This window comes from Gopherus evgoodei, chromosome 12 (genome assembly GCF_007399415.2).
Source record: "Gopherus evgoodei ecotype Sinaloan lineage chromosome 12, rGopEvg1_v1.p, whole genome shotgun sequence".
Classification (NCBI taxonomy): Eukaryota; Metazoa; Chordata; order Testudines; family Testudinidae; genus Gopherus; species Gopherus evgoodei.
Window position 1 is genome coordinate 36567692 of NC_044333.1, and position 121896 is coordinate 36689587.

The 121896-nt window shown below is 42.6% G+C and overlaps 2 protein-coding genes across 2 annotated transcripts; both read right to left on the reverse strand.

The window, feature by feature from the left end:
• Positions 1–53327: 53327 nt before the first annotated feature.
• FOXC2 (forkhead box C2) lies at positions 53328–121224 on the reverse strand. Its single transcript, XM_030582080.1, has 2 exons — positions 119372–121224; positions 53328–53493 (listed from the first exon to the last, which is right to left on the reverse strand). Exons 1-2 carry the CDS (start codon positions 120668–120670, stop codon positions 53455–53457), a joined length of 1338 nt encoding a protein of 445 aa, XP_030437940.1. The 5' UTR covers positions 120671–121224; the 3' UTR covers positions 53328–53454.
• Positions 107351–110106, reverse strand: FOXL1 (forkhead box L1). Its single transcript, XM_030582081.1, has one exon. The coding sequence runs from the start codon at positions 109540–109542 to the stop codon at positions 108295–108297; it is 1248 nt and encodes a 415-aa protein (XP_030437941.1). The 5' UTR covers positions 109543–110106; the 3' UTR covers positions 107351–108294.
• Positions 121225–121896: the final 672 nt, after the last annotated feature.

The following is a 121896-nucleotide window of genomic DNA, read 5'->3' on the forward strand; positions in this document are numbered from 1 at the left end:
ATTAGTTAGACTAAAGGCTTCACCACAGCCTCCCTGGGTTACAGTTAGTGAGTCCATTGAATAACTTGAAAGTGTGAAGTTGAATTAAAAAAAGAAATAACTTCACTAGAGTTCTGCTGAATAGTTTATAAAACACATGGGTGAATGTGAGACTCTCCAATGACAATAAATCAGTTTTTTCCCCTAGGAAAGCAAATTTTCCATCTTTTTCACTAGCACATCAGCATAGGTAACATTCACTATGGATTAAACTTACTCACTAACATAAAGTATATTCCCTGCTTAGGTCCCACGAGGCCTATCCACCACTTAAGATATTCAGGGCTTACATCAGACTTGAGCTATGAATTGATTTGTGCTGGGGCCTTCTGAGCACAGGTGAATTATACCCGTAGCGAACAACAGTGTTATAGCTACAGACCCAGTTTGTTCACAAAACAGCATTCATCAAGTTCCATTGTGATCTTTTGCGCTGCATCTCCCCACAGTGGATGTCAAATGGGAGAATGCAGAAGGAAGTGTCCATGGTGGTTCAGGGAAAGAGACAGTGGACTCAAATTTACACAGAATCAGTGGCTAGGAACGTGCATATGGGAGATATGAAAAGCCAGCACCTACTACTCCAGCCCAGAGGCTGGAGGTACAGCTATGGAGGGTCAAGGAAGCTGCACTCAAGTCCCATGGCCTGCTGATTGCATAGACTTATGCAGGATTTGAGAGAATGAAATGTAGAACCCTTAGTATTTGCCAGCTTTCAAAACGTCTGAATCAGGCCCCAGAACTTTGAGATTGGCTTAGAAATCAGGAGTTTTTTTAAATGGGTTGCTTTTTAATGAGCTTTCTGGTTTTTTAGTCTTTAGGGGCCCCTTGGATCAAGCTTTACCCTGCAGCCTTAAAGCTTACACACTTATTTTTTAAATGAAAATTGAAATTCTCACCCCATCCATGCCTCCAGGAGATGGAAAAACGCCAAATATATATGAAGAGACTGCGAGGCACACAGATACCCTAGTAACGGGAGCCAAGTATCTAAGATAGGTAGCTACTCTCATTATTCACCCCAGGAGCAGCACATGAGATACAAAATTGCTGAGGTTTTTTTTTTAAAAAACACCCTGAAATATTAGTATTATTCATTAAAAAATAAAGCTGCTAAAGCAGAAGGTGGTATGGCTTTTTCAGTTTTCAGTTTCCATAAAAGATACAGATAACTGAAGCTGTTTGGCATGAGTAATGGCTTAATTAAAATTTTTGACATTTTGGGATGACTGATAAATAATGAAAAACAGGATTTTGGATGGAAATAGGGATAGAACAGTGAGGGAGAAGGTACTTTTGAGAATTAGCAAAAGTTTCCAAAATGTCAGAAGCTGTTAAAAGTTTTCAATCAGCTGATTTCTTGTTTTTATAACTGTGTCAGTATCAATTTGTCCTTCATTTGCCTTATGTCCCTGCCACTGTCATGATAAGTTAGTCAAACATAACATTTGAAGTAAAGAAACAGTAAAGTTCTCTCTCCCTCTGTTTCCATGCAAGTCTAAATGTTCTAAGGTATATTCCAGCAAGGATTATTTATGATGCTTGACCCTGTTACATCATCATTAAAAATCTCCATCTTACTGATGTGAAAAACACATTTTTGAGCTTTCTAGACCATTTATTTTGTCTGGGCTGTGGGTATATTGTACGGTGTCATCTCTCCCAGGCAATAATTTGTGAAAGTAGATCCAAGCAAAAATCTTTTAACTTTATCTGCATCAGAAAGCTCAAATCAGCTAGTTTAAAAAAAAAGTGTTTACTATGTTTACTCTGGCATCATCATTGCAGAGACATGAATGATTAGGATCTAAATCCATAAAGTCCATTTTTTTCCTTCAAGACCTTGCCAATCCATGAAACATCATCATTACTTAACTTAAAATAAGTTTCGCTTAAGGATATTTTTCCTTTTTCATACTATACTTTTTCTATATTGCATGAAAATTAGTCATGAGGGGACAGAGACGATAGACAATCTTCTATGTCTTATCCAGTATATTCCACATGATTCCTGAAGATGGACATGAAGGTACTTCTCTAACTCCTATTGACTTCAACTTGACGTGGATCAGATTGTAGCAATAGAAAATGCAGAATCGCCTCCTCTTTGTTCCGGTAGGCATTACCGAGAGCCAAAAAGGATGACTCTTCTTGTCCTGCATATCTGAGTCATGCAAAATCCATACCAATGAGATTCTCATGAACACAGACTTCTGATGAAGATGGTAAACTCACAGAGATAGCACTAATGAGACCCAACTGTCACATTGGCTCTGCAGTCAGTATTGAAATGTCTCCCGCTGAGGACAACAGCAGAGGTTTTGTACGAAAGAGCCTCTCTCAAACTTGCCCATAATCAGAAACTACTACAGACATTACTCCCCAGTTCTGGCAACCCTCCTTTTCTGTTTGATTTGGTTATCCACGTAGGCTGATGGCTTAGCGCATTAGATTTTCAGTAGCAAAAGATTGGCACTATTCATTGGACTCTATTTCAATAAAGTCAATGTAACTATTAAAACAATGCTTGTACTCCTAACACATATAAAAAGCCAATGGCTGTGGCTGCCAGCCACTCTCGTTCCACTCTTTCCCCAGCTGGTACCATTAGGAATTATCTGAAAATGTGTGTGTCATCTGCACACACTATATCTAGCCTATCTCCTTTTATTTCTGCTTGAGGGAACTGATTGCCACTTCCCTCTCCTTCAATATACAGATATGGACCATAAAAACTACAGGTTTCTGCATGGACTGCTACATCTTATTTCAAGCAGAAAGAAACACAAATAAGAATGCTAGTCTCTGATCTAATCCAAAAGCCCCATAGAATGTAATGGGCAAAACAGACTGAAATGATAATATTCTCTGTTAAATTTATCATTTTTAGAGTAATTTCTATAGAATCATGTTGGTTTCATCCCTTTTCTATAAGAGTGCAGCCAACCTACATATTACATAGGATGGCAGCTGCAAAGCTGAGTGAGTTCTGGAAACAAAGCCCTGAAAATATGTTTGAGGTAAAAAAGGCAAATGGATTTCCACTGCATTTGTCACCTATTTTATATGCTAACATTTACATGACCAAATTTTGGACATCAAGAACATTCATGGAAAGAGAAAAAAATGTGACTATTGGTGCAAATATGAATTCGTACCTAAAGTGTACATATTGTGTTTGTAGCAGTCATCCAGTTGGACAGCAGAGCAAACACCATATGCTAAAGGTGACCTCTCACACAGTGAGGTAATTATAAATGCAAATACCTACATTAGTATTCACAGCAGGAGGGAGGAAGGGGCATTGCAAGCAACACTTAGGCTAATATATATTGATATGAGCCATTCATTAAACCATTTCAAATAAATCTGTAAAAACTGACTATTGTTATCCATGGATAACAGAAACATATAAGCTAAAGTTATCAGATAATTTTTTGTTGTAATTGACCCAGCAATAGCTATGGGCTACACACTAGATATTCATGGATAATATATGGATTTTGCATTGACCATCATTAGTTTGTATGCTGATTAGATCTATATGGCTCTTGATGAAAGCCCTGTTTTGTTTTATCCCATGCTTCTCTTTACTTATACTAACTTGCTGTAAATTGCATCACTTTCTCTTTTAAAACTGTTAGACTGAATTGTTTTATAAGAGTGTATTTAGCCTTTTCAATCTGAGTAAAACGTTGTGCTTTCCAAGACAGACTCTTGGTATGATGTTAGATAATTCACAAAGAGTTAAACGATGACACTTTTTTTTCCCAAGGGGAATGTTTTAGGGCTGGTTTGGTGGTTGTATCTGGGAATTATAAAACAACCTGGGTGGGGACTCCCTGGTGGCACAAATGCCATGAAGAATCAACCATCTGTTTTATCTCTGCATGTTGGGAGGTCCCAGTCATAGCTTCAAACACCTAACAACTGTTTCAGGGACAACGTCTGCAAAACGTAGAGGGCAGGGAAATACAGCTCTAGGACACAAAATTCATGTGGACAGATTATATATGCAACCAAAAAGAGATGCCTAATTTGTTTGTTTTTCAAAGGTGAAGGGATAAAGACCAGCACAACATGGGACTGACTCCAGGTTCTCCAGCCAATGTAAAAGCATTAGATGTCTGGATGGCAGCTGTACTGTGACAAAATTCGTACTTATGCCAGCTGGGTGTGTAACTGCAAACACTTCCCTGCTATATCAATAACTTTCAAAACTAGAATTTGGTGAGACCAAAGGGCTGTGAATTGAAGGTAAGATAGTTCTGTCTCACCTCAGCATACATATGCACACAGATGCGAGGTACCCAAATGCATTACTTTTCTTGGAACACAGACACAGAACTGTTAGGCAGCTCTCTAACTCCACATTCTACAGGCCATTACCCTCTGATCCCACTGATGATTACCAAAAGAAACTACACCATCTGCTCAAAAAACTCCCTGAGAAAGCACAGGAACGGATTGGTACAGACACATGCCTAGAACCTCTACCAGGTATATTCTATTTGCTACCCAAGATCCATAAACCTGGAAATCCTGGATGCCCCATCATCTCAAGCATTGACACCTTAACAGCTGGATTGTCTGGCTGTGTGGACTCTCTCCTCAGGCCCTACGCTACCAGAACTCCCAGCTATCTTCGAGACACCACTGACTTCTTGAGGAAACTACAATCCATTGGTGATCTTCCAGAAAACACCATCCTGGCTACTATGGATGTGGAAGCCCTCTACACCAATATTCCACACAAAGATGGACTACAAGCCATCAGGAATACTATCCCCGGTAATATCACGGCTAACCTGGTGGCTGAACTTTGTGACTTTGTCCTCACCCACAACTATTTCACATTTGGGGACAATATATACCTTCAAGTCAGTGGCACTGCTATGGGTACCCAAATGGTTCCACAGTATGCCAGCATCTTTATGGCTGACTTAGAACAACGCTTCCTTAGCTCTCGTTCCCTAACGCCCCTACTCTACTTGTGCTACATTGATTACATCTTCATCATCTGGACTCATGGAAAAGAAGCCTCCGAGGAATTCCATCTTGATTTTAACAATTTCTATTCCACCATCAACCTCAGCCTAGACCAATCCACACAAGCGGTCCATTTCCTAGACACTACTGTGCTAATAAGCGATGGTCACATAAACACCACTCTATACCGAAAACCCACTGACCGCTATACTTACCTACATGCCTCCAGCATCCATCCAGGACACACCACACGATTCATTGTCTGCAGCCAAGCTCTAAGATACAACCGTATTTGCTGCAATCCCTCAGACAGAGAGAAACACCTACAAGATCTCTATCAAGCATTCTTAAAACTACAATACCCACCTGTTGAAGTGAAAAAACAGATTGACAGAGCCAGAAGAGTACCCAGAAGCCGCCTACTACAGGACAGGCCCAACAAAGAAAATAACAGAACGCCACTAGCCATCACCTACAGCCCCCAACGAAAACCTCTCCAGCGCATCATCAAAGATCTACAACGTATCCTTAAAGATAATCCCTCATTCTCACAAATCTTGGGAGACAGGCCAGTCCTGGCTTACAGACAGCCTCCCAACCTGAAGCAAATACTCACCAGCAACCGCACACCATACAACATAAACACTGACCCAGGAACCTATCCTTGCAACAAAGCCCGATGCCAGCTCTGTCCACATATCTATTCAAGTGACACCATCATAGGATCTATTCACATCAGCCATGCCATCAGGGGCTCGTTTACCAACGTGATATATGCCATCATGTGCCAGCAATGCCCCTCTGCCATGTACATTGGCCAAACCGGACAGTCTCTACGCAAAAGAATAAATGGACACAAATCTGACATCAGGAATCATAACATTCTAAAACCAGTGGGAGAACACTTCAACCTCTCTAACCACTCAGTGACAAACTTGAAGGTGGCAATTTTGCAACAGAAAAAGCTTCAAAAACAGACTCCAAAGAGAGACTGCTGAACTCGAATTAATATGCAAATTAGATACAATTAACTCAGGCTTAAACAGAGACTGGGAATGGTTGGGTCATTACACTAATTGAATCTATTTCCCTATGTTAAGTTCTCCTCACACCTTCTATGGGTCATCTTAATTATCACTTCAAAAGGCTTTTTTTTTTCTCCTGCTGATGATAGCTCATCACAATTGATTAGATTCTTCCAGTTGGTATGCATACTTCCACCTTTTCATGTTCTTTGTATGTATAAATATCTCCTGTCTGTGTGTTCCATTCTATGCATCCGAAGAAGTGAGCTGTAGCTCACTAAAGCTCATGCTGAAATAAATTTGTTAGTCTCTAAGGTGCCACAAGTACTCCTCTTCTTTTTGCGGATACAGACTAACATGGCTGCTACTCTGAAACCAGACACAGAACTGTACATTGTTCTGTGTCTGGGCATAGGACTCCCACTGATGTCCATGAGGGCTATATTTCTGAATCAAGGGCAGTATACAACTCATATACATACAATACTAGCCAGCTGTTTGGGACCTTTCAGGGGAAGAAACTAGGAGGTGTTCCCCTCCTCCCCCCATCAGTCAGAAAACATCAGCGGTTACCCACATTTTGTTCTCTAATTAAAGGTTATGTCAGGTGCTTTTAAATTATGGCCCTGATTACTGACTTTAGATCAAAATTCAGCAGGCTTTGGAACTTGCCATTTTATTTAATTACTTGCAATAAATTACTCTGACATTCTCAATTAAGAGTGCCCATCACTTCACTCCAGCGACGATGAGTGCAAGGAATTTGTTACTTGATCTGTTTTCTCTGCTGCTAGCGTGTATAGAATAAGCTCTCTGTGCATCTTAAGAGCTGTATAGGGATTTTCAGCACAAATGTGAAAATATGAATCATTTCCTTCATTCCACTATAGACCAATAGAATCATTAATAGAGGCCAACTTTCATTGCATTTGTAGTGGGTAAAGATGTTGCTACACAGCTGCGGTTGCAATTAACTGGTGGCAAGGACATGGGGTACATTCTTACTTACATCAAAGCATTATGGACCCAATCCTACTCATTGGAAGCAGAATCATCCCATAAGGCCCTGATCTAAAGCCCAATGAAGTCAATAGAAAGACTCCCATCAACTTGAATTGGTGTTTGAACAGGCCCAAAGTATGTAAGTTTATGCCCATCAAGATGAAAACAGTGCTCTCTGTTTTCTTTTAATATCTTGGGCAGGATACTGTCCTTTGAGTAAGTCCGTACAGTGCAGCACACAATACATCATCTCCAGAGTTGAACAGTTGCTGCTTCACTGGCCAGGAGAATATTAAACACCAACATTCACAATCCCTTTAACAACCTTGTGGGTGTTGATGATTAAACTAATTAGCCATGTTCTTAATTTATTAAAATCATAAATATTTCATTTCAAGGGGTGAGAGTGGGAGGGTCAAAGGGAGACAACTGCATGAAATTCTCTGGCTGATTAAACTTTCCATAATATAGGGCAATATTTTACTTCTGTTAAGTGATTTGGCAGCACATCAGACCTGGCATCTCACTCCTCATGCTGTTTTTTTTTCATTATGATTATTATTTTATTTACCATAGGCACTTTTAGGGGAAATGGAATGGTTGGGTGAAAAAAGTAAAATGAGCACAAAACCATTTTAGTTTTAGAAGCTTAACTAAGAGCAAAGGAGCTAAAACAGATTTCCGTGCAAAGCTGTGAAACACATGAACTCTGAAATGAACGAAAGGACAGAAGACCAGCTGCAGAAAGATGTGGGTTATAGCTTGATATTAACCTATGTTAATTTATAGCATTAAGAAAGAAAAAGAGACATTCCAGAATCCACAGTTGTTACCAGTGAGATGAGTCTGCACTCTTCATTGTTTTTGCTGATACAGACTAACATGGCTACTGCTCTGAAACCTGCATTTTGGTAGTTGTCCTTTTAAAATGAAATTCTAGAGAATCCAAGTAAAGCATAGGGTAAAAGGAGCCTTTTGATACTAGAAAAACTTGCAAAACTCATAATATAATATAATATAATATAATATAATATAATATAATATAATATAATATAATATAATTAATAAAGTCTACGTAGTTTAAAATCCTTGTAGAAGATTTACTTCACAACTACTCTGGGAGGTATCATAGTAAATAAATAATAATATAACCATTTTACAGATGAATAAATTAAGCAACAGAGAGAGGCCAAACTCTTCAAATTTGGGTACCTGAACTTTCTCCTTTCAGCCCAGAATGAAAATAAGTCCGTCATCTGTCCCCCCATGTGCAAGTACATTAGCTACCTGTGTAAGGCATGGTAGCATGATCCAATGGTTAGAGCACTAGCCTACGTGAATCAGAGACTAGAGTCCAAGTCCCTGTTCCACCACAGATTTCCTTTGTGACCCTGGGCAATTCACTGAGTCTTTCTGTTCCTCTTCCCCATCCGTAAAATGGGGATAATAGCACTGTCCTACCTCACAGAGGATAAAAATTGTGAAGTGCTCAGATGCTACGGTAATGGATGCCACAGAAGAATCTTAGAAAGCATGCCTGCCAGGGCAAAACCTCACCTATCAGCCATAGGGACAGGCAGACAGGCAGTCTAGCCCCACCTTTAACCATCACAGAAGAGGATGAGAGTGGGCACCGGTGCCACAATATAAGGGTAGAGATGAAAGAAAGGAACAGAATAAAAATGGGTTAGAAAACTGACCACATGGATACTCTCCACAGCCACTGCCTCTGTTACACAGCATTGGATAGTGGGGAAAACAGAGGCTACACTCAGACACCTGGGATCATCTGCCACCATCCCTTGCCTCTCTCCCCCACCCCCAAATATTGGTCTCCTCCCTTTAGAAAGAGAGATTGTAGAGATATATGGTCAATTGTTCACAGGATACTGTGGCAGGAGAAGCAGATACAATCTGTTGTTCATGCTCATTGTCTGGTAACAGCTTGATTATCTTGGGATGGGAGGGGAGAATGCAGAGTGGTTGTGCCCAGTGAACCATGAAATTGCCACTGCTCTGAGGAACAATTTATCAGCAGCCCTTTGGAGTGAGGAAGGACAGCGACTCAGTGGGAGAGAGGCAGCAGGTATTCATCCAGAGTCTGGCGACTGGAATGTGTGCTGGAAGAGCCCTGCACTGAACTTTTCAAGCAGCCAGTGAACCCTGGAGGAGAATGGGCAGGAAGGCCTTTCTGGGGAATTCAGTGTGCTGAAATTCTCTGAGATGAATGGCTGAAAAATCTGAGGAATACATTAGGAGCCTTGCCTGAGGAAAACTGCTAAGCCTTCTTCACTTCCTCTTAAACAGAGAAGACTTTTGGGTGAACCCATTAAGCTCCAATTCCACTGGGCCCAAGCGAGGTATTTTGTGTCAAACCCATGTTTAAAATCTAGAAACTTACAAGGAATCTGTGCAAAAGAAGGCAGCTAAAGGTCATGCTCTGACATTTCATCCAGCTCCACTGGGAAGATTGCATTTTAAAGAACTAGTATTAATTTATAAACTAGACCTAATTCTCCCTTCAGATATTCCTGTCCAGCCTCATTGCTGCCAGTGGTTTCCACAGAGATAAAATGAGGACAGAATATTTCACCACCTGTTTAGCCTTGATGAGTGAACTGCTCAAAGCCTTGTTTCAGGTCATCTGCCAAAAGTTCTGAAGCTTAGCTTAACTACTTCACTAGAGCAATCAGATTGGAAACCCCACTGAGTTGGTTCTTTTCCTGATTTTGGCTGAACTGGAAATGGGGCCATTAGATCCTTTTTCGTGGTGTTTCATTGATTGTGCTCTTTGTCCCAGATGAACCTGGGACATTCAGAGGTGCATGCAAATGCTAGCAGAAGAGATTACTGAATTTATTTAAATGTCAAAAAGGGCTCAAATTTTGATTCAGGTTGAATTTTGGACAGAGGTTCAAATCAGTTTCAAGGCATTTCTTACTTTATCCAAGCTAGTTTCCCCATCCTTAGCTGATAGTATTTTGTCTAACACATGCACAGTATGATCTCCATGATCCAGATGTAACAGGAGACATGACATTCATTTGGACAATTGACGTGCAAAGAACAGGGTGGTATGTTTTACATGCTGAAGTCCTACTGGGCTGCTCTCTCTCAGCTCATGGCCAAGAGTAGACATGTGCAAGGAATTCTGTGGTGGGGGAGGGTTCAGGATTCATTCCCACCAAATTTTAATGGGATGCAGGTGCAGCTCCTCATCCAGCCTATGGGCTGCAAAAGCATCTGTACATCTTCTGCACCCTGTCTGTAGAGGTTTTCAGGCCCTGACTCCCCCTCCCCGTTTTTTCCTGCTCTCAACTCCCCCTCCCACAATGGCTGTTTGGAGATGTCATAGAGAACCCTTCTGCAACATACTCCCCTCACTACCACCTTGGCTATGGTACTCCCAAACAGTCCCACCTATCTGTGAAGAACCTTCTGCTGGCAGGAATGTCACCCTTTGTGCATAAGGACTAGAGCACATAAAAAGCACTTCTGTGCTGAAATCTTCAAAGGCTAACGACTTCAGCTCAAAAAGTTTTCTACAGACAACGTTATTTACTGAAGTCAAACTCTAACAGACATAGCCAGCCTTTGCATAACTGAGAGGTTTGATTAAACTGGAACTTGGATACTCAAAATTTCATCGAAAGCACTGGTGTGTGCATTCCTCTGTTCATTGCCAGATATCTGGCTGGATATGCCACAGTCCCTTCTAATGAGAAAAGATGAGATTTCATGATAATTGCAAATCTCATGAGTGTTTGTGGAGTAAATTAGATTTGACAGGGGTTGGCTGTCGTTTATCCCATCTCCCATCATGCAAATGGGAATTCCCCCTTGTTGCTGTGGATCAGCACAAAGCCCAGGCACCTGTTAAGACCTCCGTTGTGTTGTGTTGTGCCCAGCGCTCTCAAGCATTGTGTTTTGATGAAGATGTACTATGCACTCTGAAAAGGCAGCAAAGAGTCCTGTGGCACCTTATAGACTAACAGACGTATTGGAGCATGAGCTTTCGTGGGTGAATACCCACTTCTTCAGATGCATGGGACTCTGCACTCTGAATGTCATCTGCTGTTCGGAAATTAAACCACTAATGTGCACAAGCACTAAAGGACACAGAAAAAAAATTTCAGTTGAAATACTTAAAATGACATAAAAAAGAATTTGTGTCAATCATTAAAAAGCCAAATTGTTAAAATTGTTTATTTTGTTATCTAGGAACATGGGGACAGATTTTTAAACGATTTTTAAAGGATTTTTAAAGATTTTAGGCTCTTGAAGCTGAAGATAGACAAAAATGTCTAAGCAGAGGAGAAGCCTAAGTCCCATTGATTTGAACATGCATTAATTTCAATGGGATTTAGGTGCATAGATACCTTTGAGAAGCTGAGCCCCAGACTTTCTGTACAATGTGTGGGAAGAGTTAGGTGCTTAAGAGAGGGATCCTCAAACTGGCCAGTTGAGAAGGGAGCCACCTAAGCTAGCCGGGAGTAAAATGCCAAGAAGAGGGAGAGTGAGAAGAGGGACCTTCTTAAGCGACTGACCTGGTGCACCCTGCTGACAGGTCAGAGAATGTGCCTCCCTTTACTAGAGATTCTTATTTGGGAACACTTTTGCGGATTGAGGCAAGTAAGCCAGGTTAGCCACTGAGGTAGCCCAGGCCCGACTAGCCAAAACTCCCCCCCCCCTTGTGTACCTCTACAGTACAAAAGGCAAAAATCACAGACTCAGAGCCTGGGTCAACTAACTTGGGTTCATGCTATGAGACTAAAACTTGCAGTGTAAACGTTCCTGCTCATGCTGGAGCCCAGGTTTTGAGATCCAGAGCCCAGGCTCCAGCCTTAATGGAAACATCTTCACTGCTATTTTTAGCCCCGTAGCACATGCCTGAGTCAGTTGGTCCGGGCTCTGACACTTGCTGCCATGGTTTTCTGCTTGCCATCTAAACATACCCTTAGGTGCCTACAGAGAACTAAGGGTATGTCTGCACAGCAACTGGGAGATATAATTCCCAGCTTGGGTAGACGTACACGCACTAGCTCTGCGTAAGTGAGAGCGCTAAAAATAGCTAGCCAACAAGTACTTCCCTAAGGCCTCAGATGGGGTGGCACTCGGGCGGCTAGGCCTAGTCATCACTCATGCTGCCACAGCCATTCTGTTATTTTTAGCATGATCACTTGAGCAGAGTGAGGCCTGGTCCACACTACAGCGTTAAATCGATTTAACGCTGTACCCGTCCACACTACAAGGCACTTAAAATCGATTTTAAGGGGTCTTAAAATCGATTTCTGTACTCCTGCTCAACGAGAGGAGTAACCCTAAAATCGATATTACTATATCGATTTAGGGTTAGTGTGGACGGAAATCGAAGTTATTGGTCCCATTCTTTTACTGAGCTACCCAGAGTGCACCGCTCCGGAAATCGATGGTATCCTGGGACCATGGACGCACACCACCGAAGTAATGTACCCTAGTGTGGACGCGTAAAATCGATTTTATAAAATCTGTTTTATAAAATCGATTTTATTAATTTCGATTTTACTCTGTAGTGTGGACATGGCCTGAGTGCACCTATGTCTGCCTCCCAGCTGCTGTGCAAATACACCCTTAGATGCCTACAGGATTAGGCAGCAGCTGAGTGGCTGTTTTAAAAATATCAGTGGTGCCTAAATGGTGGACATAAGCACATAAAGAGGCAGATAGGTGCCTAAATACCTTTGAGGATCTATGCCATAGGCATGTTTGAAAATTACTCATAGTGTTAGGTATGCCTGCTGTTGGCTTTTAACAAGTGCATACTTGGATATGCTCAGTGTTCCATGGTTATTGACTGTGCTAGACAGTAAAATTTCTTTCACTCTTATGAAATGCCCTTGACTTCCATTGCATATGCTTTGTAGTTTGTAATGTTCTCTCTCCTGATTCAATTTTCATCTAAAACAACACAGGCCTTTTCTTTTGAAACTCTCCGTATTTTTCCAGAGGCTCACTTGTTTCTTTACAGAAAGAAAACAAACTACAGAGATTTCACAAACAATGGGAAGCTGTGGAGTCAATAATTACATATAATTAGCATCTCCTAACCTATAATGTTTATTGACTCAATTCTCTAGCTGCACCACTAGGAGGTGAGCTTGGTAGAGTTATCACTGGTCCAGTTTCACTGCAGGGACGTGGATGCTCAGACGATGAGTATCCTTAATGAAGCGGGAAAAAATAAGAACATAAAGTCCCAGGACTCTCCTTATCTCTGTGTAATTAAGAGGACAATTACTTACAACTCTCCAATTAAAGGAACCCATTTAGCAGGGTAACAATGCCTGATGTTCTTAAATCCACTCAGACTCACCCAATAGCTATCTTCTGGGTGGCTCCCTACAATTCTGTTAGAAATAACACGTTAGTCTATGAAAAGAGAATAAAGGAACAACAATTAGTGCATAAGCAGATCAGTTATACACCATTTCATTGCTCTAGAAATGTCAGGGCTTGTCTGCATAGGGAGGTAATGCACACTACGGTGGTGCGATTTCTAATGTGCTGCACATTAATTGCTCAATGGAGACCCTAGTGTGGTTTCACATAGTTTCAAACACTACTAGGTTAAGGCACACTAGGGAACCTACAGTGAGTACCAGCAGGGTCTACCTGGACCAATTAATGCACAACACATTAGTCCACTTTAGAAGTTACCCCTCTGTAGTGCACCCCATGTGCACAAGCCCTCAGTCAACTAATCATTTGCCTTGTGTCCATTTTAACTCATTTCAGCTCCCTTTTTCTTTTGTAGCACTGTTACATTTTGCAGTAATAAGCAATATATTGTGTACCAGTTCATGATCCCGTAATTCGGGACACAGCACTACTGGTGGGGTAGCTTGGGAGATCTGAGAACTAATCTAGATTTCATCTCCTAGATACCAACAGAAAGCCGGAAGGAGGTGTATTCATACACCACGAAGATGATGAACTTGCTTCTTGATGGGGGAGAAGGGCAGTGAAACTCCGAGTGTGCAGCCATTTCTTCTGGCCTCCCTATGGATCAGCATTAGACTTAAGGGGGCTGCACCTATTTACACCAGCTAAGGGTGGCCTAAGGGTGTTTATTATTGGTCAATGACAATGAGCTCAAGCTGCAAAATTCAGCCTAAGAGAAAGTATTGCCAACCCCAAATGTCCAAAAATCATGAGTTGGGCCCCAAAACTCATGAGATTGGCTTCAAAGGTATTAGACTTCTAAAAATAGCAATGTTGGCGTTGATTTTATTTGCTTTCTGATGGCGTAGCCTTGAGGGTTCGCATTCTCAAGCTTGTCTGTGAAACCATAACTGCTAGAAACTCACCTTTTAAAAAAATATAAATTGAGATTCTCAGCTAATCACATTAATCCGAGAGCTGGGGCTTTAGGAACAGCACCAACTATCCTGAGACTCATAATTAAATCATGAGAATTGGCAAGACCAGAGACCCTCGAGTTCACAGGTATTTGGATATAAAGATTTTGGTTTGGCCCAAAGTGGTGTCAGGCCAAGTTCAGGTTTTAAACACCCAAAGGCTTGCGCATGCTTAGATGTGAGCTTTTGGCTTGGGCCTGTCTCTAGATGGCATTGAACATTGCTTGCATTTTTACCTGGTTTGTCTCATTCTTTGTGATAGTTTTTGGAATCCTGTAGGATTGACTCATGCATTAGGCTCATGCTGAGCTTGTCTAACTCCGTCCTTCTCGGTCTATCAGATTATTTTAGCTCGGTGTGGCAAAGAAACTGGTGATACCATCACTATGTGCTCTCCGGGTGAGTCTTCCTCTAAACCAATCAGTTTAAAAGCAACAGCCCAGTCAGCCAAGCAGTCAGCTGGCAAGAAACTCTGGGAGAAAAATTTTCCATGGGCTATTTTTAATATGAAATGGGTCTGAAAACAAGGACTGGGATGAGCTTTCATAGCATGGAAGGAGGCACGGATGCCAACTGTCCCAATTTAGGAGGGACAGTTTGCACTCTTTTAATAGCAAAATAGCTGTTATTTTTCCATTCTGCTCCTCCTGAAGGCTCTCACGGTCCAATGTATTTCAATAGACTTTAAAGGTGTGTCCCTATTTTTCTCCCCAAATGTCACTATTTATAGCTTTTCAAATGTTGCTGGTAAATATGTAGGAGGGCAAGAGTAATGTGTTTTGGGGTTTTTTGCTTTTTTAAAAATTTTTAACATGCAAATTATGGATCACAATTGGGATTAGGAGGAATGGATTGTGAGAGGGTCTTGCCCTTGTACTGCACAAACCACCCTGAGAACTGGAACTGAAAGTTTCATATCGGTGATATATTAAATAAAATATAACAGACACATGCAAAAATATTGTCTGCCATACAAGATTTAAACAGCATCAAGGCCATGAAGTATCTTAAATTTCCTATTAAATACCTTTCAGCATTCTCCACTCAGACTTTATGCAAATTTCCCATGAAAGTTCATGACTAAGGAGAGACCACTGACTTTTCCTCTATATGTACATCTGATGCTCCATGCTTTCTGTCATTCTGCCTCTTGTGGATGGCACTTTCTCTCTAACCTTGTCCCCAGTGCTCCTTTTCTCCACCTCCAGGGGATGGCTATTTTATGCCAGCCTACTTCAGTCTCTGAACTGTTAGCTAGGAGTCTCACTTTGAATGGTCAGTATTTGAAATTTGAACAGTGTACTGTTTTGACTGAATACCTAGGTTCTGCGGTGCATTTTTTCTATCTTGCTTGTATGAATGTAATTGTAGAAATAGATTCCTGATGCAAACACTCCTGATTGCGAATTTGAAATTCCTTTTCTGTGAATATTCTCTAAGAGTCACTGAAAAAAATAATAGCTGTGTCTGCAAACATTCTCATTTGTTTGCAGGAATATTAGACCATTTGAGGCAAATTCAGCCTAAAACTTTAAAAGAATGGCCATGCATCATTTTTGCAGGATTCACCCAGCTCAATAATCAGGAGCCAGTGGAAAGAATAGAAAATCAGTATGCTTAGCTAAATATATGCAGAAAATATTTGCAGCTCTATTGGTCCTTGGGCAAAGTAGCATTGCCCAGAAGTGAATTTCTCCTAAAAAGAAGAGCTTGTCTCTTGCAAATGTTGTTGACTGTGGCAGCTTCTCTTGTGCAGGAGCCTCTCAGGTAAGAGCAGTATCACCTGGCCATGAATTAACATAACAGCCTTAAACTTTCATCAAGTTCCTTGTTAAAGGCTGGGTAGCTGGGTGGCTTTTCTGATAAAGCTTGTTTGGCAGGCAGGTTTCCTTCCAAGCTGTCACAGCCCTCCTGTTACCAGTGGCACAAGTAACACTCCTTCTAATTAACTTTGCCTGACTCTTCCCATTATAAGACCCTGTTTTCAGTTGCTTATAGACTTAAACTATTTGGGCTGAAATTTCCCATATGTCTTATCTGCCTCGGGGTGAATTTTCTTTTGTGTGTTTGTTTTTAAGGATGTTTCAGCTTAAACAGTTCAGGTATTTCTGAGGGCAAGATCGGGGGACAAGACGTTATTGTGTCCATCTTTAAAAAATTCTTACAACCAGTTAGTTGAGAAGCTTTAATGCCTCCATGCTTTGGAGCAGGGACTTGACATTTTGGCCCTAGTGTCAGAGAGATGCCTTTTGCTGTCCACATAAATACTTGGCCAAATTTGGCAATGAGCCTCTGTAAAACCCTATTTCACACATGTTCAGGAAAGGCCTGTTAAAGCTTGACAACTAAATTAATCTGCAGTGGGCATACTTCATCTCCCCACTGCTCCTATGTACAAATGAATTACACAGGAGGGAATTTCTCCCTCTAAAATTTCTCCACACGGACTGAGCACATTCCATCCCAGGGCTGCCCAGCCTGAGCTGGACCTTTTCCTGCCATTGCTTCTCAGCCTCTGTGTGCCAGGCACAGAACTGAAAACATTGAGCCTGTCTGGCCTGTGCTCTCACAGCTTTCCACTGCTGGAGCCCAGGCAGAATGAAAACGGAGTGAGCTGCCTGACTCCAGTGCAGGGGGGTGAGGGTGGAAAAGGTTCAGACAGGGCCACACAGAGGTTTGGGGGGGAGGGGCTAGGGCAAAATCTGAACCTGAGCCCCACCTCCACACCCTTTCAAAAAAAATACCATGGAGCCAAAAGGGTTTAAGAAGAAGGGAGGAGCTGGGGAGTCAAAGAAGACCCAGACCTACGGGGTCACTGTGCACCCCACAGAGATGAAGAGAGAAATCAGAGAGAGTCCAGACTTGTGGGGTTGCTGCCTTCCCCACACAGATAGGAGTGTGCAGCCAGGGGGCACTTCTAGAGCCACTTCTCCAGGAGCTCCAGCCCCACTACCAATGGAGGTAGTATTCCTGCTCCTGCCTCCAGGCTCTTGGCCTGGGAGGCCACCTTGTGCCCAGTGCAATGATACTTGGAACAATATAAAGGAACTGCGACCAGAAAGACTATGGGATAGAGCCAATTAGAGCAATGTAGCTATGCCAAGCTATACCGACTAAGGATTTGACCCTAGGACATTCATCTCAGTAGGCATTCATAACCTATGTTGTAATGATTGTAAAAAAAAAGCCACTGGAAGACATACTTATTATGTGTCTCATAAATCCATAATAAACTTGGGCACTATACATATTATGGGTTGAGAATACTCAATTCGATTTAAAATAATTACACGGTAGTACCTCTTTAATTGTTAGCTGTTGGGATGGGGGGAAGGGATTGTTTGCTCTTTTTAATGACAGCAAGTCACAACACTGTATTGTTTTGAAGTTGCAAGACTCCATAAATCATCCATAGCTGGAAAACTTATCTCTTTTTCTCTTTCTGGCTCTCTTTTTTTTTTCTGCATTCGTCAAAGTTAGACACAGCCAAATGTATTTTAAAAAAACCTGGAGTTGGAGAGGAGAAATGACAAAATTTGCTCACAGGCTGAGATCTATAGCCAAGTTTCAGCTGGAATGAATTTCCACCACTAAGTTTAACCCCTAACAATAATTCTTTTCGTTTATCACTGGCTTTCTAAGAATAATAATAAATAATGGAATCCCAGCAGAAAGTGGTTTTTTCATGTACTTTTTTAAATAAATAGGGCAAATTTCAGTGTTCATGAAAATGCAGGATTGCTTGTAGTGACAAGAAATAGGCAAGATCTGGGGAAAACAGTGTGTGTAAGCATCCTCACTCTTCCAATGCACCTCAATCCTAAATTACAATACCCTCTGCTACTGCAGTCCTCCTGAGCGTACCTTCCACAAAAAGCTACTGATCATGTCAAATTCTGCCATATACTGTAGTGGATCATCTACTATGAACTAATATTCAATTGGGAATATCCTATCAACCGCATTTCACTTGTTACTTAACAGGGATTTGAATGCAGGTCTCCAGAAATAAGACTTAAGGGTGAAACCCAATGTGCCATTTAATTTAAAAGCCATATCTTGATTTGAAATTGGCTGCTGGCTCCAAAGAAACCCCAGCTGCCAATTAAATCTGATTAACTGGATTAACTGTGGCTTTGTTTTAACCATTTCAGTGCTACCAAGCATACCAGATCCATGTAGGCTAACACATCTCCAAGTGTTGTCTCATGCGCTGTACAGAATGTGTAGGATATTGGCACTTGAATGACTGTGGATGCATGCCCCTCCAGCAAGCAATACAAGGCTATTGATACAAGTTTTGCACTGCTACGTTATTGCTGGCAGAGTACCAGAAAATACTGTTTTTTTGTTGGCAACCCAGTTCCTGGATTACTCACAGAGAGTAAATTTGGCTGTTTGGTATTCAGTTGCTATCCACAGATGGGCATGAAGGAGACACACAAACCTCATTTTTTTTAAGTATGCCTTTCCACATGCTGTGCAGCATAAGTCCCATTTCTGTTACCAATCACAAATGCGCATTGAAGTCAGTGAGATTGCATTGAGTATAAATGCCATGTTAGCAATGCGCTTGGATGCAGTGTGGGACACTCCATGTTGAAAGCTATCACTGTACTTTGCTCTCTTGGGAGCTTATGTTTCATTTCAAAAACTCTATCCTTGGCTGCAGCCATGGTGCTCCCATGAAGTTGTACAAATGACCTTTGTGCTCACCAAATCCTGGGCCACCTGTGTGCTCAATGGGTGCTTTGAAACAAATTAGAGCAGCCTGAAGTCCGCTCTAAGTTATGTCAGCTTCTAACAGATTTAAGGGGCTGTTAAAGCAGCTGCACATCACCATACGGTATTTGTGAGCTCTTATCAGTCACAACTTTTAAATCCATTATACTCCTTTTGATATGTGTTAACTTTATAGCATCAAGAACAAAGAAGCGGATATGACTACATCAAGTAGCAAGATATTGTACATGGAACAATACAACAATAAATACATTGCACTTTGTAGTGCTTTTCACTTAAGAATCTTTACAAACATAAATTCCCATGATGCCTACAGCACCCATTTTATTATGGGCAAACTGAGACCAGGTAGGTCGTAAGGCCACCCAGAAAGTCAGTGGAATAAATGGGAATAGAATCCAGAAGATCTGACTTGTAGCTCCCTGCTCTAATTATTAACCTACGTGTTCTTCCATTATACAAAATGGTTGGTTAAGTGCTCTGAGGTGCCTGAGATGTAAAGCCTAGGAAGCCTATGGTTTTGATTTTTGATGGAGTGGATAATCAAATGCATTGAAGGATAATCAAAGATTTATGTACCAGTCTTAAAACAGAACATGTCACAGTACTGAAAAATCTTATTACTTTCATGACAGGGTAGAAATGGCTAATCATACACATATGCTGATTCCTGTTCTGGAGCTAGAGCAGTGGAAGACAGCCTGTCTAGTATCTGATCTGGAGGTGCAGATTTAGCTCAAGGGGGCTTGCAGCACCATTAATTTCTGTGATATGTATCAAAGCTTATGCAAGTGCATACCAGTATATGTAGCCACAAAGTTTCAAAACAAACATGCTTTTAAGCGAACTCTGCCAAACTACCTGTTAACAATGCAAGTAACTGCTAGACAGGCGGGCTGCTGATTTACAGGTGGATGCACGTGAGTTGATTCAATTTGAACTAGGGGCCTGATTCTGTTCCCGTTTACGCTGGTGTAAATTATTGAAATCAAAGCGCTGTAAATCCAATATGAGGTCAGAATGAGAGGCAGGTTTTGCTTTGTTTGGGATTTTTTTCTGTCTACCTGGTGAATGGAGGCAAGAAGCTGCATGTGGATTGTGTCCCATTCCACAAATGCTGCCTATAACTCAATAGGCGTGATTCTGAGCGCACTTTCAGCAATGTGTAAACCGAGGATAATTCTATTAAAGTAACTGGAATTTCACTGGTGTAAGAGAGATCAGAATCAGGCCATTATTTATCCGCAGGCAGGTAAGAAGAACATAAAATAGGACACATTGCCCTTCTTCCCTATTCACCAGCCCCCTCCAAAAAGCTGTGTTTTCAGTGAATAAGCAAGTTTAGGATTAGAGCTTTCCAAGGTATATTTAAGTGAATCGTGTATATTATATTTTTATAAATACAGTTAATTTATCACTCTATAAAAACAAGCTTCATGTAGGGACCAGGGCATGGGCAGTTGGTCCTAACGGTTAGAGTCAGAACCCAAAGACTGGGGTCAGAATCAGGTGCAATGCCAAAGATCTGAGCCAGAGGCAGGACTCAAACCCAGGGTCAAAGCTGGAGTCGGTGTCAGGGGTAGTGCATAAAAGCCGGGGCCTGGAGTGAAACAGGAAAGCAGGAACCAGGATCAGGCTGGGAAATCAGGCTCAGGAGTCAGGCACGTAGGCCAGTCTACAGTAACAGCCAGGCCACCAGGGATTCATCTAGTTGCTCAGACAACTGTCTGTGTCTCTTTCCAGTTTAAGCAGAGTGTCGCTGCCAATCAGTGGGGCTGGATGTCTGCCCCAGCCAGGAGCTTCATGGGAGCTGTGAAACTAACCTACCAAACTCACTGGGGGGAGAAGGGTTTCATAGTTAGTTAACTAGATGATGTTTGTAAATGGCTTTGAGGACCTAAAGCGATAAGTACTAATTACACTATTAGAATAGGGCTCCATTTTACCTTTTTAGATACTAAGCTGCATTAAAATAGGCCACTGCTTCAGAGAGTACTGCATTTGCGCGCGTCCCTGACCCATTTGTGGTGTTTAGCACCACTACTGGCGCAAGTGTCATACAATCGTTGCACTCAGGGGAGTGCATCGCCTGTGACTGTGCTTGCTTTCTGAATGGGGGCAAATAAAGAAGACAGGCTCTTTCCACCCTCCACCTTTTCCCATGCACTCACATGGGCAGGACTCATGTTAGTCCATAATGCACTGTGGAGTCTATGAAGTCTTATCATTTGGTTCATCTCAAAAAATCCCTCCTCTCCTGAATCTCTCAAGCTAGAGGAAGGCTCAAAAAGTCTCCCCTTTTTTGCTGCAATATATTCATTCAGTGGCACTGTTTAAGATCCAGGTCATCAGTGGAGCTTTTTGTTACCATTCAAGTCACTCTGAGTGTGTTTAATGTTTGTATTTATACAAGTAGCATTTCTGTCGACTGTGCACTAGCTTCAGTACCATTTAGCAAATACAAATCAGAGCCTCGGATAATGGTTAGATGACAGGAAGCTGTTCCAAGCCACTTCCTGTGGTCATTTCTTTGCTTGGACCACTGGCTTTTTGAGCTAGGAATGAAAACAGGAAATGGTATGAGAACATCTTTATGCATGGTGTGATAAGTAAAGAGAATGACTTCTCACTTGTAGCTCTCTGATAACAGCCTCTCTGTAAATTGACCTCTCCTGTTTTCCTTTATATGGCTAAGGATGGCTTGGATTTGTTTCTAAGAAGTCCTTTCACAGTATGGCAGCCCCTCCTCTTTGAAAGCTTCTGCCAGCCCTTAATACGCCAAGGGAGGGGGAAATGTAATAAAGTTCCTTAAATCTCAGGAAATGAAGCTTTGCCTCTTTAAGTTCCTTTTAAGAATAAATGCTTCACTGTGGCAAACACAAAACATGCGGAGACTCTGAATGCAGTTCCTTTGGCTATCTGAATGTATTGATAGCTCATTGCTTTTCTCTGCAAGCTCACAGTGAGAACCTGAAGTTGCTGATCTTACAGAGCAATTTTTTTTTTTGCTCTTATATCAGCTTTTTATAGAATGCCCCACACTTCGTAAAGTTCACGGTGATCACATAATAGAATAATGGCTTTGTCAGCTAACCATGTTCCACAGTGCAGCAACCACCATTAATGCTAACCAGCTGGGACAGTCATGACAATTAAGATAGCCGTCTGGGGTCGGCCTTGGTCAACTGAGCCCTCAAGTTCCAAATTCCTGCTGCTGAAATAACCTGAACTATGAAAAGTGGGGCAGGGAGATGAGGAAAACAAGTCTCTGTGAACTGTCTTTCTAAAAAGTACAGGATGAATGTAGTGTGTGTGGGGGGGGTGTGGGTGTGAAACACCTTTTGTTCCTTTAAGGGATATAGAGCCAAAACTTGATGTCTTTATTCAATCCTTCAATGGGAATTTTGTCTGAATGAGGACAGAGAAGAAAACTGAGTAAAGATGTCACGGGTTTGGCCCCTAGTGTTTAAAAATACAGAAAAAGGCAGTGGAGAGTGGATAAAGATGCTTATTGTTTTCAAGACCTATAAGATCTCATCAGTCATTAGCACTTTCAGTTCATCCCATGTTCTGAACATGGTGAAACCACAGCTATGAGACTTCTCCCTCCCCCCCCGCCCCGTTTAGGTTCCCTGCAGTGCTGTAGTCAAATCAATATGTCAGTAAGAAATTAGCCTACCGGTACATATAGTGTGTATGAGTAATAGATTGTGAGCTCTTTAAGACTGGGGATTTATCTGCATACTCCTCTGTTCAGTACCTAGCATACTATCTCTATATAAAACAATATACAATTATAATATAGGGCCCTTTGCTGTCCTAGGTTGGCTACTATTGGTGCTTCAGTTCATGTATTTCCTTTTTATTTCACTACTGGTGTGGGTAATGATTGCTCCATGTGGAAGAGGAAAAGGGCTCAATCCCCAACCCTGCAAATTCCATTGGAAACAGGACAGAGGTGCCTGCTGCTTAACTGGCAACTGGTAAGCTTAGCTAAACCATTGAAATGTAACACCACACACAGGCTAATGAGACTATTTTGCCTATACAATTATTTAAGGTAACATACATGTGCATGTGTGTAAATATACATATGTATATTTTTACTTCGCACCCAGAACACTCTTGAACTAAAGTCCTTTCCAGCCTTAAAATCTATGAATTTATTAAGATGTTCCTTCTCGTGAGGCAGTGCTAGTGAACAAGATGATTTCCACACTCTGGTGATTATATTACAATATTTAATGTTTTTCATAAATCCCTGGTTCATGGAGACATGTCGTTAGGTGGGAACCTCCACTTTCATTAAAAATAAAAATACCTAGTCCTCCTGGTTGAAAGAAAAACTTGAAAATGTGAACGCTTAGGGCTACAACACCAGAAGGCATATAAAAAATTGTCCAAAATTTAGTATTTTAAAAAATCTCATTAATAAATGATTTTAGGGTCTGCTTCATGATTTTTTTTTAATGCTGGGAGTTAGTAATGGTTTAATTTTTGAATAATGCATTTCCCCAGCCCTCTGAAGAGCTATTTGTTTTTGCTGTTTTGTTAAATAGAATTTTGCAGTCCATCTTTTCCGCTGGTTCCTTTACTATAGGCTTGATCCAACCTCCGATCAAGTCAATGGGAAGACTCTGTCTTTATGGTCTTTGGATCAGTCCCTTGGAGAGGAAATGGCTAGGAAATAATCTGAATCAGCATGTGAACGGCTTCACTTACTGTGCACTTTTGTGGCTAGGTCCAGGAATTAGCTTTTGCCCTGCATGGTGCCCCCTGTTGTCAGTTGCTCATGTTGTGGTCCCTCTCTCTCTTTGCAACTCAAGGGGCTTCCCCTTCATGACTCATCCTTCCAGCCAGGTCTCTATACAGTCCCATTAGACAAGCTGTCCAGACGCCCCCTCAGACAGTCTTCCAATCCACTGCTAGGTCCCATGCCACTTTCCAGTGGCTGGAAGCAGAAACCAGACCCACACACAACTCTGCATTCCAGCAAGGAACCTTCTGACTGGCACTCCAGGCCTGCTCATTCTCAGTTCCTTTTGTTGTTTGCCTGGGCTCTTTCCAACACCATCTCAGTTTACCACCAGAGCTTCCTCTGCTCCCCATGGCTACTTCACCCCTGTTAGCTTCTTACCAGAATCCCTAGTCCAGGGAAGGAACCCAGGACTTACTTTCCCCCAGATCGCCTCCTTGTCCCTGACCATCTCTCTTTCCCTCCAGAGAGTGACTATAGGTTGTTCTCTGCAGTCTCCTGCTGCTCTCATTTCCTGGCTTCATAATCCTCTCCCAATTCCCCCCCTCCCCCCAGCTGAGCTTCATCTGCAGTTAGGCCTCAGGTTGCCCTGCAGTTGCAGCATATCAGGTTAATTGGCCCCTTCTGGTCCAATTCAGGGGTTGTGTGGGGTGAACACTGCATCACATAGTCGTTCACATAGATTCAAAGAGCAGGATCCTGTGGTCTGAAGCTATATTTATAGCCGGAAAGAATGGGGCTATGGACAACTCCATCCATGTTAGCTGGTATACTTAAGGTTAATCTTATTTCATTTAGCAGTTCATTTTGTCATTTACGGGTCCTGTCACTGGCTTAGACAAGATGGCAGGTGACATGGATATTTTGGAAGTCCATTTAAAATAAGCATAAACTATAAATAAAAACTCTTGTTAATATAATTTTGACTGACACCCACATAAATAACATATTACGCTGCCTATCAGAAACTTGACATGAATTCCTTTGCAGTGTGCCAGGACTGCCACTGCTAAGCAAAGGATTTCCTTTGTGCAGAGAAATAAGTATTCCCAGCATATGTATTTTATCATCAGTGCTTTGGGTGTTGATATTACAACACTTGGTGTTTCATCTACTCCCATTGGATGCTAGTCCATTCCAAAAGTATGTATGGCAATTTTATTGTAGTCTTTGCAAAATCTGTCCTATCAACCCAGTGTTATAGTTGATGTTTACCAGGGGTGTATGCCAGCTATTGTAAAATGCAGTTTACCACTGCAATGTGCATTTAAATGTTTGGAGAAAGAGTGGGGAGGGGTGTGAAAAAGTGGATTTCTGCTCTGGAAAATCGGTTAAGTTCTTTGAGTGAAGATTTAGGAAACAGGGACAAAATTAACCAATTTAGAAGCAGAAACAAAAGACTCCAAACCTGGGAAATTTCCTGCCCAAACAACTTGCAGAGATTGGAGAGAATAAAACATGGTCCTAAAAATTCCTTTACAGTATGGCCTTATACCATAGCTTTGGCATGGGGACCACTGTATTCAACATCTTCTAATGATATCCTTCTAGGAGTAAAACTAGGCCAACTTTATTTGGAACATGTGTCACAAAAGATGGTATGTGGTGTGGGTTGGGAATGCTAAATCCACCCATACATTCAGGGTGTTATTAGTGACTTTTATCAAACCAGTATGGCTAACTACTGTACGCCCATCTCCTCTGAGAATCCGTACGGCTCTGGGAGTAAATTACAGGGTAAAGAATGTCTGTCTCTCACCCAGATGTTTACATTATGAAATCAGTGACAGCAGCACCCAAAGGTGGCATACAGAAAGCAGCTGATGTCCAAGATTAAAACTGAAAATATGAAATCACTCTCTCTCTCTTTTATTGCTGTAAGAGAAAAATCAGGGTGTATAGAAATCTTTACTTGCAAATGGCCAAACTGAGAGGAGGGGGGGATGTTAGTTAAAAGCTGAAATATGGAAGTAGTTACAGAGACATTGCTGATTTTCTCTGAAATATTTAGATACACCTCTATGTTTGGAGGCATTGGCTGACCTGCAAGTAGGTTGAGTGCTTTATTTAACATACACCCCTTACCTTTACCTACTATGCCGTTTACTGCTCCAACCATGTTTTTGAAAATATTGCCTCGTTGGGCTCAGTATAGATCAAAACAATACTTTACTTTTGGAGCCGGTGACTCATTGTCACTAGGTGTGATTTCCAGAAGTTAAGTATCCCTTACTTTCTCTCATAATTTAATTTAAAAAAAAAACACTTTTTATGTCGTGTTTCTTGCACAGTGAATGTCTGTTATGTTTTTCTGCTGCGTAGGTGGCTGCATATAATTTGTGGATGAAGGGCTCACATATAGAACTTCCTGAATAAAAGGTGCTATAAAAGTAAGAAGTCTGTAGTAGTCTGAACGTGTGGACTCACCCCCTGCGGCGCCTCCTGCTGGTTGCTTCTGGGAATTAACTCGATTCCAGCTACGGAGCGCCCTCTGCAGGCCGGTGATCCACCTGTCCTCTGCTGGCCCCATGTCCCTCCCTGGACCCCAGTGCCCCTTTAACTGGGTCTCCCCCCTCCCAGGGGAACCCCCACCCCACTATCCCCACTTTGCCTCAGTATTGGCTACTGCCCAGTCATTGTCTAGCCCCCACACCCTGGGGCAGACTGCAGTATCAGCCACTCATCATAGGCAAAGGGGTTTTGGCCTGCCTGCCTTTACTCACCCTCCGGCTGCCCCTCTGCAAGCCCAGTACCTTGAAGGCCTAGAATTAGGCCCGGCAGCCTGGGGAGTTGCTGGCCTAGGGCTTCCCAGCTCCTAAGGCTTTTCCCCCAGCCCTGCCTTCCTTCAGGTCCCCTGGGTGAGTCCCTGAGCAGCCAGGCATGTCTCTCTCCAGTCAGAGAGAGACTCTTTCTGCTTCTGGCTTCCCTGGCCTTCTTATACAGGCCCTGGGGCTCAGTTTGGGGCATGGCCCCCAGCTGCAGCCACTCCCGCCATCAGTCCAGGAGCCACTCCCGCCATCTGGCTCCTTGCCAGGGCTGTTTTAACCCCTTCTCTCCCGGAATAGGAGTCCACCCTGCTACATAGTCCATTGTCCAAGAATGCTAAATCAGCTTTAGAAATGCATATTATTAGGCTCCAGAATGTTATTTCACTTGATAGCATCATTTGTTATGGTCCTAGAATCTCTTCAAAATACTCCCTTCGTGCATTGCACGTTTTCTCAGCTGACAATTGAAACTTTTCTAAATTGTTGAGACCATTTCCAGATCTGACTGTGGGCTGAAATGTGGATATTTCCTCCGCCACCAGACAGTGTTTAGTATTCAACCCAATTTCTGTAATGAAAATAGTGAGATTTTTCACTTATCCCCAAGCCAGCCAAAGAGAATGCAAAAACCAAACTTGTTGGTCTTTAGAGGCCTGATCGCAGAGAAAATGCAAAATAAAACCTGCTTTGGCCCATTAAGGGTGTAATTACAGTCATCCTTTATTAATTCTGAGTCTCTAAGGGTTAGAGCCAAAATCCCAGTGAAGTCAATGACAGTTTTTTCCATCCACATCAGTGGCTTTGGATCAAGCCCTTGATTTCAATGGGGATTAGACATCTAACCTGCTTTCAGACTTTTGAAAGTCTTACTAAGCTCTTCTCTATATCTTTAGGCACCTAAATATCTCTGAAAATCTTGTCCTTGGTCACTACATCACTGGTCAGAGGTTCCCAAAGGGTAGGGTTGTAACAGGTGTATCCAGTTTTCAACCGGCAAGTCAGATCCAAAGGGGACCTATGCAATGTCCGGTCAGTACTGCGGACTGGACACCAAAAGTCCAGTTACTGCAGTAATCAGCATCTGCTGCTGAGAGGGACGACCAGGAAGAGCAGCTGCTGCTGAAGGAGCTCAGCTGATGCACTTGGAGAAGCTTAGGAACCAACTCCCAGCTCTGGCAGAGAGGAGGTAGGTACCACCTTCTCAGCCTCCCAGGGTCCCAGCTCTCTCCAGAGACCATTCCCTACTCCACACTGCTGTGCCCTGATTTCCCCCAGACCCTTGCTCTGGGGACTGCTCCACGCTCTGCCCCTTCCTGCCCTCATTTCCCCCAGCCACTTGCTTTGGGACCGCCCTCTCCTGTGCCCCGATAGCCTCTGCCCCTCGTTCCAGGGAATGAACTCCTATCAACCCCACCATACCTCAATTGGGCAGGCAGGCAGGCTCCGCGTCAGCTCCTCCCAGCTCAGCTCTGCAGGGGTGGAGAGAGAGCAAGTAACAGAGGTGGGAGGATGGCGGGGAGGGGGCTGTAGTGTCCGGTTTTCAAAAATGGAAAGTTGGCAAACCTACTGAAGGAAGGAAATACAGATGCCTGAAACCCAGCTGAGCCCAGAGGAAGATAAGCAGTTGGTATGCACAGGTGTGGCTGAGGGCATGATCCACTCCTGCCTTTTCCCAGACAAACAAACTATTCAGAGATAAAACACTCAGTGATTTGTTTAGAAAGCTCATTCCCACCCTTTTAACAGATGCTGCAGCAGCTTTAACAGTATCCTGGGCCTCTAAGTCTCCTGAGCCCAGCAGAAGACAAACCTCTTGAGATCCAGGCTCTACCTGCCTACAGGCACTAGAACTTTCTCTCCTTCCCTCATCACACTTCCTTCCTGTGCCTTTTTACCTTCTTAGTTAATGAGCTTTTCACTCTCTCCAACCTATCTTCAGGCTATCAGCTTAGCACAGTTCTCATATTCAGATGTACAAATTGAAGTTGCAGTGATCAAGGTTCTGGATCAGCTGCTGTTGCTCAGCACTGTCACAAGAGGATACTTTAGCTAGATCCTGGTCTAGGAGTGGAAGATTTGTGGAATTCCCCCCTGAGACAGGTAAGGGCAAGACACCTACAACACAAGGGGTGCACTTAGAGAGACCAGAGAGAGGTTGGAGAGGCAGGTAGTCCTACAGCCCTGAAAATCAGTAATAACATGAGCTGCAGAACAAAATTTTTAAGTGTACCTTATGATTAGGGCCCTATCAAATTCACGGCCATGAAAAACGTGTCACAGATCGTGAAAGCTGGTCTCCCACCATGAAATCTAGCCTTTTGTGTGCTTTTACCCTATACAGTACAGATTTCACAGGGGAGACCCAGCGTTTCTCAAATTGGGGGTCCTGACCCAAAAAGGAGTTGCAGGGGGTCACAAGGTTATTTTAGGGGGATTGCAGTATTGCCACCCTTACTTCTGCGCTGACTTCAGAGTTGAGCGGCCGGAAAGTGGCGGCTGTTGGCCAGGCACCCAGCTCTGAAGGCAGTGCCCTGCCAGCAGCAGTGCAGAAGTAAGGGTGGCAATACCATACCAGGCCATCTTTACTTCTGCACTGCTGCTGGAGGCAGCTCTGCCTTCAGAGCTGGGATCCCAGCCAGCAGCTGCTACTCTCCAGCTGCCACAAGCTCTGAAGGCAGCGCTGCCACCAGCAGCAGTGCAGAAGTAAGAGTAGCAGTTCTGCAACCCCCACCCCTAAAATAACCTTGTGACCCCCCCAACTCTTTTTTGGGTCAGGACCCCTACAATTACAACACTGTGAATTTCAGATTTAAATAGGTGAAATCATTAAATTTCCAATTTTTTAAATCCTAAGATTGTGAAATTGACCAAATGGACTGTGAATTTGGTAGGGCCCTTCTTATGGTATGCTAAAGTACAAATAGCATTTTAAAGAAGAAGGAATATCTAACATTTTATACTTCTAACAAACGGCTTCTTTCTCTGTCTCAGACAATGTACGAGATCACATTTTATTCTACACCATAATAAATCTTCCACAGTGTTTAATTATGATCCATCAACAGGAGCATGGTAAGTCCATAGTATGAAATGTTAGCACTGAAACAAGACTGAACTGCTGGCAAAATCTTATCACAATCATGCTCAATAAGGGTTACATATGGATGTCTCTGATAACATTCTAGACATATTCCACTTTCCCTACAGACACCATAAAACTAAAGGTACTGAGAGGGCTTTCATGTCTCACATCCTCCTTAGCTTCTAGTGCACCAGCAGCTGTAGAATTCATTAGCTTTGGAGGAAATTTAGGTATCTCCGTTTCCTAAATATTGCAAAATATCAAGTGTATAAAGTGTGTACATGGCTTTGACAGCCGCAGAACTGACTTTATAGACTCATAGACTCCAGGACTGGAAGGGACCTCGAGAGGTCATCGAGTCCAGTCCCCTGCCCTCATGGGAGGACCAAATATTTTCTAGACCATCCCTAATAGCCATTTATCTAACCTACTCTTAAATATCTCCAGAGATGGAGATTCCACAACTTCCCTAGGCAATCTATTCCAGTGTTTAACTACCCTGACAGTTAGGAACTTTTTCCTAATGTCCAACCTAAATCGCCCTTGCTGCAGTTTAAGCCCATTGCTTCTTGTTCTATCATTGGAGGCTAAGGTGAACAAGTTTTTTCCCTCCTCCTGATGACACCCTTTTAGATACCTGAAAACTGCTATCATGTCCCCTCTCAGTCTTCTCTTTTCCAAACTAAACAAACCCAATTCCTTCAGCCTTCCTTCATAGGTCATGTTCTCAAGACCTTTAATCATTCTTGTTGCTCTTCTCTGGACCCTCTCCAATTTTTCCACATCTTTCTTGAAATGCGGTGCCCAGAACTGGACACAATACTCCAGCTGAGGCCTGACCAGTGTAGAGTAAAGCGGAAGAATGACTTCTCGAGTCTTGTTTACAACACACCTGTTAATGCATCCCAGAATCATGTTTGCTTTTTTTGCAACAGTATCACACTGTTGACTCATATTAAGCTTGTGGTCTACTATGACTCCTAGATCTCTTTCTGCCATACTCCTTCCTAAACAGTCTCTTCCCATTCTGTACGTGTGAAACTGATTGTTCCTTCCTAAGTGGAGCACTTTGCATTTATCTTTATTGAACTTCATTCTGTTTACCTCAGACCATTTCTCCAATTTGTCCAGATCATTTTGAATTTTGACCCTGTCCTCCAAAGCAGTTGCAATCCCTCCCAGTTTGGTATCGTCCGCAAACTTAATAAGCGTACTTTCTATGCCAACATCTAAATCGTTGATGAAGATATTGAACAGAACCGGTCCCAAAACAGACCCCTGCGGAACCCCACTTGTTATACCTTTCCAGCAGGATTGGGAGCCATTAACAACTACTCTCTGAGTACGGTTATCCAGCCAGTTATGCACCCACCTTATAGTAGCCCCATCTAAATTGTACTTTCCTAGTTTATCTATAAGAATATCATGCGAGACCGTAACAAATGCCTTACTAAAGTCTAGGTATATCACATCAACCGCTTCTCTCTTATCCACAAGGCTCGTTATCCTATCAAAGAACGCTATCAGATTAGTTTGACACGATTTGTTCTTTACAAATCCATGCTGGCTATTCCCTATCACCTTACCACCTTCCAAGTGTTTGCAGATGATTTCTTTAATTACTTGCTCCATTATCTTCCCTGGCACAGAAGTTAAACTAACTGGTCTGTAGTTTCCTGGGTTGTTTTTATTTCCCTTTTTATAGATGGGCACTATATTTGCCCCCTTCCAGTCTTCTGGAATCACCCCCATCTCCCATGATAATAGCTAGAGGCTCAGATACCTCTTCTATTAACTCCTTGAATATTCTAGGATGCATTTCATCAGGCCCTGGTGACTTGCAGGCATCTAACTTTTCTAAGTGATTTTTTACTTGCTCTTTTTTTATTTTATCTTCTAAACCTACCCTCTTCCCGTAAGCATTCACTATATTAGACATTCCTTCAGACTTCTCAGTGAAGACCGAAACAAAGAAGTCATTAAGCATCTCTGCCATTTCGAAGTCTCCCATTACTGTTTCTCCCTCCTTACTGAGCAGTGGGCCTACCCTGTCCTTGGTCTTCCTCTTGCTTCTAATGTATTGATAAAAAGTCTTCTTGTTTCCCTTTATTCCCATAGCTAGTTTGAGTTCATTTTGTGCCTTTGCCTTTCTAATCTTGCCTCTGCATTCCTGTGTTATTTGCCTATATTCATCCTTTGTAATCTGACCTAGTTTCCATTTTTTATACGATGTCTTTTTATTTTGTAGGTCACGCAAGATCTCAAGGGTAAGCCAAGGTGGTCTTTTGCCACATTTTCTATCTTTCCTACCCATCGGAATAGCTTGCCTCAAAGGATCCTGGTACACTTCCCAGTTACTTTTAGACAGTCATCAGACATGTAGTATCACTAAACTCCGGAGTGAACTGGAGATGCAGGACGCTGTATCACACAAGTAGCACATGCAATGTATAAGAGAGGAAGGCACTCATCACGGTCAAAACATGCACTTCACAAGAGCTAGCATTATTTTTTTCCCTTGTGCTTTGTTCTCCAGTGTGGCCAATTGCTGGTTTCTCATGATCTCTCTCATACATAGGCCACCTCTTCCTGAATTGCTATACCACTCCCTCAACATTTGCGGCTCTCATAAAAGTTCACATCCATGGTGAATTATTGTCAGATAAGTCCAGCTACACTAGCTTGTATTTCTACAGTTCATGTACAACTCATTTTTGGAAACATATAATGAATGTATTTGCCCTGTGTGGATTCTCCTCACCACATTTGAAGTAGAAAAATTGGGTAAATCATTGTCTCATCGATGACATTATTGCTGGGAAACTGCTATGAAAGAAGTCCAACTTCTGAAGAAATAAGGACAGATGTTTAGGTGTTAGACCTTGAAGTTAAACCATGTGAAGGCCTAAGCAGGAATTGCAACTAATCATGTTCCTGAGGTCATCTTGCTTTAAAATAAACATTTTAAACCTTGCAAATATAAAGTGATCAAATTACTTTTTTTTAGAATTTTGATGATAGCCCAACAAATATAAATGTTGCTATGGTGGACATAGAGAAAGAACAAAAAAGGCTCACGGCCTGTATTGTGCACAACAAGAACATTACAAAGATTGTAGGATCTTTGTTTTGCTCAGACTTGTGAGTAGCTAGACAGCAGACCATCAACATAAGATGAATGATGACTTAATTACGCAGCTATAAGTCTGGAGGAACTCAGTAGGGTTGAATTAAATTATTCTGGATTTGAGATCAGAATCTCACCCATAAATTAAAGCAAACCCAAAACAAGTTTCCAGGATTTTTCTTCTTTAAAAAGTGTCCTCCGAGTTTGCTAGGCTGTTAAGTCTCAGAAGATTTTAATTCCATGCAAAGAAAAATGTCAGGTAGAACTTCCATTTGCTTCAATGGGAGTTACGCCAGTAAAAGGACTTCAACGAATCTTCTTCATTTGCAGTCTATTCTAAGGCCAAACTGGCAAATAGTAAAAATTAAATGTTTGCCTCATATACTTGAGAGACAAGGTGGGTGAGGTAATATCTTTTATCGGACCAACTTCTGTTGGTGGAAGGTACAAGCTTTCAAACTACACAGAGGTCTTCTTCATATACTTCAAGGAGTCCTAGAAAGGACAGGGGAACTGATTCAGGGGGAATGAGAAAAATGGACCCAAACTTTCCTTAAGTCTGAAACAAAAAATTGGTTCACTTTTTTTTTTAATTAATTCTCATTTCCACACACCCATCTAGTTCCTAGTTCCAGTGCAGACATGCCATGGGAAAGCCAGTTCTCACAGCATTTGCAGAAGCAGGAAGTATATGAATTTTCAAAGAGACTCTATTTTTATGAGCGTTCCTGCTGAGTTTTGCTCTATCAAAGAAACCTTGGCTAAAATTTAAATAAGCAACTTTTCAGTAACTGAACCAGCTCTCTGGATTTTCAGTTCGCATATCTGCAGTCCATCTTCTGAAACAAACAAATATACAGAAACAAAAGGAAATCCCTTCCCCCATATGGAAACCAAGCAAAAGGCAGCTACAGAGTAGTAATTATCACTTAGCAGATTAAAAGTTTCCCATATATCGTAAATAAACACTTAAGGCCACATCTTGCAGTCCTTAATAAAGCCAGTCTCCCAGTGAATCCTACTTCCTCACCCCTGTTGTCAGAGTGAGGACTGAGTCACGTGAAGGGGATTTTGCCTGTCATTAGTGGAGGCTGTCAGAAAGCTTCACTCCTTTCAAATCTGACATTGCCCAGGCCCCAGGATGTTAAAAGTCGTCAGTCCTGAACGGGATGTTTACTTCTGTTCATTACAAGGTAGAGATTTGTTATCCACTTGGCATCCTCTCCAAGGAGCACAAGAGCACGTCACTGGTTCTAATAGTCTGTCAGGTCTTCTCTGTTGGGTTTCTTAACTATTCTGAAATGTGGGAGAGAGTTATGCTACCCCCAGCAGGTGTCTGATGGTCAGTGGCCAGCTGGGTGAGTGGCAGTGAGACTGGTATGGTAAAAACCGGTTTGAGCCCTGAGCACAGTACTCAGGGCTGTGTTTTTTATTCCCGAATGCTAATTGAGGCTTTGGGGAGGATTGGATGGAGCCAGCTCTCTGGAAAACAACTGGCTTTTTGAAGAATAAGGTGAAAGAAACTTTCTGTGGTTCAAATTCTTTAAACTAATTTTAACAACTATTTCAGCCCCTTGAAAATTGCCACTCTGAAAAAACAAACAGGGCCTGCATTGAGCCTCTGGCCTGGCACAGGGGCCTTTTCTCAGCCCCGTCTCGGAATGTCTAACAGTAGCCAGGCTTATTCATGTGTGGAAAAGTGAATGAGAGAGAGAAACAACGCGAGGGCCACTTTAGGCTAATTGGCCCTCCTTTTGGATTGGGCTGCTGACATAGGGTTTTAAGTTACATGTAAGCAAGTGAAATGGTATATAAATAATAGCCGGGGGAGAGCTCTAGTCGAAAAGCCAGCCAGTGTCTGTCTGACTTGATGTTCTGTTATTCATCAAGTTCTAGTGTGGTTTGTGTCATTTTAGGCTCACTTGCCTTAACTGAGAGCCCGAGAGCTACATTCAGAGAACTTTTCTACCAGCTAAGCACTTGTGACAGATTACTTATCATTTTATAACCCCAGATTGGTATTGCCATTTCAGGGAAATCCAGTGACAAGGGGATCCATTTTTAAATCAAATTTAAGAACCCTTGCTTCATCATTTAACCACAGACCAGGAACAGCCTGAGTAGCGGCAATGGAAGAGTCTCCACAGTGCCCCACCATTGAGCTCTACTCCTAGCCTAGAAGAAGCACCTGTCAATAATTCCATCTCAATGTCTTGTGCCATTATTTGGCTTTCTGTTGAAACTGCTACCTTGGGTAGTGGAAGCTGAGCTTTGTGGACCCCTGGCTATCTGGATTTGAATGAGAGCACAGGCTCATTACACGTAGGCCCCCGAACAGCCATCAGGTGGTAATGGCTTCCAATCTCTACCAAAATGGTGGCCAAACTTCTCACATCTATTTGCCAATTCTTTGAGACCTCCCAGTGGCAATGCAGTCATTCACAGGTAAATAAAGAGTGCTAATATGTCTGCTACTCCTTCCTTTTAATACGTGGAAGGTCCTTTGTTTTCACTCGTTACCAGCTGGGTAGAGTCTGAGGCCTTGGAAATCTGCAGAAGGATTTTTGGACTAGTTTAGTTCTATGAACTGGTTTTTCCCCCTACTACTTAAATGGGTGTCTTCTTTCAAGGATGATTCAGCTTGTTTAAAAATAACTCACATTTTCCAGTTAATGGAGCACCTGGAGTATCTATTAGGAACTGAAGAATTCCATTCCCCTCCCTCCTTCCCTCCATCCCTCAGAAACACACTCAAAGGTTATGCTGGATGAGTGGGTGCCATACATGAGGTATATATACACTACTATGTTTATTTGTTCATTAGATATCTTTCTATTCTTCCCCCTTTCTAGTCTTTTTTTCCACAGTCTCCTCATTTACTCTACTCTTTACTGATTTCTTCATCCTATTTTGTTCATTGGTTGTTTTCTCACTTGTCCCCTTTTCTCACTGTCTCTACTGTGTGGAGATTTTTCTCAGTCTCTAAGTCAAACTTTCAAACTCAGTAGGTAAAATGAGTTGGGTTTTTTGTTAGTTTTACAGAACCTAGAGACGTGCTAGAGTTCACCCTATGGTGGACCATATATGTTGATGATTTATTAGTATCTGTATATTTTAGTTTTGAATTGGGCTCTGTAGAAGAATTTGTTTCTTAGTTATCTGTCAGCACTTCTGCTCCTCCTTTTCCATCAGGGGCTCTCGGAGAGAGCAGAGGGTTCTAAATGAGAATAACACTGTTATTTGCCTGGCAAACTAGAAGCAACATTTGAATCAAGCAAGGCATTTACAGAGGAAGACATGGTTTACTTTAACACTCCAAGCAGGTCTCAAGATATGGCATTCCTGAGAGCATGGCACAGGATAAATCAATGTGAATGGAATAATTTAGTAGATCTTGGTGAATCAAAATCTCTGCTATAAAGACAACCAGCAGCTATATGTCTATCCAGCTTAGCTATGTTTCCAACCTGAGTCAAAAAGGCCAGGCTTTCCATGAGAAAAAAAAAACTTTAGCAAGGCACAGAGAAATTCCTGAGCTGTTTCAGTGTTCAGGAGAAGCTATTTTCTAATTAGGCCTGCTACCTAAGGGACATGATAATAAGATTTGATCTCATACTGGACACAGTTCATATAATACATGCAGTTGTGTGTGTACACACACACACACACACACACACACACGCATACACACAAACATCATCTCTACCTATTTCCTTTTAGTATGATGCTCAGTAAGCCTTTGTTTGTTTGTTTGTTTGTTTGTTTGTTTGATGCTGCAACAGCTTTAAACACCACTCTGGTCAGAATCTTAAAAGGCAAAAATGTTACCACACAGGATGGCTGTGAATGTGAGTTTGTTTTAAGGTCTTACTACAGCGAGAGTGCCTCTTTTATGTCGGAAATTCTCAGCTCATTACCGAATGGCCACAGCACAAAGAGGAGACAAAAAAAGACTCTTACAGAATTGTCAAGCCAATAAGTATTTATCATAAGTAAAATCCAAGCCTGGCTGAACTGGAGCCAGACATTGCAAGTTTGTCCTGGCAGTCAGAACGTTACATCGCAAAGAGCATTATGTCATGCTGCAATGTGATGCTGCCGGCCAAGAAGTGCTCTGAGACAGCATCCTGGGGCATGGGAGACGGAATAGAACTGGCTGCTTCCCCACAGCTGGCCCAGAACAGCCTGTGCTCTGGGGGCTTACTTCCAATGGCCAGGTGATGGAGATGAGTAAACATACAAGAAACCAAACCGTCTTGGAATCCATCCCAGAGGAACATCAGTGGGAAGATGGTCATGTTCCTATAGCCAACCCAGAAGAAAGCCATACTTCAGGACCCCCAGACTGTGAATGGCAGGGAAGAGCAGACACATGGGGACATAACTAACCAAGGGCAAACCTGGGTTCCTGGAGCCCATCCATGAACCACAAAGAGGAGGAGAAAAATGGCAGTTTCCTGCACCCTAAAAATAGAAGAAAATCCATGCTCTCTGTGGCTCTACCCAGGGAGAATGAGGAGGTGGCCATCTCTGACTTTTGCATGTCCACTAAATGGCAGAAACAAAATCCAAATCACTCCAAATTTACTCATTTTAAACATCATAAAGGCCATGACCTTTAATGCTTGTCTGTAATTCCAGAGTTATACAGCCTGAAGTGTAGACATACAATTGCCTCAACTGTATATGAAATTGTAGTGATCATGTAACCATCTTCATACAGGCCTTAAAGCAAGTTTGAACCCTGGACCTCCAGCACTAAAAGCGTGACCCTCTAAGTTTGAGTTAAATGAGCTTGAGTTAAATGATCCAGGCCCTGAGCCAACTGTGTTGACAGTTCTGACCCAAAACCTGTGAAGAACTTGAGCTTAACTTTAAGCACATGTCCCCTTCTCATGACTGATCCTCAGAACACACCCTGAATAGTGGTTTACAATTAAAGGTGTAAATGACCTTTGCATTGATATTTACATGGTCAGTCACATATTTGTGTGAAAATAGGCCCATGTTTATGAACATGTGTCGGCACACCTAGACTTCTGAAAATCAGGTCCAAAATGCCCCTGGGAAGAAGATACAACATAAAATATTTGGGCAACTGAAAAGAGTTACTCTGTTTTTCTAATCTTACATTTATGACTCATAGATCACTTTTAGAGGAGTAAAACAAGATGAACATATGATTAAATAAAACATTGACTCTAGGACATTTTTTTATATATTAAGAGTGTTGCACACTCGGTTATGTTCCTGGGTTACATTTGTTCTGCGGATATTTAGGACAAACCTGACATTTTGTAGGCTTCCGCCTGTATGGTGCATGTGTTGTTTGGATTAGCATGATCAAAAAATTTGACACATCTTTTCAAGATCCCATTTTCATCTGGATTCACACAACACACAGGAGAGCATTATGCCAAAAATATGTTTTTAGCAAACATACACAGACTTTGTTGTGACTGTTTGTAGCTGGTAAAATTCTACTCTACACTGATTACCATGACCTGCACGTTGTTATAGAAATCTAAGATAGAAAAAGTACTGTACACAAATGAAAACCGTTAGCTTTCATACCACATATGTTGTACTTATGCCAGGGGAAATGACAGAGAATGTACAAGGTCATGGTTTACTAAAAATATAAAAGTTTAACATGTGGTGTTAATAGAACACACAACAGGGGTCAGTGGTATAATGGAAAATAATTCATTTCCAATGTCAAGCCAAGTAATTCACTAAGAAGGAACATTTGGAAGTGTGTTACATATATCTTTCTCTTCTGTATGGTGGGTACAGAAAGGCAAAACAACTGCTAATACAAATGCAGCCATAATATGGCTGGTTTGGATTTCAACTGTGCCACTGTAAAGCTGGAATAATTCTACTGCAGTAAATGAAGTTACACCAGTGTGAGTAAGATCAGAATCAAGCCCAGTTAAGTTAATATGATTTTTTTTTAAGTTTTGAATATGTATTTTTCCTTGTGTGACTTTAATTTCTTACTGGCCTATTCAGCTGTGTAGATATTTATATGACACCTATCATCAGATAGCTAGTATGAAATGCCAATGAAATGATACATTCAGTGTCAAGACTGGTTATATATAACAATCGTGGCGATCCCAAATCATAGCCTATGTTGAGATCCGTTTGTCCAAGTGGACAACAATGTCTCCTGTCATCTAGCATTGCAGATTTTTTGCTGCAATCATGACCTGATTAAAGTCAATGGGAGCTTTGCCATGGACTTCAATGGAGCCAGGATTTCACCCTTTTAGCTCTCCTTCACTAACAATCATAATGGTGAGTAATGCAGTTGGCCAATGAAAAGAGATACATTTGGAAGCCTATATGACACTGCAGATAAGGTGTTTAGTTTTTGAAGTCTCAGAAGAAAGAAGGGCTAAGGACTTCAGGAGCAGACCCTGAGCTCATGTAACTCAATGTAGCTCCATTCAGTTCAACGGAGAGGCGCCAATTTACCCCATCTGTGGATGTGGCCATTTTAGAGTCTGAATTTTGAAAATTCTAATTTTTCTTAATCATGTCTTGTTGTTATGAATAAAGCAGTTTGTGTGCTTCTAGGACTGAATAGAATGATTTTTATTAATATTAGAGAGTTTATAAAATAGACAAAAAGGGGTATTTGTTGGTGTTAGAAATGATGCTACTGACACTGACCAAGAAACACCATCACTGGCTCTAAGTAAAAGGAAACTATGTTTTTTCTGGACTAGAACAATTGTGAGCTAAATGCCACAGCTGGTTGGCACTGAATATTTGAAAAAAGCATTATGGCTGTTGAGCAGCGTTAATGTCGACTTTGTCTTTACCCTCTGTCTTGATCTATGTAACCCACTGTTCTGTCATTGCAGTATTCAGTTGCTTTCTATAGATAGAGCAGCAGGTGAAACTGTTTTTCTTTCCTTCACTCACTTGCTGAAAGTGTTTTGGTTTCTGGATTGACTCACTCCATTTATGTAGCATCCATCTCCCCGTCTGAATAGTCAAGTTGATTGAAAACATGTTTTAACTGGCTATCCTTCCCCCCGTCTCCTATTGTTTCTATTGCAATCTCTGATGCACACCCTGCTACCCTTCACAGGGGTCTGTCAGTGGGGATTTACAGGGTCCCATTGTGTGCATTTCAAGCAGGAATGGCAATGTTCATGCTAGTAATGCTGTTGGAAAACATCTATCACCTAGACTATTGAGAGTTCCCTAAGCCACTGCCTCTATATTATTTGATACCTTCTCCATTAAGACACCATTCAAGATGATGCCAGCTGCTGTGAGCCAAATCCTGAAATCATTAGTGCTTATTTTGAGCCTGAGTATGGACTGAGCATCAGATTGTGATCTGACTTACACCAGTACAAATCAGGAGTAGGTCCACTGAAGTGTATGGAGTTGCACCAGTTTGATTTGGGCACAGAATAAGGACTTCAGAATTTGGTCATTTATATATTTAAAATATTAACTGTGTGCACATTAGTTCTGAATGCCAAGCAAAATTTGCACAGATACACACAAGTCTCATCATTAAAATGTGGATTTCAACAGGAAAATACTCTCTTCCATCCAGCACCCAGGATTAAAGGTGTAACTGCAATTTGTTCGTCCCTGTCATTTTGTCAGTCACCATTCAGATAATCCAGTTTTTCAGCCATGCTATTTTACGGCAAGATTGAACAAGGAAAGGTGAGATGAAACAGGACAAAAATGCCATCAATTGTACTAGACACGCTGTAGTTTTTATGCAGAAGAGACAGGTTGTGTTCACGTAGCATAAAAGTATAAATTGTGCATTTGAAAAGAATGTCTTTGAAAAAGCAGTAAAACCTAAAACCTTGGTTCCTGTGATCCTATAAAAATCTGGATGATGGCTCTATGGTTATATGTGTCATTCAATGGAGTTACACTAGAGATGAATGTGAATCTATGGAGAAGCTGGGTTATGTTGTCACACTGAAATTATAAGGTAATGAGTACGATAAAACTCCCAAAATAGATCAGGAAGAAAGCCTATGGTGGTGATTACTGCTGGGCAGGAAATGGTTTTCCCAGCCCGTGAATATTTTCAAGAGTTCTAAAATGTTTACCATCCTGAATCAAGACAAAACAAAAAGTCAAAACCTCAAAATCATTCCTGAATCAAAAAACTGGGGAAAAAAAGTTTGGGTAGATCAAAACATTTAGCGTGGATAACTTCAAAAGGCTTCATTTTCAGTTTGACCCTTTTTTGAGTCTAATTAGCTTAAATGTCAAAAAGTCATTTCAAACCAGAAAATGGGAAATTTTCATTTCAAAAAATCTCAAAATGAAATATTTTGACAATTTCTAAACTTTTTTTTTTCAAATTGGGAGATTCATCAAAACTGACAGTTTTGTAAACCGTTTTAATTTCAATGAATTGGCATTTTTAATTTAAAAACACATTCATTTAAAAGTTCCCAACCAAGTGATTTGAAAAAGATTTCAGCAGTGTGTGTGTCTGGGCACACATGCACATAACTCTTCTGAAAAACATCCGTAAAATTTTCTGTCAACTCCAAATTGAAAAAGGCTTGATAAATCGAGTGTATGTTGTTTTATCTCTTCCAGCTATTTGTATGTACATAGTGTTATGGTTTGGTTATGGCATTGTATAATTACAGTGAGTTACTTAACTCCCGTAAAGTTGCAAATGTTGGCCTGAAATTAATCTTTCACTTACAAATGTGTATTAAATATGTCCCAGATGCAACTATTAACAACTTGGCATCAAATATATTACTGGACATAGTACACTTGGAATAAATACCAAAGAGATGATATTAGCATGCTGTTAAAAAGCAAACCATATTATGGCACTTATTACAATGGCTATGCCTTTTCAACACATGATTAAAAGTTGTCATAATGCAAACTATTTAGTAAGATGTCATCTCATAAATAATGGTGAGATATTTCTTAATAGCATCCGATATTTTGTAAGACCCATTCATCAGTTTTCTCTCACTTTCACCAGGGATAATAAAAATATCACTGAAAGAGATGTTCAGTGGGATAAATAATAGTGTTTCACAGGATAACATTTGTGTATTTAGAGACTGACTAAAACCCACTGAAGTCAACAATAGATTTTCCATCGTCTTCAATGAGCTTGTGTCCCATGTACAGGTGTCAAACAATTAATAAATAAATAAATAATAATACATCAAAATAATAATAAAATTGTTTCACTCTGAGGGACTGCTAGGCCTTAAAATGATTCCTGCACATATTAAAATCACCTAGAAGATGTACTTTTAACAACTCATTTCCAGATTTGTCTTTGGCGCATCTACTCCTCAAATGCATATGTGAATGTTTATTGAGCTTTATGCCAGTGTTGTTGTACCTGTGTTGGTTCCAGGATATGAGAGAGACAAGGTGGGTGAGGTAACATCTTTTATTAGGTCAACTTCTGTTGGTGAGAGAGACAAGCTTTGAAGCTTGGACTTGAAGAAGAGCTCTTTGTAAGCTTGAAAGCTTGTCCTTCTCACCAAGAGAAGTTGGTCCAATAATTAATATTCCCTCACTTATCTTGTGTCTCTATTGAGCTTTATATCATTATGAAGAAGGGATATTCTCTAATTTGACATGGTTGAAAATTTCCTTTCCCCCAGACACCACCAAAAAAATTCAATCATTTTTTTCCCATTTTTGTCAAAACTTTTCCTCAAAATTTGTTGTTTTGTAAAAAGTTTGGGGAAAAAACCTAAAATTTTTCAGCTAAAATTCAACAATTTAGGGCCAAAAATTGAAATATGTATTGGAGGGGTTCCCTCCAATAGATTCAGGAAAGCAGAGATTTTCCCTAGTAAAAATTAGCTCACTCTTTCTGTAGATCTTCCTTAATATTGTATCATACATTTTTTTTTTAAAGGTAGAAACAGGACATCTTTTTGGTTGTTTTCTAATTCAGTTTCTACTGATTCTGTATCTCAGCTATTTACCAAAACAATGTCACTAGTTTCTTTTAAGATCCATATACCCTATCTGTGTTGTTGAAACAATGGATATAAAATAAGAAATAGGGGACCACTGCAATATTTGCCGATATATCCATTCATATGCTCAGTAATGGTGGTTTGTTGGTACATGTAGTTACACAGGCAAATACTGCAGGTACATTTTCATAAACCATTTTAATTATTTGGCTCAGTGTTTTGTTATGATGCCACATCTGAGAGTAAAGTAGATGCCATTTCTAAATCCTTTGCTAAAATCTCAGATTTATGGAATTTGCTTTATTAATTAAAAAACGTCGTAATTATTACACAAAATGACCCATATGATCAAATGCAACTCATATATGAATTCTACCCTGGCACATTCTGTTATGGAACCATATGTGGAAAAAAATAGGCGTGATTGAAATAAAATAGCTATTTTTTCCCTTCCTCTAAATATAGCTAACCAAATTTAAACATCCTATTTAATATAAACATTAGTTTATTATTTTGTATGGTACAACATCTCATTCAGTGTTTATATTATACACATTTCATACTGGCATGCATATATAGAGATACTGTATATGAAACATTTTGTAGGACTTGTGACCACCAGCCAAATAAACACACTAGCATTTTATTCAAAGGGTCATCTACTCTATTGTTATGTTTCTTCACATACAAATTTCAAAGAGAAGCATTCAGTCTAAATTACTTCTTTTAGTTCAAGAGAACAACAAAACAAGAAAGGACAAAAGTAAAACTTCCCTAAGAGAGCACAGTGTTCCTCCCCTCTGTAACAGACTGCATTGAAATGAGCACAAAATGGCTGCCAATCACTGCCCACAGCAGTCTTTTGAGATTTAAAAGTGTAGTGTACAGAAAGAGAGTCATACTGGTTACAGCTGCACCCATCACAGAATGAAAGAACAGGATTGTGTCCTCAGTATTTAGTCCATGGCTCCATTTCCTCATCATCATTTGCTGATCCTCATTAAGGCTTAATTCAAAACTCCCATTGACTTCACTACCCTTTAGATCAGGCCCCAGGTGCCAGTCCTGCAACTACAGGTGGACTCTTGAGTTTTCACAGTACCACACTGAAATCAATAGGGTTCACTGCAGATTCAGGGGTTTGTCCATTCAGATGGAGGATGGGGACTATGGGTCTGTGATGGGGTCACCTAATTTAACTTGCTCAGCTGCACCTAAGAAGAGATTTAAGCTTGAAAGACAAGCACTAAATGACGATGAAGCTCAGGTGGGAAGGAGCAGGTTAGGCCTGTTTAAAGGAAGGAAGCTGAGAACAGAAGAGGGCCATAGGGGAAGTAGTGTGCAGTTGTTCTCTGGGAGAAGGGAGGAGTGTTTGTGGCTATTAAGTCTGGCAAGAAGCCAAAGAAAGGAATAGTCTACAGCTACTCCCTGGGAGGAGGAAGTTTGAGCTGGTAAACTGGTGGCAGAGGAGAGAGTAGGGAAGTAGCAAGGAGTCTAGGGAAATAGTGACAGAGTCTTGGAGACAGCGAACCAGAGTTGCTAAACCTAGGGTCCCTGGACTGGAATCTAGAGTAGTAGGTGGGCCTGAGTTCCCTAGCAGCAGCTGGAAAAGTGGGACCAAAGTGGCCCTGGTCTGGCCAACTGTCTGGAAAGGCAGGTGGACAACTGACCTGTGGGACTTTGATAGCCTAGAATAGGAGGACTATAGTGACCTGACTAGAGGGATGAGTCATGAAGAGGGAGCATCCCGAGTCCCAGAGAAGAGAGAAGGGCTACAATGCGAGGTAGTGGGTATCAGACCTGAGTGGAGCTTATCCCCAGGCCCAACAACAAAGAGGGGCCTGCACCCAACAGGGTCCTATTCAGCTGTCATTTAAATCAACAGGAATCATTCAGTTGACATTATCAGCACTATAACGGGCCCCTAAGGGTTTTCCTCTTTTGGCACATCATTTAGTATCTCAATCCACACTCTTCTTATCTTTATTCCCTTGGTTTGCTTCCCTCTTGCTCACGTTCAGAGTTCAGAATTGGGCCCACCAGGAAGTTTGACTTCCGTCTCTTCAGCCTTCCTCACACAGCCCAAGAAAACATGGTGCTGAGCATTTCCAGTACAAAAACTGCAGCAAACTAAACATGCAAATTTTAGGGGCAGCGTTTAAAAATGTTGACGTTATTACAATTAGACAAAACAAGGACTTCTGTACTGCTTGATTTCTGCCCTTTAATAGGTAGTTCAATATAAGTTTAATTTTTACCTGCTGTTGCGGCAGAATGTCCAGCCTGGTGCACCCAAGTACCCCAAAACACAAAGAACCATGGTGCAGAAACTAGACTGTTTGCTGTAGAAAACACAAAGCCTGGAGACGGAGTATGTTTCTAACAGATTTGGCCTTTGTAGGAATGTTACCTTTAAGGAGGAATGTGGCTAATATTAGCATAATGAATTCTGCCCTCTAGTGCTCGATGTGGTATATGAAGTAAGGAGGAATTTGGCCTGCATGAAGCCAGGGATAGAAAAGTCCATTATTGTATGCTGAATTTTTAAAGTTCAATGTGGAGCCCATAATATGTTACCATAAGAAAGTGAAGACTGTTATCTCTCTTTGCATACCATGAGCAATAATCCAGAAAATAACTCTAATGGAGGAAGGGTAAAGACTGACCTTTCATTATGGGGAGGTGACAGGAATTTACTAGTGATTGGCCACCCCAGACTAGAATAAAAAGGCGGGTTTACCAGTTAAATGGCATCAATTTAACAAGCTAAAGCAGAGGAGACATTCTCTGAAAAGTGCCCCTCTGACCAAACAGTTCACTGCAGCTGGGTACAGCGATTCTACAAAGAACTCAGCAGGTTCAACACCAGGTTACTTTCCCACACATAATGGTCTCTGTTTGTGCAGACAGATCCGTCTGTCTGCATCTATATTTAACTAGCCCAGAAACAAAGTGAGATAACTAGTTTAAGGTTAGTAGTGTGTGTTGTGTGTGTGTTAAATACGGTATCCTGATTACATAATTAAATGCTTTCCTGTTAGAGCAATTAGGAGAGACGTGTGGAGATTTATAGACTGCTACTCATTCTAGACATTCTCAACCTAGTATCTGTGAACCTGGGCCTGTAATTATGCCAGAGTCACTTTTCAGCCGTGTTCTCATGATTGTAAAATAACATTTTAAAATACAACAGATGCAGTACAGTGGCCTAGCCTTGCTCATGTGGTAGAGAGAGCTGTGTGTGTTCCCCATTTGCACTGTTCTCTTCAATTGCTTTTATGGACTTTGTTGGTGTCTTGTTACTTTTTAAACCATTTTCTTCTTTCCCTCTCAGTAAATAGGCTTAAGGCCAGATGCAGCTACCTTTTCTTCAGTGGTAGTACTCAGCTGGAGTGAAGGGGACACAATCTGGGCCAGACCTGTCTCTTGAGTATTAGAGAGAAACTGAATATTGGCATTCTTATACATTAAGCTGGGCAACCTGGAAAGATCTCTGATAGTAGCCATGGTGTCAGCACCTTGGGAAGACTCAGTGGAAACTAAGATTTAGACCTTTGAGTTAAAATATTCATTGTGAGTAGAGCAGGGGCATTAATGCCTGCACTTAAAGTCTGACATAAAGTCCACTGAAATCCAGAGAAAGATTCACAGTGAATGGGCTTTGGATCAAGCTTTAAATAGCACCGTTCAGCTACGCCGATGCAGCTGCACTGCTGTAAGCTCTCTAATGTAGCCACTTTAAGCCCCCACAAGTGGCGGGAGAAGCTCTCTCACTGACATAGCACTGTCCACCTCAGCACTGAAGTCGGCTTAACTTATGTCACTTGGGGGTGATTTATTCACAAGTTACGCTGATATAAGCTGCAGTGTAGACCTAGCCAGAATAGTTTATTTCCTCCATTTTACAAATGGGGAAATTGAGGCCCAGAGAGGTGAAATCCAAGATTTTTTAAAAATGAGTGCCCAATATTAGTCTGTTAAGTTTATATTTAGGCATCAAATAAGCACATTCAGTGGGAACTTCTGGAATCACAGCACTTCTGAAAATCAGCCAACTTAAGTAGGTGCCTAAATATGGGCTTAGGATCCTAGCCTTAGGCATCCACCTCTGAAAATCCAAGTGACTTCCCCAAAGTTATACAGCAAACCAGTGAGAGTCCTGGAAGTAGAACCCTGCTCTCCTGATTCCATGCCTCCTTCTCTCACCGCTAGATAACACTGTCTCGTATTTTGCTTCAGATGTGAACATTAATTATCAAGATGCTTAGTAGCAATGACATTTCTCTCATTTTAACACTTAATTCAAGTTTAGGGCCTGATTCTGGCCTTACTTAGATGAGTGGAAATCAGGAATAATTCCTTTGACTTCAGTGAAATTACACTGTCATTAATCCAGTATAAAAGGAGAATCCCTCCCACAGTATATGTGTATATGTTGTGGAGTGAGAGTTCTTTGTGTAATTTTGAATTCTGAATTCTTCTGTTTTGGTGCTCTAGTGTGGGTTTGATCTAGTTTGGTATATGAAAACAGATGTAGTCAGGACTTTGCAATTCCTCTCTGCAGGCTGACTTCTGAAATCCTCAGTGCACTGGTGTTTCTTTCTTTTCCTTATATACATGTAACATTTGCCAAGCTATTGAAATTTGATTTAATTTCTCCTTCATGTGATCCTAACATTAGTATTCCATGTCAGTGCTAAAAGCTTCAGATTATGCCAAGTGGTTCCTGGAACCCAACGGTTAATTGAGAAAAAGTCGTCTTGGCAGCAGAAATAGACTCATAGGCTGGTTAGAATAAATTAAAGGTGAAATGCATTGCGGTGGGGAGGATGCCTTCTTCCAGCACAAGCTTTTGAGGTTGAGTTTCCTGATTTGCATTCGTTTGAAAATGTAGATAAAAGGTTGGAGCATTTTCTGCTTCCTTTGCTATTTTGAAAAATCCAGTGGGCAGCATGTAGATACCAAGCAGTGTAACCAGCCCCCCCAAAAATAAAAACACAAGAGGAAATGAAGCTTGTAAGGATTCCCGCCCCCCCTTGTCTTTCCTTTTCTTTTTCTAATGCTGCACGCTTTGCCTGAAATGTAAACTAACCTCTTCAGAAGAATCTCTGATCCCACGACACAATAACTCCATCAACTTTGGCCAAATATCTCCTAGTATGAATGAGAAGAATCTGGACTGTTGGGTCCAAATTGTCCCAGCGCTGTCAGTGGAGTTCCATGAGGAATGAAGTTGGACCCCTGCGTTGTTTTCAATCATGAATTTCTCTTGGCTGCCTCTCTTGTTGCATTTCACCCTTCCAACTGAAGCATATGGATGCTGGGTGTAGGAAGAGCAACATCCCTTTGCAATGAGTCATTGCCTTCTACTCTGAGTGAGATCACCCTGGCTTTTCCAAGAGATTTATTAGGGGGGCAGTTACTATCACAGAGAAAGTGCCTGTTTAAAATGTTGTAATTTACCTTTTAGCATCAGAGACTTGCTGGCCCATTTTCACACATTATGTGGTGGAATATGATAAGTAATAATCATTCTTTCAAGCCTGATTATTTGGCTCCCTCCTATCTTATTGGCAGCCTCCCTGTCCTTCTCCTTTGAAGTGTATCTAAGATTCTAGTAGCTATAAGATGACACTTAAGTTACACCTCTTCGGCATTCTTATCTCAGTCAGCGGTCTTTGAATTGCTGACACTTTGGCAGCCCGATGGCCCTTCTGCTGAGGAAATTGTCCCTTCTGTGACCTTTTGGCTTTCTGAAGAAGACACCTGAAACCTCAAATGGAAGGGATCAGAGGAAGGGGGATCCCACCTCTTCTTCAACTGCCAAAGAGCAGTTTCTCATTCCACAGGAAGCAACATCTGTCTTATCTCTTTCTTTGTCTCTTCTTTTATACATTTTCCTTTGGATTCAGGGTCTTTTGAAATACTTTTTTTTCTGCACAACATGTCTTTGAATCCCCTCTCTCTCTCCCTCTCTGTGTCTGTATGCATGCACGCCACGTGCTGTATAACACCTTAAAAACGAGTGCACATTACTCAGGGAGACAAAGCTAAAGATGTGATTCCAAAATCTTCTGGAATCATTGGCAAAGTGGAAATATTTGGCACTGAAAACAGGGAGATTTGCTTGAGATAAATGTGGGAATTCTGATTCTCCCCAGGAAAGAGGTAATACTTTATTTGACATCCCATTGGGTAGCTTCCAAATGGGACTACTTGAAAATAATATCTGCGTATGAAAGTCTCTTATGTTTTCATGACTTTCTTTTTTTAAAAGTCCATTCTGCCTTGGATTATTCTGTATACAGCAGAATTAGTCTCCTATGTGTACCCATCTAGATTCTTATGCCATGCCCATAACCACGATATCTCTAAGTAGATCTTAGCTTTTCTCAGAAAAGTCTGGGGATATTCCAACTAGCAAATATGGCCCTTTTTCCCCAGTGTTGCAGCTGTAACATTTCAATTTTGTTTGGTGACGCTGAAATCCAGAAAGAGCCAAAACTCAATCTTCCTGAAGAAGAGGTTTATGTAGAAGTGACTTGAACCCTATAAATGAGCCAAGGGTCTGATTCTGGCCATGCAAACTCTTATCACCAGGCATAGTGCTTCTGACCATTAGATGCCTTAGTGACTGCTGGCAGTATAGCAAGCCCTCTGCCTAGTGATAAGAGTTTGCGTGGCTGGGCCTTTAAGGTTTGGTTCCTCTACAGAAAGTGACTGGTTTTTAGCTACCTAAGGGCTCAATTGTGGAGTTACCATGAGCCCTGGATAAGAGGCAGAACATAGGTGCACTGCCCCAGAAGCAGACCAGGGGCTGAATTGTAACTCACAGGCCCAGAGAGGAAGAAACTATATCACATCTTTACCTGGAGCGGATTACTTCCTCTGTCATGCCAGCTCCCCTGCACTGGGTAAGGCACTGGGAGAGGAGTAGACTCAAGGTTTCCCAGCCCACAGTCTAGAGAGGGGAAGTAGAAGCCAAATGGAGGCTGCTTTCCCCACCCATGCCACACTGTAACACATGATCTGTAACACACCAGATGCTTTCTTACCTGTGCATGAGCATAGGGCAAGCCACAACTTCACTTTAAATTAACAACTTTACTAACAGGATTATGTTGGCACATGGTACACATCAACGCCATTTGCTGCTGTCAATGTCTAACTCTTTAATCCTGTCACAAACCTGTGTATAAACTTCTTCTGGTGCTGGAGAGGTTCAGCAGAGTAACAAAGAACAGAGAAGCTGCAGTGACTGGCAGCACTGATTCAACTCTTGATGAATTTTGATGAAAGGGAACTAGACTTTCAGGGCCAAGTTATTTAATGAGCCTCTAAAATTACAGCCACAAATTATGCACATGCAAAACTATGCATCTGTGCACCAAAGAGGCAAAATTTTCATAAAGGAAGCCAAAGGTTCACATTAAAAACATGTATGTGTAAGTACGTCCCCACATTTTTGCATATGATTATTTAATCTGCACAGCTAAATCAATTGATTGAATGCCCAAATGCCTCTTTAGGTGCCTAGCTAAGCATTTGCACATACATTTGCTTCCTTTACATGCACATTGTAGAATCTGGGTGCACAAACACAGCTCCTCATACAAGTCTCTTTTCAAAATGTGGCCCTAAGAATGCTTTATGCCTGTGAATCAAGCTATTGGCCATGCAGTTATCTAATTTGCCTGTTTCCTCTGTCTGGTGGAAATTTCTGCACATGCTAACATTTCCATTGCTGAATAACATGTTTTGTGATTGCAGCTAGGTAGCAAGAGATTTAATTGCCATGATTTTGCCACCAATCAACTTTACCCATAATTATTTGCAAGTGCAAAATGGAAAACAGGGTTTTGAAAATTAGTCTTATCCAAAGCCCAGTGCAGTCAACAGAAAAAGCAATTGACTTCCATTGGATCAGGCCCACGACTTGTGAATAAGAAAAAAATTGTCTCCCAAGAGCTTACAGTCTACGTTGCAAAGCAAAAATTTTAAGCATTCCATTTTCTTTCCACAGAGGATAGAGTATCTGGATACTTGAAGAACCCAAACCCAAAACATTTTGTCCCTCTTACTCTGTTTGCCTTTGATAATGTGAATTGCGTAGTGCAATATGAGAGTGGTTGTGTGATGCATTTACAACAACAACTTGCCACCAACCTGAATTAAAGGGGCAAAATTAACCATTTGGGCTTATAATTCTACTTCCAGATCATTTTAAATGTATTTACAATATATATTACTTTGCTTAAAGGGTATACATGAGGTACAGAAATCAATCAGTTATGAACCTGAATTCATAAGAATAAGTTAATGAGTTACAAACAGAAACTGGCATTATTTCATTTCATGATGCATTTGAATTCAACTGAAAAAGTAAAATCGTTAGTGTAAAAATTCCAGTAGGAATCCTGGTTTTGTCTCTCTATTTATTTGTATTAAGGCAGCACCCAAGCCAAGCAATAGTGTTGCCATTGTCCTGGGTGCTGTCCAAGCACATTAAAAAAAAGAGCCCCTGGTCCAAAGATCCTAAGTTTAAAAAAAAAAAAAGCCATCTAGATGAATAGAGACAGGGGCCCGGATACAACATACAAGCAATGTGGTTTGGGGGTGGGCGAATGATAAGCACACATTAATGCCATTATTTTTAATCATGAAACACCATCTTTCACTTTTCTTGAATGGTTAAAGTAAATCTGTCATCAGGAAGGGATTCAATTGTTTCTCCCCTTATCTGTTAATCTATTTGCTTCTCTTCTTCAGATAGAAAAAAAGCATTTTAAAAATCTGATTGGACATTAATGACAACTTACCTGTTTTCTCATCTCAGTTTAAGTGGGGTTTTTAAATGCTTTTTCAAGATTAGCACAAAAGCACTTTGTATACAGGCCTGTTATTTTATACCTGACAGGCAATCTAACAAGATCAGATCATTATCCAACACCCCTCCACTTCCACCGCTCCATACTTCATATTTCATAATGTCACCTAAACACAGTGTCAGGGTCTCATCAAACCATAGCACAATACTGATGCATATTCTCTTCAATCCTCCACTCTATCCTTGATTCCTAGGATTAAGTCAATTTTAAAAAATGAAATAAAGGCTTGGATTAGCTGTCAGAACTGGTTTTTTTCTTCTGATGTTCCTTTTTATTCTTCTGAACTCAAAAAACCCATTTAAAACTACTTAGGAATAGAAGAGGAAATCAATTCTGCTTTCAAAAGTGAATTTAGTGCCAGAGAACAGTGCTGGATTGACAGCTCTGAGGACTGAAGACTTCTGTCTCCACAGAACATGTGAAGCATGGGGTAAGCACAAGCCAATATACACTATCTTGCCAGTGTACATGAACTCCTCCCATATTCTTGCCTCGATTCCTTTTCTGGAGAGACCATAGCTGTGAGATGCTAGTTTCTTTTTCATTCCTATTTAATCTTTGGAATCTTTGCTGAGACTGCCAACAAGCATTGAAAGAGTACAAGTCGGTCACGCAAATATTAGCCTGTTAAGAAAATGTCGACATTGGGCACATTTTTCATGAAACTGGATCTTTTTTGCTAATTCATCTTGGAGTTCCTAAGTTTTCAAATTTTGTTTCTGATTATTTTACACAGCCCTAATTGGCATATAGTAGTGTATATCATTAAAGCAACATGATACATTGTATGCTATAGAGAGCTGGAATATTTATTTTTTGTCGGCCACATATTGCTATTGCACAACAGATTATATCTGTTTCTTTCATTATAGATCTCCTAATTAAATATATCTTTTTATTCAAGCCCATTTTTTCCTTTTGACCCATTCTTTGCATATTTTGACAATTTGCTTCCACAGTATAGTTGTTACACAATCAAAATCCCAAAAATGTAACTGCCACTCCTTTTGGGACAAAATCCAAAACTAGAGCTAGCTGGAAAGCAGAATTTCCATTCTGTGGGATAGTCTGACATTTCAAATACTGTTTTTGCTTCAGTAATGTCAAATAACTTTGCTTTCATAATGTTTAAACATTTTGTTTCAAAAAGGTAAAAATGTATAATTTAGACTATCGTATTGATTATTTTGTTTGGACTCATATTCTGTAAAGATTAAACATTAATTTTAATACTATATTTTAATATAATATAAAAGTCCAAACAAAATGAATGGAAATGAAGTCAAAGTGATGCAATCAAAACATTGCAATATTATCTAAATTAAACATGAAAGTTGAAAGAACTCATTTTGACTTTTCCCCATTGAAATGTCATCAAAATCAATATCTTCCTGTGAAATATTTTGATTTCATGATTTTTTTTATTTATTTATTTTGCTACTGAAAACTGTCACATCAAACATCTTGATTAGCACTACCTAAAACCCAATGAAGTCAACAGACTGCCATCAATTTCAAATAAGCTTCGGATCAACATCTTACTGAACAAAAATCCATATCAGTTCCAGTCTGTTACTTGTGGCCATGTTGGATTCTAATATGCAAATCTGCCGTCCCTTAAACACCACTTCAGTGCCAGTGCCGATCCTCATTTATGAATGTCTTCAATATTGCCTCTGAATCATGCATTCACAGCCATGCACCTGTGGAAAGAGAAAAGGGCACTGTTTGCATAAGTATTTCGAAGGAATCCAGTTCAATAGAATGTGAATGTAATGTGGGATGTTTGAGACCGCAGCGGGAAAAAAGGCAGTTAAGGTACTAGTTAGTATGTGCCAAATATTTACCACCACGTAATAAGAATGGGAGTGGATTTTAATTTGAAGGATGTTTGAAGCCATGCTGTGTGCTTCTCTAAATAAGGAAAACCCAGAGGCACAAGTCCTTCAGGATGTGTAAAATGTGGATTTTCCTCCCATATATTTGATGTTCATAATACGTGTTTATGACTCTTACAATACTGCGTGGGCTTAGTATGAGAAAGGAAGAAAGTTTCACTTATTTCCAGAAAATTTGCCAGCTTCCTATAACTTTCCATTTCTTTTAACACTGAGCTCAGGAACAATAGCCTAGAAGTAACAGCAACAACACCACAAAGCAGCTGGACTTTGAAATGTGCTGTTCCTAAACATTGTATATAGATTATGATTCCCCATATTTATTACAGATCAGTGCGAATGTGCTCAAAAGTGTCAGTTCAGCAACTTCGGAATCATAATAATTAGTGCTCTCATAGAACTTTACCTCTTCAAAGCACTTTACAAACCTGAACTAACATCCCTAAAAGGCAGATATTGTAAATATTGTCATCCTGACTGTCCGTGACCAGCTCAAGATCACCGAGTCTCTTTCAGAGTCTGCATTAGAAGTTAGCTATTGCCAGGGGTTCAAATAAGCAAGAATGGGGGATAGAGGATGAGGAACTGTGTGCTCCCCTTGTTTAAAAGAAAAAGCAAAACTGAGGAAGATCTCCTCCCCTCTCTGGTTTGGGAAAGCAGTTCCCTTCTGGGGCTGTTGTACTCAGAGTTCCCTCTTTTTGCCTTAGTCTGCTTCAGTGCCTGGGAATTCCTAATTCTCACTCCTGTGAGATTCTGCTCTCACTTGCACAAGTGTTAAACCACAACAACCTCATTAACTTCAGAGGCTTTACTCCAGACTGAGATCAGAATCATAGTCCATGGCTCACTTGCTCTCTCCCTCTCACTCGCTTAATTTCCTTTCCTTTCCCTCTCTCATGCTTACAAAAATAAACCAAATTTAGCTTTCATAAATGCTATTGATAGGTCTTTGTGTCATTTAAATGACTGGGAGGGCATCTCAATTAAATCGTGATTGACTCACATTTTTCTGTTCTGAAAGAAGTGAGCTCTGTTGCTGTGTTCACTGATACAAGGGAATGAGTTTGTCACATTTGAGGGCTTTTTTTTAATTCTCAGCCAAGTGGGCAATGGGGGAAGGGGGAACCTGATGTGGGATTTGGGCACGTACAAAACATCTGGAACCAACATTTTTGGAACGTTTAGTTAATATTTTTTTAAGTAATTTTTGGTTTTTATATTTTGCAGGCGTCTGTGAGGATGTTTTTGGACTTTCATGCTTTTTTGAAGGTGTGTCACCTAATTATGGTCTTTCATCCTTCTATTGCCTAGTTAGAACATGCCAATCCCTTTTACGGCAATTGATTATGACTTGGAGATTTCCACATTCCAGCCAGTTCAGAGAGCTTGGATATTTGTGAATAAACTCCTTTAATCCAAAAACAAACTCCACCTGAAAAAGACTGCATGAAAAGGCCTTTCATATGGTGTTTTCAAACTTACTGGTTCATGGTTTCTTTGGATTTGACCCTACTTCCTGTACTAATGGTCTCTGAATGCATTCCCAATTGTGGCTTCTTGGTCTATAAGGTACCCAGAACTAATGGGGAAGAGGAAAAAGAGTCATTCGGCAACAGCTTACACAGAACATGCTGTCTGCATGAGCAAAAATGGACATGAAGGGGAAAGCAAACAAAGTGGTATGAATGTCAAGCTACTTCAGCTAAATTTTTAAAACAAACTATTTCCTTGACATTGTTGCTTTTAAAAGTTTTTGGCTTCTAACAGATTTAAAATACCTTTAAAGTTGCCTTTAAAATTGTCTTTCCCAAGTGTGAGAATCTACACTTTGCTGATTAATGTGTTACTGTGTTTAAGAAATATGGTAACAGGACTGTAAATTGTGCTGATGAGGCCACAGTGAAAGATTTCAGCTCCAGATAGCTGAGTATGTGGAACTGGATCCTGTGATGGTTCTAAGTGTCTCCACTTATTCACAAATAAATTTGTTAGTCTCTAAGGTGCCACAAGTACTCCTGGTTCTTTTTGCTGAAACCAGAGAGGCACTCAGCACCTAATAGGATCAGGCCTTTAGCTTGGCTATTTAATTTCACTAAGACACAATCTTTCCTAGAAGTGTCTCATTTATTTTAATTTCATGTAATTGATAAGTTTAGGCCAAAATGTTCAAACTACTGCTGCAAATGAAATCCATATTTTGGCACCTCAATAAAAGTTGTTTGTATGTTTGTTTTTGCACTCGCAGTTCCCCCTGTAGTTAGCTACAGTGTGTTCAGCACCTCTGAAAATCAGGCTGTATAGATTTAGGATCCTGAATATGAAGTTTAGTGCCTAGCATTAGTGCCCTGGATTTTAAAATATGGACATTTTCTCTTGCTTACAAACATGTTTTAGTTGATGCATTGGATTATAAGATTTAGCTGGTGGAACTAATTCCTTTTGCTGCAATATGATCCTCTCCTACCATCCTGATCAGACCCTTTTCCTTCCTGTAAATCAGTTGTGCTTAGTCTGATAAACTGTATTTATGGTGCAGGACTTGCCTCTACTAACTTTTTTTAATGAGTTATTAGGATTTTTTTATCATCGTTATAGCACCTACTGCTTCATAAAACTTGACCATACAATGTCAAATGTAATGTCCATGGATGTTTGTCTACATTTAATTTCCATTATTTGGTGATCTGAATTAATGTATCTATTTGTGAACACGCAGTGCCTTGATTCCAGCATCCTGTGAAACACAGCATCTAATGAGGCAGAGGAAAAAAGTGACAAGCTTTCGCTTCCTGCAGCCCATCCTCAGAGATGGAAACTCCCGGTGTTGACTGACTGGTTTGGCAGAGTGATAAGCCAAGCAGTGGGCTCTGGGCCAAGATGAGGACTGTAACTCCTTCAGTGCAAGATTAATGAGTGTCTGGGGGCCACAGCCTGAGCTTAATTACTCCAGTTACTCCTGATTTCTATCGGTGTAACAGATTTGAATTTAGCTCAAGGGGTCTTTACATCACAGGCGCATATGCTTCCTGGTTGCCATCTGACTTTGTATTGCAAATGACAAGCCAAAAGAACCCATTCCCTGGAATATAGACATTCCAGCCAGGAGCTGGCAGTCCTTTACAGACAATATTGGTGCAACAGATTTTTTTGGAGCATATACCTACCATTACTTGCTGATAGTGGCTATTTGCCTTCAAGATCAACAGTACTAGAAAATGCCTCATTACAGTCACACAGCAGGTTTTATTTTTCCTTGACGTTCAAGAGGTGCAGCAGAAAATGAGATTCTCTCCAGACTGATTCACACAATGGCCAAAGAGGTCACTGCAGCTGACCGTAAACTGCGTGACCTACCAATTTCCCAGTAAGGTTCCAACACCCAGACAACGGGAAAAGGGGTGGCTGGGTCTCCAAAGAGTGTGGATTAGAGGTTTTGGTTTGGAATGTCTACGTTTGGATAAATTCTGAATTTAAAAAAAACAACAACAACTCTGAGACAAAGTTTAAATTAAAAAAAAAACAGACCAGCCTTTGATTTCTTCTCTGAAATGACCTCACCGCATACCCAGTACAGCCACAAAGCACGACGGCCTTCATGGACTTGACTCTGAGAAGATGTATCACTTCCCTTTGAGAAATATGGAAGATGTGGTCACTAATCACAGTCTGTTCTGAGCCAGCTTTTTTTCAGTGGGATCCTTCTGCGCTTTTTCTTTTGTATTTTTTCTTTCACACAAATTGTCCTACTCCATGTAAGCTGGAAAGCTACCCACAGTGGCTAAGCATGTCCACAGTCATAAAGCAGAAGAAGGTTAGAAAAGGATGAGATCTTAGAAAAAAGGCCTGATTAATGCGGATGTGGCTGCTGGCATTCTGAGATGACTGGAACTATGTCGCCTGATGCCATCTGTTACTCACTGCCAGTCACATTTGATCTCCTTGCTGGTTAACCCCCGGAGTGCCAAGCCTTGGCTATGTCCTCCCACTCACCATTCATTCATGACTAAACCCTATTATTTCCTTTGGTCCCTAGTGTGTAACATTAATAGCATATGTTCCAGTAGTAGAGAATTTATTCTTAGTTGGGAGCAACCAGAAGATGCATTTGTTTGTATGGTGAGGCAGTGAGGGAGGCTAGATTTTATTTTTACGAAACAACAAGCCGCAGCAGAGCATGGAAAGTAATATGCAGTTCTAGGGGCAGTAAAATAACTTTGGTCCAGTGCTTCAGACTCCGTGTAAAATAGTATTCTCATCCAATCCCAGTTTGGCTGTGAGATTACAAACCAACCCCCACTCCCACCCCATATCTGGTTCTTTACTTGTCATTCGCCTCTGCTTACTAATCTGCAAGAACATGCATCTATTGTCACTTCAATGACTCAACCTAGGTCAAGGGAAGTTCACGTCAACATGAGCAGGATTTGGCCCTTACCCACTCCACAAACTGCAGTCTGTGCAAACAGATGGACATGGGCATAGAACAATAAAGATGGACATAGGAATCTGCATCTGCAAGATATATACTAGGAGGTATGCAGATCGTATTTCAGTCTTCCAAATCAGCTGCATTACTGAAATCATACTTCATAGTTTAATAGATTTTAAGGCCAGAAGGGACCATTAAATGTCTACTCTGACCTCCTGTATAACGCACACCGTCGGATTTCATCCAGTTATTCCTGTAATGAGTCCAGTAACTTGTCTGACTAAGTTAACATAAAATGTTAATCAGAACACTTTTAAAATCTGTTATACTTTAATGACCCATGTTTTAGGAAGGCTTTAATATTAACATTTTCCCTTTGTGAATAGTAGTTTGACTTTTATAAATGGCAGTGCTGCACAAAAAAGGACAAAGGTAGGTTAAAAGTCTCTTTTGAATGCAACTTGGCATTTGTCAGGCTAAAGTGAAACCTGAAACACAGAAACTCTTCACCTCCCAACATATGTTCAAGGTACAGCTTTGCAGCAAAAGGAGACTGACCATGACCTGTGAGCAGCAGCGGGTTAGCCACTGGGCCAACAGGGCCCGTAAGCAGGGGCCCTGGCCAATTAGGGGACCCCCAGAAAAATGGGCAGCCCCATGCCCTGACCTGCTCCTCCCACCCCACGCTTCTGCCAGGGGGTGGGGGCAGGATATGGGGGCTTGCACCACTCTCTACACCCACCTGGCACTCCTGCTGGACAGCAGGGGAAGCCCCATGCTCCAACCCTGCTCTCTGGCAGAAGTGCCGGGCAGGAGGGTGGGGCAAGCCCCCATGCCCCAACACCATTTTCCTGACAGGAGGGGTGACAGGGGGACTGCAGGTGGAAGGGTGGGGGATGGGCCTCCACTTGCTCTGGCCCAGGGTCCCACAAACCCCTAATCCGCCTCTGCCTGTGTGAGTACCTTTTATAACTTGCATTTGTTTCTTTCCAATTTAGCATAAGGTACACAAATGCTGTGGTAGTGAGCATTGGAGGAATCTTCCAAATAAACTATCATTATGATCGTTATTTATTCATATAATAGTAGCACCTACTGGCACCAGATCAAGGCCCCATTGTGCTAAGCACTGTACAGACACAGAAGACAGTCACTGCCCCAAGGAGCTAACAATCTACATAGATAAAACTGACAAATAGTGGGAAAAAACAAAGCATTATTAGAGTTGGTTGGAACTTTTAGTATTTTGAACTTGAAAAATCAGGAGAAATTTCCACACATTTTTCATATTTTTTTCCACCAATTGATCAACATTTATTGGAATTCGGGAGTGGGAGGAATCTGGAAAATTTTCCAAAAGAAACAGATTTTTTTCCCAACCACCTCTAACTTTTCTTATCCCCGTTTTACAGATGAAAAACTGAGGTACAGAAAGACTTTTCCTACAATTAAATGAACAAATGTATTTGCATGTGCAAAATCCATAATTGTATTCACAAATTGGTGCTGTTGAAAATATGTAGGAGGCTTAATGACTTTTGATTAATGGGAAAATCTTTCACAGATGAAGGTATCAATTTTTAACCACTCTTCCATGGCTGCTGCTGCTGTAGCTGCTTGTGGGGAGGAGTAGCTCAGTGGTTTGAGCATTGGCCTGTTAAACCCACAGGTATGTGTTCAATCCTTGAGGAAGCCATTTAGTGAACTGGGGTAAATATCTGTCTGGGGATTGGCCCTGCTTTGAGCAGCGGGTTGGACTAGATGATCTCCTGAGATCCCTTCCAACCCTGATATTCTAGGAAAAATGGCTGCATGTATTAGACCCTGGCTTCTGCTAGTCAATACCAGTGGGACGCATGATCAGAAATAGAGTATTTAACCTCACAGCCAGTGGTTACTTACTGTCTGATGGCCATTTAATTGCCCATTTGAAATGACATTGTGATTTCAGCCCAGTTCCTTAAAGACAGGACTAATTGATACTAATTTACAAGGTTGTCCAGGGTTCTCATTCTGGCAAGTTCATTCAACAATGGAATCACCCCTTTAGCCAACTCAAAAAAAAAACAACCCTGTAAATACCATTCAGTATAGCAGTAGACCCTGAAGAAACTAGCGTTTACCACCAGAAGCGTCTTTAAACATCATAGGTTTTAGTTGCTCTCAATCAACTTGGGGGGGATTAATTCTCAGTTATCATGAAATGTGACAGAGTTGTCTTGCTTATGAACTGCTGCTGATTCTGTGTGTACTGATCTGTCGAGCAGAAAAGAGCCAGAAGCCTTTATTGGCTTCAATATGCCTAGCGAAAGTGTCTGCCCTCTTACAGAAGATAAGTTCAGCCTTGTTTATTTTCATTTTGGCTATTCAGAATACTCAGTTATGCAGTGTACCAGACAATGCTGCTGTGCCTTTAAAAAGGAAAGGAAGTGTGGTCCTGGCAAACCTAACTGGAGCAATAAAATATAAATCTTTGTAATTGTTGTGGAGACAAAAAGCAAAACAAACTGCATTTAAGTACATTGTAAGAAAATGTCAGAGATTTGAGAGAATGGTCATTAGCATATGAAATCATTTATCTCCCACGAGTTAGGCAGTTGGATGGAGACCAACCCAATTCATTTTCAGTATTTTTTCCTTTTGGGACTTCTTGGAATGTCAAAACTTCTATTTTTCTTCAGAAGGACGATATACTTTTAAGATGATGGCAGAACACCACTGAAACAAATTGAACAGAGCTGCCAGCTTCTACAGTAACTTTTGTGCATGTGTATCATGTGCAGGTGTATAATGTACATATGAAGAAATACATGTTTGTACACATGTAGGCTCCTATGCACATAAATGTGTGCAGAAATGCTCAGCCTTTGTAGAAATATTCAGTCTGTGGCTTTAGAACAACATGTAATTTTCATGGATCCTCTCTGCACTAGCTATTATATAGTGCATTTCATCAGTAAATCTCAAATAACTTTAGAATGGAGGAAAGTATCATTACCCTCATGTTACAGATGGGGCAACAGAGCCATGAGGTCTATAAGAGTCTTGCCCAAGTCACCCAGAAGACCAGTGGCAGAGCTAGATACAAAACCCAAGTCTCCAGAATCCCCATCCTTACTCGGGCCACTAGAAACTTACGTTATAGCTGTGACTGTAGTATTTGAGCACCTGGAAAGAGTTGGTGGGCTACCAACCGTGTGGTCCCCTTAGCATGCCTGGAATACACCTTTCATCCAGAACCATTATAGCAACCAGCTGTGTTAAATTTGCTTAGATCAAGACTCCTCTTGGTATACAATCCTTCACTGTGCCAGTCTCCACTATTGCAGGAGGCTCACTGGTATAATAGCACCAAAGATACAAACAGTCCTCCCACAATCATCTCAGAGTGTACCAGTCACTGCTTAGTTGGCTTGCCTGACTCCTGTCTCTATTCCATTGCCCAGGGGTAAAGTTGACTGGAAAACACTCGTGTGCATACTCAGTTGCACACTATTTTCACAGCAATCAACTTCTTCACCTTGTTTGACTTATTCTAGCACTGATATGTCTCAGAGGATGCCATAAGCATTTTTCATTTAATGCCCCATCCTCCTCCCATTGAAATCCATAGGAATAGGTTGATATCAAAATGCATTGTAAGCACTCTGAGACTGATTCATAAATTTGAAATTCCCCTAGTTGTATTGAAGTGAATAGGAATAAAGGGCTTTCAGCATCTAACAGGATCAGGCTGTAATCATTAAAACCTCACAACATGCCTGTGACATAGTTAAGTATTATATGCCCATTTTGCAGATTGGGAAATTGAGACACAGATGTTAAGAGCTGGTCAAAAACTAGCTGGTCTGTTTTATAATGGATATTTATTTGCTCTCTAACCATAGTACTAATGTCCATCACAAGAATTCCCACTGTAAACCCCAGAATGCCTCTACGCTAATGAAGAGACAGCATGAACTGATGAATAAATCATGACTGAGAGATTGGCTGACATCCCTTTTGCCATAACTCATTTATGCTAAAGGTCTCCATCGACTCCGTTACACATTTAGACATTTTGTGATTCTTAAAGGTTTCTAAGAGGGTGAGAACCTTTTCTCATTGGGGAGAAACAGTGAACCAGGGATCAAGCCTGTATGAGGCAAGGATGAAGAATTTTGCTCACCATGCAGAACAGCTTCAATATTTGCAAGACGGAGGAATGGGAAATTAGTTAACTGTCAGAAATGGACTTTTCTTCTCTCTTATTCCATTTCCATATACTCCATTTCAATTGGCTATTATGGACAGCAGAAAAGTTGCCCGTCACAATGGATATCAAAATGTCCACACCCCAACAAATGACTCAGGGTCAAATGCTAACCAGCTACACCACTTGGCATGGGAGAACCTCAAGTGGTTTTGGTTCTTATCCATATCTCCTCGAGCTTGAAAGAAGATTGGACTGTGCAGGACGTCACGTATACTCTTGTGACTGTCCAGTGGGTCTTGTTAGCCAAGGCAGAAATATCAAGAAAGCAGCATTTGTCAGGGAGCTTCCAGCCACCAGAAGTAAAAATACTCGCTGAAGAGTTTCATGGGCTTATTTTTTGAAGTGACCGGACATTTTTAAATCTTCTTTAAAGTTCAGGCTAAGCATCATTTATCCCAGAAGCACTTTGAACAATGAACAGCTAAAATAAAACTGTTATGGACAAATCTCCAGAAAATTCCAGAAAGAAAAAGAGACAATCAGACGCTTTCTAGAAAACCAGAAGGCAAAGTTAAATAACAGCTAAAAGAATGTCTCATCCTCTTTGAAATTCCTTTGCTTCAGTCTTTAAACTTTATCAGTGCCTCTGCATACTAACACCGAACTAAACAATGTTACAAAAAAGTGCACTAGGGAGAATAGGGAACAAAATCTATCTAGTTCAGTGGGGCAGTGCGATGAGGTGTCCACACCACACAGGAGTGGAAGAGGTTACTGAAGGCCAGATGGGCCAATTAACCCAGTAGATTGAATGCTGAGAGGAAAGCCCTGATTAGAGGAATAGATTCACCTGTGCAGGAACAGGCAGTGCCTGTATAAAGCCAGACAGCTCACTACTGGGAAAGGTTGCTGAGAAGTAGGCTGCAGTCACTCCCTGAGCAGAGGGGGTTGGTAGGTGGGCAAACCCAGAGAGTAGGGAAGTTAGATAGGTAGGAAGAAGCCCAGGGAAACAGCAGCAAGAGGTAGGATGATACAGAGACCTTGACTGCCTGTTATAGGGCCCCTGCGCTGGAATCCAGTATAGCCGTGTTTCCCAAACTTGGGACGCCACTTGTTCAGGGAAAGCCCCTGGCGGGCTGAGCCAGTTTATTTACCTGCCACGTCCACAGATTCGGCCGATCGCGGCTCCCACTGGCCACGGTTCGCTGCTCCAGGCCAATGGGAGCTGTTGGAAGCAGCGTGGGCCGAGGAACTTACTGGCTGCCACTTCTAGCAGTTCCCCAGTTCCCAGTTCTGGAGCAGTGAACCATTGCCAGTGGGAGCCACAATCGGCTGGACCTGCAGACACAGCAGGTAAACAAACCGGTCCAGCCCGCCAGGGGCTTTCCCTACACAAGCGGCGTCCCAAGTTTGGGAAACACTGCAGTATAGAAGATGGGCCAGCATTCCCCTACCGACAACTGGGGAGTGATGAAGATGTTGGAGATGCCAGACAGACAGTGGATCTGGAAAGACACTGAATTCCCTGGAAGGGGAGGGACTTAGTGACCTGGCCGGAGGGTCAAGCCATGAAGAGGAGACAGCAGATCCAGGAATGAAAGCGAGACAGTGCAAGGGAAGACAGCACCAGAGGGGGAAAGCAAGCCTGGCAGAGCTAATTCTCAGGACGGCCAGTAGGAGGCACTGCAAGTGGTGAATGGGCCCAATGACAGGCAGCCTCTTTTCATCTGTATAATGTTTAGTGATCATAGACTTTCTGTAGTCTTATCTTAGTCCATGTTTGATCACTTCACAAATCTCCCATACGCAAGGCCTGCTCTTGCCAGTTCCTACTCATGCAAGCTATCCTGGTGACTTCGCTCAGACTAATCATGCAAGCATAGGCAAGGACTCCTCAGGAGAGAAAGGGTTGGCAATATAGGTTCCTTGCTTTGGTACCATTCTTCAGGATGAGTTATGTTCTCGAGAGTGGTCCAGAAATGATATAGTAGTGAGTATTCAAGCTCAGTCCTGAGGTCAGACAGAGATCGGCAATATTTGCTTTCCACAATCTTTCAGCTGATTTGAGTTTTACTATCACAAATGTTCACAGAAAGCAAATTTCCACAATGTAGGGCAAGCATTGAGGGAAACTGAATACTACATTCTGAAGTGCAATTATTCACACCACAACTGCCTGTATGCTCTGCCAGTCAGGGAACACACTTTGCATGGTACTGTTTATCTGATGGCACCCAATCCATTGAGTAAACTATTTGAATAGACACTTGCTAAATAAATTTGAACAAGTGCATTTGAAGATCAACTCGTGGATACACTGCAATCAGCTCATGGATATTCCGTGAGCAGAAAAAGAGGTTAAATCTGGCAAATAATTTATCAATTATTGGCTCAATTCTAACTGAGATGTACCCACAACCCAGAGGGAACCCAGGAATAGAGTAGCAAGAAGTATTACAGGTCAGGATTGTAAAGCTTAATATAAGATGGCTTGCACATTGCTTGACTCACTATCTCTGGGTCGAGCCACAGCTCCTAGCCATTCACTTTGTTGAGTACAAGTATGCATTAAATGGAATATATCAATGTTTTCCTTAAGTCTAGAGTGTATCCGTTGATCATTTCATATTGAAAATTGCTATTCATAAGGGCTCTGTGCATGGAACTACTTGCAGGTCAGTTCCATTCTATTCTCTACATATAGAATATGTAGGATAAACTGCAGAATTACTTTTTATTCTCCCCTCTCCTCCCAACTTTGAAATGTTCCAGTGCCTGGTGATTAACTTTGATCAGTGCTCAACTCAATTATCGGATTGACCCCTCTTTGCCAACCCTTGGTGATGCTGTGTTTACCACAAATTAGTTTCCGAGAAACACAGTAACATCCTTGCAAGAAGTTTGTACACATAGCCAGCATATAAAGGAAATCATTCAAATGAATCTTAACATGATTCACTTTCAGTGTCCCATCAGCATCAGCATTTCATTTAAAACTTCAGTGTAAGAAACTTTTGGAGCTGTAAAACCTCTTAATGACTACGTTTTAGTTTAGCATTTACTTCTGTATCCTGATTATGAATCTCATGGTGCATTTTGAGGTTTATTTTATCACCTACTGCTTCTCTAGCACAAGTAATACAGGAGAATTGCCAGCTAGGTTGGAGGTTTACAGAGGCACAAGCCCCTGGCTACAAATGAAATTTTAAATAAACTCTTTCTCTTTGGAGTGTTTCAAGTTTACAGGCTTTTCACAGAGCCACGCAAATCAAAGAGGGGTGGTTGAGGGTGATTTTTGGTTTGTTTTCCCCCCTTCCCTCTTTTAAGCCAGCTGAGGCCTGGTTTCAGCACTCAGCAGTAGGCCTCACGGAATCCCAGCAGGCTCACTCTCAGCTAATCGGCTTGAGTTTTCACAGCTGAAATAGAAGGCTCCAGTAATCCCTAAACTGACCCTTGCTGTGGCTCTGGCCACAGAGGTGCTATAGAATTTAGGCACCCCAATGCTTTTACAAACATCTGTATCGGGCCTGGGGTGGGGGAGAGCGAGCAAGAGCCTTTAGTCATTCCAAAACCCTATTATTTGTGGGTGGCAATGGGAAATAAAGCAAGACTTTTCAAAGGGAAACCAGGAAGTGTTGTTGTTGGGTTTTTTTCATTCAGAAACAATTGTAACATTCATCTAGCTTAGCAGAAAAGAATTTTATGAAAATGAACAATACTTTAAACAAATTTCATATTTTTTTAAAAATTAGATAACCAAGTTGGGTTTATAGAAACCTCCTAATAGCAGTGGGAATCTAATGAAAACCTTTTTGTTGAGAAATTTTCCATCGCAGATGTTCTGGGATGACAGGGTTCTTTTGCCAGGGGTTTCACCACGCTGGAAAATTCATTAATTCTAATTTAGCTTTACACCAAACTGTGGCCTCAGGTTTTGGATCAAATTCACCCCATCCTTTGACTTTTGTACCATATGCCCATTATGAAAAGGTGGTTGGGGAAAGAATTAGTGTGTCGCACGCTATTAGCCAGTGTAACAGGGTGACTTGCCCCTTTTCAGGCTGATGACCTGGAGCCAACCAGACCCAGTTTCTCAGGAGGCACATCTGAGCAGGCATCACCTGCTTCCCCTATAAATACCAGAGGAAAGTGCAGAGAGGGGATTCTTAGTGAGACCAGAGAGAAACACAGAAAGGGTGCAGAGGCTGCTGGGAGTCAATAGACCTCCTCAGAACAGCCTGAGACTTGGTGAGTGGGACTACAGGAAGAAAGGCCTGGGAGCGACCTGATAAGAAGGTAAATGGACAGACTTGAGGAGATACTTGAGAACTTTTATTGTGAATGTTCGGTTGATTAAAAAACAGAACCCAGGAAGGGGTTTGCATGAGCAAAAGCATTAGTGAGTTATTGAAGAAGCCCCTTGAAGTGGTAAACTAAGACAAGTGGCCACTTGGCGGGCTGCCCTGAGGCACTGGTGGGTGGGAGGTATCTCACTCGATGGCAGTCAGTAGTTATCAGAATTCACAAAAGTACTGATTAAGGCATGGACTGTTTCGGCAAGACACTTAGGAACATGCTTAACTTGAATTTTGAATCCCATTTAATTCAATGGGACTATTCATACACTTAGAGTTAAGTGCGTGCTTTAGTGCTTTTCTGAATCAGGGCCTACAAACATGATCTAAAGCTCAGTGAAGTCTACCCATTGATGATGTCAATGATCTTCAAATGTATATGGGGACACAATATTTTTTCCCTATAGCTTCATGGCTGCAGGTGCGTATATATTAAGATGGTTTGTATCAACAGAGAAACATGCTTACTGCAAAATCCAGATTACCAGCAACGTAAGATACTCTTCCTCATCAGCTAATCAGTGGTGTGGGGAGAAGCTCAGTTTAAAATGACACAACAGTTGTAAATTAACAAGCTAATGTTCGTGCACAGGTGAGAAAAATAGATCTCACTATGTCATCTCTCCTCTAAAAATGCAGATGAGCTAAAAAGAAAATCAACAATGACTCTACAAATAGTGACATTGTTATGCTTTTTAGCCCTCCAGCCACTAGACCATCATAAAAACTTGTTCAGGTCATAAGAACGGCCATACTTGGTCAGACCAATGGTCCATCTAGCCCAGTATGCTGTCTTCTGACAGTAGCCAATGCCAGGTGCTTCTGAGGGAATGAATAGAACAGGTAGTCATCAAGTGATCCATCCCCTGTTGTCCACTCCCAGCTTCTGTAAAACAGAGGCTAGGGACACCATCCCTGCCCATCCTGGCTAATAGCCATTGATGGACCTATTCTTCATGAATTTATCTAGTTCATTTTTGAACCCTGTTATAGCTTTGGCCTAGTATCCCATCCACCAATGGATGGTGGAGCATATAGACAAAAGTCACTTGTACTTTTCCAAGCACAATTTATTTTGGCAGAGAAATTGTTAAGGGCAGACATCAGTCAAATGTCATACTATATCAGCCAGGCAGGAAAGCCAGTGGCAATGTATCATCTTGGTAAGTATGACATTAGTGACAGCTATGCCCAAGCTTTAGTAATGCAGTATCACAGTCTTCTCTTTCCTGTTACAGAACATAATGTGCATATTTTGGATGTGTTAGGTATATGCCCTCAACAGTCCAATTTTCTTCCATATTCCAAGCTGGATCTTAGGAATTCAGTTCACTATAATCAGTTTTGATCGTAATAAAATAAAGAAAGACTTCCCATACTACAAAAGCCCTTTGACAGCTGAATTCAGACAAACAGATAAGTAAATAAATAGCATCTTTTAGTTTTAGTTGGGTGCCCATGGTTTTTTCGCTTGATAAAATTAGCTGAGAGCAATAGTCCGTGTATATTCACATTCTCAATCTCAACCCATACAAACAAAGGAAGTGGTTTCCTGGGAACAGAAACCACATGAAAACCCTGCGGATAGCTCCTTACTTCCTCTCTGTTTAGTAACTCACCAATAGAATTGGGCACCTGGTCCCTGGTTCAAATTTACTAAACCAGCTGAAGGAAGAAAAAGGATTGTTGTTGATATTGATCACAAGCCAGCAAACTCCCAATCACTATAACCAGATTCATCACTGCCCTAAATTCTAGAACCTGGAGACCTATAGTCTTTCTGTTTCAGACGGGCTCCAACCATGGCAAGTCAAGCGATGTTGTTGGTGGGGTGAGAGTTATTTTTTTTAAATAAATAAAGTAAAAAGGCATCTATCTCAATCCTGAGGTACCCGCCGTTTATTAAAACTACAGTTCAAACTAAAAGTCCATCACTGTAGCGACCAGAACCAGTTTGTTTGTCTCTGTCTAGTAACACACATGAACTGGGCTGTGCGGTAGCCAATACTCACCTGGCATAGATTTGAACTAGCAACCAAGTAGTGCAAGGCATTACGTCTCATTACCAAGACCCATAAGCTACTCGTTTCTCTAAAATATAATGCATATTTAGAATTTCAGTGGGATAAAATAAAATATAAAACATTTCAGAAATAAATTCTCCCTTGATGACAGTAGTTAAAAGACTCTGAGGGAGTGAAAACTCCCATTAACTTCAGTGGGGCCAGGATTACATTGTGAATGACTAATGTAGTGCCATGTTCATGTGACACTAGTATATGGCTTACCTGCTTTCAGGGTACAAAGTGCTTAAGTACATGCTATTTATGGATGTTATGGAAGCTTCATGAAGAAATAGAAATGTGGAATATGAATATATGATGTGAGATATGAATAATTGGTCAGCTATTAAAAAACTAAAGGATTCTCTTTCCAATATTTAAGCAACAAAACTTTCCATTTTAAATATAAGCAGATGGATTTTTTTGCTTTTTGTTACCACTTTCTGTTTAAAAATATGTTTGTATTTTGCACATTCATTTAAATAAAAGTAAAATATAGTCAACTGAAAACTTGAAATGTTCGTGATCAATATTTTTAAATAGTCTTTTATACTGGAAAATTAAGCTCTGGACATGTTGAATCCTAGATATTCAGCAGTTTCAACTAATTAGAAAGCTAAAAAATGCAGCTTAATGAATTCAATGCTTGTTTATGTTAAACTGCCAGGGAGTTTAGCAATGAAAAAGTGTGATTTGGGGAACATCTGATTACAGGCCATGTGGAATTCCATATGTCAGACAAGCTGGAAAGCATTTTTATTGAACTATTGTCTAGAATGTGAACTAATTTCCTACTACCTCATAAAGGCTTCTAAGCAAAGTTGACAAAGGATTTATCATAATTATTACTCTGGCCAGGATCATGTTTATAAATGATACTTGTGTATATTTTGTTTTTAAAGTTTCCAATTCACAATTAAAACATCCTGCAATTTTCTCCTTTTTTTCTTTCTCTTCAGAGACTCATCTTAAAATCTTCCATTTGTTTTCAAAATTAATACCTGTCAAATATTTCTTTTGATTTACAATGCCAAAAAAAGAAATGTTTGAAAGATTTTAATATAACAACGTAAGTATTGATATTGTGGATAATAATAAGGATGCATGGTATTTATTACAGCCAAGGCTGCAAAAACTTTTCAGTGAATAGTTACTTAAATTTTTAAGTGCCATATTCAGATACCCTAATTCATATTGCCCATGAGAGCAACCCTGGATTTTAATAGGATCGCTTATGGGGTGCCTGAATCTGACTTTACATGAATTAATTTTAAACATGCTTGCACCCTTTGTGTTGCCAAGTGCTAAATGCTCATGCACACTTCCCATTAGAGAACAGAAACAATATTGTATAACGTATCGGACCAATTACAAATAACCAATGTGGTTTGAACAGCACATATTAAATACTCAGAGAATTTATTGTAATGCTAGGAACTGATCATGAATATTCATACATATAAAATGGTCAAATTATTTCTAATAACAAATACATTTGAGGAAGTTGTGATCTGCTCAAAGAGATTCCATGAGAAAAATAGGCGGATAAACTGATCAAGGAGTGTGTGAAGTTTGGGTGGAATCTGAGTGTGTAAGTGAGACTTGCATGTTGCATAGACCTTGTTCTTGCCCTCTGCACAGAAGTGAATGTAGTTGCTCAGCTCTACCATTTATATAGGTATATAGTCTATATACTATGGTGTATATCTACATACTATAGGTATATAGTCCTGCCATGAGTGCAGGGGACTAGACTAGATGACTTCCTGAGGTTCCTTCCAGTCCTATGATTCTATGTATGAATAGCTATATTTTACAGATAGAGAAAGTGAAATGAGGTTTAATGATTTGCTCATAGCCATGGAAGGAATTGGTGTCAACTCTGGGATTAGAAATTAGGAGTCCTTGACACAAAACCCTATGCTCGTACTTTAGTGATGGCATTATAGACACCTAAAGCTTCAGTCATCAGCCCTTATTATAAAGCCATTTGCAGTTTTAGATGCTCTCACAAGGTAACGTGAGATGCCACTGGCACCTAAAGTCTATTTGTCCTCAGAAAAAGTTCATCACAGTTAGTGGTAATGCACACTTCTCCACTCCATTAATGTGCTATTACCTTGGATGAAACCACTTCTACTTTGAGTTTCCATGGACAAAACAATTCTGAGCCTCCCTGCTGCAACTGCAACAAGGAAGACTGTTAGTCTGGTGGTTTATGTGATGCAGAGATTGGCTTGCTAGAAACTGGATTTAGACCACCAATTTGTTTTACAAAGGCTCCAAATAACCACAGTGAATTTGAAACAGTGATCTCTAGAGGCGAAAGGCTCCATATTTCATCACTGATGCGAAATACCATCCAGTCCCTCCTGGCCAGTGGGGTAAGGACAAAGCTTGTGAAAGGCAAGTTGAGGGGAAAAAACTGATATCTTTTTGTATATTTAATTCTTTTAAGTGCACAAATAATTAACAAGAGGTGACCTAATTTTAGAGACCACCTTTCTCACCTTGCTATTCCTGCTGTCAAAGTCAGCTGGAAACCTTGAGCTGACAGCCCCCAGATTTGTATATCTGGGGGCCGAGGGCGGGAAGTTCTCTGTGAAGGGCCTAAAATCTGTAATTTGTTCCCTCCTTGGTCAGAGAGATCCTGAGTTTAGTGACTGTCAGCTCACACTTCAAGGCCTAGCTGCTTGATTTGAAAAGTTTCTAAGATCTCATTTGCAGTTTGAACATTAGGCCCAATCCTTTAAAGCACGCCTGTGAATTATTGAGCACTTTCAGATATCAAATGCAGTTGAAATTTTATGCTACTTTACAGGTTCAGGCCTGTAAACTGGTGGACTCGTTATGGTGTTGCTACTATTGGTTTTGTGGTTGACAGGTATCTCTCATAAATGTTAAAAATAATAAGCATAAGTTAAAATGGGAGTCAAGTTTGGCAAAAGTATATGGTTGTACAGAGAGAAACTGTTGTGGTTCTGGAAAGATTTGATATTTTCAATCCAATATAGCATTATGAAAGCCACATAATATCCACCACAATGACAATTTTCTGTTTTGTGTACGGTAGCTTTGTGTCCTTCAAGTACATTTTACCTATTTAATAACATCTCTCATTTTGTAATGAAAGTCGCAGCCATCCTGTGCTACTTGATTAAGGTATAAGAACAAATGTTTATCTAGACTAGGTCTAGATTACAAGTGACTTCTTTGTATGAGTGAAGTTACAGAGATTCACAGGTATGACATGAACGCTATTTTCATAATTACAGTGTGTGGGGTAATGAAGCAACTGTGGTATGTATAAAATCATAGTTCAGTATCCTGGAAAATACAACTTAAATATTACAGCGAACACCAGTGATGATGCATATACCCAACATGGTCCATTAAACATAATAGGCTTCTATGAAAAATATGTTTCCCCAGTAAATCAACTTCCACTTTTCCGTGCACTGAATTTTTGTGTGTGTCATTTTGAAGTCAACTGCTTTGGATGGTGTTCAAACATCCATATATTTTTATCAGGTTTTTTTTCCTTCAGAAAGTTAAAAGCCTAATGGGATTGCAGAGCAGAGACTGAATGGTTCCAAGGGAGGAAGTAATATGGGATAAAAAGAGGGGTGTTTAATTTCAAAGACTTCTAACAGAAAGTTTCAGAAGACCATGAATAGAAAACACTTACACTAATAATGCCAACTTACATTATGTATGTCAAGTCAGATAAAACATTTACTTTTAAGCTCTTGGGGGGGAAAACAACTAACATATTTGTACAGAGGAATATACAGTGTAACTGACTGTTTCATTCATATTTAATAGCAACATGGTGGAAATAATTTGTTATCAGCATAGTAAAACAAGTTGGGTGCATTTTGGTGCAGACATAAAGAGAGGGCCAGATTCTAACCTCAGTACTCCCCTGATTTCGTTGATTTACACCAGGATGGGATCAGAACCAAGCTTGAGACATAATGAAACCCTTTTTCATCATCCTAAACATGTGTGACGTTTTTAAATGCATACCTCATTCCTTTCTTTTCTTATTTGAAGTGATGTTTTGCAGAGTGTTTTTACGTGGTTGGGTTTCTGAGTTCCCCTTGGAGATGGGATCATGTCCATCTTCCTGTGAACATTTCTTGTTAGTTTCTTAACTCTGTTCATTCCATCTCCATAAGCTCATACAGGCTTGTAAACCGTACTTTATGGCAGGCCAGGCTTTCTGTCTGAGTAAACTACTTTTTTAGCTTGTATGGAAATGATAAATAAAAGGTATTTTTTGTTTATTTTTTTCAGGGAAATGGACCAATAGGTGTGAAATTGGATTGTGTTCTGTGGCATTCTCTGAAATATTTCTGAAATTCTACATTTGGGGGCATTTGAAATGGTTGTGCAAATTGTTCAACTTATTGGACTATTTAATTTTTCTACAGTCAGAGCTGGGTGGAAATTACTGTACAAACTTGCTTCCTCCTGTGCGTAAAAGTGATCTGCAAAGTGAAAAGATGGGGTTGTGCCCCTCTTGCTGCTTTGATGTATCATTATTTTTTAAGTCTGAAACTAGGTTTGTTTGAAGTTATAAAAGTGCTCATCCAGTGCTCCGAGGACTGTACAATCATAAAATCTTCAACTGGGATAATCGAAGTCCATAAAATGAACTCCTCGCCTTGATACCAGCTGATACCCTTCTTTCCTCCCTAAACCCTAAAGAAATTCCTCCGGAGAAAGCATAAGGAAGGTCATGAGCTTTGTGACATGTACACATATGGGTTCTGGCAGGCTAAGAGGGAAAGTCGATTCCCGAATGCAGGGATCCTTACCAACAACACCTTTCCATCAGCCCCCTCCCATTGAAGTCAGCTCTAGTGCACCAACTGACTTCAAGTTCTGCAATATCACTGGAGAAGAAAGATCTGGTTTCTAAGGCAGCCAGGATGCAAATCAATTGGTGTTACAGGGTCAATAAACCAAGAAATCAACCGTCAATTAGTAACCAACAGTCTATCTGGTGATGTAGTCCACTGGACATCTCCGCTGTTAGTGTCTGGAACTCAGTGACTAGAATTTGAAACTTTGTGTCTGGCTTTGGAAAAATCAGCAACCTCATTCTCAGTGGGAAGGTCCAATCTTTGAAACTCATTCCTCCTGTGAGGTGGTCGCAGCCCAAGTTTGGCAAGCTAGCAGCAATGCTGGGTTTCAGGCAAGCTTTATGCTTATACATTATTATTTTGTTTCTGTATTTTTTTTCCTGGTTATGTGGATGTTTTAGGCTATATCATTCTCTTCAAAGAGCAGGCTTGTTTATAAATTTGGAGTTCTGTGCCAGCCAAATCCTGAAGTCCTAGCTCAGTTTTCACTCAGTCCTTGCTGACACTAAGTCCCACTGTGAAATTACCAATAGAAGATTTTCCTTTGCGAGAACCCCCCTAAAAACAATGCAAAGACTTCAACATGCAGCATTATGCTTTTCATTAGTATATAACTACTGTCATGCTGGGCATTGCATAAGACAATAAGCAAATGAAATAGTCAGATGATACCTGGAAAACAGATTTTTCTCCATTGTGGTATGATGTGGTAAGACAGTTATTCATATATGTCCTATGTAAATAGCAGAAAAATATGATTTAGCATGTTGCTAAATCTGACCTGCAGTTACCATCAAGTATTTTTCGTAGGTTCTTTTCTTCATAATTTTTGTGCTAATTATACTGTGACCGGTATTCGTTTTGCATGAAAGTTTGGGGAGAAACTTTATTAATCTGAAAATGAGGGTTCATCTTGCATAAATGCCCTCATTTATGCTGTAAATTCTCACCCAGTCTCCTAGATATGCATATAGTTAACTGATGGGAATGTGACAAGACGAAATAAAATATAAAGTCTGCTGGATAGGCAATAAACCAGGTTTATATCTTTCTCCCTACCTCAGTCAGGAAGGAACACAGCTATTTTAAAATCTGATAGAGAGATATATGTAGCCAGTGCTGTTTCTTGAACAAAAGAAAATAAGATTTTTAAATGATCATTTCTTTCACATCCCTCATGCCTCCCTATAAAAAAATCCTCGCCCTGTTCCTGAGAGATTCACTATCCTAATAATCTGTTCAAGTATTGTTTCTGTTTATAAAGATTAGATCAAACAGTCAGGATACAGGAACCTTACCATTTCGCTCCAGTGGCCCATCAGACAGACCAATCCCCCAGATTCGGAATACGCCAAAGAGCAGCCACTGTGAACAGTTTGCTAAAGCCTATCGGCACAAATATTTTAATGAAGCTGTTTCTCAAACAATCACAAATACTGTGAGAAGCAAAACTGTAAAAGTCATGGCTAACTGAAAAAACAGGAAAAAATGTCTAAATTTGACAAATGGTTTACAACCAAGAATGTGACCAGCTCTTAAGTCTCTTTAAAGTAACATCGCTTCTTCATAGGGTATTTGCAATTCATGTAATCTATTATTCAGACATGACCTCATAAGAACTGCTCGGTAGAATTAATTCAGTCCAAGTATAACTAGTTGCAAACAATCCCCCAAAGTGAATCTTTACTGATTAACATTTTCATTGGTCTTCACTTAACAAGCAACTTGCAGCTGATGAGAAGTTTGGGGATTCTTAAGTTTCTGAACAAATAAATTAAACATTCCTATTCAATTTGCTCTGGATGGGCTTACACTGTATTACCCTCAATGGTGCTAATTTGAAAAATGCTCTTGTGATTTTTTTTTTCCTGATAGATCTCCAAGAGCTAACAAGGAGCTAAGTTACATTTAAAAGTAAGGTTTCTTCACTGCCAGTGCTGGCTGTTACTTGAGCAGTTTAGAGATATTGTTGATTATGTCAGCTTGAATATTATTGTATTGATTTCCCTACAATTCAACTGGAGCTTTCATTCTAGAGTTTTGCACCATACCCCTAGCTTCATTGAAGTTGGCTACCATAATAACTACATGAATTGAGCTAGAAATTAGATACACCCGTACCTGGGTGCCTCTCCTGTGGATACCTGATTGTGACGGCTTTGCAAAATGACTTCTGTTTAACAAGCATTCCTATTTTTCAATAATTACAGGGTAGATTTTTTTCAAAAGCACCAATGGAAGGTAAGCATTGAACTCCCATTGACTTTTTTTTCCAACGGACACTGGGCACCTAATTGTCTATTTTTCCCTTTGAAAATCTTTCCCCCATACTACTTCCTAAGCGGGATTTTCAAAAGCTCCTAATGGGCTTTGAAAGTCAATAGGACTTGTGCCTCTAAATCATTGGGATTTGTGCTCCTAAATCACTTAGATGTTTTTCAAAATCCCACCCCGCAGGTCTATAGTGCCTTCCATATGAGGCTTCAAAGTGTTTGAATAATAAATAATGATAATGATTAAAATAGAGCTTTTCTTTCATAGCTCTCAAACATCTTTGAAACACTTAGAAATGACTCCTCAAATGCCAGTGACACCTATTGCCTTCAGATTAAGGGAATTGAGGCATCAAAAGGTTAAGCCCCAAATATTCAATGTTGGCTTCTAATTTTGGGGTGCATTAGTTTTAGAGTGGTCAATTTCAGCTTACAAGAGCCTGATTTTTCAAAGATGCTGAACATCCAATTGTAGGTGCTCTGCATCTTGAATATCAAGCCCTAGAGGCCCAATCCCAAACCCTCTGAAGTCAGTGGAAGCCTCTCATTGACATCAGTGGCCTATGGTGTGATGCCTCCATGTCTCATATTAGGCACCTGAATACTAACGCACCCAAATTTAGGATACATCTACATAGGGGTAAAAAGACCTGCAGCATGGCCGTGGTTGGCCTGGGTCAGCTGACTGAGGCTCGCAGGGCTCAGGCTAAAAATTGCTGTACAGACATTTGGGCTCAGGCTGGAGTACGTCTGGAAGCCTTCACTCTTGCAGAGTCCTCAGTGTTTACATAGCTGACCCAGATCTCCTGATCCCGACTGCAGTGCTTTGACCACAAGAACATCTTCTGCTAGCTAAAAAACACCAGAACTATAGGAGAAGACTGAGTTATTCCAAGCTAAATGAGCCAGTCCACCAGCAAGCTGTGGATTTGCTACGAATGCCTTGGAATTAGTGGGGTTCCAGCTGCTCAGCAGTAAGGCAAGATGAAAAGAGCCTGCACAGATATTGGTGCTCTTTCTATATGTGGCCTGTAGTTTGTAAAGTTGATGTGGTGTTTATGATCCTTTGTGACAAAAGGCAATATATAAATAACACATCTCACATTTACAATGTTGTATGCAAGAGATTTGGTAGATTACTGGAAAATATTATGAGATGAAATGCAGATTGACCTCTTCTGTAGAACTCCCATTCATGCTGAGTATCGGGGGGAAAGAAAGTACAGATTTTCTCTCTACATGTAAAGCGCAGAATGCTTTTAGGGTCAAATTTACCTCTGTGCAGAGGCCAGGCACAAGGCCTCTGTTCTTAGAAGGCTTTAGTGGGATTAGTCTATGAAGCTGTTGGTGATTTTAAGTAATAAATCATGGGCAGATCCTCAACTGATGTGAGTTGTCTTCAGTGGAACTATGACCATTTACGCCAGTTGAGACTCTGCCCTCTTTGACCCAAATGCATTTTTAAAGCAAGCAGGTACAATCGCCCTGCGCACAATTGTGAATTTTGCCCTTTGAGAGAAATAGGGCCTCGGTCTAGCCTCACTGGCACCACTGATATCAGTACTAGCTCTGCTGAAATCACAAAAGTTACATCAGCATAGAACCAATGTACCTGAGCTCAGAATCAGGCCTCTAGAATATTAATAAGTATATTGTCCAGCTACCTCCTCAGTTATATATTTGCAGTTTTCCATTTGCGCACACTTGACATACGGTCTGGCTCTTAAAATCACCAACAGCTTTGTAGACTATTTGTTCGTTTTGAAAAATGGTGTCTCTGAATGTACAATATTACCCCTAAGCTGCAGCTATCATTTTCTCATATATCAGCTCGTTAAGAATACAATTCCTTTTGATGGGGCTGATTCAGATGATAAGAGACATCAAGTAACAGGCCGTGGCAGGAGCAGTGTGCATAATACAGTACAGTCTGATTGGACTCAGCTGTCATTTCATCCCATGTCCTATGCTTTGAAAGGAGTTCAGAATCATTTTCATTGTTCATTTTAAAGTATTTGTCTCACCCAAGTGCAGGATGTTTTTTGAAGTGAATGTATGATTTTATTCCTGTTTTGGTTTATAAGTAGCTTTATGCTCAGAATGTGTAGTATTTGAATTTGAACTGTACTTCCACCAAGGAAATGTGTTTCTAGTTTTACTGGTGTCAGTTTCTCAGAAATAATTTTAGTATAAACTTTCCTCCCAGCTTATCCTGCTGTTCTCTGTCTTGTTTTCAGAAGGAGGATTGAAAACCTTGAAAATGTCAATTTTCTGATTTCCTCCTATGGTATAACAATCTTTTTAATAAATATGATAAGTACTAGTATTAAAGAGAAGAAAAACCACTGCAGTCAGCTTCATATTTCCCCTGTCTGGAGTAGGCGACAGGAGAGAACAAAAGATTGCTTATATCTCAAACGGCAGCAAAGAAGGTTTGATGGATCTATAAGATTAATGTAAATGCTGGGCATATACAATGGATACCATTAAAAATGGACATTTATCACATAGTAATATTTACCTTTACCATGATGTTAGCAATATTCCCTAGTTCTATAAGTGTATAGTGTAGTGTATAGTGTAGTTGCAGTTTGCATACTGGTTTTCGTATATGCCATTATTTCTTATGTCTTCCCTCCACTATAGGGGAAAAGAGGTGGCCTTGTGTCTAAAGCATTAGACTGGGAGTCTGGAGATCTGGGATGAAATGGGAATTTTGGTGTTGATTTGCAATGGAAGTAGGATTTCACCCTCATTTCTATCCCTAGCTCTACTACTGTCTTCCATTGTGACCTTGGCCAAGACATTTCACTCTCTATAGCTCAGTTTCACCATCTATAGAATGGGGCAAGGAAGCTGCATCAGTGCTAGAAAAGCAGGGTGAGTTCCATGAATGGAAGCTGCTGCCTAAGTGCAAAGTATCATAGTATTTACTTTATATACAGCAGAAATATTTTGAACAGGAAAAACTGACTGGTTTCCCTTGGAAAGATAAGCCTGCCCTTAGTGAAGGCGAGAGAGATCTTCTTTTCTCTTTTTCATTCAAGGAATAATCTGTTAAATCATTGATACAACTGATTGACTCTGAGATTAAACTGTGTCATTCATTCAGTTTATACACAAGGATTTTAATATGGCAATTCATGAGTTGCAGCCTTTCCTCCCTCCCAGATTCTGGATATGTCCACATACAGTAAGTTTTCTGTGTCTAACTAGCACGTAAGTGCTGACTCCGTGGGTGCTCCGGGGCTCGAGCACCCATTGGGAAAAATAGGGGATGTTCAGCACCCACCACCCACAGTTTTGGGCAGGCCCTGGGGCTGGCCGCTGATCAGCTGTTCGGTGGCTGACAGAAGGTACGTGGGGGAGAGTGAAGAGGAGTGAGCAACGAGTAGGCTTGGGGGGCTCAAGGGAGGGGGCAGGACAGGGGTGGGAAGAGGCAGAGTGAGGGTGGGTCCTTGGGAGAAGGCGTGGGATAGGGCCTCAGGGCAAAGTGGGGGTGAAGCACTGACCAGGAAAGATAAGTCAGCCCCTGTGATCTAGTGATCTTTTTCAGTCGTGTTCCTATTAAGATTCATGGATTCCAAAGCCAGAAAGGGCCATTATAATAATCATTTAATCTGACCTCTTGTGTAGCACAAATCACTGATTTCACACACTGCTTCCTGTGTGACTAGCTTGTGGCTGAACTAAAGCTGCTTTTTTTTTTTTTTTTAAGGCAGGATGATAAAATTTTCAAAGCACCTAAGTCATATTGTCAAAAGTGACATAGGAGCCTAAATCTCAGTGGGATTCAGGTTTTTAAAAGGGATTTAGGTGCCTAAAGATGCAGGTAGGCGAAATGCCTAGATGCCTAATTCCCTGTGGACCCTACAGGGTAGGTCTACATGGGGATAAAAGCCTCACAAGATGACCACAAGTGGCCTGAATCAGCTGCCTCAGACTCATGGAGTTTGAGCTTCAGGGCTAAAAATTGTGGTGTAGACATGAAGGCTTGTGCTGGAACCTGAGATCTGGGACCCTCCTCCCGCTCAGGATCCCAGAGCTCAGGATGTAGCATGAGCCCAAATGTCTACACAGCAATTTTTAGCTTTGCAGCAAAAGCCCCATGAGCCTCAGTCAGCTGATCCATGCCAACCATGGGGTTTTAGGGTATGGGTACACTGCAATGTAAGCCCTGGGTTAGTAGAACTCAAGTTAGCAGCCCCTGGGTTTGTTAAACCAGGACTTGAGCATTTATACTCATTTAAAACACTAAATTAGGAATTGATGAACCCTGGGTCCCAGTCTCTGTCTCCAGTGTCTACACGGCATTATGTGGGCCTGAGTCCAACCACCCATACCCAGACTTCCTAGCACCCTCCCTAAATGTGGCCATTCTAGCCCTTTGTTCATGGTGTAGTGTGGGAAAACTTGACTGTCCAGAGGACAAAAAGTCGGCCTGTAGGACTGTGGGGCTCTTTTGGCAAACTGCCTAGGCACAAGTCCAGTGGGACTTCATCTACACTGCAAGGCAACAGATCTTGAAGACTGGGTCCCAGCTTGACTCAGGCTCTGACCTTTCACCCCCACTGGGTCCTGGGACCCAGGGTTAGCACAATTTGTGTATAGACGGAAGGGGTGGGGGTCAGCATTGAGCCTGAGTTCAAACCCTGCAGTGTGGACACACCCAAAGTGCCTAATTTACTTCTGATAAGGAGACTTAAGTTCGTTAATAGGCCATAGCCAATTTTGAAAATATTGCCCCTAATCTTCATTTAAAGACTCCAGTGATGGAGATGTACCACTTCCCTTCATAATCTGTTCCAATGTTTAATTACCCTCAGTATTGAAGAAGTGCATCTTATTTCCAGTTTGAATATTGCTGACTTCAACTTCCAGCCATCTGATGTTGCTAACCTTTATCAGCTAGATTAAAAAGTCCTCTGGGATCAGACATCATCTCCCTGTGTAGAAAATTTCCTAGGGTATGTATTTGTGCACAAATATTATTATTGGTATTTTCTCTAAAAGTGTTTAAAAGACTTTTCTCAAGTTAAAAAGTTCCAGTGACAAATTCTTCCATCATGGACCTAATCCTTCCACAATTGAAATTGGGGGCAAATTTCCAGCTGACATAACTGGAAGCAGGATCAGATCTCATATAATGGTCTACTTTGTTTCACTGCTTTATTATTATTACCGGTGACTCCTGCACTACTGAAGGCTTATTCATGTTCCCTGCCGAAATTCTGTCTCTTCCTCTTTATTTTTTTTTGCTTCTCTATCCTGTTCTTGGTTAAGCAAGCGAGATCCCAGAGCTGGCAGTGCACTGTTAAGTGTTGCTTTTGGACTATCTCACACTTTATCAGATTGGATGGGAATATTGTATCTATTTGATGAAGCTGCAGCCAACCATTTCATAGACTCTGCTCTACTCTCAGCAGATTCTGAACTCTAATTATCAGACTATTTACTTTTATATTGATCTGGATGTGTATTTCCTGGGAAATGTTTGTGTCTGGAATGTTACATTACCTTGACACATGATCCCATGCACCATGCTCTCTGCCCAGATTTGGAGAGAGTCTCTTTTAGGCTTTGGTTGGCCTGTGTAATAAGAAACTAGCATAGTTCAGGAAGTGAAAAAGGGAAGATGCCAAATTTGATTGCAAACTGTATGTAGCAGCAAATTCAAAGTGGTGTGCTTTTCAGTTCTGCTGGCATCTCTTTTCACAAACTTTAACTAGGGATGGTAAAAAAGGGGAGGGGGTTGCTTTTTTGTCAAAATTTTAAATTGTTGTCAAAATCCATAATATTTTGACCAACATTATTGTTAATGTATAAAATAAACGAGTGAAAACACTGCATATCCCGTGGCAACCTCTTAAAACAATGATCCTTTAAAAAGCTGGAACAAAATGGTTTCCCCATTTCTGCTTTTAAAAAAACCCAGCAACATAGATCTACATTCATGCAGGGTGTATACCAACTTCTTTTGGTGTACACCTTAGTATGGAGCTCTGACCATGCAAACTACATCAGTAGCCATTTCCCTGCATTGGAGGAGAGGAAACAGTAGGAGGCACAGGCCAAAAAAGAGAATCAGAATACCTGAAGAAATGCCCAAATGGTCTTTTGAGGAGCAAAGGTACTATTCAACATGGGTAAGGATGGCCAAATATGGCCTTCAGGGACCTCACATATCTGGCTGAAGTTAGCAGATGCAAGAGAGAAAAGCAAAATAATAATAATATTAATAATAATAATATTGTAATAAAATCCTCTAACACTAATGGGGCAGCCCTGGAATGGCAGGGGAGCAGCAGAGAAACTGTCCAATGAGTATGTCCACAATAGAAGGACCTCAGAAGGAACAGCCTTTGATGGAAAATCCACGAGACCTTTCAATACTTTAGCAAACAAAGGCAACAAAGACTGGCTTTAGTTTTATTAGTTTCTGATACCCCTGGATATAGCTATCTATGTATTCTAGGGTTGTGAACTTCTGCCCATCACCAAAGTATCTGAATACCTTCCATGTAATACAGATTGGCAAAGGTGAAGTACCAAGTGGACCTCACAGTCTCTGGCTCTTCTTCCTTTTCAGGTTATAAGAAGCTCTGCTTGGGAGTAGGGTATCTTGCTGATGCTGTGGATGCTTTTCTGGTTATGGTGGGAAAGTTTTATCGAAAAAGATTGTCCAGCATTTTGTAAAAGTGGACAGACTCTGGATTTGTCTAATATTCTTCAGCGGTTATATTAAGTGACATACTAGTGGCAATATAGCTAGAGATTTGTGAACCCTACCCCTTACCCATCATCCAAAATTGACACCAATCAAAACCAAACTGTATTAGACGTTCAATCAAGTTCCACTTTTTTTTACACACAGCTCGGCACTTCAGACTCCCAGCTAAGACTGAAAGCACCAAAATGCCATAAGAAAGGCTCAGAAATACTGTTTGAGGAATAAAGGTACTACTCACCATGAATAAGCGGGGCAGAATGTGACCTTTAATGACTATCTCCTGCAGCAAGCAAAACTCATCTTTCTGTCTCCATCTTTCCTCTGCTGTGATGCACCAGTTTCATTCTTCGTAAGCAAAGAGCTCATTCTACTTCCAGAATCCACGTTTGCTGAAAAGGTTTGCTTTTAACTGAAGTGCTAGCAAAAAGACTGATTTCCCCAGCATTCATTTGTTAATGTATGCAGTTTAATTATTTGTAAAGAATATTCCAAAATAGGGCCCCAATTCTGTATGGACTTCAGTCGGACGACTTACATTGCATACAGGTAAGCATGTAAATAAGTCTTTACTGAATTAAGATGTAAAAAAGAGCATAACTGTTTGGTGCCTCTTTGCTCTGATCATTAAGATGATTTCCATGTCTCATATATACCAGTGATTGAATCTTTATACAAACACCACCCCACCATCACCTGTCTATGTATGTATTTTTTCCTGAACCTAGGAATTACAGTTAGCACTACCCAAATCTTCATAGTATTTTATGCTTCTTAAAAATGCCTTAACATGCACATTTCTCCACTTCTATTTGTTTTTCAATAGGAATAAGTGAAGGGAGGGAGAGCGATGGCCTTTGGGTTTCTAATTTGTTTCACCACAGTTGGAGATGAAGGCACATATGAGATGACGCTGTTCAATAAGGGATCCGCAGAATGTCCAACTATTGACCATGTTGTCAGTCTTTACACGGCCGAAAATGAGGGCATGGAAAATCATTAGATTTCCGTGTATGCAGTAGATTTATTGATATAATTCCCATCTAAATCCACTAACACATTATACTATGCCTGCATAAATGGGAATTGATCCACACTAAGTCAGTGCTTTCGAGGTTTGTATGAGTTTTCTTTTACTGCCGATACAACACAACGTTTAAATCGACACTTTACAAATTCAGGCTATGATTTTATCCAGTCTCTCAAACAAAGCAGGATTGGATTGGAGACCTCCAAAACTCAGGTGCTGTAAGAAGAGATGCTGTTGACTCAGCAAGCGGCGTTCTTATCTGAGAAACCCTTGACATTCAAGGGTATTGTATTTCATTTCAAATGTGCAGACATGGTTCAATTTCAACAACAACAACAAACAGACTCATGTTAATCTTTCTAAAATGGCACCCAACTGAAGAAAAACAAAAATTCATACTAGTTTTAAGTGAAAATCTCAACTTTAAAAAAATTGAAATTCATCCAGCTGATTTTGTTTTCACGTTAGAGCATGCAAAAATGTCAATGTTTCCATATTCAGAGCCAAATCAGCTATTTCCCAAAATGATTTCTATAGCGTATAGCAGCAGTTCTCAACCAGGAGACTAGGGGCCTCCTGGGGGGCTGCAAGCAAGGCCAGTGTTAGATTCACTGGGGCCCACGGCAGGAAGCCAAAGCCCCACCACCGGCTGCTGAAGCCCAGGGCTCCCAAGCCCCGCAACCCAGGGCTGAAGCCAAAGCCTGAGCTACTCAGTTTTGCTGGGCACCCTGTGGCATGGGGACCCGGCCAATCACCCTCTTGCTACCCCCTGGCCTTTGTATGTAGAAAAACAGTTGTGGAACAAGTGGGGCCTGGAATTTTTATAGCATGTTGTAGGGTCTTCAGAAAGAAAAAGGTTGAGAATTCCTGGTATATAGGAATTGTGCAGTATCCCTTTAAACACCTTGTGATTGTGCCACTGAGTCTTATGTCCCTGTGTCAACTCTGACTGGCCCTACCATTATCAAGCAGCAGGATGTTGCTGATACAGCTATATTAGAAAGTAAATCCACTGTTCCAGATGCTGCTAGGATGCCTAGATATTATCCAGAGAGAAGTCATAATCTCTCAGACTAAACTTGTAACGTGTTGTGCATTTAATGAGTAATGCATTTATAAGTTTTTAATGTCCTTTTGCATTTAAGGAGGAGGATAATGTAAAATATAGGAATTCATAGTATCCTTTAAGTAATTTGTGAATCCTTTAGCGGCGCTTACTGTGTTCTATGTTTTGAAACCTGCCAAAGCTGCAGTCTGTATATATAGCTAGACCCTGTATGTTCTGTACAATTAGCAAACACAGTTATTTGACCACTGTGTGGTCCCTTCATATTATGTTTCTTGCCACAGCAACAAGACATAGCTTAGAAAAAAACTGTTGATTAGCCCCAGGTGAATTCCAAAAATAGAGAGAGAATATGGAGGGATCAAAAAAATTGACCGAAAACTAAACATTTCATTTCAATTTCAAGCATTTCAAATGTTTTCAAAACAATAAATTAAAACATTTCACTTCAAAAATGTCAAAAGAAACGTTTTGATTTGTTCAGAAGTTATGATTCCCCCCCTCCCCAAGATGAACAATTCAGCAAAAGTGAAATAAATTCATGAAACATTTCAATGTCACCAAATCGGCATTTTTCATTGAAAAATGTTTCAGCCAAAAATTATGCCCAGAACTACTGGTGATCCAATTTTTGTTGATATGTTCCACTTATTTGTCATTTGAGTACAATTGCTATTACATGTTAGTGGTTAAAATGCTAGTTGACCATAATTAGTGTGTTTGCTCTCTGTTTGCGCCACAGACTGTCCAGAATGTAGAGACCCTGGGAACCTAGAGATTTAGCTTCATCCAGTTATGTGCTCTAAAAAGGGGGTGGGGCTGGCTGCATACAGACACAATGTTTTTGTGAGTTCTGCTGGAGCCTGCATGGATGGGGACATGTCTAAACAAATTTCTATTAACCATCATAAGCTCATTGTCTGATGCAGGAAGGCCAAGAAATAGACCCTTCCAAGTTACAAGAGCTATTTCTAATCATTCAAAATTAATCCACCAATAGCTGCCGCAGAAATGACTCCGTCACCCACATAGTGGTTATTCCTTTGGGGCATAATCTCAGACTTTCTTATTTTATTTTATTGTGTGTTTGTTTGTTTTTTAATTTGGCGTATGTGAGGAAACAAGTCCATTATCTCTGACTTTGGAAGTGCATACAAGACAATAGCCATGAGTTCTGTGTGCAGGCTAGAAACCTAAACCTAAGCCTGGACACCAGAAATTCCTGACTTCTAGTCCTGACTATGATACCGACTTACCTTGTGGCCTCAGACAAGTCACTTCATATTCCAATGCCTCAGTTTCCCCATCTACAAACTCTAAATGATTATACTTGTCCACCTCAGAGAAGCATTTTAAGAATTAATGTGTATGTTTTGAAATGCTTGGAGGTAATAGCTAAACACAAAGGATTATTACCAATAAACTATTTGGCACTTGATCCAATGCTGATGGACAGCAAGGGAAGGTGGTCTATTTGCTTAAATGGGTATTAGATCAGACTCCCCATTTTTTAGTCTGCATACAGTTGACTAGCGGTAGGTTTTCTATCAATCCAATCTCAGAATATTACTTCATCCATATTGTGTCTCTAATACCTTGGAACCAATCCGGCTACAACTACATTGCATGCTATGCCTTACCATCTACTGCAAGCCTTAGCACAATCTGTTAACAGATGCCACTCCCACCCCTAAGGAACACTCGCTTCCTCCCATTTTTATAAAGAAAAGAAAACAGTGGGAACCGAGTGAAAGTACATAAAGCTTTGAAGTGTCTTGTTAATCCCCCTGGTTCCCTAAGGACATAAGACACAGGTTCATAAAGTGACACTTGCCTCCCTGGTGGATGTGTGTTGTATAGCTCATGTGTTTCACTGAAGCTTCAGCTGCACCAGCAAACAAGCCAATGTGTGGGTGGAATTGGTTAATGATGTAAGCAGAGTCAGGATGAGCTCTACCCTGACATCTGGTGGAAAGAATTTCAGAGAGTGTATTTGCATAGGCACGCCTACCCCATCCCAGGCTGCCGAGCTGTGGGACTGCTTTGTGACAGAAATGACTCAACCTCAGTTGGGTGGTACTTGCTAGACAAGGGACATGGGTTCCAAAACCCAGTGAATTGAGAGAGGCTGGGGATAGGTATTTGTGCCTGGTGGTGCAATCTCCTTGTGGAGCCAGAAGCACCAGTTCCACCCCCTCCTCTCTCCACTGTGGAACGTCAGAGTTGATTTTTTTTATTCCCTTAAGAATCTAGATAGAGGTGACTGAACTGAACTCACTTTGGGCTAATGGTGCACTAGCACTGGGGCTCCCCTACTAAGAGCTGAGATCACTAAGAGTTGAAATCACTAAAGAGCTGAAATTACTGAGCTGAGAGCACTGAGTACTGTGCTAACTAGTGGGGGAGCCTGAAGCTATACTGTGGAACAGAGAGGCTGGCGGAGTGGAGCAGTTGTGGGGATGGCTGGAGTGGATCACGGGACAGCTGGTGGCAGCAGAGCAGCTGGCAGAGCGGAGTAGCAGTGGGATGGGTGGAGCGGCCCACAGAGCGAGTGGAGCCGAGCAGTTTGCAGGGAGAACTGGAGCAGCTCATGGAGCAGAGCAACTGGTGGAGCGGAGCAGTTTGTGAGGCTGGCTGGAGGAGCAGAGTGGAGCAGCTGGTAAAGCGGAGCAGTTCGTGGAGAAGGCGGAAGCAGAACCCACGGAGAGGCAGGGCAGTTGGCCCCGGACCATGTAAGGTGCCCCTTTCTACCCAGGCTGGGGGGAAAGACCTCTACAGATAAACTCTCGAACTCTGGGGTGGCATTGACCAGAGACTTTTGTGTTGTTGGACTTTGGGGTGATTGGACTTAAAACCCTAAGGGGAAAAAGGACAGTGCCAAATGGAGGTGGGTTTTTGTCTATGGTTTGTGTTATAACCCTGTTTGTGATGTTTCTCCAATGGGATGCCGCATTGATTCCTTCCTTTATTAAAAAGATTTTGCTACACTCAGACTCCGTGCTTGCGAGAGGGGAAGTATTGCCTCCTAGAGGCGCCCAGGGGGGTGTGAGTGTCCCAGGTCACTGGGTGGGGGCTCGAGCCGGTTATGCATTGTGTTACTGAAACGGAACCCCTGGATACTGACCCTTGTTGCTGCCAACTCAGAGGGGCAGAAGGGTTATAATAATAATTAACACTAATGCAGTGTGCATAAGTAACTAGTACACCCATTTATCACGTTCAGGCAGGCAGCCCCTTTTCCCCACTTTGGCAGGGGAATTTCATAAACATTACACCCCTTTCACTGGTCGCCTTTGACACACAAACAGGGGTCAATAACAATTATAGACCCAGGCTTGCTATTTAGGTATGGCCTGGCCTTGGAGGTGACCGGGGTGTATGCTTACTGCTACAGGATTGTAGCGTCACGTCTGGCTACCTGTGGTGGTTGGTTCATTGAAGGGCACCATGGCTTTACCTCTTCTCTTCCCCTTCCCACTCCCTGCCAGGGGATGCATGGAAGATGTAATCCAGGAAGCACAGGGCCTATAGCTGTGCCTACCTGCTCCCTGCAGCTTCTCCCTTCCCCTTCCCAAGCACATTGGCAGAACATCCTGCCCCAATCTGTTAACACAATGCTTAACGCTGTGGATGTCAATGTGGAGATTTGTTAATAACCCAGTTAAACAGTTCATCCAGCCAAGACAAATCAAGTCCAAAGGAGTGGCGTGTGTTTCTTTACTGATCAATGTAGTCTAACACAGCCAATGTTGCTCCATGTTACTTCATGTAAAATTATGTTCTTGTGGTTTACAGAGGTTAAGCACAATGCAATAAAAATATGATGATCATAGGCAAATGCAGTATGCGGTAATTGAGGATTAACATCTAGTTGTTTCTTAGCATTTTTTTTTCCTTTTGGATCCACATATGGGCCGTCTTTTAGAGAAGAGTTCAATTGGATTTATTAAATTACATATGGTAGGGGATTCTCTGGATTTTGCCTGTGTCTGATCTGCTAGATGGCAGAGAAGAAGGCCTGGGGATCCTTAATAACAAATTCTGCCCTTCACATCAGAAGGGGCAGGGGTGGGCAAACTTTTTGGCCTGAGGGCCACATTGGGGTTGCAAAACTGTATGGAGGGCCAGGTAGGTAAGGCTGTGCCTCCCCAGACAGCCTGTCCCCTGCTCCATATCCAACCCCTCCCACTTCCCACCCCCTGACTGCCCCCCTCAGAACCCCTGACTCATCCAAACCCCTGCTCCTTGTTCCCTTACTGCCCTGACCCCTATCCACACTGCCCCCTCCGACTGCCCCCCTCAGAATCCCCGACCCATCCAACCCCCCCAGCTCCTTGTTCCCTAACAGCCCCCCCAGGACCCCACCCATTATCCAACCCCCCCGTTCCCAGTCTCCTGGCTGCTCTGACCCCTATCCACACCTCTGCCCTTTGACAGGCCCCCCAGGACCCCACGCCTATCCAACCCCCCCAGTTCCCCATCCCCTGATGCCTAGCTACACCCCTTTCCCCTGACAGGCCCCCCAGGGCTCCCGTGCTTATCCAATCCCCTCATCCTCCATCCGCTCCCCAGAACCTCTGCCCCATTCAGCCGCCCCCTGCTCCCTGTCCCGTGACTGTCCTCCAGAACTTCACACCCCTTATCCAATCCCCCGGCCCCCTTACCATGCCGCTTAGATCAGCATGTCTGGCAGCCCCACCACCCAGCCAGAGCTTGACATGCTGCCACTCTGCTCAGAGAAGCATGCAACCTCACCACCCAGAGCATTGCCCGCACTGTGGCATGGCTGCATGGAAGGGGGGACAGTGAGGGAGGAGCTCAAGGGCCGGGTAGGAAGGTCCCACAGGCCGGACATGGCCCGCGGGCTGTAGTTTGCCCGCCTCTGACCTAGGGTGAAATTCATCCATGTGCAAAGGACAAAATAAACCTCTGCACTATCAAAGTCCTCCATAAGCCCCATTTTGAAGGTTTAAATGGGATGTCAGTGGTCCATAGTCTTTGTCATACCCTGTGCACAGAGGTGATTTTCCCCCTAAAGACTGTTTATTCCCAACTGAGTGGTGGTTAAAACATTAGTTGACCATAATTAGTATGTTTGCTCTCTGTTTGCGCCATAAGCTATCCAGAATGTAGAGACCCTGGGAACCTAGACATTTAGCTTCACCCAGTTACGTGCTCCAAAAAGGGAGTGGAGCTGGCTGGATACAGAAAGATTGTTGATCCCCCCCAACACACATACACATAACCACCTCCCTTTTAGGAGAGAGGGGTTTTATTTTTCTAAAGCAAAAGCGAGATTCCCTCAATGCACCCTTCCTAAAATTAACAAAAATGTTTTTCAAAACTTTTTAAAACAGGTAAAACTTCTCTGTGTTTTAAACTGAAGGTTCTGGGCAAGATGCTCCACTGGTGTAAATCAGCATAGCTCAATTGAATGCAAGGACCTGGAGTTCAAGGATTGGGTTGAGGATCTGTCTGAAGAATTTAATAGCTCTATACGCTGAAAATAAAGCAGAGGTTTGTTGTCTGGCACTGCTGTACCAAAAGGACATATTAATAGCTATGGTTATGTTACTAATGTGTGAAAGGTCACATCAAAACTGAACTGTGAGAGAGTTAAGAGCTCTTGTTATAAGATTAGGATTAATGGCAAGATCAAAAAAATTAAACAAACAGGGATTTTAGGGAGGCTGCTTCATGTGAAAATCCGTTCCAGCAAATTCTTGTCAAATACAGAGTACTTCTTTTAAAAAGCTTCTATTTGTTTGTACATATGCTTCAAAGTGGCCTGATTTCTGTATCACAGGGATCCCTTCACCACTGCCGCAAATGGAAAGTCTTAACAAACATCTCATCATAAGCTGCTTTGTCAGTGCTGACTCGTGTGGTGTGTTGACTAACGCACAAGCCTGAGCTGCAGAAACTTGTGGGGTCAATTCTGCTCTCTGTGTCTCAGTGTCTCCATTCATAAAACAGAGATGAGGGCAATGCTTACCTGCCGCACAGGGTTGCTTGTGAGCCTGACCTTGTTCATGTTTGTAAAGTGAGCTGAGATCCTTTGGTGAGAAGACTTCCCTGCTCCCCTCAGTCTGCAAAGTTAGCTTTCCATTTCTTCCTGTTACTGGTAGACAGTATTCTGGTGTTGGCTACCACTGATAGGAAGAGAGCGACAGCTGGGTGTATGTAATTTATCATATGTATCTATTTGGATATGTCAGTTTGTGTCATGCATGTTCCAAATGCACCGTCTGATTTTGACTTGGATTGCAAATACTCTGAGCAGGAACTGCTTCTTCCACTGTGGATCCAATCCTATGTGATGCTGGGCATCTGCTGCTCAGCTATACAGTCAGATGCAATCTCTTCCTAAGCCAAAGGAATTCAAAGTCAGGTTATATGGCCCCAAGTCAAGAAAGCATCCTTACTTTGGAAAGCATGTAAGTATATGCTTAAGTCCAATTGACTCCAATAAAGTTGAAGATTTAAAGTTAATATTAAACAGATGCCTGAGAGCTGCCCTGAATAGGTATTGACTTCTGTGCATCCTTAAGTGATTTAAGTCTATGTCAATGGCAATTTTTCCCTATTTTTGCAAACAGAATTGCATTTTTATATAAATCCACGATAACTGGAATATTCTTAGATCTTTTCATTGGCTAGATGCATCCACTAATTATTAATAATTTGGATCAACTGTCTTTGCACGCTTTCATTCCCAAAGACTAGGAAAATATTCTTTTTTTTTTGCAAGGGTATTTGTGTTCCCCCAGAAGTTCTTCCAGTGATATATGAACTGTTTTCAGTTCGCTTAGCAAAGGTCTAAAACACAAATGAAAAGAAAAACCTAAGTGAAAACATTGGGATTACCATCTACCAGAGTGTGAATTTTTGTTGAGTTTAATTATTATTTCCATTCAAGTTTCTTATATTCCTGGCCTTACATAAGCTTTCTGAATAAATCCTATTTTTATGTCTAGTATCTGCTTCGCTTTATATTAAGACAGAATCTTTGGGATCTGTCAAGATGATGACATGTATTTTATGGTGACCAAATGAAAGATATGAAAGAAATAAACTAACTTTGGAAGAAAGCAACATGCTTTTCTTCAACACAGGATTTCCTCCATGGAGGCATCATCACAGATTGTCAGAAGCTGGGCAAATCTCCAAAGGTTAGAGGCAAGGCCAAAACATATTATTTCTGCTTTACACAGGGCCATTTCTGTCTCTGAGATCTTAAATACTGTCTCACCGCAGCTGTGAAATTCAGAACTCTGAGTGCAACTGGGAACAGTTCTTGTTAGTTACCACTTCAGTATATTTCTTTATCTAAGATCTATACAGATTACAGTTATTAGAGTTGTTCAAAATGAGTTTCAAAACACATAACATAATCATGAAAGTCCGTACCCAGAAGTCATCAAATACGTTTCCACAAATAACAATTTTTTTCTTTTTTTGCAGAACAAAGTGAGTGTGGTCCAACCAAGAGGGCATATAGCTAGAAGCTGGAGTTCTGAGTTTTGTATTATTGTTATTAATTATTATTTATTTAAATTGCCATGCAGAGTACTCAAAAGCCTGAATCAGGAACCCATTGGGTCAGGCACTGTACAAACACAAGGAAAGGCCTGCAGTTTGCCCCAGACTGTTTATACTTGAAGCCTTCCTGGCAATGACTCTCAGCCCGCTACAGAGAGCCTCCAAGCCACTGGCTGAGCATGCACTTTGAGGTGTGGAGTTTGCAGGGCCACCCAGAGGATTCAGGGGGCCCGCCGCCGAATTGCCTCCGAAGACCCGGCACTTCGGCGGCGGGTCCCAGGGCGGAAGGACCCCCCACCACGGGTCTTTGGGGCTGTAACGAGGCAGTGTGGCTCCCCTCCTCATCCGGGAGGGTCGAGTCCCGTCAATCATCCATAGGGGCGGGCCTCTAAGCAGAAGTCCCGCCCCTCAGAGGGTCAAGCAGCGACCCGGAAGGATAAAAGCCGGCCCTCAGCCCTCAGTTGGAGCCCAGCCACTGTCAGGAACAGACCTGTCCACGGGAGCTCCTGACTGGGAAGCCGCTGAGGCCGCAGGCCGGTGTCCGGACTGGCCGGAGCTTCCCTGCGCTCGCTACAACGAGGAGCAGCCAGAACCGCCCCGTCCCCGCTGCGGCCCCGAGGACCCCCCGGAACAGGCCTGGCCGGACATCCTGGAGGAGCTGCCGGATCTACCGCCCAGCCCTGGCCGTGAGGAGCCGATGTGGTGGGACATCCCCGAAGCTGATCCCACGAACCAGGTAGGCTCGGAGGGGGATATTGGAAGTAGCCCGGGGGCAGCTGACCCGACTCAGGCTGCAGACCTCCCGATACCCGTGGCAGTGTGTTGCGGTCAGGATCCCCACTGACCACCTGCAGCGGTGATCACCGCTACTAGGGCCCCGGGCTGGAACGCAGTGGAGTGGGCCTGCGTTCCCCCTCCCCCGGCCTGGAGAGGCCAGCTAAACTAGTAACTGTGTAACTGGTGCCCCGCCCAAACCCAGGGCTGGGCCCCCTTTGACTGTGCCACTGCTCGGCCCTGTCCCAAAGGGCCGGAGCGACCCGCACTCCTGCCAGCCCGCCCCTGAACCAAAGGGCCGGAGCTGAAATAACTGTGTAACTGGTGCCCCGCCCAAACCCAGGGCTGGGCCCCCTGTTACTGTGCCACTGCTCGGCCCTGTCCCAAAGGCCGGAGCAACCCGCACTCCTGCCAGCCCACCCCTGAACCAAAGGGCTGGAGCTGAGATAACTGTGTGTTTGGTGCCCCACCCGAACCAAGGGCTGGGCCCCCTTTGACTGTGCCACTACCCGGTCCTATCCACAGGGACCGAGCTCCCCGGGCGGTGGGTGACAGTTCCGAGAACCGAGACCCTCAGAGGACAAGTCGAGGCCGGTGTTGCTCCCCTCCTCATCCGGGAGGGTCGAGCCCCAGCGAGTCTCGCTTACAGGGGCACTTCAGCAGCGGGTCCCGCCGCTGAATTGCCGACGACGACCTGGAGCGGAAGACACTCCACGGGCCCAGGACCCTGTGAGAGTTTTTCCAGGGCCCCTGGAGTGAGTGTAGGATCTTGCTCCAGAGACCCCGAAAAACTCTTGTGGGGGTCTGGGGCAAATTGCCCCACTTGCCCTTCCCCCCGGGCATCCCTGGAAGTTTGTAAATGGTCCAATTTATCCTCGATGCACCTCAGTGGATCTGTGTAATGATGGATCCATTCGCCCAGCGCAGGCCATATTTCTTCCACACTTCTCGCCACAAACTGCCCTGGGGTAACAGAAGCTTCTACTCCAGGCACACACTCACAGATGAATCAGCAGTTCAACTGCATGCAGGTTCCTTCATGACCTCCATTGAGAGGGGTAGAATTTGCCCTTAGTCCTTAATGACATGAGAAAGTTTGGCAGGGAAAGCACAGAGCCCCAACTCGGATCTCAGCATGAAAGGAGAGGACGGGTTGCTTTTCATCTATTTTTAAAAATACATTTATTTAAAAAATTTCAACCCAGTGCATTAACGATTTGAATCTTAAAACATTGTCTTTTAGTTTTGGTTCACTTTTAAAAACTTGTCAAATCCCAAACAGTTGAAAGCTACTAATGAATGTTCTCTTGTGTAGCTGAACATTCCCAAAGATGAATTTTAACTCTTAGCCTTGGACAGATTTTTTTCCTTACATATTTGCCTTCTGACTGGAGAGAAAGATGATATCTGTTGAAGCAAACAGCAAGAATATGCAAGGAAGATAAATTATGGAAATAGCGTATCTCATTACTAGGCTGGATGCTAATATCCTAGTATAAAAATCTGGAGGAGTGATACTATAGTGAGTTTAGCTGAGCTGTAATGTGATGTGTGCTGGAGTTTTGAACTCTGGTGAACTTGAAAGGCTATAAGGTCGCTGTCATTCATCATTAGGCTCAGAGTGACAAGCAAGTCAAAAATCCTGATGCAGAACTGAGGCCGTTGAGCCACCTGGGTGCAAAAAAATCTGTTTTCCTCTGAAGTGCTATTTTCAGTGAGGTTATTGTGTCAAGCACCCATTCTGAACTGGATTAGGGCTGGGCGGATAGTGTGTGTGTGTTTGTATGAGAAGGAGAAAATAGTGTGATGATAGCTGACTGGGTAAATCGATCACTGGAGAAAGAGAGAGCGAGAGAGAGACAAGGTTAAATCATTAGAGGCTGAGCGAGTAAAGCAGGAAAAAGATTAAAGCCAGGAGAGAGGCTTAAATGAGAACTTTAAAATATAGAAATATATCTATGGAAATAATTAGATTTTCGAACTTTTTTTCTGGCGACCCAGTTAAAGAAAATTGTTGATGCCTGCAACCCAACGGAGCTGGGGCAGAGGGTTGAGGTACAGGGGTGAGGGATACGGGGTGGGGCCAGAAATAAGGGGTTCAGAGTTAGGAATGAGCTCAGAGCTAGTGCAGGAGGGGGTCAGAGCTGTGGGCTGGGGGTGCAGGCTCTGGGGTGGGGCTGAGTATGAGGGGTTTGAGATGCAGGAAGGTGCTCCAGGTTTGGGGGGGTTCAGGGCTGGGGACTAGGGTACAGGGGATTGGGGTACAGGGTTGGGGTGTGGGCTTAACTTGGGCGGCTCCCAGTCAGCGGCACAGTGGAGGTGCTAAGGCAGGCTGCCTGCCTCTCCTGGCACCGCAAACCGTGCTGTGCTCCGGAAGCAGTCAGCAGCAGGTCCGGCTCCTAGGCAGAGGTGCGCAAGCGGCTCCACGTGGCTCTCGCCCGCAAACATTACCCTCCCTCTTTCATTGCACACCTTACAACGGCGCGGCTGTGCCGCTGCAGCCACACCATTGTAAGGCATTGTAAATGCCCCCCAACGAGGGATGGTAGAGTCGTTGATGGGAGAGCAGCTCCCCCCGATGAAACGCTGTCCACACCAGCACATTTCGTTGTTAAAACTTCTGTCATCCGGGGGGGGGAGGGAGGGTGTTCTTTTCACTCACCTGAGCAACAAAAGTTTTAATGAAGAAAGTGCGGTGTAGACATGGCCTACGGCTAGCTCTTTTGTCGGTCACATTTTTGTTGGTCAGGGATGTGAAGAAAACCACACCTCTGACTGACATAAGTTTCACTGACAAAAGTGCTGGCGTCGACAGCGCTATCTCATTGGGATATGCTCTCCCGTCCACATAGCTACCACCGCTCGCTAGGGGTGGTTTAATTATGCCAGCAGGAGAGCTTTCTTCTGCAGGCAAAGAGTGGCTTCATGGCAGACCTTACAGATGTCTCCCACAAATGTCTGTGTCTTCCATGCTGCCCTCTGCACAATGAATGTCCCCCTTGAATTAACCACTAGGCCAGTGGTTCTCAAACTAGGGCCACCGCTTGTTCAGCGAAAGCCCCTGAGGGGCCGGGCCGGTTTGTTTACCTGCCGCATCCGCAGGTTTGGCCGATCGCCACTCTTACTGGCCGCAGTTCGATGCTACAGGCCAATGGGGGCTGCGGGAAGGGCAGCCAGCACATCCCTCAGCCTGCGCTGCTTCCCGCAGCCCCATTGACCTGGACCAGGGAACCGCTGCCGGTGAGGGCCGCAATCGGCTGAACCTGTGGACGCGGCAGGTAAACAAACCAGCCCAGCCCACCAGGGGTTTTCCCTGAAAAAGTGGCAGCCCTAGTATGAGAACCACTGCAGTGTAAGGGATCCGTGTGTAAAGAGATCCACGCACATGGAGCTCTTTGCAGAATCAGAGGCTTAGAAGAAAAAAAAATTCTTTCCCACATGATTTGGCATTTTCTGTTGTTCAATTAAAATACATTTAAAAATACACTGGAAGTTGCTCAACTAAATGCCTTCTGGTCTCCTTAGCTTCTTGAGTCATTGCTGAGCTCCACACTTAAGAAGTAAGACAAAGAGAGAAGGAATCAAACCTGAATCTTGGGGGTCCCAGCTTGCTAAGACACCCAGATGTCATTGTGAGGGACACTGTACAAAAAGTAACCAGATTTTTCTCATGGTAGTGACAGTCACTAGGCCACTGGCTTAGAGCCTAACTCTCGGCCTGGTTTAGCCTGAAGTGTTTTTCCAAAGTATTTAGGCACCTAACTCCTATTGATTTCAATTTCCATTTGTCTGGGCCTCAGATACCACAGTGATGAGTATAGGACAAGAGCCTGAATAGAACAGAATAAATTATAGTTATTAAATCCTAGCATTATATTATTATATGTAATCTGGGGGGAGATAATCCATATTGCTTGTCAATTTAATCTCACTGGCATATTGAGAAATAGAAATAAAGTGTGATGATTAATGTGAGCATTAGAAGCCTAAACATGCAGAAAGACAATGCTAGCATTTGCTAAAGATGAAACGCGTTCTTTAGCATTGTAAGATTGCAAATCTATTACACACATGAAGTCTAATGAGAGGGACTGAGCCAAGGTAAATAAAACTATTTAACAGTTTATGTTAACCATCCAATGGGAATGGAGATACTTAAATGGATTCACATTGCCAATTACTTTTTTTGTTGTTGTTGCTTACATGGTATTTGTTAGAAAATCAGGATTTTCCTTAACTAAATGTCTTGTGGTCTCCTTCGCTTTGTTTCTTAACTGAGTTGTCTTTATGTTAGTTTTCTTTGGCTTCCCAATAGAAGAGTAACAGATTTCTTTTGAAGTTTTTATTGATGAATGAGCTCCTATAAATAACTCTCTGTGGCAGCAGCCTGCCTGATCTCAGAGTTTACTCTGGAATAATAGTAGCAATGGGAATGAAGGAAATTTATGGCAGCATGACATGAAATAGTTTAATGGGCCTCATACTGTTTAAGTTAATCTTTACAGATGTAAAAACAGAAATACAATTATTGTAACAACTATTATTACATATTGCTTTTCTAATGAAAACAGTGACTTAGTAAGCAGTTTAAGAGATGTAGTCAAGAATTAAGGTGGCCACCTCCCCAGGGAGTCGGGAATTAGAGTGTTCGTGCAGTGTGTTTTCAAACATTCAGCTGAAGATCTGGACCAAACTCAAATGTAATAGAAAAGGAAACGCCCACGCACAGAGCACTCCGCACACACACAGTGAAACCTCTCGCTCGTGGTGAATGTTCAGTGCTTTAGACCAGATTGTGTATTCCGTTGACTGATGCAGATGTTATAAAGAAGAGCTAACTGGAACTGGCCATCGCAGGATCCTTTGGGTGGATGGTGAATCCCCACATCCAACAGAGCCCACAACAGTTTGTTCAATGTTCCCTTATTTTGTCCATTCACTCACTTTGGGCTGGATCCAAAGCCCATTGAAGTCAATGGGAGTCTTTTCATTTACCACAGCGGGCTTTGGATTAGGCCCTCTACCACTTCCATACTGGAAGCAAACCAGGACTTTCTTTTTATATTAATGCTTCTCCTGTCACTGCTGAGCTGCCACCCTTAAGGGGCGAGAAAGAGTGTAAGACAGATAATCAAACTTGGCTGTTGGGTTCCCAGCCTGACAAATTAGCCTAAATGTCCTTCCTTAACTAAATATCTTGCAGTCTCCTTAGCTTCTCATGTCATGGCTGAGGAAAGAGACCAAGAGAGAGAAGGAATCAAACCTGAATCTTGGGTTCCCAGCCTTCTAAGACACTCAGATGTCACTGGAGGGGACACAGTTCCAAAACTAGACTGATCTTTCTCATGGCAATGATCAGTATCAGAGGGGTAGCCGTGTTAGTCTGGATCTGTAAAAGCAGCAAAGAATCCTGTGGCACCTTATAGACTAACAGACGTTTTGGAGCATGAGCTTTCGTGGGTGAATACCTACTTCCTCAGATGCATGTAGTGGAAATTTCCAGGGGCAGGTATATATATGCTAGCAAGCAAGCTAGAGATAACGAGGTCAGTTCAATCAGGGAGGATGAGGCCCTGTTCTAGCAGTTGAGGTGTGAAAACCAAGAGAGGAGAAACTGGTTCTGTAGTTGGCAAGCCATTCACAGTCTTTGTTCAATCCTGAGCTGATGGTGTCAAATTTGCAGATGAACTGAAGCTCAGCAGTTTCTCTTTGAAGTCTGGTCCTGAAGTTTTTTTGCTGCAGGATGGCCACCTTAAGGTCTGCTATAGTGTGGCCAGGGAGGTTGAAGTGCTCTCCTACAGGTTTTTGTATATTGCCATGGCAATGATGGCGACTAAGCCACTAAGCTAAAGTCTAACCCTTGGCCTGGCCTTGCCTGACATGTTTTTCCAAAGCAGATTTTTCACCACCCAGAGCCCAGGTTAGACAAATACCGGTAGGGATGGTCTAGATCAGATGGTCTAGATCAGGGGCCGGTAATCTCTGGCACGCAGCTCACCAGGGTAAGCACCCTGGCGGGCCAGCCCAGTTTGTTTACCTGCCGCATCGGCAGGTTCAGCCGATCGCAGCTCCCGCTGGCTGTGGTTCGCTGTCCCAGGCCAATGGAGGCGGCAGAAAGTGGAGCGGGAGAGGGATGTGCTGGCCTCAGCTTAGTCCTACCATGAGTGCAGGGGACTGGGCTAGATGACCTCTCAAGGTCCTTTCCAGTCCTACGATTCTGTGATATCTCCACCCTCATCCTGAACAACTAACGCATACCTATGGCCTCGATGTCAGTGTTTATCAGAGTGGATAGATCGAAACATCCATTTCAACTTTAAAAACTGAATGTGTTTGGGGGGCCTGGTGGGAGTGGGACTACGTGGGATGAGGATAGAAACACTATGTAGGAGAGCATGGGGATGCTGTCTGGGAGGAATAATGGGTGGGGAAAGCAGGACTGAGTGGGGGTCTCTTTGACAAAGTTCCTCTTGTCTGATGAACTGTCCAGTTTCCTCAAAGAGCAGCTGACTCTACTTTCTGGCTCAGTTCTCCACTCCTGAGGTCAGGGAGCGAGTGCAGTCAAGAAGGGTGAGTGGCTGTATATGCTCTTCCTCCACCTATGCTTCCCCACATCCATGCCCCCTGAGGCTCCCTGGTAGGCCCTGATGCAGAGGATTCAAATCTGGCAACCTGCTCAGGTACACCGGAGAGGACTCAGCTCTAGCAAATCACAGAGGGTTCCTGAGAGGGAGCCGCTGCCTCCAAAAGCGGGCGAGCACTTGGGTTGTTTTCACAAGTCTGTGATCACTGCATGGCTCTTGAGCAACAAAAGGAAGCAGAACAACTGGTGAGCTGGTAAGTCATTCTCAGCAGGTGAAAATCTAGAGCACCACTCCATGTTCCACCAGCTTGAGTTGGTTGGTTTAGCTGGACATGAGGAAGTTCTCAGCTCCTTTCATGAGCAATACTTTTATCTGCTAGCAGAGACCCTTTGCTTGCTCAGAGTGCTATAGCAGCCCTAACCAGTAACAGAATTGGAATTGCAACCTACTGCTGTCAGTGCACAACAGATAACGAATCATGACAACTCATGTTGCTGTTATATTCTGCAGAATTCTGCCCTACCTGGGCCAAGTTTTCCCTGGGAAGGAGTGAAGGAGACTGCCAGGTAGAGGGCCTAGGAATTACCTTTTACACAGCAGAATGGATGAACACTTGGGGGAGGGAGCGGGGCTGAGGGCAACTTCTGAACACACCTTTAAAAAGGAGCAGCATGTCCCCCCACCTTAGCACCTGCTGCTGATTGCAACATGTACGCAGGGTGCCTGGAGATCTTGGTCATGCCCTCAAGTGAGCTGTTTATTCCCACATGTAGGCTATGGATTGCTTTCAGGCATGTTAGCCAGCCCTCTCTCTGCTCAAGATCAGAACAGGGCTAAGAGTTTATCTTACCCACATGGATACAGTGTGGTAGATTTGGGGAGGGAGAGGAGGTTTCTTATGCCTTTTTCCACTTGTACAAAACAGGGCAGGATTTTGCCAATTTATGAACTGTGTTTAAATTTCCTGGCACCTAACTGATAGGTGACGTTGGCTTAAATATTCTGTGCGTGTGTGTGAGAGAAAGAGAGAGAGAGATTGCTTCATGGTACATCACACAGCCACATCTTACATGTCTAAGGCCACGTCCAGACTAGGAATTAAAATCGATTTTAGATACGCAACTTCAGCTACGAGAATAACGTAGCTGAAGTCGAATTTCTAAAATCGAGGTACTCACCAGTCTGGACGGCGCTGCATCGATGTCCGCGGCTCTCCGTGTCGATTCCGGAACTCCGTTCGGATTGATGGAGTTCCGGAATCGATGTAAGAGTGCTCGGGGATCGATACACCGCGTCCAGACTAGATGTGATATATCGATCCCCGAGCAATCGATTTTAACCCGCCGATGCCGCGGGTTAGTCTGGACGAGGGCTAAGTCCTGATACCTTCACCAGTGAAGGAGCACTCAAATGCTAGAATCCCACATTAGTTTTTCTTTCTATAACTAATTTGCTTGTTTCTTCCAGCTACTATACAATGTAATAAACCATGGCCTAGTCACACCACTTATCTCAAAATATACCCAGCAAAACAATGCTGGGGGGTGGGAGCGGAGAAGTAGGACAGCACATTAAAAATAATTGGTGTCTTTAGTCTGCGTGGATTGACTGGTGTAATTTCCAGTTAAATTACCTTGGTTTGGCACTTTGATCACTGTAATGTGATTTAAGTCCTTGTACAGCTGATTGACCTGCATTTAGTGGTTCCAGTATTACGAACAAGAGCTGGCATGAACTACCGTGAGTTTCTGATCCTGTTCCCTTCAGATGAACTTTGACTGCTACAGAGAAAAATTGCAAAGGGGCAGATTCTCTGATGTAAATCACTATTGCTCTGTTGACTTCAATGGAGTTATGCTGATTCACGCCAGCTGAGGATCTGGCCCAAAGAGTTTGTTCGTCCATCAAAATACCAAGGATGTGTGAAAGCTTCACTATTACCATTAAAGGGAATTACTCAGGACCTGATCTGAAACCTATTGATGCCAATGGAAAAATTCCCATTGGCTACAATTGGCTTTGGATCAGGCCTATAACCATGTTCATTTTGGTAACACATATCCTTTCAAAAGTCATATAACTTACCCCTTGTCTTAGCCCCTGCTATAAGTATACAAGGTGAGAATCTGAGACTTGTGTAATTTACATTTCTCCAAGCAAAAGAATTTACTTAATTGGGTTTGAAGTATATTACGTGTTGTTATAATGCCCACAACAAGTGAAGCAAACTCACTGTAACCAAAAAATCTGCTCTAGTATTCCTTGCTCTGGACTGCCCTGCATTTTCTGCTTCCATAAGACTGTAAGCTTATTAGGGCATAGACTTTATTAGGTCTTTATATTATATCTTGTTAAGTGTCGTGCACATTTTCAGTGCTTCACAAATAATAATAATGAAAATTAATGATATGTTATTATTTTGCATAATTTGTTAACAATAGCTGGCTGCTGCTCAAGTGGTTGTTGTTGTTTTGTCCTTGAAATTACATCGTTGTGATGAAATTATAAGGAACATTATCATTTTGTTCTTGAAAGTGTATTTATTTTTGGTGGAAAACATGTATTATTCAAAATGTTGTCCAAGCTGTAGAAGTCACTCATGCAAGAAATAACTTGCAAATCCTGACCTGATTTCAAAAAATGTGGGAAAGTTTATTTATTTCTCCGTGCATTCCTGATTTGCAATGTGCTATCTAAAAATGTCACTAAGATTTAAGCTGACTGAGCTCATGCTAAATTTAGCCACTATATTTTAAATAAACATTCTTTATGTGTTACTGAACTGGCTTTGAAGCTGGCTTAAAACAAATTGCATTTTTCATGAGCATTAACAATGTTTTACTCTGGAGCAAGCTCATATCTACATTAGTAATAATGTCTTATCTTATGTAATCTGGCCCAATCCCGAATTCCTCTCAGGGATACAGAATCAGACCCTGCATTTATCTTCTATAGGGCCAGTTCTCTCCTTACTCGATCAAAACTTCCTGTGTCCTGCCGATGATATAATGGGCCCCATTCTGAAAGCCCTCTAAGCAATAAACTCATATTGAAGTCCACTGGAATTCAGCATGTATAAAGCTTGAAGGGTCTGGCCCATTATAAAGAAAGCACTTAATGGCTTGTCTGGTTAAAGCACTAAAAATGAAGTGTAGGGAGCAATTATGCAATAGCCAGACTGATGAATTACATAACCTAATAGTCCTTTTCCATCTGTAACGTCTCTAGCTCTGTGATCCCTTTTTCTCAGTCTTTAGGCTAAGATCAAATGTGCCGTCTTTTTAATATCTGATATGTTGTCTCGCAGGGGACTGCGTCCTACATTTGCAGAGGTATGGATTTGGTAATCTGCTAGCTCCTTCCCACCTCTAACACCTGTGTTCTTATGCCCTTTAAAAACAACTAATGAGCAATTAGCAGAAAACTTCTGGCCTTCAGTTTGAAAAGAGACATAATCTTATGTAATGAAACCAAGTATCTTAGTATTGGTTTAGGATAGGAAGGAAAGAAGAAGTAACTAATATTTTAAATTGTAAAAAAAATGAAAATGTGATACAATATCTGTTATTATTACTATTATTTGTTATTTTATTGTCTCACTTTGAAAGCAGCCAGAGTTGGACATCCATTCCCTTTGCTAATTGAAGGTGCCCAAAAACATCATCTACTTTTTATGTAAATATATAAAATGCCCTGGTACCAATTTTAAGCAAACACCCACACAGTATTTAATGAAGACAAACCCCACTTAAAAGGAATGAAATTCCTGGATTGTTGCAATGCACTGCTATGTGCAAATTGTAGTTCCCTAAAGGAAATCTGTGTTTGAAATTGTTGTTCTGTGAACCAGATAACTTCACTGTATACTGTGTGCGTTCCTGCAAGTTAGAAGTGGCTGCATAACTCAAGAGACATGAAACCTCGATGAGTCGGGATATAGGTCATTCCTATCCAGTGGAATGGAAAGGCATATACACTGCCCACAAAAGGAGTATTCTCTTCTGTGTCATTGAATATTTTCTACTTTGTTCCCAGTATTTCAAACTTAAATTTATTGCCCGGCTGGAAAGGTTGAGAACTCTGGGCTGAAGATTCCACAGATGTGTCAAATAGTGGGTGGTAGTTTTCAGCATTGGCAGCTGCTCCTTTGCCTATAGAACAGGTGTGAAACTTTTGACAACAAATTCCAGGAGTGCATCGAGGTGCCCATCTTTGTATGACATTTTAGGACAAAAGTAAAATTTGTAAACATGAATTCTTATTGGAGCAGTAATAGCATGTTCAACTATATACAAGTTGTGTGTGTGTGTGTGTGTGTGTGTGTGTGTGTGTGTGAGAGAGAGAGAGAGAGAGAGGAGAGAATATGCACATAGGCTCACATCGGAGTCTGTATGTATTACATAGTTCTCATTTTATTATTGTTTTTCTTATCAGCCCATCATGCTTTGTTATACAAACCCTTTCTCTGTCGCATACATTAGCAGGAGCAGCGCCAGGGTTTTTAGCGCCTAGGCGGGGGTCCTTCCACGCTCCCAGTTGTTGGCGGCAATTCTGCAGAAGGGGGGGTCCTTCTGCGCTCCTGGTCTTCGGGGCATTTCGGCGGCAGGTCCCAGAGCTAGTGAAGGACCCGCCGCAGAATTGCTGACGACGACCCAGAGCACAGAAGGATCCCCCGCCGCCGAATTGCCGCCGAGGCCACCCTCCCAAATCCTGGCGCCCTAGGTGACCACCTGGGTCGCCTAAATGGAAGCGCCGGCCCTGTACATTAGTCAACTGTCAGCGCTAATTCCAAATCGCCGCTCAGAATAATTAGACTCATTCTGATTTCACTCCAATTGGTGTCATACCAGTATGTTTATTGGCATCACCAGAGTAGATGTGATCAAAAATAAGCCGATTGTAACTTTTAAAAACAGCAGCAGTGCATTGACCACATTCCACCCTTCCAAAAAAAAAAGGGGGGAGGCCAGGGGTCACACCCCACAGAAAATAAACCTCCACAAAATACAAAAATTAATATACTCCAAAAATCTGCCTGTCCAAAATACACCTACTGTATATGCTGGGCTAAATTCTAGTTTCATTTTCAGCCATTAAGATGGCCGCCTGGCTGTGGCTCAGCCCTGAAGTACTCACCGGCACAGAGAAAGTCACTCAGACACATTTCTTAATTCTTTCTCATGATATGAGGGCAAGGGACAGCCAACAGCACTGGACAAAAGATCATTGTAAACAATGAAAGGAAGCAATCTCTTTTTCAGAACTCACAGTTAACTTGTGGAACTTAGTTCCAAAAAATATCAGTGGGGCCCAGAGCTTGGCTGGATTTGACAAAGGATTTGCCTTGCAGTTTCCAATTTGTGGTCCATGGACAAGCAGTGGGCCAAAAAATCTTTCTCTGTTCTCCACAAAGAGCTGCGTTGCTGGCTCAACAGCCCTGATCCACCTCCAGCCAGGACACCTGTGGAAGGAAGGAAGGTGGTGGATTTGCCACTAGAGGCTGCTCTTTTATAAAAGGGGCTGCTGTTTCCTTCTCTGGAAGCCAAAGAGAAGCCACCTGCCCCGTCACACCCAGATACATCATATGCTGGAGAGAAAGGAACTGGGATAAAAGCGGGTACCTTGGGGTCTAGGCTGAGTGCTGAGGAGCCACAGAACCAGAGGGCTACAAGGCCAGGGGAGTAGGCTGGGAGACGGGCAGGGATAGGACTGAAAACCCAAGAAGTGCATGAAATTGAATTGATCTTTGGTGGGGATGTTTAGCTTGTGTGAGAATGGGTGGGGTGGGGTGGAGTATTTCTGTGCATGGCAATTCTCAGTCCTGCACCAAAAACAGCCACTCCCCCAGAGAATTATGGTAGCTGCTAGAGGAGGGATGTTGCCTAATCTTGAAGTGCAGCCTGATTTGGAGGAGAGGGTCCATTAGAGGATCTCTCTACTGGGACAGGGCCCACACTACAAAAAGAGATGGGAACCTTTCAGATTAAGCATTGATAGGGCTAATAAGAACATTGATAGTTAGTTACAGCAGCTAGAGGTTTTTGGTTTGGTTTGGTTGTTTGGAATTTTTTAGAGATATAAACTCTCATGATTCAGAGCATAAACCAACCACTAAGTGAGGGGATTCGGGGGGGGGGGGGTGTGAATTACCATATGGGCAGGTTGTTCTATAATTGTCCACCATAGGATTTCTGGCATCTTCCTCTGAAGCATCTGGTACCGGACACCACTGGAGACAGGATATTGAACTAGATGGACAACTGATCTGGTCTGGCAATACCTATTTTCCCATGGATCCTATTCCCATCTCGGCCAAAGGCAAAACACCCATTGACTTTCATGGGTGGAAGGGAACGCCTCTTCAGTTCATACACATGTAAAATTCCCTTTGACTGCAGTAGGAGCTATGGCTGAGTCAGAGCTGTGCGAGGCCTGACAGATACAGGCATGGTCCTGGCTCTTTTGTGCCACTACTTAAGAATGACATCACTACCCTGACCCTTAAAGGACTTCCATGATGTCATCCACCATCCCTGACACTAATGAAGCCTCCTTCACAAGGTGGCCATGTATTCAGTTTGCTGTAATACCTGTCTCAAGTTAAACATGTGAACAGCAAGTCAGACGAATAAGTGGGAAAGCAAAAATATTAACCCTTTCAGTCTCAAGGGATCAGAGTCAAATACTGTGGGGCTGTCGTGGTTAAAGAGAAGTGGGCAAAGTAACCTTAGCTAAATCCTGGCTGAAGTGGGTAAAATGAAGTGGGTAAACTAAACTAAACTCCATATTGCTCAAATGAGAAGAGAGTAAACACACTTCATCCTTGGCTACGCTACTGTGTCTGAATTTTACAGATCTGTTAGGGGGCTGTAACTCCTTCACAGTTGTAATGGCTCCCCTATGAACTACAGGAGTAGATAGTGCCATAATTTTTTGGAACAGCTTTATCTACTCTTGGCATCATACTCCACAGGGGTTTTTAAAAAAAAAATAAACAAGTTGTCATGCTTACCTGAAATCCCTTTTGCAATTCAATGACAGGCATAAAAAGCAACTTTTCAGTGGTGGTTTTGCTATTTTTAGAGAAAAGGTTTGTGCAATGAATGTATATGTTAGTTTAAAAATGGAGTTACGCCTCTCCCTAGATCAGCACTACCTCCCACGGCTTCCTGACTTTTTGTACTTTCCCACATCAGATAAGCTGAGAGTTATTTGCAGATTCTGGATGCTCAGCTCCTGAACTCCACGTCTAAATGCAAATAGCCCCAGACTAAGGAGCTGCAAGGAGATTTCAGAGAAAAACCCCAGACCATCCAGTGGGGAAGGGCAATGATTCTGAATAAGAGCTTTGCCCACAAGCCCAGCTCTTCCTCTGCAATCACTGGCCAAGGGGGTTATTTAAAGCCAGACTCAGCTGTGTGTGAGAGAGATGTTCTCTCTGTCCTCCGAAAACAATTTTACTGACCCCTTCTTCAGCATCTTGTAATGCACTGGCCAGTTAAATGCGTAGCATTGCATTCTCTCTGAGCTACTGCTGCTCCTCCAGCAGCCTCTGAGAATTAAATACTGATAGTATTATGCTGTCAAAAATCCATCTCTTCTAGCGTTTTTACAGCGTCTAATTCCCTTTCTTCACTCCTCGCCACTCCCTCCCCCCCCAAAAAAATTTCCTTCAGCAGCCTGAACTGGGGGTGATTTTTAAATAATCAGCCATATCCCATTGAACAAAATACTTTATTGAATATAGGTTCGGCTTCATAATGAAAGCTGATAATAGAAAAGATTTCCAAAGGGCATTTGCCCACTAATATACAAAGAAAGCCTAGCTATTTATTGAAAGAATTAAAAAAAAATGCTCCGGTTATAATGCAGCTAGGAGAAAATAGGGGTTAGTTGATTGTTCTTGGTAGACGTCCAGTTTGTAACAAGGTAACTCCCAGATTAACGTTTATTATTTGATCAATGTGCTTTTCTGTTTAGAGCATCGGATTCCATCTATAAAAATTTGCAGTTTCTCCATTCCACATCATTCCAAACCTGGTGTTCTCTGTAAACAGCTTCAGTGACACAGACACTGTCACAATACAATAAAAACGCAAGTACTATGCAGTAAACCACGCCATGAATTGTATACAGTCATGATACAAAGCAAGCAGGATTGTTCAGAAGGAAACTCCATTTGTCATTATGTTTAGCTCATCTTATATGTCATTTATCTATCTATTCGAATTATTTAAAATACCAGGTTGGGGTTTATTAGGCAGCATCGCAGCGACTGTGTGCGGGAAAATATATGTACGAACTGCAAAAATCACACACACAGGAAAAACATGATTAATTGGGGTGCATGGGGGTCGTTTTTTAACGTGAAAGCAAAGCAGATGGACAAAAACAGGTCTTAAAAGCATGATGGGTGGCAAGAATAAACCATCAGGCTGCTGTACTGCAAAGCATAATGCAAAACCTCTGTAATACTTTTTTGTACAGACAACGTAAAAAAAGTTACCTTAAAGTACATTTGGAAGAAAAAATATCAGTCAAGAAATCTGCTGAGAAAGAAACGGTTGAAAATGTCCTAAAATCCTAATATTCTTAACCCATGTAATTAATTCTTGATTTTATATCTAAATATATATCTACGATCCAATTCCGTGTATATAATTGGATATCAAATTGCATTGCGGGGGGGGGAGGTTGTTACTGAAAATTAAATACCGTCTCGGACAAGTGAAGAGGAAAATAGGACAGAAAGGGAATCCCGATCTGATAAAATCTACCTTGGACTTGGGAATCGAGCATCAGGGAAGCACTGAAAGCTGGACAGACATTAGCATTAGCTGCCAGGGACCCACTGATGTATCCAGCCGGCAGGCTCTCCACAGCCAGCTTGGAGGCGCTCGGGTCCCAGCCTCCCTCTGCCTGCGCGTCCCCTTTGGCTGGCTTGTGGAGGGTTTTATGAGCTAAGATGCTGTCTATACTGAAGCTTTTGGACTTCTCCGAGCTTTTCGGAGGCATTTGATCTGTCCCGGCTGCAAAGCCCACCTGGCTCTGATTGGCACTTGGGGAGAGCATGCGTGAGCCAGAGGTGGGTATATGCTGACATGCCCTGGCCTCTGCTAGCACCGTCTCCTCTGCCTCTCCCTCCGAAGAGCTCTCCGCCCTTTCCCCCTCGGGAACGCTTCCCTCCTTGGAGGCAGGCGCAGGGACCTGAGGAGCTGCGCACCTGGGTGGATGGGGATGGCCCCACGGGGCAGAGGGCACCTTCGGCTGAGGAGGACCTGCTGCTGCCGCCAGATTGCATCTCCCAGAGCTCGCTTTGTTCTCTGCTGGGGCCCGTGCATCCCTAGAGGCGCAGGCTGGCTCCAGGTTCTCCTCTCCTGCGGATGCAGCCTGGCTCCCCCGGAATCTCCTCGGCTGCACATCAGCTCGGCTGCCAGCGGGTTGCTCCGTCCCCTCCTCTGCCTCTGCCTTGCCCTTCATCTCCTGGGACCCCGAGGCTTTGGACTTCCTTTTCCTCCGCCGGTAGTTCCCGTTTTCAAACATATCCAGGCACTTGGGGTCTAAGGTCCAGTAGCTGCCTTTGCCAGGTCTGCCTTTCTCCCGGGGCACCTTGATGAAGCAGTCGTTGAGGGAGAGATTGTGCCGGATGGAATTCTGCCAGCCTTGCCTGTTGTCGTGGTAGAAAGGGAACCGCTCCATGATGAACTGGTAGATGCCGTTGAGTGTCACCTTCTGGTCTGGAGCCTCCTTGATGGCCATGGCAATAAGAGCGATATAGCTGTAAGGAGGCTTCTGGGGAGGTTCCTGCCTGGAGATCACGCTAGTGGAGGCGAAGCTTAAAGCAGCAGGCAGCCCAGCCCTGTCTGCCCCGTACAGATAGACCATGGAGGAGCCATTTAGCGGGCTGCTCATTGGAGGTAGATGGCTGCTGAAAATATGGCTCATCGCGGATGTGGTTTTAGCTCCGGATCTTTCCCCTGACAGATCAGAGACGGGAAAGGACAAGGAAGAAACCCTCCAAGAGTCCACCGGGGACCTATTTGTGTGAGCTCAGACCCCAACCCTGCCTCGACGAGTTTGTTCTCCCTCTGTCCCAGCTTCATCGCTCTTTTTTTTTTAAGAAAAAAAAAAGTTAAATAATTGTTGTAAGTTTGCTCTTATATGTTGACTTAGCACTGGAAAATAAATTGTCTCCGATAAACAGTCGTTTGTGTGCTCAGCCCACCCACATTAATTAAAATATCATTGCTACACAACTCCAAGCTCCCTCCACGTGTCTCTCTGGTACCAGCCAATGGTTCGCCGGGTTTGTCCTTCATTTGTTTATAGCATTAGTCTGTTGATAAGTCTGCCCACCCAAGTCGAATCAAGCTGTGTTTATTTGGAAAAATTTCCGGGCACCCAATATATAAACGCACTGATCTGATGTTTGAAATATCACGTCCACCCTTTGACGCTGTAAGCACACAGTCAGCAAAGCAGGATGTACGCGGCTGGAGCTCAGAGGGAGAAGGGGTAGAAACTCCTGGGTAGAGGAGAATTTGTTGGGTTTTTTTAATGTATCAATACGGAGGAAAACAGGCAATGACATGGTACTGCAGGGAAGAACCTAGGTGTCTGTCTCTCTCTCTCCAAGTGGAGTACAGGGATGAATCCTCAGCTGGTGTAAATCAACGTCGCTCCACTGATTTACACCCGCTGTGGATCTGGCTTTTTGCCTTCAAACCTGCAGTGATTGCTCCTGAGACACACCACAGACACCCAAGCAACGAGGCTTGCATGGACGATCCAGTAGAAAGGACATTGTAAAGCACGTCTGGAGACAGTGGAAGCAAAAGACTAGGGAAGCGATCCAAGCAAAAGTATGCGCTGATAGTGTCTGCTGCCATTTGAACAGGCTGATTGTACTGAGTGACGTTAATCTAGTCTCTCTAACCTCAAGGGTGAGCAGAGTCCTCCCACTGCTAGTGAAATCCAGCGGGAGTGGATTCTGTCTTCGGCCCTCAGGCCTGAGGCTAGTGCAGGGGGACGCGACTTAAGCAATCCTTCTTTTTCGAGGAACCAAAATTGAAGGGGATTTTGATTATTATTTGGGGGTCACAGTGGGATTGCAAGGAGTCACCGCGCTCCATAAAAGGCGAACTTGGCAGGCCTGAGGGGGAGATTTAGTATTTGTGAATGCAGGCCTGTTGCTTTATATTATGTACTTTCCTGTTTATACCAAGGAGGGGGATTATAACAACTTTACAAGTGCACACAGCTGGCCGGTGATTACATTAGGCATTTGTGATGCTCTTTTTTGTATAAACGCTCAGGTTTGGTTTTTGTTTTTGTTTTGTTTTTTATTGACTGATGTAACGATTTTAATCAAAGGTACTGGCTGAGTCGGATTCAAAAAGAGGTGCCAGCTTTGTAATGAGGCCGATGAACAGACTCCCACTAAGCGTGGCATCTAACGTTGTGATATATTGACAATCAGCTCACCATTCTCTTTGTGGGTGAAAAGGACAGATTCTTAGGGCCCTGGTGTGTCCCCAGTTTTTAAAGCAGTCAGTGGTGGGGCGGGGGGATCTGCTATAAAGCGATGGCGAGAGATGACCCATGGAAACTGACTAACATACGAACCGATGCATTTTTAGGAAGCTGTGTAAAGGCAGATCTGAGTCATGCGTTTCTGTTCTGATTAGAAGCTTTTTGCCTGCCTCCTCTTTTGGGAGCACAGTGTGCTCAGAAGGAAACCGGGCCACGTTTGTAGGGTCTGAGCCAGACTCGAATGACTTCCCTGGGCTTTGCATTGAGCTCATACCGAGGGCCCATCAGCTTTTAATGCGAGCCCTCGTTTGAGGAGAGCAAGCAGGATTTGGCCTCCACTGGTAACTTCTAAAAGTAAGTGGGAAAATTAAGTGTGTCGTTAGAAAACAAGGTCCCGATTCTGTACACCTCGCCCAGGTAAAACTATTGACTCGAATGGGACTTTGGTCTGAGTGCAGGATCGGGCCCTTATTGCATCATAAACATCACGCTCCTTTTTAAAAGGCTAGGTGGGAATTCCCTCGGGTTATCCCCCAGGTGCCCAGCGGGAGATCAGAAGCGGTGAAGAAAACTGATTTGATTTCTGCATTTTGAGATGAATCCAGCAGGGGTTCAGATTAACAGCTGGAGTAAGAAATCCTCTTGCTTTGGATTTGCAAATAATTTGTTTTCAAAGTGGATTTCAATTTTGATGTTCTCATTTGTTGTTACAGATTGGGACTTCGCTTCCACAGAGCCTGCTTATTAATAGGATTGTGACTCTTTGATTTCAGGCATTACTTGGTAGAATTAAACCAGAGGGAAATAAATCGAACCTATTAACACGGCACATTTCAGAAAGTCAGTAAACTGCAAACACTTTTATTTGATATAAATGATCCCATTCCATGGGGCGACCCATATTAGCAAGCGCCTTTCACTCCCGGGGGCTGTTTGATTGACCACATCCAGCGTGTGCGAAAAAAACCCTGGCCCTTGGCTCAGTTTAGAAATCAATTCTCCTAAGCATCTCTTCGTTAAATATTATTTCACATAAAACCTCATTGTGAAGGGGGCTCTGTGGATCAGGGCTGGAGCCCAGCTGCTTTCACTCATCTGACACCTTATCGACATCCGCAGTGGAGATTTTAAAAGGGAGATCAACGTTTAGCGTCGCCTCCCCCTCCCACCGCCGGGCTTTATTTAAATTCTCACAGGCTCTAGTGCGACTTCTTGAGAAATCCAAGCAAGAAATATTAAAATAATAAATACTCCCCCTAGATGGCTGTGGGCCCGGGAAGGACACAGGCTCACATGGCCCCAAAGAGGTTTGTTGCCTCCTCTTTTTTTTGTACATCGCTGCGAGAAATTCCCTCGGGAGGCAAAGAAGAGACGTTCGTCTCGGGTTGAAACCCACCAATCGGAGCGTCCTAAGAGCTCATTCGCTGCCTGGGTGCGTTACCCACCTCTGCTGCCCTGACCCCCCGACATTAGCTGCATGTGTCTGTAACCCGAGCCGCTCTAATGACTCTGATTGCCACAGTCAGGAGCTGGGAGGGGAACTTTCTTTCTGCAGGCTGGGCACGGGAATCTATAAATGTCCCAGGCTCTTTAGAGACCCCTGGATGGACCTTCTCCTCCTTAAACCCGGGATTCGTGTCCCTTAAAGGCAGCAGGACAGAGGGAGACTGTCATAGCAGAGAGACACACTTGGCAGCATAGAGGGTAGGATACAGATTAGCAGCTTTCCTGGTCAGGAGAAGGGAGCAGAGACTGGGGTGTGATATCTGTAGCGTCTCCCCCCAGCCAGTACCCCCTGCAAGTTATTAAAAGTGGTCTATAGCCAAAATACTCAGACTTGGGTGCCTAAAGTCAGATACCTAAATCCATATTTAGGCACCCCAGTAAAAGTGATCTGGTGTTTAAAGATGTTTAGCTTTAGGCATCCCAGCTGGCCCACTTTCACCTGTACCGTCCTATGTTATTATTCCCCAGCGCTCTAGGCCTTAACATCATTAGAACTAATGCTTTGCAATGAGTCCGTAGCGACTGGAGCAGCCGTCAAGTTGTGCTCAGTGTCAAATGAGAACAAAAACCACTTTGCCCTCTGCACGATGCAAAACGGATGTCAGCGGCAGCTTTACAGCTGCGAATCTCTCTCATGGAGGCACTTTCTACCTAACGCCTTTTCGTCTCTTTTTCCACGCCCTGCTTATGGCTTTCAAGTACTCTAGAATCTATCCCAAGAAGGGAAAAGCTACAAAAATGAAATACTCAGGAGGCTTGCAACAAGATCCTACAAGGGAGGCGGTGCTAAATGGGGTGTTAAAATATTTGTGCAAACCTGGCAGGTAACTAGAATGTGATCTTAATTGGTCTGGGTAGGTTATATTTTGGGGAGTCCCTAAATGGACTGCATTTGCGTCCTGTAGCACAAAGGGAATTCGCTTGTTTGATGCTTTGGATTGGCAGAGCTGGAACAGAAATACAGGGTGATTTAAAGCGCTGTTGGTTTTTGAACACATACTTTTCTGATCACAACTCATAGCCAACCTGTGGAACTCTTTGCCAGGGGATGGTGTGAAGCCACAAGCATAACTGGGTTAAAAAAAGAACTAGATAAGTTCATGGAGGACAAGTCCATCAATGGCTATTAGCCAAGGTGGTCAGAGAGTCAACCCAATGCTCTGGGTGTCCCTAAACCGCTAACTGACAGAATCTGGGAATGGAACACTCGATAAATTGCCTTGTTCTGTTCATTCCCTTTGAAGTATCTGGGACTGGCCACTCTGGGAAGACAGGGTGATGGGCTAGATGGACCATTGGGCTGACCCAGTGTGGCCGTTCTTATGAATTAAAGGTCCTGAGAAGTGGGGGAGGGATCAGTAAACTAGGCAGCAGATTTGAAGTCCTAAGCAATTTTGGCATTACAATGTATTGATAGTGCTAAGTGTCCACCCACCATCCTCATTAGCCAAAATAAACCCCAAACAAGGCTGGGTCCAGCCGAGGTGAACTCTACCGTACAGCGACTTCCCTGATATAAGCTGATCTTGGCCCGGTTAGTTTGTACTTGAGCACAACTGCTCATCGAAGTATTTGGGGCATTGTGCCTGAGCAGAGGCTGTAATGGGATCGGCTCCCTAATGGTGCACTGGGATTTATGTTGGTCCCTCACCTGTAAGCAAATACACTGTAGGGCCCGATCCTGCCAGGTGCTGAAGCTGTCCCTTAATGAGGCTTACAGGTGAAGGTGGCGTCACACCATAACATGAGTCGGGATGGGGAAGTATTTGGGCTGGCAGACCTGTGCGATCATCAGCAACTTTCGCAATGGACGCGACTGCTTTAAATGCGCTAAACACAAACACACAAACAAACACACACCGATTCTGCTTCCATCGAAGCCCATGACAAAACTGTCATGGACTTCAGTAGGGCTGGATCCAGCCCCCCCTCCCCGACCCCCAATAAAGCCACGTGAGCCAATCGTGTTGGAAAGAACGACTGTGTCCCACACTATTGCTGTGAGGACTCTAGATTGGGATATCTGGGGTATTTGCTGTTCCTGGGTTACTCTTGCAAAGCAAGAGTCCAGACAATGTGACTGGACGGTTTAAAGATTTTAACTGTTATTTTCAGCACGGCTCTCACTCCCCTGGCTGGTTTAAACCACCTAGGGGACAATAATCCAGATCGGGCTAAAGCGCTTCCCCCCCTTTTTTTTCTTTTGCAAGAATCGATTTAAAAAAAAATAAAACAACCACCTCACCAAGTCTGAACAAACTAGTGATTAAATTCGCTTTCACAGCGAGCATTTCAGACAAGGTTCGGGAGAACACGCCTGTTGCTTTTATAAAGACCTGGGAACGATTTCACATGGAAAGAAACCGAGAAAAACGACTTCCCGGAAAGTTCTTGTTCTCTTTGAAAAAAAGTCTCTGTCTCCAGATTTAAAGAATAGTTCACGAATGGTTCCCTTAACGTGACTGTGATGTAGAGGTCTCCTTGCTGGGAAAAAATCTGCCAGGAGATGCCGGAATCTGTTTTTCCCTGGAAGATTTTCGACTACAATGCAGAGGGGAAGGCAGAGGTAAAAACGCTACAGCTGTTTCCAAAGGGGGATAAGGATGAAAGCTGATTGTCAGAAGGGGAAATATAAGTATTTAAACCTAAAATGTTACATGCTTAGCACTCAAAGATTCCCAGGGATAGATTTAATGCTTGGTGTTTTTCAGCATAGCTCGGAGTTACTCTTGTCCGCTGCTATGGAAAATAATACACCTACTTGGAAAGTCTTCATCTGGTAAATGAAAAAAATGCTTTGATTGTAAGTGTTGGCTAGGTGTTATTATTTTGTTGGGTTTTCCTTTTTTAACAACATAAAACAAATAAGGAATCAAAATGAGCATGCATCTGAGGAAGTGGGTATTCACCCACGAAAGCTCATGCTCCAAAACGTCTGTTAGTCTATAAGGTGCCACAGGATTCTTTGCTGCTTTTACAGATCCAGACTAACACGGCTACCCTCTGATACATGCCCGTATTATGCACGGTAAAATAAGGTTTAAAAAGAGAGCACAAGGCTGAAAATGAACAGCGCAGAGTGCTATCCCTGCCCCAAGGCATGCAACCGGTTTTGAGATCGAAGGTCCAATCTCACAAACTTTATACGGGAAACACAATTCTGGGCCCAAAACTGCTGCCACCAACTACTGGGAAATTAGCTAACTGCTGAAACCCTGCCATTTTTTCAGGGCCAAATCATTTCAGCTTGGGGACAAGGAGCAGGGAGCCCCGTGAGAGAGACATTTAAGGGCTTTCTTTTCCTGGGGATTTTTATTTTATTGTTTAATATGACATGGTCTTGCAGGAAGTCAGCCACCCGGAGAAGGGGGGACTTCAAGAGACAGAGACAAGGATGCATTTGACCTACCTGAGATTATTCATCGAATACAAATCATTTAAACGCCTTGTTTTATTATTATGACTAATTCTCCTTTGGGGGCTTTTTTTGGTTTTATAGTCTAGCCGAGATCAGGCGGGTAGGACTCGACACTGGGTCTGGAAAACAGCTCGAGCCTCAGCGAAAATGGACATTTGGAAACGCAAACCAGGGGATGCTGCCCGCAGCCTCTGCACGGTCCAGTGTCCAGTGTCCCTCTGGAACTGTCCAGCAAAAGAGCAACTTTCCAAAGAGCCGCAGCAGGCGTGTGAAATGCCAGCTGAGGGAAAGGGCTGGTGGCAGCAGCGAGTGGCTGCCCTGTCGGGGAAAAGCACACGCACCTGGCTCTGGCAGTAGCTTCAGGAGGTCGGTATCTGCCACGGGGAACTGCTTGATCCCAGGCAGCAGCTGTTACTAAAATGCGATTGCAACGAGAAAACGTCGTGCGGCGAGCTTGGACCGCACATCATGTGCCTACCCTATGCCAGCCTGAGAATCCCCCAAACCCCACTCTCTGCTGAGCCCCCATCCAGGGCCTAGGGCCCGTTGGACAAACAAGGAAAAGGCTCAAGGCCGAATTATCTGGGCAGTTTAAGGACAGCAGCAGATCACCTGTGCCTGCATCCCCATTCTCCGCCCCGGAGGCCCTATGTTGGAGAGAGAATCTGCCACTGGTAACTCCGGCTCAAGCAAGGAACCTGTCAAGGAGCAGAAGTGGCAAGTTAAATGTTAGTGGCCAGGAATATTCCTCTGTCTCCCTATCCCCCACACACACTTGCAGGGGATTCTCACACGCAGCCCACCCTCTCCCCTCAAAAAAAAGCGGCAGCAGCAGCTTGAAAATCCAAATCTGCTGCCACCAAATCAAGCACCTGATTTTCAGCTCACTGCTGATAAAGGCACAGGACCACGCTATAAGGCTGCTGCTTCACGGTGAGCCGGGGGGGGGGGGGGAGGGGAATCTATTAAGCGAAAAATCTCCCCGACTTCATTTTAAGAAGGGGGGAGGATTTGGGGAGGTAGGCGGGGAAGGAAAGTGTATTTGCTCCTCTATTTTTCCTCCCTTTTTCTCCGCCTTGCTATTTTACTAATAGACAAAAAACCTCGAAAACTTGGCAAAAGTAGCTCGGGTTTTATAGGAAGGCTGCTGAAATACAGCACAAATTATTCTTTGGGGCCATGTTTCATTTAAACCAAGCGTTTCAACGCAAGCGGCCAGAACTCGGCAGCAGATGGTATTTGCCAGATCAAAATCAATTCAGGTAATATGTCTACCATGACTTACAGTATGTCTCCTCCGTCCATCTATTCACCTTTTCGTCCTAATAGGTGATTCGTGGTTTTGATTTTTTTTTAATGGGAGGAGATCTGGAGATTAGCCTCCTCAGCAATTTTTACTGTGCTGCATTTATATTCTCCGATTCCATATGTTAACATCCATATGTATTGACAATCTTCGCAGCTAGCACCTACATTCGTTGGGGAATTATATTATTCCAATAAAAATTAACTTGACAGAAACAAGCTGTATTTGAAAACAGCGTCTAAGGCTGCTTTATTCTTTACCAACGTGCTAGACAGTCCTGGGATGGTATTTTTTAAATTCTGACTAAGCGACAATGAGCCACTGCATTTCTGAAGCATGTTAAAGTTGCTTAGAAGAGATCAGAAGGTTGGCAGCTTTAACATATCCGCTGTTAGCCCCAGGCATTTATAATGAGAGCTCAGATTGGGGATAGGAAGCAGAAAATGAAGTCAGATGAAGACAGATCTTTTGTGCAAGAAGTGAATAAAAAGAAAATGCGTTCAGACAGGGCTGTAAAACCATCCTAATATGAACCTGCTGGGATAGTTCTTAGGGTTTCGTAATGGGATCCAGATCAAATGATATTTCTTATTATCCTCACAGGATATTATTAGTTTATTCTTCCTATACACTGTTGTTTTATCGGGGCAAGTGCCTGTAGCATACTGCTGCTGCGCTGAGAGGTAACTGGCTACATTCAAAGCACCTCATAAGGCCTACATCTCAGTAGGTAAATAAAACTGTCAAGAAAAAAGATTAAAATAAGAGTGATTAATCAGAACCTATCCTGGAGAGGATTCTTTCACTCACATCATTTGCGGATTGGAGAATCTCCCTCCAGTTTCAAACTGGCCAATTGTCCTGGATTTGCAAAGTGTTCTGCAAATCTTCAAATCCTGGGACTCCCCTTTAAACTAACCCAGGGACGCCTACATGTTTTCACGTCAGCTATGCTATTTCGTCATGTGAACTGAGCCTTGGTTAAATAAATAATAATTAAAAAAAGAGTAATAAACTTTTAGTCTCCAGGAAATCTACTTGGTTTTAACATCAACGTGTTCCACGTTTTCTGCCTGAAAAATGGGATCGGAAAAATGGCAAACACACACACATACACACACACATACATGCGCCAGACTTTGAGCAGAAGAAAAACAACATGGATTTATTTTAAGGTAAGTACAACGATTAAGACCACATAAGACAAACAAGCGTGAAGTAGAATAAAACCAAATAGTTTTCAGGAATGATCAGGGTGGAGACTATTATACAAAACATCACACTGTCGTAAATTTAAAAAAAACCGCATCAGATACTTTGTCTTTTTTCCCAAAAATCCACCAACAAAAATAAATTATTTCCTCGTCTTGTAAGAAGAACAGCTCTAAAGAGGAAGAAATTCTCTTGCATAATTGTACAAAAACAAGAAAGGAAGAAGAACTCACTTGTAATTAATTGGGCTGTTAGGAATTGTTGGGCAACGTAAAAAAAAATAATCCAGTGAACTCAACTTTAAATATTATATTAACGGCTCTGAAAATTAGCCTGATTAGAAATCCACACATTTTATAGCACAATCAGAGAACTTAAAATACCCCGGACATATATTTTTATATATATAATATATACTTTTCTTTTTAATCGCATAATGATCGCTGTGATATTGGTCCATAACTTATTTTCGGAGACCTCCTATACTTTAGCATATAAATTTGCCACTTTGTTTAGATAGCTCTCTATATATTTTAAAGACATCCCTTTTCAAGTAGAATTTACTTGTCTGGAATTTAAGGATGCTGGAAGAGGATTAAGGGTCTATAAACTGGATCCCAGGTCCGCTTAGAGGTTGTAAAAGCATTTCCTTATGCAGTCTTACATGTCTGTTTAATTGGCCTACCCGGGAGAGTCAATGCTAATCAATACTTAGTGCAGTCATAGGAATAGGGGGTGGCGTGGCGGTATATGGAGGGCGTGGATCTATAGGGGATCTGACAGCTCGTGTTGCCGCTCACCTGATGCTCGTTGAGGGTCGAGCTCTCAAGCCCCAGCCGGTGAGAGTTGAACATGTCCCGAACGGTGGGAAAAGTCTGCTGCTGGGAGCCGAACGTGTGCCCGGAGAGGTGGTTGAGCTCGCTGCCGTGGTTGAGGTACCAGGAGCCGGCCGGCTGCCCGGGCCCGCTGCTGGGATGCGGGTGGCTGGGGGTCAGCGCGCTCTCCTGGCTGGAGGCCAGGTTCATGGTGGCCAGAGGCGAGGAGGTGCCGTTGGGATGCTCCGAGATGGCTTCTTCCAGCGTAGTAGGGACGCACATGTGGCCCGACCTGTCCCCGGTGTACAGGCTCATGGCCCGCATGCTGCACTGGTAGCTCCCGCTGGTGTCCATGCCCTGGCCGCACGCCTGGCTGTAGATGGAGGGCTGCGCCTGGGGGTAGCCGAGCGGCAGCGAAGCCACCAGCCCTGCCCCTGTCCGGCCGGAGGCGGCGCTCCCGGGGCTCAGCTCCCCCGGGGGAGAAGTCCGCAGGGTCATGATGTTCTCCACGCTGAAGCCCGGCAGCCCGTTGCCGGCCGGGTGGTGCTCCGGGAGGGAGTTTTCGGTGGACACAGACGGGGTGGAGGCCACGCTCCTGGGGCTGCCGCTGCCCGGGCTCAGCGTCTCTACCTTGGTGATGACCGGCAGGTCGGGCGAGGAGGCCTCGCTCTTGATGACTAGCTTCTTCTCTGGGACCTCCTTGGAGATGTCCGGGCTGGAGACACCCGGCGCCTTGGGCGGCTCCTTGGGCTGCCTCTCCTCCTTCTCCTTGGGCACGTCTTTCTTCTTGAAGCGCCGGCGGCGGCGCAGGAAGCTGCCGTTCTCGAACATGTTGTAGGAGTCTGGGTCAAGCGTCCAGTAGCTGCCTTTGCCCGGCTTCTTGTCGTCCCGGGGCACCTTGACAAAGCACTCGTTGAGCGAGAGGTTGTGGCGGATGCTGTTCTGCCAGCCCTGCTTGTTCTCCCGGTAGAAGGGGAACCGGTCCATGATGAACTGGTAAATCCCATTCAGGGTGATCTTCTTGTCCGGGGCGTTCTGGATGGCCATGGTGATAAGAGCGATGTAGCTGTAGGGAGGTTTCACCAGGTCCTTGGGGGCCGCCGGCTGGTGGTGATGGTAAGGCCCGTAGGAGCGGCCCATGCCGGCCGCGTACTGGTCAGGGTGGCCCGAATAGACGCTCATGTTGCTGTAAGCCCCAGCGGTCCGGTAGTAGTTCTGCTCGCTCAAGTAGGGCACCACTCCCAAGGCGTTGGGGTCGGAGACGGAGTAGCGAGCCTGCATCATGGATGGGGCTCCCCCAAATCGCAAGGAGATGGAATCACCGGGGGAGGGGACACGAAGCGGGTAGGGGTTTGGGGGGAGACGGGCTCACCCCAACGAGATTCCTCTGCAGAGGAGGAAGGTGAGGGAGGAAGGGGAGAGAGTCTCAAACACAAGCTGCCCAAATCCAAAAGGGTCCTTAGCAGCAGTAAATCAGCAGCATCCTTCAGAGTCGCCAGGAGGAGTGTGCCGTGCGGATATCTAGTGATCTCTCTGGGTTTGGGGGAATTTTTTTTTCAGAGGTGGCAAAAGCTGCTGCTAAAAGGGAGGCAGAAGCAGGGAATAATTCTCGCAGGCAAAGAAAAGTCTTGAGGGGGAAAAAAAGATAATTCTTGCAACAACAACAACAACAAAATCTTCTGGGAGGGAAACCACCAAAACTTCTTGTGAACTCAAAATCAAAATAAACGCTAGGGTTGTGGATGAGCGTGTGAGTCCAGTGTGTGTGTGTGTGTGTGAGAGAGAGAGAGAGAGAGAGTGTGTGTGCGCAGAGCCACCGGCGAGCCCCGCAAATGCTAACTCCCCTTATAGGGTTTGGGAAAGTTTCAAAACTTTTCTTGCCGAAGGCGAGTTTTTACTCCTCTCTGGCCACGCCTCTGCCCTCGATTTTGAGCCAATCGCAGTGCACTTGGGGATGGCTTTGTCCAATCAATGGGCAGAGAGAGAGAGGCCGCGGCGGAACAGCGGAGCTAGGACCAAGGTAAACGCAGAGGGATTGTATGTTTTTTTGAAGGCAACGCGCATCATTAGTGACTTTTGTTTGCTGGCCGTAGAGCTTTAAATGACATGAAATGCAGTATATGAACGGAACGGATTTTAAACGGTAAACTCTGCCAGTTTTATGACGAGCTGATCGCAATGATCAGCGATTAACTGAAAACGTGTTCCTGAGAGCTGCGTTATTCCTCCAGGTTTTTAACGGAGGAAACCCGGAATGCTGAACAAACACAGAGCTTCCCATTTAAAATACATTTTATTTTTAAATCAAATCACCCTCCGGTCCTCGGGTGGCTATTCAGAAGGGGCTGCTCATTTTCTTGGGTTCTTTATCACACGCTACTTGTAGCCTCGCTACCTGTAAAAGGATTAGCACTGAAAGGTATGGGATGGCACACATCACGTTTTATAGCATAGGCTCAAATACCCGGCACTGAGATCTTTGGGGGGTAGCACATTTGCAGATCCCTCTA

Bases quoted from the DNA above. Each gene is read 5' to 3' on its own strand.
- FOXL1 (XM_030582081.1), bottom strand. From the start codon at position 109,542: ATGAGCCATATTTTCAGCAGCCATCTACCTCCAATGAGCAGCCCGCTA.
- FOXC2 (XM_030582080.1), bottom strand. From the start codon at position 120,670: ATGATGCAGGCTCGCTACTCCGTCTCCGACCCCAACGCCTTGGGAGTG. The intron at 53,494-119,371 runs GTGAGCGGCAAC...CTCTTTCCACAG, and splicing joins CGACCCTCAACGAGCATCAG to GTGCATGGCTGTGAATGCAT.